At 38.0% G+C, this 128,227-nt stretch overlaps 5 protein-coding genes across 5 annotated transcripts; 2 read left to right on the top strand and 3 right to left on the bottom strand.

Annotated features, from left to right (window-relative positions):
* Positions 1 to 12,247: 12,247 nt before the first annotated feature.
* Positions 12,248 to 55,074, bottom strand: LOC140238712 (alpha-2B adrenergic receptor-like). The gene is made up of 2 exons (XM_072318610.1): positions 54,615 to 55,074; positions 12,248 to 13,305 (listed from the first exon to the last, which is right to left on the bottom strand). Exons 1-2 carry the CDS (start codon positions 55,072 to 55,074, stop codon positions 12,248 to 12,250), a joined length of 1,518 nt encoding a protein of 505 aa, XP_072174711.1.
* Positions 55,075 to 73,823: 18,749 nt separating this feature from the next.
* Positions 73,824 to 83,391, bottom strand: LOC140238884 (acetylcholinesterase-like). The gene is made up of 8 exons (XM_072318780.1): positions 82,815 to 83,391; positions 81,918 to 82,080; positions 81,300 to 81,377; positions 80,029 to 80,147; positions 79,422 to 79,589; positions 78,603 to 78,962; positions 76,182 to 76,447; positions 73,824 to 74,292 (listed from the first exon to the last, which is right to left on the bottom strand). Exons 1-8 carry the CDS (start codon positions 83,205 to 83,207, stop codon positions 74,109 to 74,111), a joined length of 1,731 nt encoding a protein of 576 aa, XP_072174881.1. The 5' UTR covers positions 83,208 to 83,391; the 3' UTR covers positions 73,824 to 74,108.
* Positions 83,392 to 89,107: 5,716 nt separating this feature from the next.
* Positions 89,108 to 90,697, top strand: LOC140238711 (galactose-3-O-sulfotransferase 2-like). The gene is made up of 2 exons (XM_072318609.1): positions 89,108 to 89,128; positions 89,522 to 90,697. Exons 1-2 carry the CDS (start codon positions 89,108 to 89,110, stop codon positions 90,695 to 90,697), a joined length of 1,197 nt encoding a protein of 398 aa, XP_072174710.1.
* A 6,947-nt stretch (positions 90,698 to 97,644) lies between these two features.
* On the bottom strand, positions 97,645 to 109,235 carry LOC140238710 (arylsulfatase B-like). The gene is made up of 7 exons (XM_072318607.1): positions 108,972 to 109,235; positions 107,833 to 108,019; positions 107,099 to 107,274; positions 104,243 to 104,450; positions 102,130 to 102,379; positions 101,290 to 101,477; positions 97,645 to 97,920 (listed from the first exon to the last, which is right to left on the bottom strand). The coding sequence occupies exons 1-7, from the start codon at positions 109,233 to 109,235 to the stop codon at positions 97,655 to 97,657; spliced, it is 1,539 nt and encodes a 512-aa protein (XP_072174708.1). The 3' UTR covers positions 97,645 to 97,654.
* Positions 109,236 to 111,612: 2,377 nt separating this feature from the next.
* LOC140238801 (selenocysteine lyase-like) lies at positions 111,613 to 123,950 on the top strand. Its single transcript, XM_072318698.1, has 12 exons — positions 111,613 to 111,738; positions 112,642 to 112,751; positions 113,200 to 113,300; positions 113,988 to 114,156; positions 114,988 to 115,118; positions 116,602 to 116,757; positions 117,419 to 117,525; positions 118,373 to 118,409; positions 119,449 to 119,532; positions 120,168 to 120,267; positions 120,843 to 120,918; positions 122,046 to 123,950. Exons 1-12 carry the CDS (start codon positions 111,713 to 111,715, stop codon positions 122,206 to 122,208), a joined length of 1,260 nt encoding a protein of 419 aa, XP_072174799.1. The 5' UTR covers positions 111,613 to 111,712; the 3' UTR covers positions 122,209 to 123,950.
* The last annotated feature ends 4,277 nt before the right edge of the window (positions 123,951 to 128,227 follow it).

The following is a 128,227-nucleotide window of genomic DNA, read 5'->3' as shown; positions in this document are numbered from 1 at the left end:
CTCTACAGACTGCATTTTGGTTGGAAGATGAAAGCTTATTTTCATGGAATTTTAAGGAACTATATTTGATTGGGTGCATGTACAGAAAATATGTGATTTCTTGAGTGAAAATAACTCGTAGTCTGGCTTTGCGAACCCTTGGATAGTGTTGGACAGAGTTTGAGCTGAACGCCCCCCCCCCCCCCCCCCCTTGGAAATTTGATGGATGAAAGGGTATACCTCACTTTTTCAGGTTACCGAAAATGAAACACCTCATATCTCCCAGCTACTTTCCAGAATGTTTAAATTTTGAATTTTAACACATGTCTCTGAGGAAATTTTCCCGTGTGAGCCCTAAATACGCTCGCAGCTCGCTGCGCTGTGTGCGCGAGTCCACCGCTCTCTGTGTGCGTGTCTTGTAAATTCCGCCTTAGTTTACAAAACATTATTACCCCACCAAATATACTATAGTACTCAGTGTTGAGTAATACACGCATTTAAAACCAAAACAACAATAACAACACCAACATTGCCGTTGACCCAATTTCTACTCCTGGTTCAAGTGGTCTGTTTCCCAGTCATCCCGACCTGTCCTGATTATAACACAGGATGTTCATACAGGGCAGGCTTCGCACTCAATGACCTCTGGTATAACCAAAGTCCAAAGGCATAATCTTCGCTATAAGTAGACCCTATGGTTCCCATGATCAAACTAAACAACAACAAGATATAACATTTGGGAAAGCTATCACTATTTGAAGTTGTGATGGCATGCTGACCGCGACTCATTAAAAAAAAAAAGAATAAGAAAGAGAAAACACTACTTAAAAGAGGGATGTCGATACTGGTCACGTGACATAACAAAAATACGAGGATAAGTATTTACCACGTGTAACTACTTTTTCGTTCCGGTGTGTCCGCAAATTTATTGCAGACATTACTAGTATGCTGCATACAAAAATCTGCAAACAGCTACAAACAAGGCCGCAGTGCAGACTATGTTAAAGAAAACCTCCGGATGATTTTCAGGTTTTTACATTTGAACAACTGTAAATTAGTTATAATGAGGACAGAGTTTCACAATTTATGATAATTGGGATGAAGAATAAGAATATATTCTATTTCTATTCGTAAGAAACTACAATGAACAAGGATGATGACATGGCAGCGTCACCATAAGAATGCATGATTTGGGGTTCAAGGAAGCAAGGGCTACTTCAAGAAGTATTGATGACACATTCAACCCGGTATTTTTTTTTCCTAAAAAAAAGTTATGTTTGGATCAGCATAACCTGCTCACATGTTACACAGCTCAAAATCATGTATATGATCTCTCTGACAAAGACCCATTCTTCAAATTTGTCACCATTACCTTGAAAACTCACTTAACGGATAAAACTCAAAGCTCGATATACATGTAGTTTGGTTGAACTTTATTATATCGCGATGCGAACGATAATACAACATGGAAAGGAACAATCCTTCGAACAAACAGACAAACAAACCAGACAGTACACCCTTCGAAGACTATTTTTTTTTTCTATACAATAATTCCAGTATTCTGTACATTGTACACAAGTCTGCTGATGGACCTGGGTATAGATGGACTAATCAGTTTTGCATAATGATTATAGCTGTACATGGCTGAACCTCATCCACAAAGTGGAAATGGTCCGAGAAGAGCTGCGAGATTCACTCTGAATCGGTACCATAATACCTAAAGTGTCACTGAAATGCTGCACGAACTTGATTGGACCACTCTGGAACAGCGCCGAGAAAATGACATGCTAACCATGATGTACAACATTGTACAAAATACACAATAATCTCGCTCATCTTTCGACACAGGACTATGTATCAAACAGGTTACTCAGTTGACGAGAGCCACCAAACTACTTTCCTATCAGATACCATACTCGAGAACTGAATCGCATCGTCTTGATCGTCATTCGTTCTTTCCGAGAACAGTTAGGAGCTGGAATTCTCTGTCCTTTGAAATTGTTGCAGCGCCATCTTTTGGAGCACTCATTAACTGACTAGCGGTTGATCACAGTGACTAGACTTTGTTCTTCATATTTGTCATGTGCTTGTAAATATCTGTAAATAAACTGTATTATAATGTAAATAATACAGTCTGCAAGAATCTTCAGCTTATTGAAGGGGACAGACTTGACCAGAAGAAGAAGAAGAAAAAAAAAGAAAAAGAAAAAGAAAAAGAAGAAGACGAAAAAGAAGAAGAAGAAGAGGAAGAAGAAGAAGAAGAAGATGATGAAGAAGAGGATGATGATGAAGACTGTATACTAGTATACCATTCATTTTCTAACACAATATAGCTTCAAAATACTTTCTCGTACCCACATAACTGAGAGGATGAGATCTCGGGCAATGTCAGATCTCGACTTCTCGACTTCTCGGGCCAGAAAGGAGAGAGAAGACGATATTATATCTCTCTTTCTCATGCCTACTCTGACCCCAAAAGGTCGGGAAAGCTGAGAATGATCTCGCCCTGTCGATTACATTATAAGCTTCTGTAGAATAATAGGCGACCGAGGGTATAGGCCTACTATAACTCCACCAGTATAATTATGTTTTGTGCCTATACAATCATGTGGATATGCCGCGTGAATTCTTACCTCGATGCTTCCGAAACGCTCTTAAGTGTGTTAACAAGTCCCCAAGTCCGGACTCTAGAGCTAACGAAAGTTTCGATAATCGATAACAGCCCTGGGGACGGTTAAAGGGGAAATAGAATCCAAATATAAGTTAGTCTAATAAAAAAAGAGTAAAACTTACGAATTTAACGGTAAAGATTTGACTGAAAAAGGATGAAAAACAAGAAAGTTATGACATTTTGAAGTATAGTGGATTTGAAAATGCAAATGAGTGAACTAACTGTAAATTATGTCATGACCTTACAATTTTCCATTGATCGCATACAAAAAATGACGAAAATTCAATGTTTCTGTCATTTCTGTCTGTAAAGTGTGAAACATGATATTATTCCTGATTGAATAACTTCAGAATAGTGATCAAAGAAATATGAGGATGTGAGTCTCGGGCATGATTGCGTTTGAATGAAAAACTGGAAATTTTATGTACAATTTAACTATGGGAAGTTGTGAGGAAATAACATTCTCACTTTGTCATTTACATATTCACATTGACTCTTCAAGAACTGTTGCCCCCATAATAGCGAAACTTAAAAATGTTATAACATCCTTACTTTTCATGTGATTTCGATCAAAGTTATACCGTTGAATGCGTAATATTTTACTCTTTCTTATCAGACGAACTTATATTAATGGACTGGATTTCCCCTTTAACTTTCTTGTAGCAGGCAATTTTGACAGTGTATACACCACTGGGATTTTCTAGTGTGCTAATTGGCTCTCTAATCACACAAGGAGTTGAAGGGATCGTATAGTTTTGGTTGAGACCTAACTTTAGGTTTTTAACATTTTAAGGTGACATTATGAGAAACCTCTTATAAAATAAGAGAGAGAATTTAATTCCAAGAGGAATTCAACATCTATTTTTTGAGACGAAAATTGGTTTTGAAATGGTTGAGATATCCATCGATAGAACGATCCTATAATGAAAGGTGGGACCCACCTTTTATTACGATCACTTTGTTTTATACTTTGTTTTTGGATGTCTCAGCCTTTCGAAAACCAATTTTCATCAAATAAAATTTGAATTCCTCTTAGAATGGTATGCTGTATGCTATACTTCAAGTGGTTTCTTGGTATCTCACAAAATGTTAAAAGCAAATCAGTACCTCATCTACACCAATACTTTGCCACCCCTTTAACCTATCGAATCTCTTCCACAGTTGCCAGCATATTGAAGCAGATTACTTACGCATTCATGTATTCCTTGGTACTTCCTTATCAGCAAGATTGTCTTACAAAGCAGTAAGTCAAGCAAGCAAACTGGTAATATAATGGCTCTAGTACCTACAGGTCAACTGAATAATTCGTTGTTTTTTTTTATAATATGTCGCAAAAAGCGGGCATGTTACTGATATTGAGGTGGTTATTTAAGTATAGTATTATACTAATACTAATAGTAATTGGCCTTGATAAATGCATCAAGCGTTGTCGGGGAAGGCAAAAAAAAAAAAAGGAAGAAAGAAAAATATTGAATGGACAAAGAAAAATTGGTTGACCCAGCATTTGGTGCCATGGCAACAAGGTATTAAAAGCTTTTACTCACCAGGAGGATCTTTTTTTTTTTTTTCTGTGAACCATGAGCGTGTAATGGTGTTCGGTTGGGAGTTGACTTAATACTGTCTTGATACGTTTTACTCTTTATTTCATTCATCCTGTCCTCTGCCACCCTCTCTTTAGTTTGAGATTCTTTCTGAAGACTCTTTCATTCAAAGACTCCACGTTTTTGTTTTATTTATTTTTTATTATTATTCACCTGCTTCAGTGATATATATATTTTTTTTCGTTAATTTTTCTTTCTGAAGCCAATTATTACTCTTCACGGATGGGTCCTACGGCTATTTGAGATTGCAAGAGCAGTCAGTTAGATAGCTGACTGGCAAAAATGGAAATTTGATAAGGGTTATTATATCTTGTCCTCGTTAAACGTGTAAGATAATTACACAATGGTCATTTGTATCATACTAGGGTCTTGATACAATGGTCACCATGTCTTACGATCCTTATGCGTGTTTGTGTGTGTGTGTGTGTGCGTGTGTGTGCACTTACCCATGGTGGAAAACGAGGACACACATACGAACTTTACATTTAAACTGAGGACACACAGAGAACCGAGGACATCCTCGGTATGTACACCATTCCAAACGGTCTGCTTTTGCATGTTTTTTGCATGTAGGTCCTCGATTATAGCATTATTGTAATAAGTCCTCGGTTGGATGGTAATATACGAATGAGTCCTCAGTGGACAAGAGTCCTGCTGATACACAGGTCCTCGGTTATGTTGTTAAGTTCTTATGGGTAAAACAGGTCCTCGGTTTCCACCATAGACGCGTATGTGTGTGTATGTGTGTGTGTGTGTGTGTGTGTGTGTGTTAGAGATTCCCACATAGTAATACATATTTGTGGTTGTCATACCTTACTCTTTTATGAGATTCCCGTATATGGTAAAGAATGGTCCCATATACCTTACTATCAAATTGGAGTAAATGATTTTGATATACTATCAATATCATACATCAATTTATGTTATTTTTTATTTTGTGTAAAATATTTTGCAGTGGTAAATTTAGCTTCATTCCCTTAATTGATTTTGTGTAAGAAATTCCCATATGTATAATAATTATGATTTCTTCAAATTTTCCTTGGTTTCTATTTGTAAAGTTTCTTTGTTTTTCCAAAAATATCTGTATACATATTGTATTGCAATTTATGATCTGTATTTTTTTTTTCAAATTACTCAATTTCATTAACTGATACAATGCTTATCTTTTATGTATTAGTTTTGTTAATGCTGGACATAAATTAAGTTGAATTGACAAAGGTAAAAGATCAAATGGGTCATCAATGACATAATGAAGCTTAACCTACCAATAACTCGACAATGGGTGGTCAGATTTTACCAATATATTGTGTTCAGGCCCCTATATAAATGTATGTTTGTGTTGAAGATGATGCCTATAAAATGACGATATTTTAATCTAGTTTCAAGTTTTTTTATTTCATCTCCAACGAATTAGGGAATTAGATGGAATGTTCGGGTATACAAATAATGTCACGAAATCAGTAAAACAATGTGATGAACATAATAACATGTAATAAAGACACATGGCTGCTTGATGAAGGTTTGCTCTCCTTTAGGTCACATATTGTGTGCATGCTACAAATACAATGCGTCACTATTTTGTCAAAATTTGTGAAAATCTAATAGCTCTTTGGTTTTATATAATGCAGTGCTTATATCATGGCGTGCGCATATCACTACCGTAATGTCTATATGCGCTTTAGGGGAGAGGGATGAAAATGAAAAAAAAAAAGAAGAAGCAGAAGAAAGAAATGTACTGTACAATGTATGTAGGCCTCTGCCGTAGATGCCAAACCAAACTCATTCATAATTCTTTTTAAATAGAAATGTCTTGAGAACAGTTTGTTTTGATCTTTAACAGTGTTGAAGCTTCCTTATATAACATGGAACAGTGTTCCACAGTGTGGGAGCAGCATCGAGCAAAAGATCGCTCACCATAGTTGTAATAACAGGACATTGGAGAAGGTTTTGATATGTGAATTTCAATAAACCTCCATCATTTTGTTTGTTCGATTGAGCAGGGAGGTGGGTGGGTTGGGGTTTGGGGGTCTGTCCTATTGAAGTCAACTCGAACGCGGGAGTGGAATTGCACTTACAGAGTAATGAGAATGTCAATTGACTTTGGAATCAACTTGTGATTTGCCCTATTGCCGGTAATTGCAGGTAACACTGCAACACGAAGATAACTTATAATTGTCATCATAATCATGGTATACTCATCATTTGTTTTTTCTTCAATCTGATACACCAACTTCGAAGAGGAGGAGCTTTTTTCACATTCCGACTCTTCTTCTCCCTCGAATGATGATTATGTGCCTCACAAGGACTGGACAATCTAATGAAGTCAAGTTCGCGTCAACCACTTTTCCAGTGGTGGACTAATTCAATTTGTTGCGTCCGAGCCAATTCAAGCCCGCGTGAAACCCATTTTTGCCAGCCGTATACAATAAGTGGAGGTTGTGAGACATCGTTCGCCTGTTACAAGGGAGATGTTAGTTTCTATCATGAAAAACGCAATAAACAACAGAAGACCTAACACCACAGGATGGGATGGAGAGGATATGGGATGGGGTCACTTTGAGGTCATCCATCTGCTGCAGCAACATGTCTATACCATTAATTTAAGGCATTATTTACAATGTGAGTTAGTGATAGAAACAAACAATGTAACAATGTTAATCAGTCTAATCCATGTTAAGATATCATTGTTAATTTTCCAAATGTGAACAATCGTTATGATAAAATTTTAGAATAAACCGTCTACAATTATGGTTTAATGAGATAAAAAAATAATGATATCTCCTTGTATTTTACGATTTTTTTTTGCGAAATTGTTAGATGGTAGGATGTTTTGTGATAAAACTGACCTAACACATATGCATCAAATGTGATAACTCGGACATTTTTGAAATCACTGCTCCCAACAGTACCTTTAAGCGGCATCGCTATTACCTGCCGTCATGGCCTCGTACGCAGATAGCAATGGCACCGCAATCAACGCGACGATGTTAAAGGGATCATATAGTTTGGGTTGAGACCTAATTTCAGGTTCTTAATGAAAAACCTCTTATGAAAAATGAAAGAGCATGTCATTCTATGAGGAATTCAACGTTTTGATGAAAATTGGTTTTGAAATGGCTGAGATATCCAAATAAGAGCGATTCTAATAAAGTGTGGGACCAACACTTCATTATGATCGCTTTGTCTTACTTTGTTTTTGGATGTTTCAGTCATTCCAAACCCGATTTTCATGAAATAAACTTTGAATTCCTCCTAAAAGGGTATGCTCTGTACTATATCATAAGTGTTTTCTTGGTATCTCGCAAAAAGTTAAAAGCCCAATTCTCATCTCCACCAATACTGTATCATTCCTTTAATCGGTATGATGCGGCACACAGATTCAGTATCACTCATACCATGGATTGCGTTGGGACGCACAATTTGATCACTCCTTGTTAGATATAATGCGATCAAATTATTATCTCCACATATATTGGGCTATGTGGAAATGTTTGATGAGGATTGCGATTCAATTTTACTTGTATGATTAGTGAAGATGCCATCACATACTGGCATTACCCTTAGCACGCTGTATGGTGAGAATCGTTCGTGATATTTGGAGCGAATTCACTTGGATTAAGACTTCGTGAGAACTCTGCACACTACGGAATTGCAAGCTATTTCGGGGAATGATTTGGTCCGATCCGAAACATTTGACTATCTATAAACATGTTTTATATCCATCACCAATAAGGCTTTAATTCGACTATAAAGACGAGACCTAATCATTGCAATTAAAGGTCTCTCTCTAAAAGGCAACATGGGTCGGTTGATTTCCCATAGAAACGAGAGCATCGTTTCTCATTAATTTCGCTATTACATTGACTTTTTGAATGAGCTGATGTAGTTCTATCATTAATCGTCATTATTATCGTCAACCTCTATGTTGATAAGAGGGTTAATGAAAACATGGCATACACATTGGAAGGAAAATACGAGAAAGGGACGAGTCATTAAAAGAGACGTTCTAACCTCGGTGTCATCCCACGAGACCGACACCCATGAGCCATTCTGCCCACTATAGTTCGACATTAAAAATAGCTCCATGAGCCGTGCAGCTCATGAGTTCGACACTAGGCGAATAAGGCCCAGGAGTTCGATCAATAATCCACGAGTGATTCGACATTACAACACTGGGGTCTTAATGTGTCGGTCTCATGGGCCTTGTTTGCTTAGTTTCTAACTCTTCGGCTGTACATGTATGACTCATGCGTCATGGGATGAACTCGAGGGCTGTAAGATTCGTGGGTGAATGTCTCGTGACATGAATCGCGTAGCTCTAATTAATTTCAAATTTGTTCTTCAAAAACCATACGTTTGCTTTTTTTTTTTCAGAAGCAATGTCGTCTGAACATTTAAAGGTGTAGCATGGAAGCAGACATGGTGAATAGAATGATGTTTAATGATCTTGAGAATGCAATCAAGTGATTGCTATTTTTCGGGCACGACCGGCGTCAATAAATGAAAACTGCCTGATTTTCACGAGCAGCAGGTGTTAGGAATGAAATGGTGTCTCTCCGCTCTTCTCCTCGCCGTTCTCGATAGACGTCATCTCCGAAATAATTGCATTTCATCGAAATGTCATAAGATTGAATGTGTGTTTGTGTGCGCGTGTGTGTATGTGTGTTGTAGGCGTGTGCGTGTGTGTGCGTGTGTGTGTGCGTGTGCAAAACATGCCAATTTTAACATTTCATAATAGGCAGTTCATACATTTTGCACGCTCCACCAATTCCACGTTTCAATGACAGATGGTCTCATGCAGGCTTCAGAATAACCTTCGTCTAATTGCAGAATTCTTTCAGCTCTATATTCGACCAAAAGAATCCGCTGGAAAATTTTACAAAAAGACGTTTCTCTCCATTGGCACCCTAGTATATATGAAGAGTTTGTTTGCAAAAACCAATAAGTCCATATTTGCCAAATGGAGAAAAATTTGCGATTAAAGGTCAAGAAAAATAAAGAGAATAATAAGAAAAATTTTGCTTCTTTTGACCATAACTTCAAAAATATACCTTCATATGTAGTGACCAATATATCATTTAAAAGGTATTATTTTGTACTCTATGACAGAGATCGTACTTCAAAATCTTCAAAAATGGACTTATCGGTTTTTGCAAACAAACCCTTCATATCTTCTATCTGTCTCTTTCCCATGAATAAGACGGTGATCTTAAAGCACACTATACGACTCACGACCTTATACGACTGACAGACTTTGGATCTGAATTAAACAAGGGGTGTTTATTCTGAGGATATTAGTTTTTATTTCGGATCCAAAGTCTGTCAGTCGTGAGGTCGTGAGTCGTATAGTGTGCGGCGGGCTTTAGGCGCCGTAGATTATGAGTCTTCTATACATCTTACTTTGCAGTCCGCCGTTATCATTCTCCTCGCCACTAAAAAAATAAAAATAAAAATGAAGATAAAATTAAATCTTGGTTGTTGCTTTTTTTCATTCTATTTTGTCGTTTATTATCTTTTACAAGAGCCAAAAAAGAACGACACAACAAAAGCAACACCAAAAACAACAATAATAACAACAACAACAACAACAAAACAAGCGAATCAACAAAAATAAATATTTCCACATCACGCAGACGTGGATTGTTTGAGCAACTAAAACAGGACATGGAAGAAAGATGAATCCCGGCCAACGAGTTATTACAGATTTCACTTCATACAAAACACTTTATTCACAAAGTTGTTTGAAAAAAGACAAAAAACAACACGAATAAGAAATAAAGCAGTCTTGTTCACCAACAGTAATTGATACTTCGAACATGAAGAAACTGTATCTTGTACATCATGAACACACATGTCGGACATTGCGTTCAGTATTTAAAATTCTATTCGAATCATGCAATTATCATACATTACATAGAACCATCATACCATACACAACGTTAGAATGAACTATACATCAATCTCCAGCGAAATGTCAGAGACGCACAGAGAAATCTGATATTGGGAATCTTTGGTTTAACTGCTTTGGAAAGAAAAAAAAAAACCTCCCTGGGTCTTTAACCTATTTTACATAACCTCTATAAAGCTGAAATCATGATAAATTCACACAATTCATGTTCATCCGCTCTCATCGTATTCATTTTATTCCAACGAATAAATATATAACTCTGATCAAATATATACATTAAAGCATTCGCACATGCACCCATCACCTTTATAAGAGTCAGTACATCCACCTAAATGTAAAGAACATGTACGATGTACATACACACACAGACACACACGCACACACACACACACACAAACAAAAACGCACACATCCAATATTTGATCACACTATGAACTATCGGGCAAGAATTGGAAGCGCGTATATACTTTGTATATAGTATGAACACACAGAGTTCGTCATAGTAGAAATTACGTTATCATTCCCCCCTTCATAGAACATTCGTCAGGCATATAAAAACGAAAATAGGTTTGATATTTGGACTTAGTGCTTGTTTCACAGATTATTGAAACATGGTAGTTTTCAATTTGTTCTGTGACAACTAGAGCCTGCACTTATTTTACAATTTATTAATGACATGAATGGCAACATGTAACAGATTTTTATAATTTTTGCCGTTGAAACAGCACAATGTCATAGGGTTAACTAATTCTCAACTCTTACAAATGTGACACATTTTTGTTCATATTCTGTTGTAATATTGTCATTCACTCAGCGTATTACAACTCGTTATTTTATCTTGGGTTTTGCCCTCTTATCAAATATAATCTCTATTCTTGTGTTCCCCCTTCCTTCTTTTTTTTTTTCTTTCCTTACATCTTCTTCTGGCTGCTGCTCTATCGTCCTCCGTCTTTTTAATGATTTCCTAAAAACCTATGTATGCCACAAATTTGATAATGAGCAGAAGTGAGAGGGAAAATCTGAAACTCATTCAAAACAGAGAAAACTGAATTGAAAGATCCTCGAAGTAATTACTGTCAAAGTTTAAAAGATTGAAGTTCTGCATGCCATGACATTGCCCAATGTACTCTCCTTGTTTACAAATTGAATATGTATAAAATGAAAACGAATGCAGTAAGAAACTCCACTGATACAGCACAAACTTAACCAAAAAAAAAAAAAAAAAAAAATCAATGATACATGCAAATGAATGAAATCAGGCATCTCTCGGTGGGTCGTGTCGATTATATTGAGAAAAGAAAATGATAACACACCAGTGTACACGTATAGATTATATTGTAAACATTATGGACTGTTATCATAGCATCAGTATATCACAAAGAGTCTCTTTTTGATGAGGTAAGTGTATGCTCCGATAATTTGCTGAATGTTAACTTTCTACGAGGCACTTTGTTCGTTTACCACAAATTCAACACATTTATTGAGAACCCCAACCAGTCAAACACAGAGGTAAATATGACAACACAATACATTTAAATATCATTTTACTTGTGCTTTTGTTCGTATCATATTGAAAACTATGAAACAATTACTGACACCGATAAATAGTCAATGACGTGTGAATAAAGAAGAATGATTCAAAAACCTACGAGAAGAGAATGCTGATGGCATTTAGCTATGGCAGCACACCCTTGATTTTTCATTACTCTGGCAGTGTGTCCGAGGCACCTGCTAATTAAAAAGGGTAAAACATTCATAGAGATCGTGTAGAAGGGGGGCGGGGGGGGGGTGAGGGAAAGAAGCGAGTTGGGTTGGTAACTTCTCATTCAGCAATTGTCATTTTTCTTTCATCCGTTTGATGGCTCCGGCATAAATACGTACTGTTACTCTTTTTTTTTCGAACAACTGCCGAATGACAGGCCGAAAGCATGGGGTGAGTCGGTCATCATTGTCTGTTGAAGACGATGCCCAGCTTCTGCTACTAGTAATTATCGCTGCCCCGGAGAAATCGTGACCCATCAGGAATGTGCCGAAGTGAATCAAAATTGCGAAATTATGTCATGTCTCGATCCTGTGAGGCAGGATGTGCTATCCGAGCGAGCCCATCGTAGAAGTGTTGAGATGCATTCCGCTTGCCTGGTTATTGCTACTAGATTCCTTCTTCCTCCTCCAACCACACAGGATATTTTTGTAGCCGGCACGGAAACGCTTGTTCATGACTCCGTAGATGATTGGGTTACAGCAGCTGTTGAGGTACCCTAGGAGCAGCGAACCCATGTCAACGGGGCGTGGCACCGCGTCGTCTTCCTCGGAGAAAACACTCCAGAACATGGTGATGCAGAAAGGAAGCCAACAGATAATAAACACGAAGATGACAACGAGAAAGGACTTGGTTAGTTTAAGTTCCTCTTCTTTCCGCCGCCTCTCTGATTCTGAGCGATTCTTCTTGCGCGTTTTATGTCTTGTGAGTGCCGATCGCTCATTTGGAGATACACACCTACCTTTCCCGCGATCTTTCCGCGTATCATTACTATTTCTGTCTCCATCGTCCGAAGCGATTGTCGCTTTGGATCCTTTGCGCGGGACAATCCACTTAATTTCCCGCGTTGGACCACTCCCTGAATTTAACTGCTTCTCTGGAGTACTTTCCGCACTTTCACACACGGCATCCTGCACGCTTTTGGGCTCCGACGTGTCAGGTGCGTCGAATTGACCACTCCCAGAAAGATCGTTGTGCGCCATGGCGATGGTCTGCGCGCGGAGAAGCTCATTGAGCTGGGAGCGAAGTTTTTCACGCGCGTTGCTCTCTGGCATCTGATTCGACTCCTGCGAAGACTTCCGAGGTGGGGTCCCGTTGGCCGCGAAGGACGGTGCCGGGCTTTCTAGCGGCTTCGGTCGCTTTTGCATGCAAGCTGGGTTACTGGCGACGCGCTTCCGACTCTGACGAACAACGCGGAGAATGTTGACGTAGCAAAACGTCATCACTGAGCACGGACCGCCGAAACAGACCCCTACCATGAAGAAGGTGTAGTAAATGTTAGTTCTCCAGCTACAGAAACAGAAGGACTGGTTTGGAAGGAAACCATATTCACCCCAGCCTCTTGTGAGAGGGGGAAGTCCCAGAAGAGCCGCAAGACACCAAACACCTGAAGGCAGAGAAAGACAAGGAGAGAAGAAAAGGAGAATATTTTATATCTTTATCATCATCATGGCTTTACAATGTCAATACAGTCCCTAAGGGAGACGCACGATAACGAACAAAATCTTGACACTTTTGCACGTAAGACACAGATTGAATCCTGGTCGCTATGACTTATTATATGACTTTGCTTAAAATGTTAATGTTAAATATATAATCTCTTTTGCATCTCTCCCCCCCCCCTTTCCCTCTTATTTCCCCCCCCCCCTCTCTCTCTCTCTCTCATTCTCTCTCTTTCTGTCCCTCTCTTTCTCTTGACAGCTTCCGGTACCACCCCGTTGTATATTGATAGTACATAAATATGTATTATTGCGATGATATCATTACGCTCTTATTTTACTTTAATATCGAATATGATGAACTCATGCCAACTACGGACTATATACTTAAACATGTGTTGCAGTGATGAGTTAAACGAATATCGTTAAATTTACTCAATCCACATGTATATGTGGGTAAACTCTGCACAATAGTGGCTGGGGTGAGGATTCAGGTTTATAACATTTTTGGTGAGATAATGAGAAACCTCTTATGAAATATAAAAGAGCACGTAATTTCAAGAAGGCTTCAACGTTTATTTGGTGAAAATTGGTCTTTAAATGGCTGAGATACCCAAAAAAAGCGATCCTAATAAAATTGACAGGTAGGATCTCTTTGGTTTACCTTGTTTTTGGATATCCCAGTCATTTCAAAACTGATTTTCATCAAATAAACTTTTGATTCCCCTTAGAATTGTATGCTCTTTAACATTTTCATAGAGTGGCTTCTAACAGGGAGGTGGGTCTTCCCACCTCCCTGCTTCTAATATCTCGCAAAGCGTTACAAGCTGAATCCTCAACTCAACCAATGCCGTCAGTCCCTTTAAGACCTTCCAATAAGAGATTGAAAGAGAAAACAACAGGCATTGAGTTCCGTGTGTTCCTGTTGGTCAGGTAAATCGGTCATTTTGACGGCCGGGTCAAAATCGTAGGAAGCGATTTACGACTACTATCGACCTGTGTTGTGATGTAGGAAGCGATTTACGACTACCATCGACCTGTGTAAAGTTGTGATGTTGCAAAATTTCAATGTTACACTTCTTGACAGAACTACATGTACATTAATGGGCGTACGTATATCATGAGCTATGTGCACTGCACAAGCTGTTATTTTCGTGTACAGATATTTTCGAGAATGAGGAAATGGATCGAGGCCATTTTCGCGAGATGTTATTTTTGTGTTTCCGACACCTCGGCTATCATAAGTATATTATTGCCCAGGTCAGTTTGAGATATTCTAGCGTGTGGTTAAAATTCGCCGTCCAATGGCGATTCGCAATATTCGCGAAAATGAAACCATTGCGAAAATCACAGCTTATACAGCATACCATGTCAAGCAGTGCGGTTATCGGGTTGAGCATTCTATCTCGCCAAGATGTAGACTTCGTCTCCCTATCTGTCCATCAAATCTATCCTTTCTGCTTGAGCGAGAGAATGTGCTATAAGTGACTGAGTTGCTGAACAATATACGACATACATTAGCAGCAACCCATCACAACAGCCAGCACTGCGAGCCATCAACCCGCCTGGTGATTTAATCAAGATCATATTATTATGCAAATTCGTGTGCAAATCTCATGTCATTTAGGCGTTACTGTAGTTCAGACAACTACAATACTTTCCATCAAAAAGGCATGATGAGAAGAATTACATGGATACACACTTCATATCGTGCTATCTCAAAGCTGAAATCCGGTGGATTTATGCGCAAGTCATTAATGAGAGGCATGTGAGACATTAAAAGGACTGTGCAGTACTGGTCGAGGTGAGGATTCAGGTTTATAACATTTTTTTTTTTTTGGTGAGATAATGAGAAAACTCCTATGAAATATGAAAGAGCATGTAATTTCAAGAAGGCTTCAACGTTTATTTGGTGAAAGTTGGTCTTGAAATGGCTGAGATTTCAAAAATAAAGCGATCCTAATAAAATTGACATGGCACGACTTTTATTGGGATCTCTTTGTTTTACCTTGTTTTTAGATATCTCAGTCATTTGAAAATTTGCATCAAATAAACTTTTGATTCCCCTTAGAATTGTATGTTCTTTTACATTTCATAGAGTGATTTCTAAACATCTGGCAAAACGTTATACACGCTGAATCCTCACCTCAACCAGTATTTCACAGTCTCTTTAGCTTGATCACCTCGCGTTGTCATTTTTGATAAATGAAATTATGACCAATTACATCGTTTCCCGAAACTAATATATGAAACTCTGGAATGTCTCTTTTTTCTTATTGGACGCAAGATTAAGATGAAATACCTGCCACTGCGCTAGTATATATTATCATAATAATTCTATTCATTGGGGCAAACTTAAAGGGTGTGTACAGTTCTGGTCGAGGTGAGGATTTAGCTTTTAACGTTTTGCGAGATATTCAGAAACCACTCTATGAGATGTCAAAGAGCATGCAGTTCTAAGGGGTATCAAAAGTTATTCGATGAAAATCGGTTTTGAAATGGCTGAGATATCCAAAAACAAGGTGAAACAAAGAGATCCTAATAAAGTTGTGGCATGTCGCCTTTTATTATTAGCACTTTTGGGATATCTCAGCCATTTGAAAACCAATTTTCATCAAATAAACGTTGAATCCTTCTTAAAATTACATGCTCTTTCATATTTCATAAGAGGCTTTTCATTATCTCACTTAGGAATATTCAAATATGAATCCCCACCTCAACCAGTACTGTACAGTCCCTTTAAAGTGTGAGTGTCTTTTATTGCTAATTTTAAACTAGAAAGTGAGAGTTCGAAAGTGTAAATCCTTTCTTTCACTAAGTAGATGGATTGAATAGAAAAATAGATCTATCATATAAATAATTGTTTCACGTTGGTGAAAACCACAACTTCGCTTTGGTTAATTTTACGTCTATGGTTATTTATTTTGCTTCCCTCATTTGTACTACCAAAGAAATAGAATGAGAGAGAGAGAGAGAGAGAGAGAGAGAGAGATAGGGAGAGAGGGAGGGAGGGATGGGGGGGGGGGGAGAGGTTGAAAGGAAGTATTCAGATTAATCACACTTGAACATGGGTCCGGATGCTGTCTTCACGTTATCAGCTTGGTCAGCATTACAGTAAGAGGTTTGGTCTCCGTTCTATAGGATGACTATATACCTGAGATGCCCAGTCGGAAGTATCAGTTTTAGAGAGGGAGGGAAGCGATGAAGAGAGAATCGAGGGAAATCGATCTCGCTGTTATGTGAAGAGAGTAAACAGGTATATCATGAAAGGGGAACGGCGAAACTGTATACAATATGGATGGCATTAGACTGAGTGTGTATCCTCTTCACGCTATAATGTGCGTGGGCATGCCTTTTTCATTTTAAGCTTTAGCAGTAACATCCCATAATCTGCCGTATTTCCCTTTCATTTCACGCTTATTGTGAGTCTGAGAAAATCCACTGGAAGTGTACTTCATTAAATGGATGAATATACAACAGCGGTATAATTGTCTATATATAATATTTGAATATGTATTCACATAATAAAGTACGTGTTTATGATATGCATATATATTTGCATACATATTGAGCAGTTTATCGACGCAGTTTTAATAAGATCGACACAGCCAATAGGAAATAAAGATTTATGACACTCTGTGATAAATCTGGGAGAGACCAAAGCTAATGGAAGTTCGAAGCTTGTTGATCCCAGCAGATCATTGATTGAGTCGAACAACATGCAGATAGTTCTACAACTGACACACACAAAAATGAAATGAAAAAGACACATAAGCAGAGAGAGACAGAAATGATATACCTATATTGCCAGTATCGGTGTTGATCTGACATGGAACCCGACATAAATGCAAGCATTAACATCAGACGGGCATATAGTGGAGGATATTGACACTTCCACTTTGCGCGAATCATATGAAGTTATGGTTGATGTTCCCTTAATACCAGCAGCTTATACGAACATGACAGTGCCCCGTAATAAATCGCGCAAGTTTGGCCGATTATTGCTTATTTTACCCCGTTGTAAGTTCAACGTATTGCAGAGTGCACTTTAGTGTAATAACCCAGTTAGTCACGTTAGTCACGTCATTCATATCTGCTTACACCGTTACAGTTGCAAAATATATCGTACCCCATAAAATATGGCTAGAAACAATGCTTGCTTTGCTTTCATTTGTTCATTTGTCTTCTCATGCCTCTCAGCAAAATGATACAACAGATGTCACATTTCCTATACAGAGTTGTGGCACGCAAGAATCGTATAAATATTTATGTCGAAGAAGCTGGTAGAAAATGAGTGGGGGCGATTTAACTATCGCACAAAGAATTATGATACTAATAAAAGTTCATTTTCAAACATCCGATGCTGTCAGAGAACTACACATGTTTTGAAACTGACAGACTGGTTCGCGTCCTCTGTAAAATGACACATCACGCTCATTATTTTCATTGATTTTCACCGGAAGGATGTTAGAAGCCCATCGTCTCCCCCCTAAGCGGCCCGGTATCGGGGAGGATATCCGCCCGACTGACCCACTGTGAGAACCGGCATGACACGGGCAAATGACAAGCATGATAGCAGAGTATTACAAGGGTCCTTTATAAACAAGAATTAATTACCACAGACTGCATGTGCGAGTTGACACTATCAAGAATATGCACGATGTTAAACAAAACAGTATTTTTTTCATTGCATATTGATATCTGATGTGCAAGAGAGGAGAAATCCTTGGATTTTTTAGGTTTAACATAAATATATTTTGCGAAATATTAATATTTGTCCGTATCGCAAGTGCATATTAAGTCATGGGGCTATTCAACTCTTCAATTTGGGTTTACCTCTGTTTTCTTTTAATTAGCATCATGACTTTTTTTTCAGTAAAGAATTCATCAACTCACTACCCTGCTTTAAAAGTTAGCTCAATATAATCGTCTGCATACTATTTTAAACCTATTTGATGTGAAGGACAAAATATTCTTCGTCTTTAATACAAATGAATAATATCGGAATATTTAAGTGAATCGTAGGAAGACTATTTGCAAGGCCATATCACGGAGTCTCATTTATTTTTATGCGATTGTTATCGATACGGATTGTTTGTGCATATTATTGTGAAACTTTGGAATTCTTTGCGATTCTTTAATCTCTTTCAATGGTCTGATCATTTCCTCTTTCAAATACATACGGTAATTTCAACTTGAACTTTGCGTGGAATTTTATACTCTGAGCAACTGGTTTGAAGTCTTCAATATAACAGCCTACCACATCTACCCGTTGATTCAACATGTTTTTATCAGCTATAGATAAGAGAAGGAAGCCGACTGAACAATACACATAGAAGTAGAACCTCGAATGGCTGTAAACAGGCCATGGATTCAGTCCCCTGCCTATCCGTAGTGAGACTGGATTTAAAGGAGACCTCCGGATGATTTTCAGACTTTTACATTTGAACAACTATAGATTAGTTATACCGATTTCATAATTTATAGTGATTGGGTTGAGGAATAAGAATGTTTTCGAAATTTACAACGAATCGCAATAAACAAGGATGATGACATGACAGCATCACCAAAAGAATGCACGAGTTGGGGCTCAAGGAAGCAAAACAGAAGAAGATGACATGCATACATTCTATATACACAGGTGACCTTGTTAAGCAAGTGGTATTGTAATGGAAGTACACTTCTACATTTCTGTATTATGTGAGGCTCCTTATATGTCACCAACACTGTTCAGTATAATTTAAGATTTTTTCAGAGTATTGTTTCTCTGCTCAAGGACCACGATAAATTCCACAAATCTATACATGGAGCTGTCGATTTACGCACTACATGATGTGAAATTATGAAAATCGTCTGGACAAGGTTAGTAAACAATGCAGTAGGAGGCGCGGTAAAGCGAATACATTGTGTGCCCGTGCATATCATATTTAATTGGATTTGATTCATTGAAACTCTTCTATATTATACATGATCAATATGATCTCCATAATCATCAGAACAGGTGAAGTTCTATCAAAGGGACATTCCAGAAGCAGAACAAGCAGATGCTTGTAGGAGTATAGGTTCCCCATAATGCTTCCCCAAACAGGGCTTCATGATTGTTTAAAGGGACATTTTCTGGTCATATCGAAACATGACCAGCATGTCTTTTGGCAAACAACGTTCAAGTCCTACTATCTGTCGTGTCACACCGATCCGTCTCTCATTTCATAAACAAGATCCAGTGAGAAATCGATGCGGGGATATACTATAATTTGGTTTGGCGGTTTGATTGCACGATCATTTCCTGCACTTCAGTGATCTTCCTCATGTTGGAGTACAGGGGCGGATCCAGGAATTCCGTGAAGAGGGGGCGGCTTTACAAAATTAAAGGGGGAGGGGGCACGCAGCCCCATTCTTTCTTGTTATTCCTTTTGTTTTAACAACAAATAAAAGAATAAAGGGGGGGGGGGAGGGCACGCCCGGTGCCCTCCCCCTGGATCCGCTTCTCGAGCTGCAGTCCATCTCTTTAACAGCCACGGGAACAGCCAGGCACCATGAAAATGGAACATGTGAACAAGGAAATAAAGTGGAGCTGGTGCTTTCTAGCTGCAACTTCAGGGATAGAGTATCATACGCCACTTGAATTGGGCTAAAATAATCTTTCGTTTGCACTTTCAATACTGAGAGTCGTTTTTTTTTTCCCAAGCATCCTCAAAATGTGAAACAAAATGAACAACCTTGGTTTATGTCATTCACGCATTCGATGTACTTTTAGACCCATGAAGGTGATTTAAACTCCTGTCAACTTCTGTACAGCTCTTAGTATAGTGTCATTCATGCGACATTCCGACTGTCGTGCACAAGATATACATTTAATCACACGAAGTTTAGTCTGACCTTCAAATGCAAAAGGGGAACAGCGAGTGATGTCCGACTACACATTGATATTAGTATAGTCACGCATAGAGCACATGAAAATCATAAATGCGTAGTGTATGTGTGTGTGTAATGTGTAGTGTGTAATGTGTGTAGTGTGTAGAGTGTAGTGAGAATCGTAGTGTGTTTAATGCATTCCGCGGTGCAGCCGTTAAAAGGTTGATAGACGAAGACTGAACATAACACTGACACTTCGGAGAGTGTTACATGTAGTTGACACCCTCTGGTTGTTTATTATTATCTGTTGAAAGATACTGATAAATGGAGAGCAAAAGTTACAATACATTGATTCATAACATTGAGGGAATTCAAGTATTGACGATTCCAGCTATATACCACGGAAAGCTGTGGTTTACACTGGTAATTATTGTTAGCGTTTACAACGGACTTTGGTATACCTTCTCTTCTTCCCAGGGTTGAAAACGTAAAATTGGATACGCATAGGTGAAACAGGCTTTTAAATGGTCACATTATCATAATCATTGATATTGCTTTGCTTGTACTTCCTCATAAATACCCACTTTTTAATCTTTCCTATATATCCTGTTCATTAATTAACAATCACAAAGCAAATAAAGAAGTTGAAATATTTTCTCCTATATCGGATATTAGTTCAATTCAATTCAAATCAATTCATTTCAGTTCAGTTCAATTCAATTCATTTCATTTCAATTTAATTCAATTCAATTCAATTTAATTCAATTCAATTCAATTCAATTCAATTCAATTCAATTCAATTTAATTTCATTCAATTCAATCCAATTCAATTCAACTCAATCCAATCCAATCCAATTCAATTTAATTCAATTTAATTCAATCCAATTCAATTTAATTCAGTTCAATTCAATTCAGTTCAATTCAATTCAGTTCAATTCAATCAATTCAATTCAATTCAATTCACTTATTTTCATTCATTTTTTTTCCAGCTAAACATAACACAGAATAAATCAGGAATTATAACTAAAGCATACATTCAACTGTGCAAGGGATGAATAATAGTTAACAAATAAAGATATACATGCATACCGTCAAAATACAAAGTTATGTTGAGGGGGGAAAATGAATTGTGAGGTCCACTAAAAAGCATGCTGGTTTACTGTAAACCACTCATAGGATTCTTATGAAAATACTTGTTTACAAAAACACGAGAAACTACTAGTTTATGTTTACAAAGACAGGACGGAGCAAGACAGGAGAAGCACAACAACATGACATGACTTGACTGAAGGGTATACCATTGAACGGAATGGAAAGAAAGGAAAAAAAGAAAGAAAGAGAATCGCTAATAAGCCTATGAAAGAAATAGGAGCCAAATTTCCTTATAGGGTGTAAATGCTTCACGCTGAACTGGAAGCAATCCCACATACTCAAGAATCAACTGGTTTGGTATGATGCAAATAACTGGGATGACGTGCACACAACTTATTTGCTGTGCATGTGTTCAGAAACATTTCAATAAGTAATGTTGGACGAGAACGAATACTAAGATGAAAGTTCTAATGCAAGCTGATTATTTTTCCATGAGTTACCGACGCGACTCCCTTCTGCACGCACTGCTGCATGGGGATAGCCGCTCTTCCACCTGCTGCTTTTAACACCCCTCCCCCCCCCCCTTACCCCCTTCACTCAATCAAGCGAGGCCAGGGCTTGATGAAAATGATCGCCGGTTGATGAATAAATGATATCAAAGTATAATAACTGTCAGGCGAGGTCGCAACGCCACAGAAATTTTGCCTGCATGGGCAGATTCTTGGTGCTTTCATGTCATTTTTAAGACCTTAATTGATAGCTAGCACATCAGCATTCTCTGGAACTTCTAATTAATAATGAAAAAAGAAAGAAAGAAATGAGTTAGAAATGGAAGTCTTACAGGTAACGTACATACCAGCACTCATCGTGCTTTGCCGAAATGTATCGTCACGATGAATTGCGGAGACCTAATTTCTACACCAGCTCCCAGATTGAACCAGAGTCAGTCAGTCAGCAAACCAATTAATTAGTTCCGCGCAGTTTAAAACACCTCTGATGAATGACATTTCGCCGTGCTAGCTGGCCGCTGTTTTCTGCCCCAGTTAATTCGCTAAAATGATCCCGAACACACACCTCTACCTCGATTAGTAACACGACTGGGTTTGTTAATGTCGCCATGGATACCAAGGCTTTTTTCTTTTGTTTCCTCTGTCATTTACCATTGGCTGTAGGATAGAAACTCATCCTTTAAGTACCCAAACATAAAAGAACTAGGACCAGAGAAAACAAATGCCTCCTTCCCCCCCCCCCCCCCTCGGCTGACTTAGGATAAAACCCATTCCTTTATTGTAGTTTTGAGTAGCTTCTCAAGGTCATTGTTTTGCACTCTCTACTAGTGTCCACCGAAATACCATTTTTGCCAAGTCACAGAGTATATCACGAAATGAGATGCGGGAATGCGAGATGCGGTCACCATAGAAACGACATGTAAAGGACTTTTATACACTGCAAAGCATCGGGTGTTCAATGCGAAACACCGAGCTGATGTTAGATTTCCGGTACTCATTATTTCTTTTGTGGTGTTACATTAACACTAATCGGTGTCGCTTCAAGATAGAAAACTTAAAAAAAAAAAAGATCATTAGTTCCTGTTCTTCTTGTTGATTTTGAACTTCAACAAGACGAATAAGAGTTTTCCGATAAAGTACCTAAATTTTGATTACATTTACACCACAGTAACACAAGAGGTGGTGGTCTCCTATTCACACTCTGCAGGTGTTATGCAATTGAAATGAACACCAACAATGCCAAGTCCACGCCATGTAGTGTAATTGTTGAATTGACACCAGTGCATTGTCAAAAATATCACCAGCTACGGTGCCAAATTAACGCCACGAAGTGCCAGATGAACACTTTTCAACACCATCACAATATAGGGCCTACACCTGTCGGTGTTTTCCTGTATTGACACTCTATATGCTCGTTTGTGTTAGTTAGATTTACACCCGATCTTTGTGCAATGTAACCTGCTTCTTATGAAATTTCGGATGTAATCAGAATCTGAAGCAAATTGTATATTTCTTAATAGTAGAAGCAACAAGGCTAATCAATACATAACATTATTTTGGTGGTAGAGGACTGTTACGCCTTCTACCATCCAACGTTCTATCCCTCACAAGGGTTAACCCTAACTAGGCCGGGCTATTTAGGTAGATCATAGAGCCGGGGGGGGGGGGGCTCCCAGGCCCCCCCTCCAGATCTCGGCCGTCGACCGCGCGATCGCGACGAAAATTGGCACACACATTGCCTATGGTGTAATCTAAAGTACTACGAAGTTAGATTTTTAAAAAATTGTCATTTATGCTAAATTATGCTAATTTATGCATAATGATGCATGAAATCGGACAATTTGGTATAAATCACTAAATAAAGCTCGAAATGGGCACATTTTTTGTGTAAATATTCTTTTTAGTGTCCTAAGCAAATATAAGAGAAAAAATTGAGCTATCCAAAAAAATTTCTTAAGTATTTTATTGTTTTTTGAATTTCTTATGTATTTCTTTGTTTTTTCGACTTTATGTTTTTCATTGTTTTTTCGGTGAAACTTGTCCGCGACATTGTTCCGAACAAGAAAATATGTTATTAATTGATTGTAATCAATAAAACCCCAAAATAATCATGCTTTTCTGAAACTTGACTGTAAGCACAGTTTCCATTGAAATTGTACACGAATTCACGTTTTTGAGCAATTTTTGGTCTGACATGCATGTACATATTTATGCGAAACTTCGGAACCGCGCGCCCGGACATCGCAAATTTGGTGTCAAAAGATGCGGGAGACTCGACAGGAAAAAGTCATGAAACGTCGCGGCGATAGCTTGTCACGTTAGCGATACATCGCGCGGAATGTCGAGGGGGGGGGGGGCCTCGGAGGCCCCCCCCCCCGGCCTAGTTAGGGTTAAGTCTTATTTCTTATACTCTTGTAATACACTTTTGTTTTTGTATCTACTGTATTGTTCCCTGAAAAGGTCGAGTAGATAAAAATAATAATAATAATAATAATAATAATAATAATAATGATAATAATGATAATAATAATAATAATAATAATAATAACAATAATAATAATAATAATAATAATAATAATAATAATAATAATAATAATAATAATAATAATAATAATAATAATAATAATAATAATATAGTAATGATAATAATAATCATAATAAAATAATCATTTATATCCGTGAGTTACGAACATAACCTAAATGAGTCTTAATACAGTGTATCACTTCGAGCTGAAGATCTCCTCTTTAAGAATCTGACTTCAGCTCGGAAAAAAAGCCAATCCATTTGGGGACATATTGCGGGTTTTGAGCTGTATGGGTTACAAAAATGTTGACTCAGCGTGCCGTGTTATTCACCCTTACACAAGAATTATATGAACATTGTCTTATGCCACAAACATATTTGTCAATCAAGGACGAACTACCAAAGCAGGCATCAACGAAGGTTTAAAAACTTGAATAAACTGTCGTGAAGGATTTAGGTCGGTAACATAGGTTCCCACTATTGTCCATCTATTTATCTGTCTGTCTGTCTGTTTGTCTGTGAGTCTTCCTCTGATTTATTTACTTTTTCTGATAATTTCATTCTGTTCATTCTGTTCATTCTGTTATGTAGGAGTTTCCAAGACCCGTCGGAATCATAGCACGGCAAAGAGCGTACAGTCGGTCGTGGGTGGGTTAAAATAATAATATACCTCTCTACGGGTGCACGAGAAATTTTTGAACGAATAGGTTTTCATGACAATGTTAACACCCACGTTTTTAAATTTCTATGGATAGACGTTCTCAGAGAATGAAAGGACTTACGTTTGACAGATGTCCAATCTATTCAAGCAACAGGAAAACCACTGGGTTAAACATACGGCCAAACCCAGGGTATTTAAGCGTTCCTTCAAGGACATCAGTCAACAATAAAGGAAACTGATAGACATGATAATCAAACATGCGCTCAAAAAACCCATGTTTTCCCTCCCCGTCCCTTCATTTCCGTTAACCCATTCCTTTTATCCGTGGAGCTTTCACGACGAATACGAAAAGTAGGTTAACTTATTTTGCCAATTTACAAGCGATCCGAGAGAGGTAAAATTGAATGAGCGTGCGTTTAAGTAAAATCCGTGACAGGTCAGAGGCCGCCACGGGAGTGCACCGGACCGGTCCGTTCATGATGACAGAGAGGCCGCCACGCCAGAGCGCCGGCCCGTTCTACCGGCAGTAGACTACCTCGCCCACTGACCAACTCAACACCCCACTCAGACAACCACACCGGCCAGACATACATTGTTTGAAAAGAGTCCGGATGCGGGTGGGACTTCCATAGGGCTTATGATTCACTAAAAGTCTCGTCTGAATTTCTACTTTATATTGTCGAACAAACAATTACGTCATCACTTGTCTACCACTTATACCGACTTTGTTGCAGCAACGACAACCTGCCCTGATTGGAAACCTGCAGCAAACAGCTGACGAGAAATATGAGTATCTGATGTCGAGGAGGGTTAAGTTTTGTCTCAATTTCATCCATCAGAAGATGAAATCTCCTGGAATCGATCTTATCAAACAAACAGACACACACACACATACATACGCACACACACACACACACACAGATACATACACACAAACATCATTTTTCCTATAGCTTGAGACTAATGTAAAAAAGCACACCAATTAATACCCATTCATTATCTATTTCTTTGCATGCATGACAAATCTAACAACAACAACAACATCAACAACAACAATAACAACAACAACAACAACAACAACAAAATGGATATAAAAAAGCCGACGTAATAATGATATTATGAGCAAGGATTTTTCACTGGAAAAAATATGGAAAAGGATTTATATGGATTGGGGAAAATGGTTGATGAGAGTGACTTATCTACAGTTGTATATACATGGTATAAACGTTTAGGAGGGGTTAGAGCAGTTGAATCTGGTTGGTAGTAATACTATGATAAAGAGAGAGAGAGAAAAAAAGGATGTCCTATTTGTTTCTATACCATAGGCTCTTTGGTGTAAGAATTACTGCTGCCACAGAAGACCCTGACATAACCATTATACCCCCAAACAGATACCCATATTTCCGGTTATATTTCGTGACTCGGAAGGTACGTCATACCCAAGGTTTGTTATTCCGAAGATGCCTAAGATTATAAGATGTCTAATTCCGAAAATGAAATACGGTTCATTATTCCCAACATGTAATAATACGAAAATGAAATGAGGGTCGTAATTCCAATGATTCGTTAATCCTAAAAAGAAAAAAAAAAGCCTCGTTTTTCTAAAGATTACTTAATCTGAAATAGAAATGTAGTTCGTATTTCCGAAATTTCGTTATTTTTTATTTACTTATTAACTACTTATTATTTTCCCCTTTTTATTTCCAGATTAACAAACATCTTGGTATAGAGAATCCATGTGTTATTGGAATATCGAACCTTCGGAATAACGAACATCACCCCATATTTCCACCTGGGTGAGGTGTTACATAACATCATCGTCTATCTCCTCTACGGTGCATGTGCCAGGCAGCAGTAGAACCAGAACCCACCATTTAAAAGTCCATGATCTTCTCCAAAATACCATACTATTATGCTCACCACAACAGATTCTCTTTAATTAGACTTTGGCTTGTCAGCAATAGATAATAGCTATGCGATGAAACGAAGAAGGGAATGAGAACCATCATCACGCATTAGAAAAGTCCTATAGTGCCATTAGGATATTGGTGACCGGTGGAGCAGCTGGACCCTTTCCGCCCCCTAAGTCAGTAATGGAGGGGACCTTGTGAATATCTGTGTCAGAGGCGACATCAAGGTTACAGTGATCACTGGCGATTCTCAACCAGGGCAATTTCAAAATCCGTCGCTCAAATCGTAATGGAAAGAAATGAATTGAATTGAATTGTATTAAAAGGTATTTATTGGATAACGTTCATTGCACCCCGCAGGCTAAATTGAGGATATTTTACATAAATCATCATGAATACATTTAAATACATGTAAACATGCTTCAAAAAATAAATATCATCTATTGCACAATAAAGTTAACCTTTACCATTAACAAAACAAAACAAAAAACCAAATATCACAATAACAAATATTACAATTACAAAAAAAAAAAAGGGATGATCCCTCCTCATGCTTTTGGATAACTGTCATCAGCTGTTATATACACTGAAGGTCCAGCATGGGTCTCAAATATATATACACCAGTACATTGATTCTCCCCCACCCCTCCTCCTCTGCCAGACGCATATTATGCTTGTTCCAGATTCTTCCAGACATACATGTACCCCCATAAAGGGTTACGATTTTAACCCCATACCAGAGACTTTTGGAAGTATAGGGAAGTATGCAAAATTACCCCATTATCACAAATTTTTGGAAGGTTCACCTGGCTTGCTTTTGCAGTGAAAACATATAATACGCAATAAGCTCATTCAGGAGAATCTTGACAAACACCAAAAAAAAAAAAAAAAAAAAAAAAAAAAAAAGAGGAAATCGCCGAGTTAAATAATTAGCTAAGCTGCTCTTATTTTGTAAATTCCTTCTTACATCAGTAGTCTAAAGCACTGACAACAACTATATACAGCAGAATTAATTAATGCATTTATAAGTGTCAATTTAACTATACAACCACATTAATCACCAATTATTTCCTTTGTATATGTGAAAATCAAACCAGGCCTTTCGTGAATCCCCCTCCCAAGCTGCAAAATTGCACATTTTTAGCCTTACTTCCGTGAGTATATCCTGAGGACCATATTTTAGTCGTTTGGCCCTGAGGAAGGGCTGTCATCTAATCAAGCATCCTTATGGTTTATTCTGGGTTCAATGGCACTTCCTCCTGCGACAATTGCTGCCATGAAATATTTGCACGCTAAGCTACAAATAAATTCGGGTGCACGTCACGAGACCGACACCCACGAGTCATACAGACCACAAGACCACTCACAAGTCATACAGCCCACGAGTCATACAGCTAACAAGTCATACAGCCCATGAGTTCGACACTAAGCCAACAAGGCCCACGAGACCGACACATTACGCGCCGTGTTGTATCTGTCGAACTCGTGGGCTGTTTTTACCTATAGTGTCGAACTCATGGGCTTTATTTGCCTAGTGTCGAATTCATGGGCTGTATGACTCGTGAGCTGTATGACTCATGAACCTGTTTTCAGTGTCGAACTCGTGGGCTGTATGACTAGTGGGTGTCGGCCTATTGGGATGACCCCATAAATTCTACCAAGAAACATATAACCTTAACTCTCAACTTAATCCTCACATCAAACTAAACCTACAACCCTATCACAACCCTAACCCTATATATATAAAACCCTAAGTTCTTGGAGAAAATAAGACCGGAGCAATTGTCGCAGGAGCAAAACAATGTCATGTCACCTCTATTCTGACGGCCCCCTGCAAGGTGAAACATAATAATGTACGAGATAATTCAGTAATTTACTGTATTTCGTATGTTAATGTTTTATCTAATTCGTTTGTTTAAACTTGAATTTTCTCAGAAAATGAAGTTTCCCCAAGATTTCCGTTTTATTGATGTATTCCGTTGGTACATTCTGTTCTTGAAAAAAAAAATGTAACAGAAATGAATTTGTATAAAAAGTCACAGACTGCAACAGCAGCAAAAAAAAAAAAATAACAACAACAAAAACAACAACAACAACAACGACAACAAACAAACAAACAAAAAACTCTGTCGTTATTTCTATTTTCGTTGTGGAATTCTTATCTGCTCCATCTATATATAACTTAGAGTTTTTAGTGAGGAAAATAAGGATTTTTGACGCCTCATAACCAGAAATAAGTATAAACGCTGAAAAGGAAAATGACCAAGTAGATTCAAAGGACAATAAAAGTATCTCGAAAAGCAAAGAAACTTCAGGACCATTGAAGGTGCTTTTCATTTTCTCTCGGATTTTGTGACACTATGGACAAGCAGGTGGAAGGCAAGGGCGGGTAATAAAGTCCTAAAGTCGTGCTAATTAAACTTTGCGACGTAACAAAATTGTGGCTCATACGGTAAATCTGGTAACATAAGAGCATAAAATGGCCCAGCAGCATCATGTCTTATATATAGTAAACATGAGAAAACTCACGGCAATGCACGCAATAATGGTCCTTATAGACGGCATTAGCGCGCGAAATCAGACCCAATGAAGGTTGCTTGAGTGCTCTTAATTTTCTTGCTAGATAAACTGAAAGAAAACTGACCAGGAGAGCTAATGGATTCGTAAGGTCTTTGCTGAAAAAAGAGGCTTGTACGCATGATTTTGAAGAGGAACAAATTATATGAAAACCAATTGCCAACTCAGCAGGGGCAAAACTTATTTAGTTGGAGTTTAAAAACACTTCAGCAAGGAGCGACTGTGACATGTCTGAATAAAGCTCTGCTTTCATGCATATAGGCAAAATGTGGTCTGCAAAAATCTCGATTAATGGATTCTATACACGAAGTCGTTAATGGTTGTGTTTCAAATAAAGGATAATGTCCTCAAAAAGTGAACGGGCATATATAAAGTTTTTTTTTTTTGTGTGTGTGTGTTCTTTTTCCATAATTCGTTTCTGTCAGTCAAAATGCTAGGATGTAGACTTTATAATAATCACCGACCAAAGCATACACGCTGATGGCAAATGTTTAAAAAAATTAATTAATTAATTAATTCAATAGGAATGGAATAGAATAGTTTCCCCACTGCATTCTAAAGGCAAATATTCTACAATCCGAATAGCAGTTGCCCGTTGATCAGCTGGCCTTTTATCCTTTGTCCTGGGCAGTGTAACACACTTAAAGGACAAGAACTATAACCAGCAAAAACGCACTGAATATCATGACCAAGTTCATCTATTATTAGATTACTAGCAGTTCGTAGAATATAAAATATTATATGAAATAATATTTGATCCTCGTATCCATTTTGTTGCACTCTCTACCAGCGTGAGTCGACCATGTATTGTTATTATCAAATTGCATTACTATTATAATATTGTCATTACACAACGTTATTGGGTTAAATACTGTTCACGGATCTTATCAAACAGATGCCACTGGATTGAACAAGAAAGCTCACAAATTGACTTGTCCGTCCTTCGTGGATTAATCTAGGTTCCATGGCAACATTAAACAATTAATCCTCAGCTTTCAAAATATACAATTGCATACCTGTCCTATATACTCAGCAGCATTTTTCTCATCTTGTTGTTTTAGTAGCCATGACCCCAACTTAAGTAAGCTTTAACTTGATCTTATCTGACGCCAACTTCCATTAAAAGGTCAAAATGATAATGTCTACTGGATTCCAAGTTGAAATGACTACATTGACCATTGTTTCAAGGGTAATTCAGCGTAATAGTGTTAGGAGAATGAAGTTACGACACACTCGTCATGTTCGTTGTTGTCTGAAGGGTATATTCGAACGCTAGAAAGAATGTTTTTTCGGGGGGTGGGGAGAGGGCTATTCATGAATATACTAATCTCAAATAGATCATTTCAAAGATTGAAAAATGACAACAATTATTGTACAATCTTTTGCGGGATTCGCCCTAGCTCTGCAACGATGCGTTATTATCGATCTGTATAATTGGTCTGATGTCAGAAGGTATAATTATAATAATAATAATCTATCATAAGCTTTGAACGTACGTGTATCACTGGAGAGCATAGACAGAGGAAAATTGCTCACGAAATTTCTACACTTGATATAATCCGTAAGCGCCATGAACATCCGTATTCAGGTTGTTATGGTGCTGGCGGGAATATACGGGGGACATCATTTGGCGCTTACGGAAACATTCCGTCATAAGGGTCTTAAACTATCCCGTATCCTCTCCACTGAAGTCATAGCAAGCCCGTGAATAAATTTCACTGAAGTGCTTTTTTCAAGTGTACAAGCAGAAGCAGAAAACTCAACATTTACTTTTTAGCTGACACTTTTAAAACCAAAGATGGGAGAGACATAACAGTTGAGAATCAGGATGGCGGTCTGTGTGAGCAGTGAGTGTGTTTATAATGGTGAGCTCATCATTATGTTTGCCTGTATGTTTGTGTGTTTGTCAGCCTGTCTTTGTCTGTAACCACTGTATTTGTGCGTCCTCGTTATCACTTGTCGCGCCAGGACATTGCCCCCCCCCCCCCCCCGAAAAAAAAGAAAAAAGAAGAAAGAAAAAAGTGATATCCCTGGTATTTTTTATGTCTGGGTCAGTAGTCAATCCCATGATATCCAATACTCAAGGTGACAATAAGTTGTATTCTTCCTTCACTTTGTTGCCCCCTTGCTGTTATTGTTTATACATCCCTCTTATGAAACGGGGATGACAACCACTACAAAAATAACGATGAAACTGTCAGAAGGCCTATTCTCGGTTGAGCAGGTGAAAGGCAACTATAATGAAACCTGGCTGAAACTAGTGTAAGGTCACGCGAACGTGGTTATCTCAAGGCGCTGTCCATTTGTTCAGATAATAAAGATATGTGCAGTATACAGTTGCGTGAGAAAACTCAGCGGGAATTCGTACGAAAAGGCGCCATTCCCCGAGATCGATTGTGAGAGTGAATATACAGAAAGATATACAGGAAAATCCGATGTAAACGACTTGGTAACTCGATCACGATAATGCATTTTCTTATACCACTGATGTGGCTTTGGTGTTTTACTCCACTAAGAGATGGTTGATTTACTTTCTCTTTAATATATCTCCAGTCTCATTATATGCTCCACCATTATTTTGACTCATTTTCACTTTTCTTTATATTCTCTCATTTCCTTCTTTTTCATTTAATTATTGTCATCCAAGAATTTGGTATACCATTTTTCTTTCCTTTTAAGTTGATTTATTGTAACATTAAGGAATACGCTTTCACGGCTAGTCTATTGCTGTTGTCTTCGTTGTTTTTTTTTTATTTCTAATTTCGTTGATCTTATTTGTGTGTTTGTATTTAGGTTTTGTTTGTAACAACAAAGTCTCCGTGGTCATTGGTGGTCATAGAAAACGTATACATTGTATACGCTGTCAAGAACACGGCCTAGTAGTATAGTATAGTAATGATAGAGACCTAACTTTAAGCATGTTAGGTTTCTGACATTTCTTGATGAGATAATGAAAAACCTCTGCTGAAATATGAAAGAGCATGTAATTTCAAGAGGGATTCAACATTTATTTGGTGAAAATTGGCCTTGAAATTACTAAGATATCCAAAAAAGCGATCCTAATAAAATTGACAGGCCACGACGTTTATTAGTATCTCTTTGTTTTTCCTTATTTTTAGATATCTCAGTAATTTCAAAACCGATTTTCATCAAATAAACTTTTGATCCCCGTAGAATTGTATGCTCTTCAACATTTCATTGAGTGGTTTCTAAATATCTCCCAAAAACGTTACAAGATGAATCCTCACCTCAACCATGCAGTACTGTACAGTCCCTTTAACATTATTGTCTGCCCTTCAATGCATTTTACCACCTCCCTGATTTTACACAGACCGGCTGGATTTCCCTCAAACCATTATTCGCTCAGTGCTCGAAAACACGATGGAACCTTTTTACACTTCTCTGCCTTAATCAATTTAAGTCTTGTGTCTTGAGACTACACGCCAGTGATTTTAATGTGCCTTTCTGACGGGTCTGTCACTAATGTGCAACAAAAATAGAAAATGCTTTCTTTCTTTTTGACAACTTCTTTACAACAATTGAACAAGGGAAGTTGACATTGGAACTTGCACTGATCAGCAACTGTCGGTTACCATGGTTACATGACATTTGCTCCCGCGACAATTGCTCTCATGAAATATCTGCCCGCTAAGCCAAACATAAAACCTACCCACAGACATTACCCTAACCTGTATCCTAATCCTCACATCAAACGAAACTTAAAACTCTGTTACAGCCCTAACTCTAACCCTAAGTCCTGGCTTGGAGAAAATAAAACTGGAGTAATCGTCGCAGTAGCAAATAATGTAGTGTCGACCAATATATTGTCAACCTCTTATGATGTACGAAAACCTAGACCAGTAACATAACACGTGCCCTCCTTTGAATATTTCTTCGACAGACTGACGACTCTCGAGTCATACCGACCACAAGTTCGACACTGAAAAAAAGTTCATGAGTCATACAGCCCACGAGCACGACACTAGGCAGATAAGGTCCTTGAGTTTGACGCCAGGCAAACAAGGCCCACGAATCCGACACTAGACAAAAAAAAAAAAAGCCGAGTTTGACATTACATCAAGGGGTTGAATGTATCAGTCTCGTGGGCCTTTTTCGCTTTGAATTGCGTCGAACTCGTAGGCCTTGTTTGCCTATAGTGTCGGACTCATGGGCATTATTTGCCTAGAGTCGAGCTCATGGACAGTATGAGTCGTGGGCTCTATGACTCGTGGGTTATGACTCGTGGGTTGTATGATAGTCGTCGGCTGCATGACTCATGGTTGTCGAACTCTTGACGTGCATCCGTTAGAGGTCGATTAAAATGGACCATTTTATGCATGCTGTGTAACGGCATTCGCGTTACTTTAGTACGCACTGTCCCAGCTGGGGGTTTACTACCGAGGGATGAAATCAGCCTTAAAGGGGTTGCCATGCATGTTCATTTTTCGAATATTGTCAAATCATCAGATCCGTTGTGACGTCATTGAGAAGATCAAAACTTTTGTCGTGATTTACTCAATATTTGTCCCTTTTATCCTCCTAAAGAGAGCCCAAACCTCATTTGTGCGTGTAATTGTCATTCTGTGTGATGCCATATAGCCTCATCACTGAGACTTTCTATGGATGCAGGGCATTCTTAACGTCTTAACCGTGTTCCTTTAATCCCATGAAATGTCCCTCGGATGCCATTAGCGATCTATGTCTGGCTCTTGGCATTTTGCTCGTTTTTGTTGTTGTTGTTTTTTTTTTTATCTCAACGTGCATCGCAGTGTTCCTCCGACACCACCTCCAAAAGGGTTTTCTTGGTGACTCTAAAGAGTATACCTTGACCCACCGAATATCAGAAATAACGTTGCTTTGGTTTGTTAGCGAATATTCTTATATCAAAATGTCTACAATCACTGGTCTTATCTCATAAAGAAAATAAAATTGTCGTTCGATTGAACCATTTTTTCAAACATTCTGTTGCAAAAGAGAAAGAGAATTTTAGTCTCTCCGTATTGCTTCCCATGTTTGATTATTGCATTTATAACACATTTAGAATAATGCTGCGTATATTTCTGAGTTTGTGAGGATTTTAATGATTTTATCAGTTTCATCCAGTCTTTCTCCAACATGAGGAGTGCAATACAATTCGAAGGTGCTGATTTAGTACAATGGCAAATGATAATAATAACGCAATAATGATAATGCAACAATACTCTTCAAGGACGTAATGGAAGGGTTAAAGGTCATATTTACCTTTGGGATCAGTGATTTAAAAAATGTTCAAGATATCATTATTGTTATGTTTAGGTGTGTTGTATCACAAAACATCCTACCAAACTTTTTTTTTTTTTTCGCATTAAAACTAGCCTTTGATATAAGCATAAGGAGATATCAGTATTTTTTTTTTTCATTAAACCATACCTCTACATGTATATGGTTTAGTCTGGAAACATTTTTTTATTATAACTATTGTTCACATTTTATGTATTTAACAACACTTATCATCGATTATACGGTTTCAAATTTTTACAGTGGTTGTTTCTATCCCTAAATCAAATTTTAGAACTATTTTAAAGCAATAATGCTGAATTTTTGTTTCTTCTGCAAAAAGGTAAATTGTCCAGACGATTTTTATAATTTCACATCATGTAGTACGCCTACATGTACATAAATCGATAGTTCCATGTAAAGATTTGTGGAATTTATCGTGGTTCTTGTTGAATAGAGAAATCCATAATCTGAAAAAAAAAAACACCTCAAAACAAATCACATTGAACAAGGATGATGACATCGGAGGCTCACATTTATCATTTCAGAAATGTAGAAATGTAATTTCATTACAATAATATACCGCTTGCTTAACAAGTTCACCTGTGTAGAATTAATGCATGTTTTCTTCTTATGTTTTGCTTCCTTGAGCCCTCCCCCCCCCCTTACATACTTATGGTAAAGCTGCCATGTCACCATCCTCAATTGTTCATTGTGATTTGTTGTAAATTTTGGACACATTTTTAATCCTCATCCCAATCACTATAGATTCTGAAACTCTGTACTCAGTATTTATTAATTACAGTTGTTCAAATTAAGTCTAAAAATCATCCGGTGGTCTCCTTTAATACAACCAACAGAGCTATATATATCTAGGTCACTCAATGTATCGACTTCTCTCACTGAACTTCAAATGGTTTATAAAACACACAAACACGCATACACACACACACTCTCTCTCTCTCTCTCACACACACGCACACGCACATACACAAGGGGAGTATCTTAATGATATTTACACTCAATTATAATTTTTCTACGAATTTTTGATAATGAGGTCACATATTTCACGTGTCCTTAATTCCTATCGTTATGATATCATTGCAAAACGATATAATGAGAAAAAAAAAATAAATTATCAGAATGAGCTTTAGGAGGTCATACAAAATAAATAAATGTCCTTTGTAACTGTTACCAGGAAACTGTACAAAGCGAAACAGCATTCTCAACTTTTATGGTCATTTGGAGCAAAACTTAACCTGTTGAATTTTGATTCGATGACTGTGAATCTGTAACTATAAAAAGCTGGTTCTTTCAGATCGCTTCTCATCTATCGCAGCTCGCGTACGAGACGTATATTCCATCAGTAAAAATCAGAAAAGGAAATTTCACGCGATCAAATAAGAATATAGTGCTTAGATGAAAGGGAAAATTCTGTGCCATATACAGGGACGAATCAAACGTGATTTTTCACCACTCGCGTAGAAATCGAAATAAGGTTATCTTTTCCTTGATTGACACAGCGGGGGAAAAAGAAACCCTACAATAGCACGTTTTTGGTCTCAGTGTGGAGATGTCTTTTTTGTAGCAAGCTGCGAGCATCGATTGACATTGAAAGGGAGTCGTTTTCAGCACTTTGGGGTTACGGTTGCTGTGACAGTTGCATTGCTAAACAACTTTGGTAGACCTCTTTTACACGATCAATATTTATCTTTCTTACTTAGGGCCTATTATAGGCGAATCAGGAATTCCACTCATTTGACCAAGGTCACACTACCATTCGGCATCGCAGAAATGCCATGCCGCCTCTCCTGCATGCTTGACGCTTTTCACTGTCAGTGCTCATTCGTTCATTCGGATGAATGTTTAAATCAGATCCTAGCCGTTTGCTCGACTCCTCCAAGCATTCGAAGATCTTGAGATTGACAGTGGGGGTTAAAAAGAAAGGAAAAATATCAGAGATAGAGAGAAACAAAATATGTGCAGGGAGGGAGGGAGGGAGGGAGGGGGGGGAGAAAAATAGAAGTAAAGGGGGTGGGATAGGAAACCCGATTCATAAAAATGAGCCAAGTACATTTGTATAAGAGAGCGTAAAAGGGAGAGGTAAAGGTGTGAAAGAAGAAGGAAAAGACAACCCCTTCATTAAATGTCATTTCAGATGAAATATATAACTACTATTCTATATCTTACTGCCATTGCAGTTCTATACTACAACTATATGTGCCTACTACGAAACGACTATACCTGTACTAAAAAGACATCACATATAATTCTACCTGTAAGACCATGCGAAGAACTCCCCTCCCTGCTAAAGACCAAGCTTCCTCTTGAACGCATTAGTACATCTCACCAAAGCTATGCTTATGTTTTTGTATAATGCATTTGTTTTGTTATCACAGAAACAATAGACCCTAATTTTTTCTCAGCTATATCCTACCAGCCACAATCCAAGTCCAACCGGAGACGCGGAAGCGAATGGGCTCACAGGTTTCCTCCGTACTTCTGACAGCAAACCGGCCGGGAGATTACCGGGGACAAGGAAAGGTTTAGACTCGCAGACTTCCTACGCATGTTTATTATCTCAGAATACTATTTCGACTTCTCTCCACCAAAATGTCGGCTCTGGCATAAAGAGACATTCAGTAGTTCGTATCTGTAATGTAGTACAATTCATGGATGCTTTTCATTTATGCTATACAGCCTAATCATACCACGTAGCATTTTATTCACCTATACTATGTTGCACCTCCCATTAAGTTCCATAGGCTGGAATTCACTTAGTTGCTGATAGGTGAAGGCAAAGCCATCGGCCAGCTTTGTGGTTGTTCAGAGCAACTTTGTTAGCAAAACATGCGTAGAATTTGAATACATTACAGATACGGTCTAACTGACAGACGATCAAAAACTTATAGTAGGCTCCTACAATAATTAAGTAGGGTTACTTCATTTATGCAGCGGTTCATATATCACAGTTTATCTACCATAATTACTGGGTGTACATGCGGGGGGGGGGGGGGCAAGGAAATAGAGTGTGAAAAATGCTTTAACACAAAATACGGGATTTTATGTTTGATAGAGTGTGTGTTTGGTTTTCTCCTGATTCGCCAATTTAATGTGCCACTTGAACGATACCATGCAGTATGACAGAATTTGACAATTGGCAGAAATAATTCGTGCTACTGACTGCCCCTGAGCAGCTTATCATGAGCACATTTGTCGTTGTTTATTACAAAACAACAGGGGGTTTGGTCGTTGATGGAACATAAGTGAAGATACACAAGCAAGTTAGACTGCGAGGTAGAGGTAGGGAGAGAGACATATAGAATGCTGGTAATCAGCCCATATCATTAATATTTGTTCATTTCATTCATTTGCCACTCAACTTTGTCACGAGCCAGCAAAGCGAAATATGTCGGATTACCCATGTGAAAATGAATATAGCGCTTTGCACAGTGCTTTTGTTAGCGTTTGGTAGTTTCCTCGTTCATGTCCGATAGGTTGTTGACGCATTAATACAACATTATACAAATGATGAACAGGACAGAGTGGATCGGTGAGAATGAGATACGCGAGTTAAACTTTGGAACTGTTTAAACCCACGAGCGCAGCGAGTGGGTATTAGACTGTTCCAAAGTTAAACGATAGTATCCAATTCTCACTATTCCACGATATAGGTCTGTGCATCATAATTTGTGTTGTAAAATCATTTTCCCCATGCATCATGCGTCCTGTACACCTACAACACTACACAAGACTTAAGCCATGCGTTCTGATTTTACCGGACTGATGGCTCAGTGTGGATCAGTAAAATCAGTGCATGACAGTTGAATAATCAGATTGCACAGATTTTAAAGCCCATCTTATAATATCCTCTGTATAACCATTTTTTTGTAGGACCCACTTTATTAATAATCATGGCTGAGGGGAATGTATATTATTAATCTTCCTTTTGTCTTCCCCTCTGTTTTGAGTATTATTTCATAGGTACCATGCATGCATTTGGGATTCACAACCTATCGTAGAACTAATCGTGATTATAAAATATTTTGATATTGAATTGAATTGAATTGAATTGAATTGAATTGAATTGAATTGAATTGAATTGAATTGAATTGAATTGAATTGAATTGAATAGAATAACTGAAACTGCACTGGTCTTGCACTCGAGACACAGTGAACAGTTCCAGCACGTTTATTTTCATATTTCACTTGACATCAAAATACATCCAAAAAAAAAAAAGAATACAAACCAAGCAAAATACACAATATTTATAAGTCGGGTCATGAACAGAAAGTGTGTCAGCATACATGATGTACATAAGACAATTCTCTATAACTTGTGAAATATGATGGAACGGCAAAAGCAAAGCTTGTAAACGCAGGTTCCATGAAAAAATACCGGTGTAAATTTGCTATGCAATCAATGGAGATAGGACACATAGTAATAATGACGAAACGATATGAAAGCTAAAATATCAAGGTACAAAGGGAAAAAGAAATAAAAGAGAAGAAAAAGAAGAAGAAAAAGAAATAAAAGAGAAGAAAGAAAGAAGAAAAAGAAAGCTTGTTTCTAGCAGGATAAGTTTTGTGAACTTATATTCCTTGGTAAAAATGAAAATGAATGAATGTAATGAAGTGAAAAGAAATGAAATTGGAATCAAGTTGAAAAAGTATTAACAAATCAAGTACGACAACACATCTCATAAATCATTGCATTGACATTTTACAGTTCCATTACACAGTGTGGAACAACGGTGTATTCACAGTTGATATGAAGGCCCAGAGAGTAGAAGGATGTACACAGAGAAACGATATCAGTAAATCACTGTAAAGGAGAAGGACATTTAAATATAGATTTCGAGGAACGATTGTCACAGACTCCTCTTCAGCGGGCGGATATTTTGGAAGATTTCCAGAAAAAAAGAAAGCGCACGTAAATGTAGCAACAGACAATCACCAAACAAACGATGACAACGAAAGGTATACTATATCATTAGAAAGAAAACCAATGTCATGCATGTATCAAATACCGATTACATGTACAGTTTTCCTGACTGGTAGCGAGAAGATTATGAAACGAGTATTGTTAGAACTGCTCTCTTTGCCAGTTTACCAGCACATTCTAATTACAGATTTTAAAATACAGAAAGACATACCGAGTAACGCTCCATATTGCATCATGACTGTAATGTATGCATGCTGGCCTCCAAGAATATGCAATATTTATTCATTTTGTTGATGTATTTTTCAGTAGGTTGATAGAAAACTTTGCTCGTTCAGCGGGAGAAAGGCATTTGAATGAATTGGTAAACGGATGTCTTTCTGAATAATTTATTGCCATATCGCTTAGACATCGAGAAGGGGAAATAGTTATTCAGCAGTAACACCCCTGGTGGACTACCACCTGCCGATTTCCCCTTTCAATTCCTTGACTGTTTTTGGAAAAGGGGGGGGGGGATCATAGATACTGATTTCTGCATCTCTTTTCAAGGGTCAAACCGGAGTTAGCTGGGGAACCTTTATTGAACATGGCGATCTTTCCTCTTTTGCTTCTTCTTTTTAAATCTCTCTCCCTCTCTCTTCTATAAAAAACAAATAAAGAAAAATGTAATACATATTGCTTGTTTCTAGCAGGATTTATGTTTTGTAAACTTCAAATGCCTTTCTCCCGCTGAACTCAGGGCGGTGAGTTGGCTCAGTCGGTAGCGCGTCTGCCTCACGATCACGCGGCCCGGGTTCGAACCCAAGTCTGGACTGAGCAATGTTGTGTGTAAGCATACCGTCCTCTCTAGCAAGAGGCAAAACACTCTGTCCCTCGGATAGTACATAAAATGGAGGTCCCGTGTATGAGAGAGTCACAACTCATGCACGTAAAAGATCCCGTTTCATTCATCCATCGCAAAGAGCAGGGTGTTTAATCCGGCGAAGTGGTCCCACCCCACATCCAACTGGACCCCATGGAAGACCAGCTTAACGTAGCTGAATATGGGCTATCCAGCCATCTTCTTAGATGGAAATGAACAAACAAACAAACAACAAACAAACTTATATTCCTTGGTGAAAATGAAAATGAATGAATGTAATGAAGTGAAAAGAAATGAAATTGAAATCAAGTTGAAAAAGTATTAACAAATCAAGTACGACAACACATCTCATAAATCATTGCATTGACATTTTACAGTTCCATTACACAGTGTGGAACAACGGTGTATTCATAGTTGATATGAAGGCCCAGAGAGTAGAAGGATGTACACTGTATACAGAGAAACGATATCAGCAAATCACTGTAAAGGAGAAGGACATTTAAATATAGATTTCGAGGACAGACTCCTCTTCAGCGGGCGGATATTTCGGAAGATTTCCAGAAAAAAGAAAGCGCACGTAAATGTAGCAACAGACAATCACCAAACAAACGATGACAACGAAAGGTATACTACATCATTAAAAAGAAAACCAATGTCATGCATGTATCAAATACCGATTCCATGTACAGTTTTCCTGACGGGTAGCGAGAAGATTATGAAACGAGTATTGTTAGAACTGCTCTCTTTGCCAGTTTACCAGCACATTCTAATTAAAGATTTTAAAAATACAGAAAGACATACCGAGTAACGCTCCATATTGCATCATGACTCTAATGTATGCAAGCTGGCTTCCAAGAATATGCAATATTTATTCATTTTGTTGATGTATTTTTCAGTAGGTTGATAGAAACTTTGCTCGTTCAGCGGGAGAAAGGCATTTGAATGAATTGGTAAACGGATGTCTTTCTGAATAATTTACTGCCATATCGCTTAGACATCAAGAAGGGAAATAGCTATTCAGCAGTCACACCCCAGGTGGACTACCACCTGCCGATTTCCCCTTTCAAATCAATGTCTTTTGACCGTTTTCGGAAATGGGGGGGGGGGGGGTCATAGATACTGATTTCTGCATCTCTTTTCAAGGGTCAAACCGGAGTTTAAAGCTGGGAAACCTTTGTTGAATACAATTGAATACAATCTCTATCTTGGAATTAAACAAATAAAGGGGTATGAGATACATAACAAAAAAGTACATACACCCACACACACACACACACACACACACACACACACACACACACACACACACACACACACACACAAGAAAAAGAGTAACAACAACACCTTACAAGATAAAAAGGATTTAAGATTGCATTGAATTTTTAAAACTTGTTTTTTTTTATTTTTTTATTCATATGTTTTATTTCGAAATCACATAAAATCACAATATTTACAAATAATCATCAATCAGCAAAAACGAGAAAAAGAAAAAAAGAAGAAAAAAAAGTGACAAGAGCAATTCAGAGATAATATAAAAAGAGAACCACCATGATTCATCAATAAGAAACTTGTTCATACGTGCATACTTGGAATCGCTCGACACTTATTACCTTTTATATCTTAGAATCAAGTCACTTGCTTTTTTCAAGCTTTTAGCCGCTGGTAACCATGGTAACGACCATCGCCATTTGGAAGCTGAGAGTCGTTGATCGGTACAGAAATATTTTGCGTTATTAACTTCGGAAGGTGAAAGAGCCGACAATATTTTAGCTTTGTCCTCAATAAGTATACGCGTTTTCCGCCTCGTTGAGGGTAATTGAATAACACTCTTCTATTTGCGGCTCTTCCACTTCAGTTTTGACGAAATGGAATAATAAATATGTTCGTGGGGGTTTCTTCCTCAAATGAGTGGTCGTACTATATCTATAGCATGGTCATTAGCTAGGATGCAACAAAAACAAATTAACGTGCCATAAAATCCTCGAAGATACAGTTTTATAGATCAAAAAGAAAAGTCCAGTCTATGAGTGCCATGTAACCAATTAAATTGAGCTGCAGGCGCAAAAAAAAAAAAAGAAGAGATAATAGAATAAGAAATGAAAAAAGAATGAAGATGTTCTGTGTACAATCGCAGTGGGTATATAGTCACTTTTGTGAGAAGAGCGTGGCAAGATATTTAGTTTAGATTTAACTGGCATAACAGGGTAATTAGATCAAGTCATGAACGTGTATACAATAATCACTGATTTAAAGATACTGTTTACCAATTGGGAACAGTGATTTAAGAAATGTTTGAAATATCACATTAATGTTTTTTGATGCATTTGTGTTGGTCAGTTAAACATCCTACCATATAAATAAAATTGCAATAAATCCCAAAATATAAGGAGATATCACTTTATTTCTCACTAAACCATAACTGTAGACGGTTTAGTCTAGAAACATTTCTATTATAACTATTGCTCATATTTTGTCTATTTAACAATACTTAACATTAATCATACCGATTCAAATTTTTACGTTGGTTGTTTCTGTCCCTAACTCATTTTAGAGCCATTTTGAAGCACTAAAGCTGAATTTTATTTCATTTGCAAAATTAATGGTAAAATAATGCCTTTAATTGTTCTCCTGGTCAACAAGGTCCCACCCGCATGCAAGTAATGAGGGCACCCTGATTTCGGGCTACCAAGCAGACGATTGCCCGTCTACCGATATATGATATTATGATCAAAATGACTCAAGGAAACAGAATTAAAACCACGCCGCCAATTACAGAGGGACTGCTCTGATGCAAAAGGTGAATGAAGAGCCATAGTATAGAAAGAAAGGTGTAACTAATAGTTCGCCTTATGTACATCCTTGGTAGAACAGTGAGTTGTTGTTGTTGTTGTTGCTGTTGTTGTTGTTGTTGTTGTTGTTGTTGTTGTTGTTGTTGTTGTTTACAAGATACAAGGAATACTGACAGGCAAAATGGAGTACGTGCAATCTGGGGGTGTCGAAGGTTGAAATGCATACACTGTAATAACTCAGTATCAGACGCTATGTCCTCGCACTCCGATTAAACTCCCTTGTTCCACGCATATCAACAATATCAAGGACGATTTCACTGTTTTGACCCACTGAATTCTAGACTGTAAAACAGGTAGACTTTTAGTCCAATTGTTGCCATGTCTCACGAGGGACCCTTTAAATGGCAAAACAATATATTAATGGATAAATGGCAAAACAATGAATTAATGGATGTTGTTGTTGTTGTTGTTGTTGTTCATTTTCCATCTGTGAAGATGGCTGGATAGCCCATATTCAGCTACACTAAGCTGGTCTTCCATGGGGTCCAGTTGGATGTGGGGTGGGACCACTTCACCGGGTTAGACACCCTGCTCTTTGCGATGAATGAATGAAGCGGGATCTTTTACGTGCATGAGCTGTGACTCTCTCATGCACGGGACCTCCATTTTATGTCCTATCCGAGGGACAGAGTGTTTTGCCTCTTGCTAGAGGGGACGGTATGTTTACACACAACATTGCTCAGTCCAGACTCGGGTTCGAACCCGGGCCGCGTGATCGTGAGGCAGACGCGCTACCGACTGAGCCAACTGAGCAATAAACAAAGAAACCCATTAATAACTGAATAAAGATTTGATAAATAACTACCTGAAAAGATGAATAAAGAGAGTGTATGAATAATATTAATACATTAATGACAACATTAATACATGATAAAAAGATGCAAAAAAGGAAAGGACGGGAAAATGACACGCGAACAGACGAGACAAAGCAACAAAATGAAAGAGAGAGAAGCAAGCTACCTGACAAGTATGCAAAGAAATAAACAAACAAGCAAAACACATGTCTCCAGGACCACCGAGAACATGTCCTTGATCTACCGTGGGTTCGTAACACCTACCTCTGGTGTTTGAATGAGACCTAGAGTCTAAAAATATATGAACAATCACCAGCATCTATTAATAAATCGCTGTGGAAGTAAGCTGCCGATCAGCTGTGTGAATACCGAACTAAAGATTTCAAGGCTAATGATTTCTGTTACAGCTCTTTACAACTGCTAAAGCTGATGATGAAGATGACGATGATGACGATGATGACGATGAAGATGATGATGATGATGATGATGATGATGATGATGATGATGATGATGATGATGATGATGATGATGATGATGATGATGATGGTGGTGGTGGTGGTGGTGGTGATGGTGGTGGTGATGGTGGTAGTGCCTATTATTATCATTTTATTGATTATTATCTCTATCGTCACAAGATATCTCATGAAAGTCAATATCACGTCAAGTTCCATCCTGGAACCACAGACTTTTAATATTTTCAGAGGATTTTCGCGCCGTCTCGAGCAATGCTGTTTTTTTCCGGGGGGGGGGGGGGTGCAGTCGGTTGGACACACCCAGATGAACAAAGATGATGTCGTAGCTGCTTTGGCGTTGTTCAAATTGCTCCGACTACAACATCGACCACCTTCAGGAGTTCTCATATTCCACAGGCGGCGTAGTTCCTTGGACAGGTCCTGGTACTTTATACCTATTCCTCCTCCTTCTGGAGATACTCTGCAGCTGTCTCCGGTACAGCAACATCGACGGTCGTGCATATCTTTCACGCATTTTCTACGAAGATGATATCCTGACGACTATAAACTGCATGGCATTGTCAAGTTGGACATCGAAATCCCACAGAATTGAAACTTGATCATTTTCGGACTCCCGAACTTTCACAGGAAATGCGAAAGGGGGAAGAGAGAGAGAGAGAGAGAGAGAGAGAGAGAGAGGAGAGAGAGAGAGAACCCAAAGAGAGCCAGAGAGATAACCCCCCCCCCCAGCAACATTCGACTGCAAATATCGGATTCCACAGAGAATACAATCATAGCTGTGATACATATAGAAGGTACATGTTATAAGTGTCTAGCATTTTAAGCTTCAGCGTCGTGAAATCCTATATACACACGGAAGAACTCGCACATGACATTGAAAACGGTAAAACAAAAATCAAAGCAAAAGAAAGAGCAAAGCTGAAACCTGAACACGATTGAAATATATATTTTGCACATGCGTACATGATACCGAATCCTTGCAGATAATTGATTATCACAGTGTTCCAATTTCCACTTTTAAGAATGCTACGCGGATTCTCAAAGCCATCTCTGTGGGTGGTATCATCCAATATGAACTATCTGACTATTCCTCGTTTCCCAGGTGTGTCTTTATAATGTGTACATTTAAAAGAATAAAAAACAGAAGTGCATGATAACCTGCCAAGTTTGGAGAGGCTGATGGCATATGAAAATTGCCAACAGGGCAGTTCCAGAATATATTGCAGTTTTTTTTTTCGTCCGTCAGCTACAATAATAGCTTGCGGTCTTAAACATTCTGCGTGCGCGCTTCATTATACTACAGTGCGTCAAGTCACAAAGATGCAGCCCGAGCGATGGCAGTAGGCCTATGCCAAGTAAACCTGCACGTAAGATTAGGTCACTGCAGTTGGAATGACGACAAATTATTTAAGTCTTGCTCAGTACTGCAATATTTTTGGATGAAGCACATCCGGACATTGAATGATATCCTCAGGATTCCTAGGAAAAAAAAAGTTTATTGAATATTTTGTTTGTTCAAATAACTTAGAAACCGTTTGATAGTTTGGCAGGATGCCGCCCATAACACAAAAGCAAGTAAAAACAACGAAGCAAAGGGCGCAAGGCAAATACAAAAGATGGCAATTCCGAAATGAATAGAACCATATTCTGCGAAAACCTTCTAAATGGCTTTACTCTTACTTTGGGCAGATCTCGATCTTTCCATTAAAGAAGATGTTTCTTTGTTTTCTGTATAGCTTAAAATTTGTTTGTTGTTCGATCCACAGAGGGTAGAATGGTTTTACTACGTTTGCAAAACATTTGCTCTCTCTGGTAGCACAAGATCTGGTGGCCCTCAGAGTTACATAAAATATGATTACTATATTGGAGTGAAGCGACCTGCCACATATTACAATGTTATCTTGCGTATTGCGTAAAGGAGAATATTGTCAGAATTATAGGACAACTTTACGCGCAGTACCCTACAGAAGTTGCTAATGGTTTAGCGCGATACGGCTGATGACGTCATCATGTTTGCTTGCTGCATGTTAATTGCCTAATGAGGAAAAAAAGAGAGTGGAAACGATCTCATGAACATGCATTTCTATTTGCACAATGGCGATGTTTTTATCGAGACTCGCCCCTCGATCCTCTCAATGATCATTACAAGAAAAGCGTTAATACGAGTTAATACGATGGAGGTTAGGTTTAAATTTGTCTTAATTGTTTCTCTATATTTGACGCCGCTACTCTCTCACGAAAACCGACACCATATCGTCTCTTGCAATGCCTATGAATAAGATTATGCATATTCACAGACGTACAAGGATGCCACAATTCAAGTTCAAGTTCAAGTTTGTATAACATTTATTTTCCATCTTTTTTTCATGTAGGAAATCACATGCATGAAATTATTGTACAGGAAGGCAGAACCTCAAAAAAAAAAAAAAAAACAAAGCTTGTGGTCAGCTGCCTTACAAAAATACATTACATCACAAACACAAGCACACACACACAAAAAACAAACAACGAAAACATGATAATAGTTCCCATGACAACACTGAAATGAAATATTCCTCAGAGGAATTGGTAATACTGTAGTGTGAAAGTACTTTGTATGATAAATGCGGGTGACGTATATTTCTGCCGTGTGTTGCTTCTTGGTAAATAGCCAGCATGTCTCAGATTGATTGTTATACTACATCACCACCAGCATATTCTATGACTCTTTTTTTTTTTCTTTCAGTGTGAATCTGAGCATGCGTCACCGTGTTTCCCTTCGTGTCTCTGTGACGTCATTATATTCGTTTGCAAAGGTTGCGTTTACACTGTGCGTCAATTCGAAGAATACTGATTCGAAAGATCTATCAACTATAACAAACAATATTTTCCCATAGTTTCGGGCAGTTTGAATCGCTGCTCAATAACTTGACAAACACAGACGTAATAAAAACCTAACACTTCAGCAAGCACCTGTTTTTAAATTCATTTATGTATGCATGTACTTAATGTATGTATGTATTTAAGTGTGTATACGTGTGGACATATACATATAGGCCTATACAAACATCATAATATACGTATATATATATATATATATATATATATATATTATATATATATATATATATATATATATATATATATTTGTGTGTGTGTGTGTGATAATGTATATGACACTATTATTTTTTATAGTATATACATATGTGTGTGTTTGCGTGTGTGTGTGTGTGTACATATAAATCAAACAGCTCTACAGACAGCGAGAAAGCGATAGAGGGGAACAGACGGTAGAAGGAAAACAAAACATTTTAAAGCTAAATATCATGTGCCCAGCTAAAGCCATTTTGTTTGACAATGTCATCCCGTCCCGTTCTTTACATATCAGATTTAATACACCACTCACATGCCATCGTGCGTATAATATTATATTCGTTATACCCCGAGCAAGACCAGTGGCAGCCACCACGTTCGCTGGAAGGTTAAGCTGATATTGGTTTTGATCCAGGTAGCGTGCAGTATTATGTGGGAATTAAAGAAAGGGGGGGGGGGGAAGGGAGATTTATCTATTGACTCTCACATTAATTCACGGCGATGTCTCGTCAAAACCATTTGCTCTGCATGCGTCCAACTTTGGAATATACCCGAGCTGCTTTGTTGAAAGAAGTATCCGTCAATCAGATTGTACAACCCGCTTTGATTTTGATTATATATATATATATATAATATATATATATATATATATATATATATATATATATGATCGTTCAATTTGGTTGTGATTATCATTATTTAACTAAATTAATGTCATAGCATTATCATATCATTCCGCATTTATCAATATCATTATCATAATGACATCCTATGACATTGGACATCCTATGGAATAAAAGGGGTTGAACTCATATGGTTTACAAATTATCTCTCAAACCGCCAGCAAAAAACAACAGTTGGGGATACTGCGTCAACTTGGGGTACAATACTGTCAGGGGTACCGCAGGGCTCAATCCTCGGACCCCTACTGTTCACCATAATGGTAAACGACTTACCCAGTGTCACCTTCAATAGCAAGGTCATAATGTATGCTGACGATACTGTTTTAATATACAGTGCTAAGCATGTAGATGGACTTGAATTTCATCTAAATAAGGATTTAGATCTTGTTAACAACTGGGTACAAGAAAATGGCTCACACTCAACCCTAGTAAGACACAATTTATGATCTTCGGAACGTCTCAAAAACTAGCTGCTATCCCAATCCTGTCAACATAAAGCTGGAGAGCCACACACTCTCCCAAGTAAAGTCTTACAATATCTTGGGGTACACTTAGACCCGGCTCTTAACTGGAAGGAACATGTATATCATACAAGTAAGAAAATAAGTTCCAGATTAAGTCTGATGAGTCGTCTGAAAAATCCCTACCTCTGAATTCACTAAAACTTCTTGCAAACTCTTTAGTTCTCCCATTGTTTGACTACTGCAGCATCGCCTGGTCAAAATGTCCTCTACTACGAAAGATATTATTGTGAGACAACACAAACGAATGGCCAGAATAGTCTTAGGGGTAGACACACGTACATCTACTGACTACGTACTAAGTCAACTAAACTGGACCACTATAGAGGATAGGTGAAGCTTCAAAGGTGCAAACTGGTTTATAGGGCACTAATGGGGACGTTCCAGAGTACCTGTCACTCTTGTTTCAGAAAGTTTGTAATACACACAACTGCCAGACTAGATCAGCTGTCTCTGACGGGCTATTAGTAATAGAGCTCGAACGAATGCTGGGAAACAGTCTTTTTCATACACCGGCGCACTCGAATGGAACAGTTTACCAATAAACTTAAAGGCATGCTCCATCTAAACATTCATTCTCAGTCCAATTTTGGGGGCACTCCACTGTGCCCAAGTATAGTTCTGTTGTTGTCGTTTCTTTTTTCTTCTGTTTGTCCTTTCTTTCTGAGGTAGGGGAAATTTAAGGATATGAGTATGTAATGTGTTGCATAATATTTGTTAAATTTGAGTTTAATATATATCAGTATACAGATTTGATACTGCAAATATGATTTTGTTGTTGGTATTGTATGATTATCTTTACATTTTTGTGTTTATTTGTACGGTATGTATGTGTTCATGCAGGGCCTCCAAGAACAACAGTGTTTAACCCACTGACGGAGCCACCCTGTGAAAATAAAACATATGAATAAATAAATAAATAAATAAAACATAATCATCATCTCTCTGTAGTAAAAATAGCAGTAGTGTACTATGATTGTTGTTCTTTTTTTTTCTTGTCGTTGTTATTATCATCATTATTATTATTACGATATATTGCGACCGTGCATCACAAAACCAACAAAAAGTCGTACACCCCGATTTTAGGTGAGGACTCAAAAGAGATGAAATGGGTCAACCTAGTCAAATAACTATTGTTTTGTACATTGTGAAGAAACTTCTTCCTCTACATTATTCCTAAGTTTGGAAAAATAAAATGAATGGGATATTGCGGGGTATTTTTTTTTTGGGGGGGGCACTTTTTGCACTTTTTGTATATTGTGATAAAGTAAGTCTCATAGGCCCCTTGTTATTTCTTCAAAACCCTTAAACACTCTTCACTTTCAACTCTATTAACTTTCAGAGGATGTTGCTATTGCATGGAAAGTTGGTCTTAGTCATGAATATAATGCGCTAATAGAGTATGTCTTCATTGTGGTTGTGATATAAAGTTTTACTTCCTGATTTTTTTTTCTTGTCCATTCAGTGCTCGTGCACTTGAATAGACGCTAGACTTCAGATCCTCTATTCTCATTAAACGCTCCTTCAGAGTACTTTCTTTCTATTATCTATAGATAGGTTAGGAAGGTAGTCCATCATTCTGTACTGAATCATACATCATTTTAAAGCTTAGAGTCTGCATGCTCCTTCTTTTTTAATTCATATCTGAAGTTGAAGTTACATGTTTACATGGTATAATACGTATATGACATAGGACACATGATCTGAATACAGGATAAAAGGTACCAAAAATAGCATGGAACTATGAAAATAACATGAAATAGCATATCTTCTTGTTGGTTTTGTCATACAGGCTCACATGTATCTTTACAATCCATACTGTTCATATTGGTACCATAATATCATATCACACCTAAACATAGATACTGTGGACATTTGGGTGTAATATGATCGTATGGTTTATTTTTCATCGGACTCACTATTACTTTCAAATGAAATTGATATGTGTCACGATTATCGCATACAAGAGCAAACCAACATGGAAATTTGAATATCAAGGTTCATAACACAGTTAGTAAAGAACAGTATTAACCCTATAAAGCCCAAGGGGGGCACATTGTGCCCTCCTACCATATTTTCGTTTACCGCTCCTACACCCTTTACCCGATTTCAACCAAATTTGGTGACTTTTCCTACAATCTTATGCGCACATTTTGATGTATAATTTAGCTATGTCCGATATTGCTGGTTGCCATGGCAACCATAAACTGACAACCATGTTCGTCAGATTTTGCATGATTTTCTGTTCCAATTTCAGCTAACAATATAATAATGGATGAAATGGGGGTTTCTTGGCTGTAATTTGCTGAAGGACCAAAGGGTGAAGGAATTATGGTTGTGAATTACTCTGAAATGGTTTTCTTATTATTTACTTTATTTTCTATATGACATAGGCATCAAACAATAGATAGAATAAAAATAATCGAAAATACAGCATTTTCCAAAGACTACTCTTTTATTTTGTGTTATCTTCACACAAGCTTTGCCTGTAATATAATTTGTTTATCATATTATCAATCTGCAAACTCAAAATTACAATATTTGGGAAATATGAAATGCGATACCAATATATGTACTCATTCCAAGCAATACATCATAGGTTTTATATATTTCTTTATATTGTAATGAATAGCGCCCCCATGTGTTGACCATGAGAAATTTCAGCCATAACAAATAGTGAAGGTTGACTTGCTTTTCCTTTGTGGTAGATATGAAAATGATTGATATGAAATAAAAAAAGATAATACTGGGGATAAAGAAATAAACAGAAAAAAAAATGATTTTAGCGTATCTCCTATGTATTTCTTTATATTTTGGTAAATAGCGCCTTCAGTGGATGACCTTGAGAAATTTCAAATGTTGGGTCATGTAGAGTACGAGTTGCTCTACCCATGTACCAAATATGACAGTCATACATCAATAAAGAAGTTATATAGGGGGGCACAATGTGCCCCCCCCCCCCCTTGGGCCTGGAAGGGGTCAAAATAGCTTGGGCTTTATAGGGTTAATGTACCAATTGGTGAATTATCCAAAATTCTTGGAAATATTATGCGCAAAGTATTGCGATTTCTTTTCTTAAGGTATATTAACACCTATTATGCTTGGATATGAATTATGAACTTTTTCTTTTTTTTGACACTCTCCAGACTCTAAATTTGTCAGACTTCTACAATGAACAAAGTCAAATGCCATAAAGACAATATCTAAAAACAGACCAAAACAAAAGCCCTAAAGCAACGAAATGCCACAATGAATGTGGCAATAACGAAACGGCACCGCTTGTGAATTGGCGTCAAGCCATTTACTTATATGAGCACGATACTTCTCCCGGATTTGACCCCCCCCCCCCTCTCTCTCTCTCTCTCTCCCGGAAAAACTAAACAAAACAAAACATCAAAGACAAAACACACACTCATATACACACGTACACATACAAAGAAAAAAAAACACATATTATTCACTAGTTTTATCTATCCTCTACGGAATGTTGCAATGTCCGGATCAAACAGAAAATAAAACAAGAAGAGACACCTCTGCACTATAGTGTAACGCATATCCGCTTAACAGTTTTTAGTTGGAGATTCGTCGATGTTTGCTTCAGAAAGGAGGCGGAGTGACGGGTGGTGGTTATGGGGAAATGGTGATTCTCACCGTTGAAGGTCAATAAATGAGACAGAAACATGCTACAACATACACTCCAACCCACCCCCCAAAAGCACCTCATTCTTCCTTTGCGTAGTTCATGAATGGATTTTACATACCCACAAAAGAAAACGGGAGAGTGATGCCGACCCCTCGTGGTTCACCCCAGCAATAGTCAGCAAATGGTATCAACCAGGCACATCTGCACATTGTGCCATAAGCTTAAATGATGAATGACTGTATTCACTATTCATTAGTGAACAGGTCCTGCCGACAGAAGAGCTAGGCGCGGAAAGCAACGACCGCAATTAACCCTCGGCATGCTACGTTTCATTTCCTGTCCTTACGTAATACGTGTGCGAAATTTGTGCATATTCCCATCGGCACAGACAAGGTTAAAAGCTCTTAGCGGGGGAAAAACAATATCAAAGTTTTCATGTAAGTTGATAATGTACGTAATTTCAACGAAATCAACTTCAAAATCGAAATGTTGAATAGGTAATGGACTGACAGTTTAAAAGATCGCTAACTGTATAGTGCAGTTCATCAGATAATCTGACGAAAACATCAATCAGGGCCAAATGGGGAATGAAGTCAGTAGGTATTTACCAATGACTCAAGATTGTCACATCGCTGTTACTGTAGTGATGATTTTAAACCCGTGTTGATTATCAAAAAAAGAAAACAAAAACAAAGACGAAAATGATAGGAGAGAAAATGTAAAAGTAAGTCGATAGAAAATCTGAGAGTAAATTTTGAACGATCCGATTGGATCAGAGGGGCAATAAGACACGGCTCTCACGTACAGCTGATAGTTTTCTGAGAATCGAGCGACTCACAGCTCACATAATTATTTTGTACTGGGGCTGAGTCAATTCAAGTCCTCCTTTACAGGAAAGACGTTCATGTTACCTGCAGATGTTTTCGACCATCAGTTAGTTGTTTCCGCACGTTGCATTGTTAATTTGCACAATCTTTGCAAGTGGTGCGGTGCGGTCCATTGCTGTGTTTTTCTTTTTCTTACCCTGAATATATTAACAGCAAGTTATAACTCTGAGCATTGAAATCTATCATTGTTTCTACAAAGATACCGGGATATTCGTCACTTTACTATAAAAACTAATGTTTGACAACTTACTGTACCCTATAATAAGACAGATGAAGCTGAATACACACATTACATATGCACAAATTAAGACAATGCTGTAAATTCACTGTGATTCGCGATGGCACAGTTAAGAGTCGCGTTTGAATATGACTGACAATACAGTCATACTCAGAACAGTTGCCATCGAAACAGTCTTTCAAAGAATTCATTTCACTTCGTTTTTGTTTCCATCCTATCATAAACGAATGTGCTACCGCCTGCGAAGTGATTATTTGAAAGGTAAGGGCATCTAAATTAGCAATTGATACTAGTATACGTGATTTTGCTCCAGAGTAGGCCTACTTGTGTGTGTGTGTCCAAGGTGTAGAAAGAGATAGAAGAGAGGAAGAGGGAGAGAGAAAAAGTGAGGGAAGGAGAAGAGATTGTTCGTACAGACAGAAAATGGATTGGTGAATTGAGAAAAGGAAAGAATATCAGAAACGGAGTGAAATAGACAGCGGAAGTAGAGCAAACGGGCAGTTTTTTCGTTCTATACATAAATATATTTTTTCCTTTTTTACTCTCTGCCTAACAAAACTTGCCGGTTCAGTAACAGAGCTATCAATGAACCCATCGCATCTAGAACATCATCAAAATAAATCTCCTAAAATTCAAGGAAGAAATCAAAACTTCTACATGCGTATTGTCACATTTCTTCTTCATGTTACTCATTTTTTCATTGTTTCAATAACAGAAATTCTAACATAGCGTCTTAATTTTTGATAACTGATATGACCTATTCAATTTTAGCTGCGTTCAACTTTTGCACAATAAGAGTTTGCCAAGCTATACTTCGATTGAGAGAAAAGTAAAAAAGTAATACAAACAGTTGCTAATCGGTTTTCACCTGGAATGCCCAGCCAATCTGTGATATAAGTGTCGACTTACCGAAAATGAAATATCCCGTATTCCTCTTGGTATATATCCGCTTGAACTTGGATGGATGGACGATGAGCACGTAGCGATTAATGCTGATTGCGGCCAGGGACATGACGGAGCCGATGAACGTACACATGCTGATGAACCCGAGCGCGATGCAGAGCGTATCACTGAAAATCCACCTGCCGACCACGACGGTCACCGTGGTGATCGGCATGCTGACGACGGACACGAGGAGGTCGGCCGCGCTGAGGCATAGCACGAGGGCGTTGGACTCCGTCTTGAGCGAGCGATGCCGCAAGACGACCACCCACAGGAGCGTGTTCCCCGACACGGCCACCACTAAGATGACGATGAGGATCATCGCTTCGATCACGCGCTCGGCCAGGGGCGCCGGCTCGACGGGAGATTTGGTAGTTGCAGGCAGACCCGTGGAGAATTCGGACAGCCCTCCTTGTAGAGTATCCATGGTCAAGATTTTTCCCCATGGCATTACATTCATCGTGGAAGATACATTCGTAGTCACCCCTGAAATCATGGTAGCTGTTACATTTAACGTTTGAGCAAATTCCGTTACGTTAATCCAATTCATGTTTGATACTGTTCAATCAACGCTACTGATTTTGTTCCCGCTCAAAACCTTCGCTAATGCAATCAAAGCATCCCGCAGTACTGAAGGTTAGAAGAGTTCATTGCGAACGGTGAGTTTGGTCCCTCGACGATCACATCGGTGAGTGAAGAGCAGAGGTTCGTCTCCGTTAGGTAATAGACAGAAAACCTCGCGAGCTGCGTGCGGACTGGTGAGGGAGCCACTAACGGAATGAAACCGTCTGGCATGGGTTGCAGCTTTTCAATACAACTGCAATGTATGCTGAACGAGCTGGTACTATATCTGTACTATCTTCCCCGTATGTTTCCTGTCTTATGTCTCCGTGTGTATATATAAAGGGTGAGGGAACCAGCATATCCAACGCTGTGCACTGAAGCCTTAATTTGGTTATCAGACAATTAATCATTGAGTGTATTGACAGAAATAAATTAATGATCTGGAAGTGGGGAAAGTTCGAGCAGATACCTCTTCTTAATCCCCTTTATTCTGTTTACAAATCAAAATATTAACGAAGGTTTAAATGAACCCTTCTATTCTTATTCTATGACGAAATCATGTCAGACATTTTTGGCTTATTGCACATCTCCTAATCACGGTAATCGAAATATTACGATGTCGAGATATTTGTTTGTTTGTTTGTTTGTTTGTTCGGTTGTTTGTTGTTTTTAGCTGTTCTTCATAGGCGATCTATTAGCGCTGTCCTGCTGAAGTTAAGTTACAAAAAAAGGTGGTCAGGTAACACCAAGATGCGAAAATTATGATTACGATTAATATTAATCCAACGTAGATTGATACATACATACGTAATGAATAAATAGAAGAACTAAATTAATAAATCAGTAAATAATTCAATGACAGTAATCAAAGAAATAATATTGTCTGGTGCTGTAAGACTATTCATGTTGTAACTTTCCTATTAGGGTGTGCTGCAGGATGGCTGTTGGACATTATTTTTTTCTTCTGAGATCCAGGAAGCATTGCAGATAGATCTCGATCAAAGGAAAGTGTAAGTTTCTTTTTTCTTAACGACGCGGGAAGTATAGGATGAAGATTGACATCCTGTGCTCCTGCGTTTTTGACGCTATTCTATCAAGTTTTTGATTTCTTGCTACCTTTCTGATTTTTTTTTTCCGGGTGGGGGGGGGGGGTGGTTCTTCCATGCCAACGCGATCTGTCCATATAATCCATTTGTTGCTTAAAGCGCAGATTCACAAGGTGTTCTGGTTGATAACTTTGATGAATAAACAGAGAACAAAAGCAAAAGAAGAGAACGGGATCGGTTAAATAATAATAATAATAATAATAATAATAATAATAATAATAATAATAATAATAATAATAATAATGATAATAATAATAATAATAATAATAATAATAATAATAATAATAATAACAATAATAATAACAATAATAATGATAATGATAAAAGCTGTTTTTTCATATAGCGCATTTCACATTTGTTATTAATCAGTGCGCTTTACAGACTATCTAATCAAGATAACAGTACTGGGAAATTTCAAAAGATAAGTCTGTCTGCTAAAAGCACTGGCTACGGTTTTGCTTATGCAAATTAGATGGGGTGATACCTCACTATTCATATAAAGTAATGCCACTTTAATCAAAACTCTATAACTTTTTTTTTAATCTTTAAGGTCCGATTTTGATATAAATTCTGTCATTCCATTCATTTCGTTTTACTCTAGTCATGCATAAAATCCAGACAGACCATGACATTTAATTGTACCCATATCACCTATGTATCATAATATAGGCATTATATAATTCATACGGATATCGCTGGCTCCAAGCATGAAGTAGTTTCGATTTTGCGCACATACATCAACTCATGCCGATGACTCTATAAATCGTATTAATGAACTACTGAAAGGTCATACCTAGCTTTTCATATACAATATTGTAGATGTATCATACAACTGTAGAAGTGTTTGATCGCAAAAATGAGTTAAATTTTGTTAAATTGAGATATATGAGAGTAAAGTTGCTACATAAACGAAGAAAATAGTAAGAAGATAAGGGATTTTTTTCATCATTACTATTCAGGACTATTCCTTGTTCTCTTGCGAGCAAGGTATCATTGGAAATAAATGAATAAATAAATGAATATATGTATATATATTTATAGGTGTGTGTGTGTGTGCGTTTATTATATATATAGTATGCATAATAATGAATACACAGTCTTATTGACTGTGCGTTACATCATTTTGACATTCAGAACCACGCGGAAACATTAAACTGATGTATCGTCTATTTCACGGAAGTTCCTGACCGAGTTACAGTATCAGGTATTAAACACATGATTCAGTTCACCCTCTACATTTTTCAGTCCTATATCTCCACAGGCGATACTCCGACCAATGCCGAATCACGGGTATTGCACTTCTTTTGACCTTTTTTTTTTCCCTACATGGGTATAGGCAATCCCTTCAATATTACTTCATGGTACCGTATTGCTACGACAATTCTAGGTAACAAGTGACGTATGCTCAATAATTCAGTGTACCATGGCCCTGGTAATACTGAAAGAATGGAAATGGAAAGGAAATATGCTTGAATCGCCTTTGATAGACCCACATAATGAGGGTTGAAAAGATTATAACCTTATTGCAGTTAGTATTTTCTAGTTTGTTTATTTGTTTGTTTGTATGTTTTTTAACGAATAGGTTATATCAACTTTGTGCTATAGTTTGCATATTTTGTATTATTTCTACTAGTGAACGCACTCAGGAATATATTTTTAAATCCTGGCCGTCAACAATCCGAGGCAAAATTAGGATTCCCCTCGTTGGTTTGTTTGGTTTGTTTGCTTTGTTTGCTTTGTTTGTTTCTTCACAAATTATATATATATATATATATATATATATATATATATATATATATATATATATATACATACATATATATATATAACAGCAAACAAACAAACAAACAAACAAACAAACAAACAAACAAACACGTAGCCATCATATAGGGAGTCTTGGTTACAACCCTACAGCATGAATAGTTCTTAGCAGTAAAACCACTGGCACGTCTATTTATGATGATACTGCAATGATGTTGAATAATACTGGGTATTGACGATTTAGATGTCGTGGTGTTTATTGAGAGCAAAACATCAAATCTGGGGGGTGTTACATCAACGTTTGTCGGCGCTGACAACTTGAATCACCATAGTAACAGTCAGTGACCAGAGCATCTCGGCCAATCAAAACCAAGGATTTTGCTGAAATTGGTCAGCGGCGACAGTTGTCGGCGCTGACAAGCGTTGATGAAACACCCCCCTGAAACTCATCTGTGAATAGCGTGTGGTACCACAATGCTTGCTATTTTGGCTACATGTATATCATTGCTCTTATATACCTGTGTGCATGTGTCATCACTTGCAGTATGATATTACTAATGATGGTATAATGATTTGGTTTAGCCATTACATTGCTGTCATGGTAATTATCACGTATTCCTAATGGAATTTAATTACATTAATGATTATGATACCTCATTAATGAGAAAGCCTGTCAAGGTAAAATGAAAACTAACAGACAGTACATCGCAAACCTGCACTTCTATATATTGGGAATAGCAACTCATTACCCTCTGGGGTAGTTTCGGAAACATTTTAAAAGTTTGGCGTTTGGAAGGCGATTTATTTCCTTTATACTTAATATCTTCTTTCAAAGGCCTTTCGTCGTTATTGGTTGTTATTTTGCTTTTGTTTGTGTTGCGTTTATTTGTTTGTTTGTTTGTTGCGTAAGTGTTGTGATAGGTAAATCCCTTTCAATCACCGTGGATGGCCATCATTTTGTGTGTGCGTGTCAGTGTGTGTGTGTGTGTGTGTCAATCACAGAACGTCACCTGCGGTAAAACACAGGGGGAACCCCCTCATTATCATTTATCTATACCCACATTATGCGATTTCATTGCGTTACGACGAACTCCCGGTGCATCCAGTCAGTGAGACTTGCCTGCAATAATTATCCCCATAGGCTAGAACTGCAGTGCCTGTAGCACCTCGAGAAAGGAGTGTAACAGAAATTCATCGTTCGTTATTCCGAAGGTACGTTATATAAAAATCCCAAAGCGAAATGAGGTTCGTTATTTTGAAGGTTCATTAATCCGAGCATGAAATAAGATTCATTCCAGTAATCCAAAAAATTCGTTGATCCAAAAATCAAAGGAAGGTGCGTACTAACAAACTTTTGGAATTTGGATTTTCTCCCCCCCCCCCCCCAATTTTCGCATTAACAAACTTTCGTAATAACGAACCTTCAGAATGACGAATAGTGATGTGGTGGCCCAAACGTTAAGGGGCTTGATCCTCTCCTCGTCTGCCGACTGTCGGATTGCACAGATAGCCATTGCCATCAGTCAAGTTAAGTGATAATCTGCGACGGAAAACAAAGTAGAATGATGTACTGCGCTTAGTCAGTACAGTACAGTGCGTTATTCAGAAGATTCGTTATTCCGAAGGTTCATTAACAGTTAATCGGAAAAGGAAAAAAAAAAAGAATATAGTTACTATCGGAGGTTCTCTGATCAATTCATTTTCGGATAAATGAACCTTAGTATGGGGTCATGTTGCTTTCTTTGTGATTTATCATAATGCAATACCCTCGAAGATTGCTTGTTTTGTGTGTTTCAATTTTTCATCTGAGAAGATGGCTGTATAGCCCATAATCATTATTTAGCTATGCTTAGCGGGTCTTCCATGGGATCCAGTTTGGATGTGAGGTGGGACCACTTCACCGGGTTAAACACCCTGCTCTTTGCCATAAATGAATGAAGCGGAATCTTCCACGTGCGTGAGTTGTGACTCTCTCACACATGGGACCTCCATTTTATGTCCTACATCCGAGGGACAGAGTGTTTTGTCTCTTGCTAAAAATAGGGGACGGTATGATTACACACAACGTTGCTCAGATGTACTCGGGAATCGAACCCGGGTCCTTTTAATCATGGAGGCAGACGCGCTACCATCTCCGCCAATTCACCACAGCACCGGTTAATGATGGTTCTGGCAATTTTAATGACAACCAGGCAATCCGCAATATATCTGTATCCGACATACATCTGTAGTCTTCAATGAGTGGTGAACTAGAGCTCGTATATTTTGATTTTAAGTGATGAAATCATGCACTTTACACATAATAGAGACACATTTCATACATGCGAATCAATTCAAGACACCAGAGACTGAAAAGCCAAGCTTGGCTTTTCAGCATGTCTCCTCCATTTCTGGCAATTCTGATTTTAATCTGCTGATATCATCAGAAAGTTGATTCACAGTATTTTTCTTCGTCACAACAATGTATTGATATTGTATTCTTATGTGTTTGGAAATGTTTTGTATTGTTGGAAATGAAATGAAATGAAATAAATGAGATGAATTAAAATGAAATGAATTAAAATGAACTTAAAGTAGTTCCGGGTCATGGGCCGTTCAAGGAAACTGAGCCAATGATGTCCAATGCCAGAAACCAGTTGACGCATAATGAAAATGACCATATGGTATGGAAGTAATTACTCGCTCAACCCAAGTGTAGTTTTCTTTTTCAAATCCTTCATATATGAGAGGTCATTGTATTAGTCGCTTCCGGTTTTGCTATTGGCAGGTCATGTGTATGGCATGCTTGTATATCAGTTCTTGTTGTTTGATTGGGCGTTGTCTATATTTGATTCTCATTCCGAAAGAATTATGCATTGTATACAATGCAGAGAAAACGCTAACAATTTTTATTTTTAAAAATGTGTTATTCATTGCGCATGTTGTCTAACATGATGATTCAGGTCATCTATTACAGCAGGGAGGTGGGAAATCCAACCTCCCTGATTATGCCATCTATTATCTGTTATCTGTCTATCTATCTTTGTATCTATCTATCTATCTATCTATCTATCTATCTATCTATCTATCTATCTATCTATCTATCTATCTATCTATCTATCTATCTTTGATAAAGGTCTTTGACCGACACGTCAGTCCATTTTTTGGCTCCTGCGGTGTTTTTATACTACTGTTCAAATACTCTTGATATCTATCTATCTATTTTCATCTATCTATATCTATATCTATCTATCTATCTATCCATCTATCTATCTATCTATCTATCCATCTATCTATCTATCTATCCATCTATCTACCTATTTTCTAACTACTTCTATCCACCTGTCTATCTATCTATCATAATTCTTATATCCATGTATCTAATAATATACACAATATACTATTAAATAATCACAAAGTACACAGAGATTTAGGAGATGACAAATTTAAATACCTGTCTTCCATTCAACCGGACGAAGTGCAGACTCGTGTTAAAGGTTGACGACTTTGAAAATGAATACACTGTTTATGATGTTTACTTCCCTTTCGTTCTAGTTTAAGAAGGCGCGTTTCTTCTCTCTCCTGTGCTCTCTCTCTCCCTCTCTCTCTCTCTCTTTCCCCTCCTTTTCTTCTTTCTCTATAGCATTCTCTTCCTGAATTCACGACACTCACGAGTCATGCAGCTCACGAGTCATACAACCCACGAGTTTATGTATACAGCCAATGAGTTATAGGGTCACAGCTCACGAGTCATAACAGTCAGCTATTGTAAGCATGAGTTTATGAGCCTCGTGTTTATAGCTAATGGGCCTGTTTTACTTGGTGTCTAGCTCGTGGGCGGTTATATGAATCGTGGGTGTCGATCTCGTGGGATGATCCCAGTCTCCACTCGTCTCTTCTTCTGTCTCCGTCTTTAGTGCACTGCAAAAAGTCCAGTGTTAAATATGAAACACCTAGCTGGTGTTAAATTTCCGATGCTCATTTATGGTGTTAGATTAACACCTCCGGGACGGTGTCATTTAAGAATATAGAATTGTGGTGTTTTTTTTAATAGTTTCTTAGTTACTATTCTTCTTGTTGATTTTGAACTTTAACAAGACGATCAAGAATTTTCCTACAAAGTATTTGATTTTGAAAAAAAGGTGTGAACACATTTATACCATAGTAATACCAGTTTGTGTGGTCTCATATTGAAGCTAGACGGGTGTTATATCATTGACATTAACACCAGCAATATCAAATCAACACCATGCGGTGTCATTGTTGAATATAACACCAGCGCAGTGTCAAAAAATATCACCAGCTACAGTGTCAAATTAAAACCACGAAGTGCCAGGTGAACACTTTTCAACACCATCACAACATACTTTCTACACCTGTGGGTGTGGTCCTCTATTGACACTTGATCGGTGTTAGATTTAACACCCATGACGTTAAATCTAACACCGATGTTTTTGCAGTGTGGCAGCGGAGAAAAAAGGAATGTTAATAATTATTCTTTTGATTTACATTAAATCACAAAGGAAACAGATAATGTTCAAAGCGGATTAGCTTGTTCTCGGAACCAGAATAAATGAGTCGTGAATGTTGACCTTGTGTCTACAATAAACCTCAGAAGATTCCTTTCAACGGAAAAGTGTATGTTTCCTGTACATCAACATAGATTTGAGAAATATATCTTAGATCATGTAAATGCCTTTGTTCCTTCCTTTTTGTCTACGAAGATCTGGATCAAGGTTCTGGATCAAGCTTCATGCCTTCTGAATAACATTTCGCATCCACTGATAGAGATAGACAAAGTGAACAAAGTTTCCTGCGAATGTAGATGCATTTGCAGTGTTCCCGGGCAGTGTTCATGGAAAAATAAACAATTTGAAGAGTGTTGGTTGTTTCGTCATAACAAAAGGTGATTCGTCATCACAAAAGCCATGTTAATGTCGGAAAAGCTCTTTTTTTTTGGGGGGGGGGGGTGGTTGGCAGATATGAATGTTGCAGATGCAAAGCTTTTTATATTGATGCATAGTTCGCCCGACCTCATTACAAGGAAAACACATTTAAAGAGAATAAAAAGTTAGGAAACTGTAAAGGCTGTATTGTCAAAGTCTGCTCTACTCGCATTTTTCTTCCGTTTATGATCTCCGATTTTATAAGATAATAAGGGTAGAACGTGATGGCGCACCACAATTGTATACTATATCTCTAACTTACTTAGAGCGGTCGCAGGCACTCTATAGGTATGCGTTACCATTGTAGTGGATACAAGCTTTGAAGTACAAGCATGCAAAGTTTCTGTTGCAATCGCACGTTATATCAAATATGATTTTCACATGAGGAGGCTACCCGGCATGCCTAATAATAAAAAAGAAAATCACATTATTTTCTTTCAATTTGTATAATTTCTACCCCTCTCTGTTTGGGCTCACGGACGCAGTTATCGAGGCCAACGCGCTATAAATTCAATTTAGTAAATGGATAGATGGGTGTCCCTATCTCTGGTCGGTTGCTATGGGAGATGCTATTGTTGAGAAGATGTAATGTGATGGTCTCAAGGTCATTTTCTCTCTCTTACGAGAAGACATGTAGCAATCGAAGAATTCTTCATTAAAGTTGGAATCAACGCACTCCCGTCTTTTTCAGAATTCGCTGGTGCGAGTCCAGACCCTTTCTCTTCACACGGCAATCGATGGCGATGGTCCAGATGCAATTAAACCCATGCCGACTGTCCATTATGGGGCAAGACGGAAGTTAACGGCAGAAAGTATTCCAATCACTTCCGGTCGACCTGGGGTAAAGCAATAGACCAGTTCGTAATTCCACTTTGCGCATGAGCAGAAAAAGGTCATTTGTACCAACAGGCATTTCGGTTTATCAATTCACTGAAATGAGCATCTGTGATATGATGATTATTCATGTGATCCTTATCTAAATAGTGCTTGCCAGCACATCCACCTGACAGCAAGCCTGGTATTTGCAATATCAAAAGAAAAAGGTTATTATTCCATTCCATACGAAACAATAAATTAGATGCCTGCTAAAATGTCAACTGACGGACTATTCTGGTCACCTGGTCTAAGCACAAGCTCATTCTTTGTTTGTACATGAATTCCACAAATATATGTCGGGCAAGCTTATGCATTATACCGCTTTAAAATGAGTGAAGTGCCTAACCAACTGAGAAAAAAGAAAGGTCATTTGTACCAAGGTGTACATGAGCTAATTACGAACTGGCTTATAAGCTTCACTCGTATTCAAAGCAACATAATGCGTACCGGTAAGTGTGCCCTGCCTAGCAATTTATGGAATTCGTGTTCAGCAAAAAAAAATGATCTTGCATAGCGAGACCAGGTGACTTCGGGGGAAGCAATCCATTCTGTTCTTTTTTTTTGTATTGAATGCATTAAAACATGTTCATATTCGTATTGCCAAATACCAGGTTTGCAGTCAGGTGGATGTAACGGAAAGTATCATGCACAAGGACTGCATGAATAATCATTATATGACAGATGCTTATCTCCGTGAATTAAAAATTAACTTACGTCTTGCCCCATAATTGACAGTCGGCATGGGTTCAATTGCATCTGTACCATCGCCATCGATTGCCGTGTGAAGAGAAATCCTGAAAAAGACGGGAGTGCGTTGATTCCATCATGCGTTTTGGTAAAAATTACCTTTTTCTGCTCATGCGCAAAGTAGAACTACGAACTGGCTTATTCTGTTGACGATGAACGCTCTGGCCCGACTCAAAATACGTGTCCAATCGGAATACGAACATTCTTCTTCGACAAGTAGGCTACTTGACGCTTAATGTCATAACCTCATATTATGTTATGAAACATATTTTTTGCCCACCTTTTCCATCATCCGACAATGCAGCTGAAAATCGGCATAGTGCTCGTCTTAACCAAGTTCGCACTTCATTACGTCTAACCTACCTTGCCCCTAGGTTCTCTTTTATTATGAATTATTCTTTCTGAGTGAATTGCTTTGTTATTATTCCCAATTCAATCCCGTAATATATGCACATATGAATAGTCATAAGATATATATATATATATATATATATATATATATATATATATATATATATATATATATATAAAGTTATATATAACGTCATTGTCCTTGACGGAGATACAACTGACAAATCCTTACAAGCCTATGAGAAGGATCTTACTTCTTTTGTTTTGAATAGATGAATAAGACCGGAAAACAAAAACAAAAAACAAAATGACAGAAACAGTTTGCCGAGTGCATCCGAGAGGATTACATTAAAAAAAAAAAAACAGAGTTAAGATGTCAGAGCAGATGTTGAAAAGATGAAAGGAGCACCTGATTATAGAAAGAAGTTAACAAGCAGCACAAAATTTATGTGCTACAAGAAAAAAAAAAAGAAGAGGGAAAACTGCCAGAAAAGGAAAAGAGAGAGAAAGGGGGGGGGGGGGGTGACGATGCAAAATGAAGAAGGAAGTTGACTCCTGACAGAAAGACAGGTATACACAAGGAGGGCAATCAGACAGCGGAAATAGACAGCAGAGAAAGAGAGACGTACAGACAGACTTAAAGGACAAGTCCACCTTCACATACATAAGGATTGAGAGAATGCAGCAATATTAGTAGAACACATCAGTGAAAGGTTGAGGAAAATTGGACAATCCGTTCAAAAGTTACGAATATTTTAAGTATCTGCGCAGTCACTGCTGGAAGAGAAGACTACTACAGTGTATGATGCCTCATGCGTACAACTATATAAGGAAAATAAAAAGAGAATTTCACAAAACTTTACTTTTTGAATAAAGTGCACATTTCTTCGACTTGCTACTGACATATGCTAAGGGTAATATTATTCCCCCTGCCGTCTGAAAGACAGAAGTCGAGTGTTCTTTTGCTTTACGAGAAAAATGGAAATATGTTGAATTTTCTTTATTCTTTCTTTATATCGTTGTACTCATGTGACATCACAAGCTATAGTAGTCTTTTCATCCAGCCGTGACTGAGCAGAAACTTCAACAATTCATTATTTTTGAACGGATTGTCCGATTTTGCTCAAACTCTCACTGATGTGTTCTACTAACATTGCTGCATTCACTCAACCCACATGTCTATGAAGGTGAACTTGTCCTTTAAGGGGGGTGGAGACATACAGACAAACAGACGGACAGAGAAGGAGGGGAGATGGAGGGGGCGAGTGTAAGAAGGACACAGGTAAAGCTGTTAGGCAGAGATGCAGCCCGTATACAATGCAAAAAAAAAAGTCAAGCAATGGAAAACTGCCAGACACAAAGAGGGACATATTATAGAGGAAGAGACAGAGACAGATAGACAGAAATATAAACATAGACAGACATACACACAGACTAAAAACAAACAAACAGATCCACAAACAGAGAGAGAGAGAGAGAGAGAAACAGAAAAGGAGATAACTTTAACCCTATAAAGCCCAAGCTATTTTGACCCTTCCTAGGCCCAAGGGGGGGGGGGCACATTGTGCTCCCCCCTATATAACTTTGTTATTGTTTGATGTATCATCATCATATTTCGCACATGGATAGAGCAACTCATATTCTACAGGACCGCACATTTGAATTTTTCAAGGTCACCCATAGAGGGCGCTATTTACTAAAATATAAAGAAATACAGAGGAAATATGCTAAGAACATGATTTTTCTGTATAATTTCTTTTTCCCAAGTATATATGTTTTATTATAGATCAATCATTTTCATATTTGCCACAAATGAAGTACAGGTCTAATCTCATTATTTGTTATAGTTGAAATTTCACAAGGTCACCACATGGGGCGCTATTCATAACAACATAAAGAAATACATTATGAGACCTGTGATCCATTGTTTGGGATAGGAACGTGTATAGTTATCACATTTCATATTTCCATAATATTGGAATTTTAAGTTTGCAGATTGATAATATGATAAACAAATTATATTACATGATATTACATGCATAACTTGGGTGAAGTAATCAAAATGACACAAAATAGAAGGGCAATCTTTGGAAAATACTGTTGTTTTCAATTATCTCTATTATATCTATTGTTTTATGTCTTTGTCACATAAAAACAAAGGAAATAATAGGACAAACATTTCAGGGCAAAATTACTTCACATTTTGCTTCTTCAGCAAATTTCAGCAAAGAAACGCCCATTTCTTATATCATCCCTGTGGAATCAGTTGCCTCAAGCTATCCGTCACATTTCGAATGTTGACTCCTTTAAAGTTGCCCTCAAGACTCATTTGTTCATGACCATTTTTCAGTAGAATTGTATATTATGATGTATATTTTTTCATTATCATTATTGTGTCATTCATTTTCATGTGCATGTTTGTGTAAGGATTTTTGTATTTCATAACTTACTTCTTCTACTGCGCCTTGAGCACGTTAACTATGTGGAACTCCTGGCGCATTATAAGTACCCTGTATTATTATTATTGTTATTATTATTTCATACACTATAATATTGTTAATTGAAATTGGAACAGAAAAATACGCAAAATCTGACTGACATGGTTGTCAGTTTATGGTTGTCATGGCAACCAGCAATACCAAATATAGCAAACTTATATATCAAAATGTTCGCAATAAGATTTTAGGAAAAGTCACCAAATTTGGTTGAAATTGGATAGAGGGTTAAGAAGTGGCAAATGAAAAATCTGGTAGGGGGCACAATGTCCCCCCCCCCCCCCCTTGGGCTTTATAGGGTTAAAGCTACCATTATCATTTCAGAGGAAAAACGAACAAAATTAGTACATCAAAGTAGTTCTAAAATACGAGTTACGGATACTGGAACAAGAAAAATTTAATGTGAGCAATAGTTTTAACAAAATCATTTTTAGAATAAACTCATAGTCATTGTTTATTGATTAAATTAGTGTTCAAATGTGAATAAATCGAGCACTTTTTTAGTCACTGCTCTCAATGGTAGAGAGTGACTTTAATGTAATACGGAAACATTAATCGCTCAAAAAGATTGCGCCTTGAGATAATGACATAACGGAGAAAATTGTTTCTACAGCAAGACTAATAAGGAGGGTATGTCACAAGCTTGGATTCGAATTATGTATGTAACAGTAGAGTCTGACTTGATACACGGAGGACGAGCAAAGTTATAGACATCAACACTAAAAGGATGCTATATAGCACAATGGAAGCTCTACTTTCACCAAGATAAAGCGGTCGTGTATTCAGTCATTTCTCGATCCTTCTTGTTTTTTCTTCTCTTTCCTTTTCTTTACTTTTCTCTTAATTCTCCTTTCCTTCTTCTACCCCAGTTGCCATACCATCTCCTCTACATTTTAGTGTAACTCTTTCCTCTACTTGAGACGAGAATGGACCACAACACGTATTCTCGCTAGGGTATTCTTTTATTTTCTTCATTATCGTGAAGTCAACTTGCTTCGCGCCGACTGCTGTTGTTATGAAATTGCATGTCTGTATAATAGCTACGCCTTTCAAACAACTATAGCAACTGCGCCATCCTTTTAGCAAGTATAAGCACAGAAATTTACACTATACGTTATATACCACTTATACCATCAAAATAGAAGCTTATGATTGATTTTTAGTAGTCCTTCAATTCGATGTTTACTTTTCACGCGTGGTCTTTTCTCATCCACTTTATATGTAAACATAGAACATGTGGTGACATTGAAGCCGAAAATGAAAACGGAAACAGACCATGCTGATATACATGTATATCGATATACCGAAATAAACATACCCCAACATGCGTCACGTTCTATTACGTGTTTAGATTCTGACGGTGTAGTGTGACCTTTAACTATGAGAGAAGCTTATATTATTTTGGGCCAGTAACAAGAGCGGGGAAAAATCACATAGTTTCTAGGTCATACACAATCACAGGTATTAATCGTGATAATGTGAAATTAAATAAAATGTAAAAATCGGAGCCAAAGTATTGAAATGTGCATCAAGGGAGATTTTATACCCAACACGGGTATACATCAGCGAACCAAGTTAATGCTCACAACCATGACAACATACTTTTAACCTAATAATCGATAATTATCTCTCCGCTTCTCACGCAATCTTTTCGTTTCCACCGTCCGATTGAATATGTGATTATATTTTACTGGGGACATGAGAGCAAATCTAGGACGGAGAAAAAGAAAATGGAGTATTAATATGTTTCATTGATGGAACGGTTCAGTTGAGTGAATTGAATACCGAATAAGGGATAAGATAGATAGATAGATAGATAGATAGATAGATAGATAGATAGTAAAAGAGAGATAGATACATAGATAGAGAATGATACAGGGAGGGGTGAGAGAAGGAGAGAGAGAATAATTATATATATATATATATATATATATATATATATATATATATATATATATATATATATATATATAATACTGAAAGAAATTGGACTGAGACGGACGTTGCTCTCGATCTTGAGTCTCCCTTTTAATCAGTCGAGCTTTCGGCCTGTCTGCCTTTCGGCCTGCTTTCGGCTACCCACAATGAGGCACCGCGTACGTTTGGGAAGGGAATTATCTCTCGCACTATATACATATACATATATATACATATATATATAAACATTGTAGTTGCTCCGCGTATAAATAGCAATAATAATGTCACAACAGAGGAATGCATTAAATGCATCAAGATTGGATTTAATGCATTCCTCTGTTGTGACATTATTATTGCTATATATATATATATATATATATAATATATATATATATATATATATATATATATATATATATATATATATATATATATATATATATATATATATATATATATATATATAATTAATTATATATAAACGGTTTATTCAAATTTCGATACTGGATACGCGATATGGAACAAGCTCCGAAATGTCTACTCGATAAAATGCTCCTATACAGTTGAATCCTGTTACGTAATATCGAGACGATTTGATCCATCAACGTCATCATATCACTTCAGATAATTACATCATTTGGTAAAACCAGAAACTGTGCAAAACTGAATAGCTGTTGAGTCTTTCTGAGTCTTTCCTCCAACGTGATGCAATTCCGAAATTTCTACAACTGATGGGAGCTTTTCACGCAGTGAGTAATTATGAAACAAGTCTGAAGTCATTCGTGAGATAACGAGATAGTAAATGTGGGGATATTGAACCTTTTCAAAACTTGAATGTCCGGTTGAATGAACGGGTGACTAATGTTGGGCTCATCATCCTGGCTGTGACTTGGTAAGGTAGAACGAAAGGACGTGTGTTTAAAAAAAAAAAAAAGGAAGAAGAAGAATTTACGCGAATGGTGCCTGAATGCTGAACGGACAACGAGGGAAGAAGAACTGAATGTTTTGTTGAAAATCTCTTCCTTGGGGGTATGCGCAAACATGTTCTTATAATGGAGATTTTAGTACTTTTTTTTTTTCCAGCGATGGCTAATGGTTTCCATAATAGTACTTTAACAATACAGGTATACAAAGACACATTTAAGATCTGTCAAGACTCGTTTGGTGACACAACATTATTTTGCTCCTGCTGCAATGGCCCCACTCTTATTTCTCGAAGGACTTGGAGTTAGGATTGTGATGAGGTTTTAGGTTAAGGTTTTAGATTTAGGTTTTGATGGTTTAGGTTTTAGGTTTAGTTTGATGTGAGGGCTAGGAATATGGTTAGAGTTATGTTTCTTTTTTTTTTGGGGGGGGGATGGAAATTGTGTTTGGATTTAAATAGCGTGCAGATATTTCATGGAAAAAATTGTCGCAGGAGCAAATGTCATGGAACCGTAAAGCCTTGCATATGTGTATATCAATAATTATAGTCAAAATAAATAGGCCCAACTAAATTGATGGACTACTGTGCTTTCACTCTATTGCAAAGTGTTTTACAAAAAAAAAAAAAAAAAAAGATCAACACATCATGAAACGTGACAGTGTTTTGCCACATGTGTCATTTTATTTCTCTCTTTCTTCTGTTTCCCAAAAGATTCAGAGAACAGATAAACTCTGATAGCAACGTTGTTACATTTCCGGTAAATCAAACAGATAGCCTGGTGAGAGTGAGAGAATCCAAAGAAACTTTTGATACCACTTAAAGGGGGAGAGGAAGTAGTAAACGTAACATTTCAAAAGACGGTAGTACAACCGTATGAGGTAAAGTGCGAATAAGCTATCAGTGACGTTAACGTAAATCGGTATACCTCTTTTTATGCAGTGCATTATGTAAATGAACAATAGCCCATGAGGAACACACGAGGAATGAAGGAAAACAGACAAACAAGAGATGGCATAGGCAACAATGAACTACATGTACATACCAATTCGGTTTGGTTGCTGTTTTGTATGGTAATTTCTAACTGGGGGTTTCGAGAATACCTAACAAAAAAAAAATCATTCACTGACGTAGCAACGCATCTGGCTCATTAAATAACATACTGAAAGTGCTCTTGTTCTTCTTTGGAAGCCCCCCCCCCCCTTCCTGAGGTTGTGGTAGCCATAATTTACCATGCTCTGAGGTCAGCTAAATGCACCTATAGTGATAAATAATTCCATGATGGCCTAATCAGCGGTTCATAGCAAGCAGCGAAAATAACTGAAGTGTAGGGGCACAGCCTCAGAAACATGACAATAGGTGCTTTAATGCACTCTGCACTTGAGGGATGTAACGCCATTAATAGTGATGCCACCAACGACACGGCCTGGCAAGTCTAAAATCCTATCGACTTTATATTGTAAATAAATTACGGGCTGTATCTGAAAGTGTTACTAGTACACGTAATACCTTTCCACACGTATGTGGGCAATTGCTCAGAACAAGCGTTTCTTGTCCTTTTGTCTAAGTCTAAGTGTAGAGGAAATCATGTTAAAAATGTTGGATCAAAAAGTTCATGGTGCATAAAGGTAAATTTCCTTGTGTGACAAATAAAAAATCCAAGCGACAAAATCCAAACCATTTCCGGACTTCCTTATATCTGTCAGGGTTGACTTCTAGGGCCGTTTGTGTTTTTGGCAAGTGTTTGTGGAAGAGACAGGAATTAATGGTTGAATGTTGCTGTAGGTGGCATGACACTGTTCTAAAACTGAGCAAAGATCAACACACCTATGTTCAAAGTCGGCTCTGATCGTATTCGTGAGGGCGCTTTGGCCATGTAGACCGCGCCGATGGAGTTTCTCAGGCTCCAGCAGCAACTCCCATTATGTGTATTCATGTGTCCTTCGGGTAACTTCTTGATAGGATTCGCGTCTTCGTATAGCCTTCGTGTCTGGTTCGGGTGCCATCGGGCGCCATCTGTAAGGATCGTACACTCTTGCTTCAGCTGTTGGTTGCCATGTCTAAAACCATCAAGTTCGTAGCCAATTCTATTTCATGTTCGTATGGCCATCATGTTATTGTGTCAATTTTGTTGAAAAAAAAAATCTGACACAGAATTTAGAGTAGCGTCATACTGTTCCCAAATTGAGACAATAGTGCAATATTACGATTATGGAATTTCTAATTTCGTGCGGTTGGTCTTGAACATAAACAAAAGCAAATCGACAGCCGAAGTAAGAACGAACCTTCCAGGTCACAGGAAGGCAGTGAACCACACACGAAGACCCCGAAGATGTGGATCTTTAAGATGTTTACCTGAAGGAAACACGAACAAGATGGCTACACGAAGATTTTGCCATCTCTCACGAAGTTGCTGATGGGGTTTGAGAAACACTCCAACGGCGGTCATTTAGCTGGCAATAAAAGCTCTCACGAATGTTTATACGACCACAGCCGATTTTTAACATTTCCTTCACCGTGTGTCTATCTTTGCTCAATTTAGCAACAGTTATGACGCCGGCATCAAACAGCGATAAACCATGGATCGTGAGTCAGATCGCCGTTTTACCGCAGGAAGTCCACTATTGGAAATCAACAGCCTCTTCTAAACTAAAACTTTAGGTCCTACCAGCCCTTTAACTACTATTAACCTGTAAATTCTGACTCAACATGAATTACACATAACAAAGTACACACAAACACACACACGCACAGCACACGCACAGACACAGACACACACTCACACACACACACACACACACACATATATATATATATATATATATTATACACACACACACACACACACGCTCACACATGACATACACATACATACACAGTCACAGGAAATGCAATCAAAACTTCAAAGAAATATTTGTTTGTGCATCCATAGAAAAAAAAATGTGCTTCCTTTTCATTTTGATGTAATCATATAAGTCACCACATTGACCTTGGGAATTTTTCCAGTTTTGTTATTTTTCTAGACGTTTCATTGAAAGGGCTCAGAAACGTTGGAAAAGGGTATTAAATTTTGATATGGGTAAATTCTGATATATTTTTGTCACAAAGGCACCGTCTTATGCCAAGGCCATGAAGACAAAACATCCGCATTACCAACAAACACTCAGTGGGATGCAACCCAGGTAATGAATGTCATCTGTACTGGACTTCTGATTTACGGTTCTGATCACCTATGCTATTCACTCAACGCAGTAATTGATATGCATTATACCGAGTCTATCTTGACGGCTTTTGATGAAAATTATCATAATCATCTCAGATAATATCAGAATCGATATGTTAATAATAATTATGATCCCGAGGGAGTGAAGAAACAAGATGGAGCAGCAGGTACGCAGAGAATAAATTAGTCTTGTTGTCACTGCTGGGGGTAGAACATTGGCTGAGCGGTATCAGCATTTATTCAGCTTTTTTCAGAACATGCTAGGCCACCTGGTAGTATAGGTGTCTGGATAAATATCTGCTTATGAACCAGCGACCCAATTTCAATGGTTCGGAAGATTCGGTTTTTATTGCTGTAGATGATGATGATGTTGATATTTTTGTTATTCTTGGGGCATCAGCTGTTTTTGTTTAGTTTGCTGTTCGCTTTTATTTGTTCGCTTATTTGTTTATTTGTTTGTTTGGGTTTTGTTTTGTTTGGTTTTGTGTTTTGTTTTGTTTTGTTTTGTTGTTTGTTTGTTTTTTTCTAAGCTTCATGGGTCTGCAGCAGGTAAGACGAAAGGAGCTGTGTATTTTTATTGATTGTTATATTGCATGTCCTGAGCATAGAGGTCTGGCGCCAGGTTGAGCCAGAGGGCGCAATTGTCCATGCGCAAGGCCCGAGAGTTCTCCATGCCCAGCGACAGCTGTTTGTACTTGAGCTCGGGCACGCTGAACGTTGGCCAAGGCGGGTAGCTAGACTCCGCTGAATTCGGGTCTCTGTGTAGTGAGGCGACAGAGAGGGTGAGAGATGTTTATAAAAACATATGTCATATACGATATTTTCATATGATATATAATATGTAATCTATAGTACATAATACTGGTACAGGATATATAACATGTGATATATGAAATATAATATATGTAATATATGCAATATCATGAGGGAAAATAGAATTGATTTGAAGTCAGACAAAATATACATTTATAAAAACATATGTCATATACGATATATTCATATGATATATAACATGTAATCTATAGTACATAATACTGGTACATGATATGTAACATGTGATATATGAAATATAATATATGTAATATATGCAATATACAATATATGATAATATCACATGTCATTTTGACCTTATAAATGACTTTTTGTAATTATGTGACAGATATACAGGAAACGGGGGTAATGTATGGACAAATGGAGATATACAAGCCGTAAAAGAAATATAGATACAGATGGACAAAAAGAAAGACACAAAGAATAAAAGAAAGAAAGAAGAGAGAAGCATATGAGAAAGATACAAAATATATTTTATGCGTTTGTTCAGATGAATGATTAGAAAAACGAATAACCAAAACATCTAAGAATCAAATCGTTCATACAGTCTGTTTGGATAATTCCTAGAAACTCAAATAGGCCCTATCATACGTCACATCTCCAATTAGCATGACGCAAAATATTATTGTTTCATTTAGGTTAGATATAAGAGAGAGAGAGAGGGGGGGGGGGAGGGAGGGAGAGGTGATGAAGATCTTCATCACCTCTTCAGGATTTTCCAATATTCTCATCCCCTTCTCCTCCCTTCTTTCTTTCTCCTTTCACCGACCTCCGAACCCCATTCATGATTCTCACTCTATTCTTCCTTACAACTGTCCCTGCCTCCTATTCAATCGTCTCCACTAGATGCAACCTCATCTTTCAGCTCACTGCTGCCCTTCGACCGTCACTATTTTGCCTTCCTTAAAGGGATAGTATAATATATTGGTGGGGCCGAGGATTGGGCTTTTAACTTAACTGAAAATCAGTTTGGAATGGCTGACGCATCGAAAAACTGAATAAAATAAAGCGATCGTAATTAAAACTGGGTCCCACCTTTTGTTAGGATTACTCTGTTTTGGGTGTCTTAGCCATTTCAAAACCAATTTTCATCAAATAAACGTTGAATGCCTCTTGGAATTACATGATCTTTCATATTTCTTAGGACGTTTTTCATTATCTCACCCAAAACTGTTAGAAAACTGAAGTTAGGTCTCAACTGAAACTATACGATCTCTTAAACTCTCTCCCTATTTCACTGCCCTCTACACTCTTCTCTTTCTCATGTCTTTTGCTAAACAACACTCCTTTCAAGGACTACATACACATTGTGTTACCACAAATCTTTCTTCCTCATTCTCATTTTGATTTGATACGTTGATATAATATGTTTGATATATAATGATCGAAACTGAAACTTAACGTACTTTACATTACAAAAAAAAAGTTATAATCATATCTTGTGCTGCTAGTCACCTATCGTGTTTCTTCGTTTTTAAAATGCATCATTACTTGAATGTTAATTTGAACTTGAAGTACGAGTTCATTTCAGTTGCTAATCAAAATGGGGTTCACGAAAGATTTTAAGTGCATAATTATTCGGATTCATAAAAACAAGTCAATAATCATACATTGGGCTGCTGTTCATGTATTGTACTTCTTTTTAAAGTACATCATTGTTATTAAACTTGAATTTGAACTTCAAGTACGATGTCATTTCATTTGCTAATCAAAATGGGGTTCACGAAAGAATTTAAGCGCATAATCATTCGGGAGGGACAAAAAGTCTCCATAATTGGCCTGTTCTGAGTATTAAAGATGAGAAAAAGACATTCACCCAGTCCTGATGAAGTTGGTCCAGTATGTCATAAACTGCAGCGACATCGTCTTCTCTTCCTCCGTCTGACCGACGAAGCGGCCGAAGAGGTCGTTGAAGGCCCAGCCAAACACGTACTGGAGTTCCTCCCCGTGACCCGCCCCAATCCACGTCGGAATCCCCGCTATGATCGACCACGCCGGGTCGTGGGTCATCTCATAGCGGAAGGTCGGGGCGCCGGACTGCGAGAGAGCTCTCGCCATCACCTCCGTAGCACAGGCGAATGTCTACGAGAATAATGTGTGTGTGGGGGGGGGGGGGGGAGGGTAAATGAATAAGTATGCTCAGGGTATACGTTCTCACGGGCTTACAACATAGTTCGTTTGGGTTTCTAAGTGTGTCCTCATGTGGGTGTGTGCAACCAAGTACCTCCTGGGCAATTACCCCGAACCCTTCCCCTGACCCTAATCCTAATCCTGAACCTAATCCTAATTAACCCTAACCCAAACTCTATACCCTAAACCTAACAACTTGCCTAACCCTAATCTTTACTCTAACCTTATCACTAACCATGTTAGCCGGGGGGATAAAAACTCTCGGGGTTAATTGCCCTGATACGTTTTTGTCTTTTATGTTCTATTCTTGCAGCTCTTTGAGTAAGTGCTATTTCGTAACTATTGATAGATACTTTCATTATGCACCTTTGTGTTGAAATAGGGAAATCAAAGGAAAGCGAATAGAAATTCTAATCATCATCATCCAATGAATGATAATTCTACAAGAACCTTCATTCTGAAGACGTGTGTATGATGGAGATGGCGCACTCCCCCACCCATACAAATAAACAAACAAAACAAACAAACAAACATACAAACAAATAAACAAACAAACAAAGTGGACGAACCAATAAATCACTCCTTGTTTCAAGCGTGAGAAAGAATTCAATTCATAGGCAGAATCAGAATCAAAATGTTTCTTCATGTTCTTAGTGATATTAGGTGACCAGAAAACGTCCTAGACAATTGAATAGAAAGAAAACGACAAGAAACAATGTTGTATCAAATCTACCATCTGATTTGTATGTTTGCTTGAGTGTGCGTTCTTTCTTCCTGCATACTACGGCATCAAATGTAATATAATATAAATCAAAGCATGAAAAGCATTTTAAAGTAATTTTATATGACTGTTGTGTGTCATATGATTTTCTTAGAATGAAGAAATTCAATCACATTGGTCTAAGAGCAAGCTGAGATACGAAAACTAAACGCTGGCAAGGAGGTGACTTGTTGAAACTTAATACATTTCAAGTGCTTTGCCTTGTACAAGCAGGTGCTAAGGTCAGAAAGCCACTTTCCGTATTGTTTCATTTTTATAAATCAAGCAAGTGAGAATAAGCTCGTCTCCGCGCCTTGCTCAGGACGAGAAGGTGAAACAGCAGCTAAATATTGAACAAACAGCCAAAACCCCTTCGTCATGTTCGTGTAAGGGAAGGCGAAAAGGTGACTTTTAAAAGCTCCTCAAGGCGCAAAGGCGCCGCGGAAAGAAGATGCTTGAAACCTTCACAAGATGTCATAATGAAAATAGGGGAAAAGACAAAGAGAGAGAGAGAGAGAGAGAGAGAGAGAGAGAGGGAGAGAGAGGGAGAGAGAAAAGAGAAAGTCTGTCTACCGCTTCGGGGGGGGGGGGGGGGGGTGAACGCAAGTGCTACTGAGCTTACTGTCTGCGTGAGTGTACACCCAGGTGCGCTTGTTTATAAAGTGATGCTTAATATCAATAATTATAGATAAAAGATAAGGCTGTTATTGTTTGTTTTTTACAGAGTCATCTGGAGATAATGTCGCTCCATTTGCATGACTGATATCCATGTTATATAGAACATTTTGTATCATACCACTCGTCTATACTCCCACCATGCTGGGTACATTATGTACGATGTATGGCAATTGAATTGAATTGAATTGAATTGAATTGAATTGAATTGAATTGAATTGAATTGAATTGAATTGAATTGAATTGAATTGAATTGAATTGAATTAAATTGAATTGAATTGAATTGAATTGAATTGAATTGAATTGAATTGAAATGAATTGAACTGATTTGAACTGAAGTTAATTCATTTAATTTCCATCAACAAGAAAATGTATCTTTTTTAGAGGCATCTACAACGAAAAACATTACCCTTTTCCTAAATTTAAAAATGAATGTAAAAAGAATCTACAGTCCACGTTGCTAATTACAATGGCTACAGAGATCCAGTAAAAATATTTTCTATAAAATATCCTGAATCCTCATGAAAACATGATAGAAAATATTAATATAAATATGATTTTCCTTGGTTTTATAATGGTGTTGACAAAGCGTGAGGCTCCAACGAGAAAGGTTCCCACCTCCATACTCCAACTGACAATTTGACCATTTAGCCCTAACCAGCAGTATCGTACCTGATCGGTATTCATTTCTATGAAGGCGTCGAGGTGGTCAGCGGACGGGTCGTCTGCCTTCGTCCAGTCCACGTACCACTGTTCGGCCACCTCGGTCAGTGTTGGGCTGCTGTAGTAAAGGTACTGGGGAAACATCTCTTGCAGCTGGCTAAAACTCATCGGTGGGGGCTCTTTCCTCACAACGTAGGTAGGGAAGGCGCGCATGACAGCGAACGTTCCCTCGTCCTGGTTGGTCCCCAAAAGGGTCGGCACGCTGTTGAACTCGGATCGCTGGACGATGTTGATGGGCAAGTCGGGCAGGAAGTCGTAATCGACAACGGGAACGAAGAGCATCTCATTGAGGAGATATTGGGCTGATATCTGGTATTGTCAAAGGGAAGAAGGGAATAAGCCGTGCAACAGAACTCTTAAATGAGAATCGCATTGTGAAACGAAAATAAAATTGCGCAGCGTGTTAATCCCTGAAATAAACAGGCGACTCTTATGTAAAGTTCTTATAAATTAACTCTTGATCACCGTTGATTGACGATACATGCAGACCCACACGAAATTGCTAATCAGTATAAAGATATTTTTTTTTACCTTGTACGTCTCATGATCGATATCACACATACTTCAGGGAAAGAAATCCCTTCCATAATTATCTGTTTCATTACGACATCCCTCGTCAGCCTCTCTTTCTTACTTTTTCTTTCCGGAAAAAAAGGTCAATTAAAGCACACCTGATACAAGAATTCTTCTCCTAACCACACTCAATCTTACCTAATTTGCATGCAACAATTCAAATAAAAGAATTGAAGGTAGACTGTAGGGTCTCACTATTATTTGCGCCCTAGTGAGCGTTGGTTCGTCCACAGTTCGAAGGCAGGAAACCAGGTCCTGGCTGTCGGCGGAGTAGCAGCCAACCTGCTTCGCGATCTCGTCCGAGAGGGCGATCTGCCGATCGATGTTGGTATCGACAGCCCAAGGACATAGGGCGTTACCGCTCTGTGAGGAGATTTTATTGGAATCATCGAAGTTTGGAAGTTTGGTTACAGCGTAAGACAAGTTGTCCAACGCCGCCCCCTCCCACACACACACACACACACACACCCACACATACAAACATTATTGTGTATACGATTACGTGGGAATATGTATAGTACCCAGCCACAAACAACAGAAAACAACAGTCAATATTATTTGCATCATATTCGCATGTTGCATATTCGACAGCTGTTGACACGTTATAAATAAAAGATATAATATCGCTGCGCTTTCTCTATTTTCCAGCTCTTTAAGGCAATTTTGTAAATTACATAGATTTAAATGACATCATCTTGACTCCTACGAACACTAAATTTCTTATTCTCTTCTTAAAACCAACTGCCCTGTTAGGGGATGAAATATTCATTGTTCATAGAGTGACGTCATAAAAGTAACCCACCTCCATGATAGCCTGCTGAAAAAGGCCGCTACTCTGAGGGGACAAGACATGCAGCCCGACGCTGGCCGACCCGGCACTCTGGCCCATGATGGTCACCCTAGACGGGTCTCCGCCAAAAGCTGCCGCATGGTACCGTGGTATAAAAGACATAAAAAGTGTAGGCGTTGTTCGATTTCATCGGACACTAAGAAAGGGCTTTTCTGATACTTTTAACTGCATTTAGTCACATTATTCTACTGATGATGCGCTGTGTTGTCTGATTGCTTCTTCTCGAAACATGTTTGATCGTACAAAATCATTTGTTGAATTGTGATGAAAATTTAAAATTGTTCGTCATGGGGTAATAATGCCCTACTTTGGCAAAAGTAAGCAAGTGACAAAAGTGACATTTCTCGTAAAAGAGCAAAATGTGTTGGTCATTTACACTGACGTCAATGGATTATCATGATGTCTTATCTAACATATCTCTTAGTAGGATGAGTGTTTCTGCATGAAATTTGGCATAGAAGAAGAGCTCATTATCATGATTATGTGAATTATTAAAACATCAATAACTCAAATTCGGATGGTATGTCATTTGCTTCCTTTTGCCAAAGTACGGCAGATTATACATGTATTTATACTCATTCCAGCAGCAATCACAAATAGTCATCAATCGGGGGAAAAATACTTCCCATATTATCCACATGGGGCTTCACAGATTGTCAGATTATTACAGCACATTCTGCGAATAACCGGAGCTCTTAGACACGTGACGTGCAATGTGAGCAATACTTTCAGCTATCTTACACCAGCAAAACTGATGGTAGTCAGGTAGCACTATAAAAAAAAAAGCAATATAGTAACAGACAAAAACGCAAAGATGTACAAACATCACAATTCTCTATTGGTATTAATAAAGTACATTGGTACACTTGTACACATGTACAATATTTTTTTTTTTGTCTAGACTCATTCTTTCCCAATTGTTCTTACTATTTTTGCATCATCATCATCGTCATCATCATCATCATCATCATTATCATCATCATTATCATCATCATTATCGTCATCATTATCATCATCATCATCATCATCATCATCATTCATAATTATGGTTGATGTTATGACCGTCCATGCAGTGATCGAAGTGATTGTACCAGCCACGGTTTGTGATACATGAAAGACATTAACAGTAACAGAATAACGAAACGGCGCTTTGAAATAACGAAGAAGGAATATAGAGAAGAACAAGACGGGATTATGAGAGATCGGTTGTTATAATATCTGACCTTCTATGTTGTCTTGAACCCACTGCAGTGCCATAACCTGGTCGAACATGCCGTAGTTACCGGGAGCAGTAGTATCACCTTGGAAGAAATGGCATTCAGGTATTTTGATCATCTTTGGAAGCACTACATTAACGTAACAGCATGGACTGGGGAAAAGGGTTATCGGTATGATAATGTCTTTGCTATCTTGTTGTAATCGTCCAGAACAACATTGATCACGCAATCATACAAACACGCACAAGAACATAAATACAAGACAGCAAGCTTGTGTCATTCTTTACCCAGTTGAACTGGTAACAGGGGTAAATGATCACTATAAGCCATTGATTATAGTTTACAGTATAGGGAAAATGTATCTTAAGGCTTTTATTTCATCGCTTCATCTGTTTTACAAAATTATCTCTAGTCATGCTGGTGTAATTCTGACCGTTATCACTGTGTCGTGCTTAAATTTAGCTTTAGCTAGAATTCCATCACTTTTGTTAATATCAACTGAGAGATCTTTGAATATTGTTTGTTTGAGTCTACTATTATTGTCTTTAGTCAACTATGATGATCAAATGAAGTAACTCCCATGCTAAGCACGCGTGCTAAAAGGAGTGCGAAGTCATTGACTACCTGTGGTGAGGAAGCCAAACACTCCGAGACGGTAGTTGACAGTGACGACGATAAAGTCCTCAGTGAAAGCCATCAAGGCGACGGGCTCGTACACGAAGCTGGACCCCGCACCTACGGTGTACATTCCCCCGTGAAACCAGACTAAAACAGGTGCGCCTGTCGGCTGAAATGTGAATCAAAGTGCTGAATTTAGTATGAGCTATCCTTCTCGGCGTAATCCACACAGAATGGAATTATGAACAGATTTTTTCTTTGTTTCGATTTGCTGTAAACCCGCGTATAAAATCATACTGCCTGTTAGATCTGTATATTCGTATAGACCATGTAAATGCTGATGAAATTGAAGTTGAACAACAGTTGAAAATGGAAGGAATCTGCCTGTTATTCGAACCCGTCGCTGTTTAGAATTCAAATGTTTTCTGGAAACTGTAACGAGAAAATATCCCCTTACAAGCTACAATTCTTCTCTCAATGTTTGTCTTTGAGGTGAAATAAAAAAGAATGTTTATACCACTCAAAGTAACAGTTTGGATTTGTAATGGCCAAGCGAAAAGGACCTTCAAAGGAAAACGGGTTATAGCAGCTAGATCATTGACCATGTTGACCGAAAAAACAACATCAATTTTTAATTCTTTTTTTTTTTTTGCTCTAAGTAATGGAAGAGTTGTGAGGTGAGCACATCATCACCTTATTTCGTTTTCATAATGACTACAATCATGACATCGCAGTTGCGTAAAAACATGCGATTTCCCTTTACAATACTTGAAAGAAAATTGATTTCTCTTATTGTTGATGATTGTTTCACTGTTCTGTTTCGTGTATTCAACCCTTTTTTAACACAGTAAACTTGTAGTGAGGATGAAGTTGAGTTTCACTATATATTAAAGGCTTCCTCACCCTTGGAGAAGGAGTGTGCACATTGAGGTACAGGCAGTCTTCGTCCACATTCCTGAAGATTGGGATCGGAAATAAATCATCCACTGGGCTCATCTGAGGACAGATTGCCCGGTCGTTCACGGCCAAGTACGTCTTCCCAAGGTCGCCCTTCTTAACGGGCTTCTCGAAGCGCAGGTCGCCCACCGGCGGCTCCGCGTACGGAATGCCGAGGTACGCTTGGAAGGTCGTGCTCACGCGGAGGTATTCGGCCTCCTCGTAGTCGAGGGTGATGCCGGACACGACCGTCGACGAATGCGGCAGCGTGACTCGCGGAGTCTCCTCGGCCTTGACTCCGTACGCCAGCCACGCTGTCACTACTAACAGTAGGTTGGATATCCAAATCGATGAGGTCATTGTATCATAAGTTTAGTAGCTGAGGTTGTACTCGAAATTAATGAAGAGCGTTTCTAGTTGTAGAAGAGTCTTATCGAATTAATGCTAGAACGTTGAATGTCTCATACGATGATCCAGGGATGTACAGAATATTGTCTGCGTGGCAGTGTCAATGGACTTTGATGTGACGTCACATCCAAGAATATTATGTCTGGGAAAAGTGGCAATAAATGTCAGCCAACTGACAAACAAAAGATAATGTACTCGCAGGATAACATTAAATTAACAAGGGTTGCTTCAAAATCTACGGGCTTGGAAACCCTCACACCTGTTACAAATCATATCGTCTGTTGATAATTTTATCCACTCCTGGTTCAGTAACAAAACATCGCACAATTCGATGACACTGATGTAACAGCCACGAACATGTAACATCGCATTAGCCATGTGCAACTATAATCCATAAAGTCCAGGACCACATTGTCAACTTACATTCTCATGAAGACCGAAATCTTTGTTTGGAGTTATGGTCATTATTTAAGTTGACTTTGAAAGAATGCTTAGTCGTCAGGAAAAATGAATTTACACTTTGCACATTTTAGCAAGAAGGTCCATGAATTTTTGATGAAGGTGAACGCTAAAGATCACTTCCGGACCACTTTAAAATCAGCCATTAACAAGGAAAAGTAGAAATTACGCGGTGCGTAATATATGTCCCCGCCGAAAGTAGCATTTTGTAGCAAAATGTACAATATAGGTCAAAAATCAAGGTCAAAGGTCAAAGAAGTCAAAGGTCAAAATTCTGTGTAGAAGTTTTGAAGCCCTCACCTAGTGCCATCACATAAAGCAAACGGAATCGAAATCGGGTTAGAAATGGCGAAGGAGTAGCATTTTGTAGCCAATGTACAATATAAGTCAAAAATCAAGGTTAAAGGTCCAAATTCTGTGCAGACGCTTTGAAGCCCTCACCTAGTGCCATCACATTAAGCAAACGGAATCGAATTCGGGTTAGAAATGGCGAAGGAGTAGCATTTTGTAGCAAAATGTACAATATAGGTCAAAAATCAAGGTCAAAGGTCAAAGAAGTCAAAGGTCAAAATTCTGTGTAGAAGTTTTGAAGCCCTCACCTAGTGCCATCACATAAAGCAAACGGAATCGAAATCGGGTTAGAAATGGCGAAGGAGTAGCATTTTGTAGCCATTGTACAATAGGTAAAAAATCAAGGTCAAAGGTCAAAGAAGTCAAAGGTCAAAATTCTGTGTAGAACTTTTGAAGCCCTCACCTAGAGCCATCACATAAAGTAAACGGAATCGAAATCGGGGTAGAAATGGCGAAGGAGTAGCATTTTGTAGTCAATGTACAATATACATCAAAAATCAAGGTCAAAGGTCAAAGAAGTCAAAGGTCAAAATTCTGTGAAGAAGTTTGGAAGCTCTCACCTAGTGCCATCACATAAAGCAAACGGAATCAAAATCGGGTTAGAAATGGCGAAGGAGTAGCATTTTGTAGCAAAATGTACAATATAGGTAAAAAATCAAGGTCAAAGGTCAAAGAAGTCAAAGGTCAAAATTCTGTGTAGGAGTTTGGAAGCCCTCACCTAGTGCCATCACATAAAGCAAACGGAATCGAAATCGGGTTAGAAATGGTGAAGGAGTAGCATTTTGTTACAAAATGTACAATATAGGTCAAAGGTCAAGGTCAAAGGTCACAACTGAAATTCTGTGTTGAAGTTTCAAACTCCCATGTAGTGCTATCATATAAAGCAAACAGAATCAAAATTGGCTCATAAATGACAGAGAAGTAGCAAATTGAACATTTTGATCACACACGGACGCACACACGGACGGACAGACAGACGGACGGACGGACGGACGCACAGACACACACACGTACGGAGCCCGTTTCATAGTCCCCTGCTCGAACTCGTTCGGCGGGGACAAAAAGAGTAAATAATACAGTTCAGCATACTAGTGAAAAAGTGTAAACCATCAGGATACTCCTGACTGAAGAACTTTGAAATAATGATCAGTCAGATATCTAAGAATTTGAGACTTGGGCAAAGTTGCGTTTGACTAAAGCAAAAATGGATATTTCAAGATTTCTTGTACACACTACATAGCAAGGTGTAAGTCGATGACATCAACTCACTCATTTGAATATTCATATTGACTGTCAAAGAACTATTTTGTGAAAATTGTCGAAACTTTTCATATTCATAACTTCCTTATTTAAACCCTGCCCCCCCCCCCCCAAAAAAAAAAAACAAAAAAAAAAAAAACAGCCTCTCCCACCAAGAAAAAAAGGTACTACTGTGCTTATGAAAATGTAGACTTTCTTATTAGATCAACTTTTCCTTGGTCTGGAATTCTCTTGAAATATACAAAATAGAGCCGCGGCGTTGGAGCATCGCAAGGCGAAAGATAACATCGCTGGACTTGACAATACTATAGAGGGCGCGAAAATCTCTCGCTCTCCCACTGTGTCTCTCTCTCGCTATATATCTATCTATCTCTCTATCTATCTATCTATCTATCTATCTCTCTGTCTGTCTTTTTCTCTCTTTTTTAAACTACACGTTGCTCTTTTGGGGGTAAATATAGACTTGATCGATTTGTTTGCACAAAGCCAAGAAGTATAGAGGAGTCTTGGAGGAGTCTGCGCCTTTGAATGTTTCTATGACAGATCTATGGCGCCATACAAATGCTGTGGAACATCATCATCATCAAGTATGGAAGTAGTTGCACCCGTCATTTAACTTCATTTAGGTCTAAATCTAGCTTTGTACAATATTATAGCAGACAATAAATAACAGTGTTTCCGGTACATGTATATGTCCCATTTCACGGATAGTGATTGTGTCTTCGTAGGTAGGCGCCTTGATGTATTCTATTTGTATCGCCCCAAGTAATTATACACCAGCAAAAAAGTAACTCTCCCCCAATCAGATAGCGTAAGCTTTTTAACGAAGAGGTTGTATCTACACTAATCGACTAAATCTGTGTGTGTATATGAGAATGATCTGTTGGATAATGAGTAAGTGAGCACACAGATAAGACAAAAGTGTCACTTTTTCAAAAGACACAAAAGTCATTTTGGGGATGTGAAACGAGATTTTGACAATTTCTCTATCTTATGTATACGTTTATGTGCTTTGTTGTTTTGTGTTGAATGTATGCTCACTCATGCATGACATAAAGAACACTCTAGATTTCACATATAGAAATTAGCAAACACGACGAGAAACTCTCTTATCAAATTGTTTTTATTCCAAACATTTTTATGAGGATTTAGCTTTTAAAGTTTTGCGAGATATTCAGAAACCACTCTATAAGATGTCAAAGAGCATGCAATTCTAAGGGGTATCAAAAGTTTATTTGATGAAAATCGGTTTTGAAATGGCTGAGATATCCAAAAACAAGGTGAAACAAAGAGATCTTAATAAAAGGCGTGGCCTGTCGCCTTTTATTATTATAACTTTTTTGGATATCTCAGCCATTTGAAAACCAATTTTCATCAAATAAACGTTGAATCTTTCTTAAAATTACATGCTCTTTCATATTTCAGAAGAGGTTTCTCATTATCTCTCTTAGGAATGTTCAAAACATGAATCCCCACCTCAACCAGTTAAAGTATTGTACAGTCCCTTTAACATTGGGCCCTAAAAGTTCATTGACCCCTGTCTGTGACCCTTGACCTTGAGGTGACCTTCATGTTTGGTAAAATGTGTTACTTTGTATAACCACTCTTCCCTCCAAGTTTGATTGAAATTGAAGTCCTCAGTAGAGAGTTATTTAAGTTTTTGTAGCGTTACGGACGGACGACGGACGGATAAACGCCGCAGGCGATCCCTTGGTCTGCCCGCACTGCCTCCGATGGGCTCGATAAAAATGAAAAAAAAAAAGATGTGAACATGGAAAGAGAATTCAACATACTGTAAAACAAGATAAGAGCACTTAACTAAAATCCTTCAGAAGACATGATTGGGAGTGATATTATCTGAAACATTAAATATCATAATAAGTCGAGGGAATATGTACTTTGAAAATTTAGCATTATATTTTAACATTTTGTTGACAAATCGTTAGTCTGCGCGTGCTATGCGCGAACTGCTGTAATGCAAGGCGTTCGACAACCCAACCACATAATTATATTATTATGCCCCGCAGGTAATTTCATACAATTCATCATTGCTACGGACACCGGACCCGAAAGAAGACACAATTCAGAGGTTGTTTCAGTTACTGTATTCTATTGATAATACCCAGATATATTATCAATTCCTCATCCAGATTTAAGTCGACTATAGATATGGCTGTAGCCAACATATTATATAGGCCTACTTCATGTATAAGATTATGGCACAGTGGAACTATGATGCTTCGCAAGTATGGTACAGGAATTGAATCAATTTTTCTATATTCTTTTGTAATACGCAACACGTTTCTGTTGATGAAATGATGTTCTATTGCATCTTTGTGTTGGAGTAATTGATTGATTTGTGCTAATCTATACTTTAAATGATTTTTGCAAGGTAATTTCAGAAGATTTTTTATCATTTTTGAATTATACCATATTACGCTGTATGATATTACACTTATTTACATCATGGCACAGTATGCCATCTATAGACAATTATGTAATGCGTGTTCTCCTGGTATATTATGATGAAGGCCGTGACACGTCGAAGCTCGGTTAAAAGGAAAAGTAGAAAACAATTTTTTTTTTTAAATTTCAAGAACTGAGGTACATTTAAACCGTATTCTTCGTTTAGAATAAGCAATACCGAACAATACCGTTTTTCTCTTGGTTGACTATTTTATCTGACAACTACTTACAGGTGATCAGAACTATTGATTCTAAACCACAGCTTATTAGTTAAAAATAAAAACAAAAACAAAAACCCCAGAAGTCGATGATTGCAAATACATTTCTGCCAATATTTAATCAGAAGGTGGAACTAATTTGCAAAGATTTGGTGTGCACTGTCTGAAAAGACCCTGAGATAGGACTTTGACACGAAGTACACACTGCACTTGACAGGTGGTGAGATATAATATCACAACATATTTCATGGTTACATGAACAGTGGTATGACTGTTGTTATTAAACTACATAGTTGTTTATATTCTTTGGAAAAGTTCAGTCCAAATTGAATAATGACGATTCTTGCTACTATGGCAATGTTACTGTTCACTCGCGATGTTTACCTTAGTCGACAAGCCATATTGAACAATGTCGAACAAGCTATTATTATATGCGTTGAAAGAGGAAGACGGATACACGCCCCAAACCCAAAACATAATGCGAACATATTCACAATCTATTTTGGTAACATATTCGGACTGTTTATCACATCATTCATTTATGTGTGCGATTCAATTCTATCAACGTGCTTCTCCAATGCTCTTCGGTCAAATTGGAGACATCACCTTGCAAAATGTTTATACTGCAGTTGGTAACAGAATGTTGTGGGCTGCGTATATTTGTGAATAAAAAATGACAGAATGAGATCAGAGGATAAAAGGAGAGCTCGACCCCTAGGACAACATTGTAGAAATTCTAAAAATTCACATGGAAAATGATCCAAACAGCGATGACTGGCGCAAAAGCTATTAATCAAACGCATATGAACATGATGAAGTGGTGACGTCCACACTGTACAATTACTGATTAGAAAACAAACACGTTGAAACTAAAAAGTCTAACGCCGCTTTATCAGAAGCTCACATTTTATCATGTGATAGATCCCCGCAAACAGAGATTCAAATTCCAATTTGAGCGTATGACCTTTTCAGGCGTTGGCTATAGACAAATACGAGTACATTTGCAGGAGTGTTAAGCATGCATGCCCGTTGATCCCGCGCAGATTGAACGATGAAGAATGGACGGTCAGTTAATTACACAGGGAACGAAATGACGAGATGGACAATACGGTAACGAAGGTATCAAATCTATATATTATGATTATAGCCTCTTTTATTGGATTTCTCCTGCATTTCATATAGATTTGTTTAAATCAAATTTTGTTATCGCTATCATTATCAAAAGTATACAACTATGTTCTCATCATCTTGTCCTGGAAGTGTGACGAACCCTATCTTGATGATTGCATGCATAAAAAAAAAGTTCTAGATAATCTACTGATTAGTATGGTTGTATGTATAGGTGTGTGGTGCGGTCCATGGAAAAGGGCCTCTTTCAGGACCATTTACCCTCCCTTCTTCGCGCAATACCCCTCCCAATAATAACAGTTTGATGCTGCATTTAGAAAACAGTGAAATAGTAATAATCATGCATCACTTTGGTCTTCTCCTTCTCTTTCTTTCATCGATCAGCGATCATTCCTGTTTCTCCTTGTGGTCGGTGTTCTGGTGTTATCGTATCATCTGCATAATCAATCATCCCAGAGGAATCTTCCTCGTTATGGCATACCAAAAGGTGTGCCGCGCCGCAGCGACCAAGCGACGACGGCCAGCAGTCAACTTTCCCCCTCAAGCCCCAGCAGCCCCAAGCTGACGACGTCTCTGCTCTTCGTGAAAACGCACAAGACTGGCAGTACTACCGTTGGAAACATTCTAAACCGATACGGTTACACTCGCAACCTATCCTTTCTTTTGTACAAGAAAGACCGTTTCAAAATTGGGCAATTTCTTCAACACATTCCAACCAGGTTAAGAGAGATTTTTCCACCAATCGGTGTCCAAGATGGCGACTATGACAACTACAGAAATTACGACTTTATGACTGCACACTGCCGGTTTCTCCCCAGTTTGAAGTTTTTTAAACTTGTCATGAGACCAGACACGAAGTACATCACAATTCTTCGCGATCCAGTTCAGCAGTGGGAGTCCACATTCTTCTTTTTCAAGTGTAACCCGAAAATCAAAGGGAAAAATGGATCTTCCGAAATCGACGAATTCTTCCGAAGTACTACTTCGTATGTGAAATCATTTCGCGGAAATTGTAAATATTACATACGAAATGGTCAGTGGTACGATTTGAGTGCCGACGACCGGATTCACACGAACAAAACGGTGATTAACGACACTCTACGCATTTTGGAAAGCGAACTCGACCTGGTTCTCCTACTGGAATATTTTGACGAGTCGTTGTTGCTTTTAAAACGCCTCATGGGCTGGGACTTCTCCGACATCTTGTACATCCGGGCGAACGAGCGAGTCGCTAAATCGGAGATCACTGAAAAGCAGCGAGTCAAGATCAGCGCGTGGAATATGGCCGACGTCGCTCTCTACAGGCATTTCAACCAGACTTTGTGGCGGAAACTTGCCGAGTATGGCAGCAAGCTTGAGAGTGATCTGATACGTTTTCGCGATATGCTGTCTGTTCATCAGAAAACGTGTGGTTTGCAGAGCAAAAAGACAAAGTTTAGAAAAGTGTATGCCTACTCGGTGACAAATTCAACTGGATTTTGTCAAAACCTCGATGGAGTGAGTAATGTAAAGGTGGTGCAACGTCAGAGCAATCAAGAGGACACAAGAAATATATGTTGATATTTGGACACTTTCCTCGAGAGCATGGCAATGAATACATTAACTGCTGATATGACATGGTGTGAAAGCAGTTTCATTGAAAGAAAAACAAGTTTTATCACAAGAAACATAAACTGATATTTGGACTCTTTCCTCGAAGAATTAAAGCATGTCAGAGAGCGATTCATACTCTTAAAAGTTGACAAATATTTTCGAAAATGTAATACATGTGTAATTAAGTTCGTCACTCCGAAGATTTGTTGATCCGAATATGAAATATGGTTCGTTATTCCGAAGATTCAATAATAACAAAAAAAAAAGTTTTTCCGAAGGTTCGTTTCGTAATCAAACAAGAGACCCGCGGGTCTAGCGCTCACCCGAGTATCGCAAGTTCACCTTTCACGCAGTCACTAATCTAAATTATTCACAGCTCTACCAAAATTTGACCAGGCATTCTCAAGTAGAAGATGAAAATGTACAATAAGGGCCCAAATTTTTTAAGATTCCTTAATTATTGGGGATTGGGGCCCCTGGGGCCCTCTGTGTGGGGCATGGTGCCCATTTTGATAAATTTAGATCCTGACCCCCTAGACCTAGGGATGCTACCTGCCAAGTTTGACGAAAATCCATCATGAGGTTTTCAGGAAGAAGATGAAAATGTTCGATTCAGGCCCCCATTTGGACCTTCCCAACCACCCCCCCCCCCACCCCTGCCCCCAAGAGGGGCACCCCTGGATCTCCTATGAACAAACTCAAAACTACAGTCATTAATGTACTCACTCATAGTATTATCTTAGCTCTATACACTGTAACTTCTGATTCTAGAGAAGATTTTTAAAGATTCCTTCATTTGGGGGGTTTGGGCCCCCTGGGGGCCCCCTGGGTGGGGCATGGTGCCCATTTTAACAAATTGAGATCCTAACCCCTTAGGGATGCTACCTGCCAAGTTTGGTGAAAATGGGTCATGGGGTTCTAGAGAAGAAGATAAAAATGTACAATTTAGGCCCCATTAGGACCCCTCCTCACCCCCCTCCCCTGGGTCCCAAGGGGGGCACCCCTGATTCTGCCATGAACAAACTTGAAACTACAGTCATCAATGTACTAACTCATAGTATTAACTTAGCTCCATCACTTCTGGTTCTAGAGAAGAAGATTTTTACAGATTCCTTATTTTTTTTTTTGGGGGGGGGGGGGGTTGGGCCCCCTGGGGGCCCCCTGGGTGGGGCATGGTGCCCATTTTAATAAATTGAGTTTCTAACCCACTAGGGATGCTACCTACCAAGTTTGATGAAAATCGGTCCTGAGGTTTTCAAGAAGAAGATGAAAATGTAAAAAGTTTACGCACGACGGACGACGGACGACGGACGACGGACGACGGACGACGCACGACGGACGCCGGACGAAGGGCGATCGCAATAGCTCACTTGAGCCTTTGGCTCAGGTGAGCTAAAAACCGAAAGAAGGTTCGTAATTCCGAACGTTTGTTTTCGAGCACCTTCTTTTCATTTTGGATTAACGAACGTCTAGGTATTGGGAATTTGTGTGTTCGGAATAACGAATCTTCAGAACAATAAACATCACCCCGAGCAATGTGTAGTTCTACATGGACATTTCAGCACCCATACATGCATTCATCCAATGATTCAAGTCTATGTGATCTTGAACACGAGGAAAACTGATCATCCTGTTTAAAAAAAAAAAAAAAAAAAAAAAAAAAAAGTTCGCAACGTTCCCGTTTCATTAAGTCCTTGAAAAGCCATTGATCTGCAAAATGCAAACGTAGTACACTCATCTTGCATGTGAAGAGGGCAAGTATCGTTTGCAATCAGCGACAACCCTTCTCTTTGACCTTCTATTTTTAATTATTTCAAGCTCCACCTGTTCTTCTTCTTTCATACTGTATTCCATTTCATGATCTACCTGTTACAAAAACTGCATGCTCAAAATTGAAAGATGTTTAGGTAGAATGCCACTCACCCCCACAAACAAAGAATCAAACAAAGAGCAAAAATGTACCAAACTTCAGAATAAAGAAAAAAAAAAACGAAACAAAAAATCCCCAAATTGACCTTACGTTTTCATTGCTATCTTGAACACCGAATGGTGTGGAGGTAGGCTCATACGGTGTCCTTGCTTTTATCTTTTAAATGTTTTTCCTCTATTTTTGTACTCTGAATCTACTGCGCAATGTTTCCGTCTGCCACACTGTGTGCAGCACGGACTTGGAGAATAATAGCCAGTGGCTGATCAATAAAGTCCTTTTATCATCGTGTTTGAAATAAAATGAATGAATGAATGAATGAATGAATGAATGAATGATAGTTTGGGTCATTTTTTTACTTAGAAGACTATAATTCTTAAGAAAGCAAAAGGGATATTTGCCCATCGGTCACGTCAAATGGATGTGAAGAAAACGATCGTACATCCATATCAAGTTTTATTGATGTCATTGACAACGTACCTGTAGTGGAAGTAACTTTATTCAGGAAATACATGTATTCCCTACTTGATCTATAGGGAACTAATACTGCAACGGGACCGAGTGTATGTGCCCTCCTCCCCACCCCCCGTCTGCACACTGTATGCAACACGGATTTGAAGAATAGCCAGTGGCTGAGCAAAGTCCTTAAAATTATCATCGTGTTTGAAATAAAATGAATGAATGAATGAATGAATGAATGAATGAATGAATGAATGAATGAATGAATGAATGATAGTATTGGTCATTTTTGACTTGGGAGACTATAATTCTTATGAAAGCAAAAGGGACATTTGCCCATCGGTCACGTCAAATGGATATGAAAAAATCAAAAACACGATCGTACATCCACATCAAGTTTATTGAGTGAATACATGTATGCCCTACTTGATCTTCAGAGAACTAGTACTGCACCAAGATCAAGACATGTAACACCCCCCAAAAAAAAAGAAAGAAAGAAAGAAAGAAAGAAAGAAAGAAAGAAAGAAAGAAAAAGACACATTATTTTACTATCAAATAAAATATCCACCTGGATTTCTTTATTTTTTCCAATATAAAGATATTTTACACACACACACACACACACTGTTCAAAACAGTCTTATTGGTACATATATGGTTCTTCTGAAAAATGGTGAAACTTCAGCCTTGATGTTAGAAGATTTAAGTGTCGATTATACATCAAGTGATGCTATTTTATGACACTATTTAGTTTCTCTTTACAGCGGAAACTGCATTGATGCATGCAATTTAACTTTGATGAGAACAACAGAAAATAGTTCCATTTTCTTCATAATCGGATATCAAATAAGAAAGTCACTGAATTCGTAAGTCCACTGAAACAAAATTGGCCACAACCAATAGTTATACGTGACAGTGTGCATGATTACACAAATTGGACAAGGCAATAGTGAAACTACATGTACCTTAAAACTCTCCGTATGAACAGTAGCTAACAAAATCATGAAATCTTAACGATTCACAATAAAATTTTATAAGCCCCCTCCCTACACAAAATCATCACTTATTGCCACAACCTTAGATTTAGTTCGATGGGAAAGATGTAGTTCTGTTTTCTTGAATCCATGTCAAGTAGAAAAGTTTATGAAACTTGATGTGTGAAACTGAAAGCACTTTGGAGATTTGTGACAGCACGATTTCTTCAGCTCATCAGATCTGCATAATGAAGAGTTTTATCGCAATCAAAAAAAAGAAAGGTTCAATGCCAATTTTGAACACTTTGAAGTAAGTCCATCATTATGCAAATAGAGCAAAATAAAATCATTCCAGTGATACCTTACTTGTTACATAAGAAATATTTTTAAAGTTACAAGTGAAATTATTCCAGATTTTTGTATGAAATTATTTGTTGTTTGGCAGCTTTAATCACAAACATCTCATTAATTTGTTTTGTGATCAAAGTCTTTATCATTTGCGACTGTAACTAGTAGTACAGTGGAGTCCCATTACAACAAAGTCTTCGGGACCGGCAGTTTTCTTCCATTAAATTAAAATTTCATTACAACGAATAACCAATATAACAAAATATAACAAATACAAAACAAAAATACATAGAAAGGATAATGTTGCGGCCTGAATTTTTACTTCGTTTTAACCGTAATTTTGTTATGACCGTGCTCGTTATAACGGGAGTGCACTGTACTCTTCAAGGAAAAAAAAAATGTATGGGTAAAATTTCAAAATGATATAAAATGATTCTCATGTTTTCTCTGATTGTCATGAAGTTACCTTTGTCTTGCTTTATTTCTGTATTTATCAAAATAAAACTTATACATGAACTTCCTACATGTGAAAATTGTTGAGTATGGTAATGAGGTAAAAGGGAAACATCGTCTGCTGTGACATAATTAGTATGACTACATCGGATTGTCAAAGTTTGGTCAAGGAAAAACTAGAGACCGTTCATACCAGTGGAAATGACATAATACATGTAGTGTATACAGGGTCCTAAAGCTGTTTGTAAAGTTGGGCACGACTTTACAAAATGAATTAAATATGGCAAGCCAAGTGGGTTTCCTAATCATTGTTAATTTCAATAGCTAAAGTTGAAATTTGCAGATGGTAATGATTATTCTTACATTTTAACACATATTTTTAGTTGAAAGTGTAGTTTTGCCCCGATGGAGATGAAATATTGACATACAGTTGTACTTTGTTAAAATGTAAGGGGAAAAAAATGGGCACACATATTGGCGCTTCATATTCCAGTCGTTCATAACTTTACGAACAGCTTTATGAAACAGGGCCAAGATATTGAATGCTTTTCGTGGCATAGTTGATATAATTTGCCCTGTAGGATCTCACCTTCAATTCATAGCATGGAGGTTAGATTCCGTGCTGGCCAATTTACACACTAACACATTCTGAGCAAAATGTCATCTGAGCCACCCTTAAATGGATCGTATAGTTTTGATTGAGACTTAACTTCAGGTTGCTAACATTTGTGTGGGTGTGTGTGTGTGTGTGTGTGTGTGTGAGAGAGATAGTGAGAAACCTCTTATGAAATATGAAAGAGCACGTAATTTTAAGAGGGATTCCACATTTATCTGATAAAAATTGGTTTTGAAATGGCTGAGATATCCAAAACGGAGCAAATTCTAATTTTTCTTAATTTTACTTTCCAAATTGTTTTTGGATGTCTCACCCACTCTAAAACTGATTTTCATCTGATAAACTTTGAACTCCTCTTAGAATGATATGCTCTGTACTATTTCATATGTGGTTTCTTGGAATCTCGCAAAAAATCAAATCCCAATCCTCATCTCCACCAATACCAACCCTTTAATATTTGCACTGCGCTCGCATCGGACAAAGTTCACCTCTTGTTCTATGGAAGCCTAGCCTTTTCCAGTGCATGTAAATATGTACCGCTACATACCAAACGAAAGTCGTTTAGTACTATGGGGCACATTGGGTACTATATGGTGGCAGCTTAGTATTATTTTTGAACAGATGAAGGTCATTGCTAATTTACGCCCTCAATTTCAACCAATCAAAATCAAGGATTCATCTAATGAATATGTAATTTTAAACTGATGAATATTTATGACTTCCTCCACTGTCTCCTGCCATTTCTTATCCTCTAAATCCAACTTTCTAAAATCAATCATTCACAAACTTTGTTCAGTGATTGCAAGTGCCACTGTTTCCTCAACAGTCTCTACCTGCAGGGCTCTATCTAATGCGAGTATTTCTCCCCCATTGACTTTTACATCAGCAATATGTTCTTTATATCAACTAAATAAGTAAGTTGTTAATTTCCATTCCCTCTCACCATCTCAATCTGTAATACATATTAATCTTGACCTCCTAGACCAAACGATGTGCTGACAAATACAATGCCCCAAAGAAAAACAAAACAAAACACAACAATTTGGATGCATTGTAGGAATGTGGTATCATCATAAATTTCCTGAAAGCACTCAAGAGTATAATGTAATCATCAACTTTACTTACCACTTATTATCTTGCTATTACTTCTTGTATCAGCATTGTAGAACACCTTGTTGCGTTAAGCACACACTATTTTAACCTCATGGAATTGTCCTGGTAAACTATGACTTTTCGCAAAATCTATACACATTATATAGACTAAAAGGCCAGTATCACTTCTCAAGGTCGATCTCTGCTCAGTAAACATGACGTAATGATAACAACAACACATAAACAAACAGATAATAAGTAGAAATGCCGAAGTGTCTGTACTTCATTGCCTGTTATTTTTCAGCCTCTTGCAGTATATAATATATATATATATATATATATATATATATATATATATATATATATATATATAGATATATATATATATATATATATATATATATATACATATATATATATATATATATATATATATATATCTATATATCTATATGTATATATATATATATATCTATCTATCTATCTATATGTATATATATATCCCTAGTTGGCACCTTAGGGAGACATATTGGGGGGAAGTGTCTTCATTAGGGAGACAACTGGTCATTAAGGAGATAATTTTCGTGTCTCCATTGCGTAAATTGCCATTGAACATGTATTTTAAAATTTGCATATAAAACAAATGGAAATGTCTTCCAAATGACCCATCTAGGAGTATATATATATATATATATATATATATATATATATATAAATTTATATATATATATATATATATATATATATATATATATATATATATATATATATTCATATTTATATTTATATTTATATTTATATTTATATTTATATTTATATTTATATTTATATCTATATTTATATTTATATTTATATATAAAATGAAAACAGAAGTAGAAGTATGGGAAAGCATGGCACAGTATTGCATTTCGTGGGCTAAAGCAAAGCAATAATATGTACTAGGTACTTGGCAGTGAATAAGACTGATTAACTATCTGCATAAGTTTGATATCATTTCACATTAATTGTTAGGATATGGTGAAGACACGATTTTTAGAGGGTACAAGTACTTCACATTCATTCCCAGTTGGTCCACGTGTCGTTATGGAGAGCTGGGTTAGCGTTGGGATCACACTTGGGCCAGTTTACGGGAACGGAAGACTGGTAGTAGACCTGGAGCCGGTCCAAGAGGAACGCCACCATCTCGCGGTTCTGATCGGACAGGTCTGTCTTCTCTGTGGGGTCTTCCCTGATGTTGAAGAGCCAGAGGTTCTTGCCCGGGGGCGCGACTGGGTGGAAGGGGTGTAGACCTGAGTCCGGGGTAGGAATCCAGCTCCCATTACCTGCCAGATAAGAGTTGGAAATATCATGTAAGAATTGTTTTAACAGATGAAGAGACCTTACCAAGTTAGGTATAAAATGAAATCTCTGCATTGTTGAAAGGTCAAGTATTTAGTCAGTATGAATATATCAGAAATGAAAACCCTGAGCGAAAGCAGTTTAGCTGTAAGTGTATCCCCTTTCGAAGGTCGACTACATTTGCAATTGAACAATGCAAAATATCGATCAAACACGAGGTATGAATAGAGCGTGTGCTGAGGGTCTCACAAACTCTTAATAGTTACACACCATAAGAACTCGCAAATGGGGTCAGCAGAAGTCAAACTTAGTGAGCTCAGCCTTGATGGTTACGTACATCTTCATACAAGTTTTCTATCAAAACAAGTGAACTGCTATGTTGGAAAAAGATACATTAGATAAAAATACACACAGTTTGGTACAGAAAAAGAACATATTCATATTATAAACAAGAGACCCGCGGGTCTAGCGCTCACCTGAGTATCGCAAGTTCACCTTTCACGCAGTCACTGATCTAAATTAGTCACAGCTCTACTAAAATTTGACCAGGCATTCTCAAGTAGAAGATGAAAATGTACAATAAGGGCCCAAATTTTTGAAGATTCCTTAATTTGGGGGGATGGGGCCCCCTGGGGCCCTCTGGGTGAGGCATGGTGCCCATTTTGATAAATTGAGATCCTGACCCCATAGGGATGCTACCTGCCAAGTTTGACGAAAATCCATCATGTTGTTTTCAGGAAGAAGATGAAAATGTATAATTCAGGCCCCCATTTGGACCTTCCCAACCCCACCCCCCCCCCCCCCCCCCCCCGAGGGGCACCCCTGGATCTGCTATGAACAAACTCGAAACTACAGTCATTAATGTACTCACTCATAGTATTATCTTAGCTCTATAACTTCTGATTCTAGAGAAGATTTTTAAAGATTCCTTCATTTTGGGGGGTTTGGGCCCCCCTAGGGGCCCCCTGGGTGGGGCATGGTGCCCATTTTAACAAATTGAGATCCTAACCCCCTAGGGATGCTACCTGCCAAGTTTGGTGAAAATGGGTCATGGGGTTCTCAAGAAGAAGATGAAAATGTACAATTTAGGCCCCATTAGGACCCCTCCCCACCCCGCTCCCCTGGGTCCCAAGGGGGGCACCCCTGATTCTACCATGAACAAACTTGAAACTACAGTCATCAATGTACTAACTCACAGTATTAACTTAGCTCTATCACTTCTGGTTCTAGAGAAGAAGATTTTTACAGATTCCTTAATTTTGGGGGTTTGGGCCCCCCTGGGGGCCCCCTGGGTGGGGCATGGTGCCCATTTTAAGAAATTGAGATCCTAACCCCCTAGGGATGCTACCTGCCAAGTTTGATGAAAATCGGTTTTGGGGTTTTCAAGAAGAAGATGAAAATGTAAAAAGTTTACGCACGACGGACGACGGACGACGGACGACACACGACGCACGACGGACGCCGCACGAAGGGCGATCGCAATAGCTCACTTGAGCCTTTGGCTCAGGTGAGCTAAAAATGGTAATCATTCAATCAAAGTCATTTTCCTGGTCAGCATAACATGCATATGAATGCAGGCCATGAATACAGACACTCTTGTCTACATTTTGGGAACCTGATATACCAGGTTCCCGTATATATGAGTTGACATCACAGGAACTGGATGCTGATGAAAAAAAGTTTGGCAAGTTAAGTTACGTACAATATGTATCTTGACACATTATGGGTTGAGGGAGTAAGGAATATGATATAGGACATGAAATGAAATCCCCCTGTGTGATCGAGAGAGTAAAAATTCATGCATGTCAAAGATCATACGTTGGAAAAGAGTAATGTGATGCTGCAATGTCCAGAAAGTATTGATGTTAATGAACCCACTCGGTCGTGTTTTGGCAAAAAGGTGTATGTCTGCCTTTTTACAACGACTACAAAGCCGAGAAAATCGACTTCAAAGTTTTGGCAGTTTCCTTGACCGTAGAAGCCATCTAAACTGTGCAGCGCTCAGGGATTTAATTCCAGGATTTAGCATACACTTCAAATTTCATTTCCTGATAATTTTCTTGCATCAAACTTTAAAAAATACTTCCGAATTAGCACTTTTAAAGACATACACCTTTTGCCAAACCACATTTACAGGGACTGCAACCCATGCTATTTTGACAAAAAGGTGTATCTTCACATACACCGTGAGAAATTGTGCATTTAATTTGGCAAAAAGGTATATGTATACAGATACACCTTTTTGCCAAATCAAAAGCAGGAAAACTGATAAAATAATACAGAGATAGCCCCAAATATCTCGGAAACGAAGGCTCTATGACTTACGAAAGTTGGTCACATGAAAATTTTGGCATCGAAAACCTCCAAATGGCAGAGCTACCAAGTCTCACGCATTCTGTGTGAGACCCACGCATTTAGGGTCCGTCTCACGATCTCACGCATGGCAACCATTTTTCTCACGCATCGGGAGCATAGGTCAAAGGATTAACGTGATATTTGCAATTGAAGGTATATATCCCTTTTGTCTTTCAAAATAAGTTAAAAATAGTCACTTAAGTATGCACCAGATCACATCACATTAAAGGGATAGTACAGTATTGGTGGAGATGAGAATTGGGCTTTTAACTTTTTGCGAGATACTAAGAAAACACTTATGAAATAGTACAGAGCATACCACTGTAAGAGGAATTCAAAGTTTATTTGATGAAAATCGGGTTTAGAATGACTGAAACATCCAAAAACAAAGTAAAACAAAGCGATCGCAATAAAGTGTGGGTCCCACACTTATTAGAATCACTCTCTTTTGGATATCTCAGCCATTTAAAAACCAATTTTCATCAAATAACGTTGAATTCCTCATGGAATTATATGCTCTTTCATATTCCATAAGAGGTTTCACATTATCTCACCAAAAAATGTTAGAAACCTGAAATTAGGTCTCAACCAAAACTATGGCGGCTAAGAATTGAAAAAGCTCCCTACCGTGCTCCTGATTCCCCCACTCGGTCGCTTCGCTCACTCGCTCGCGCGAATGCTCTCGCGCCGAAGACGCCAAGTCATGAAAATCTCACGCATAGAAATTTTTGGAACTTGGCATCTCTGCAAATGGTAAAAACCAAAAACATGATATTTTTCAGACATACACCTTTTTGTCAAATCACGACCGCACTCCTCTGCAGAGAAGAGGGTGCAAAACATAGCACGTGGTTTGTTTAACTCCTGCACATGCACTCTTGGAAGCAGAGGAATAATGTTGACATTTTGTGGTTCACCCAAGTTGATCAGCAATGGTCAGTATGTGGGTATCCATAAGACACCCCCCTGACACAGGATGTGAAGAAGAGACCGCATACCTGGCTGACCAGTGATCAACTTCCAGTCCTTGTACCGGATGGCCGCCCTGATGGACTGGTTGAATTTGCTGGGGAGGATAGGTGAGGCATCATTGGCCTCCTTGCACGCTGCGACAGAATTAGATGGCCAATATCTAAGAGGATCGATGTTGTGTAGGAGTTCGTGGCGGGGAGACGCAGACCCAGTCCTGGAAGAAAGCAGAATGAGAATATCATGAATGAGGTATTGCCTTTCGACATAAATCTACAACAGTTTACATGGTTTTTCATACCCAAAACATCTGGATCTACACAAAATGATGATATTTCATTTCCAACACACAGTGTAACTCCTTTTACTCACAGAAGTCATCCAACACAAATTTCCTTTCCTTTAAAGATGATATTCCATGAGTAAATGTCTTCCAAAGCAAACAAGTGTCCATTTTGATATTCATTGGGCATTAGGTGGGGACATATTTCATAAATGTGAAATAATCTTCATACCAAATTCTTACTAAATGTAAGCATCTGCATAAGACTCATATGACACAACACACGCAGGTGTTACGGTATTAAGTAGCTATCAACTTCTTACCAATATAAACATTTGCACTAGACCCATACACGTATGACACCAGTACAGCTGCTACAATGTCTTACCCAATGTAAACGTCTGCAGCAGACTCATACGAGACAACAAACTTGAATTCTACATCAGTCATCAACTCAATGGTTACACCTGGACATCCATTTTCATTACTTGTTTTTCACAATGAGTAAAAGAAGGGCAGAGATTAGTTATGAATGGAACCATATTGGCAGTTTGCTTCTCAAATCTGTCATGTAGGGAATACCAACCTGATCGCATTCCAGACGTTGTATCCATCTAGGGCGGAGCTGTTGACTGTACCCCCTGCCACGCCCTGCACCAGGGTGGGATACCAATCACTGACGTGAATCAGCTCCTTGCTGACTGTACCTCTCACTGATGGGTTCAAGAGGGGGCTGGCGACGAACCCCACCCCATGCACACCCCCTTCCCACAGGGATTTCTTCCAACCCCGAAGGGGCCAGTTGTTTCCTCCTGAAAGAATTTGTCCTCCATTATCTTGGTTGAGATGCAATGGTAGAAGACATGGAAATAGAGATTAAGACAGGTGACTATAGAGATTAAGACAGGTGACTATAGAGATTAAGACATGGAAATAGAGATTAAGACAGGTGACTATAGAGATTAAGACATGGAAATAGAGATTAAGAGATAGGCGACTATACTTGTTTCATCTACAACTGGTAAATAATGCCTCTAAGCTCTTCAATAATAAGTGCAATACTCCTCTACAGAGTACTTTCCAGTAATATTCATGTATAACTTTTCATTTTTTACTCCCAATAACCTTGCACAGAAATGAAAAGCTTTCTAATGATATCTCCGCCAAGGGAGGAGGTTATGTTTTCATTACCGTTGGTTTGTGTGTTTGTTCGTTAGATAGTTAGTTAGTTAGTTTGTCCATGTGCAAAATAACTCAAAAAATAGTAAACGGATTGGGATGAAACTTGCAGGAAAGGTTGAGAATGACACAAGTACCAAACGATTAACTTTTGGTAGTGATCCGAGAATTTTGTGGGAATTTATGAAGGATTTTTTATATTTTGGCAGGTAAGGTCAATGAATTTGGCAGTTCAGGCTGCGCGTATTTGAGGTTTGCATGCGCGCACTAAAGTGCGTGCTCTAGTTTCGGCTAGGGGGAGGCGCGCTGTGCAGCTGAGGGTTTATGACGTAACAAAGGCTTCTATATTGGGAAATTGGGCTACTTTCAGCACACAATGCTATAAAGTATGTATGGGTGGAAATCACTGATATCTCTATCGAAGAACAAGATCAGTGGTGGAAATGAGCTGCATGCTTGGCGGAGGTCTGCGCTCTCAGAGTGCTTCTCTAGTTTTTACATTTTATTATTTCCAATTATCTTGAACAGAATAGTAGACTTTCCAATAATGTATTTGTTTTCTTTTATTTCCAATATCCCTGAACAGGTATGGTAAGCTTTTTAAAATTCTATAATTTTTAAGATTCTATTTCCAATAACCTTGCATAGAAATGGTAGGCTTTTCTGTATATGATTTGACATGTACTCTATTTCCAAAAGCCTAGAAAACATAGAAAGCATAGAAATTTTACAGCAGTCAGTCGTATGACAAACATACAATGTAGTTGAAAAAAGATACTAGTATCGGTTCTGAAATTCAGATGCCTCCATGTGTGCAAGACAGTAGGCATGTAAAAAAATAGGCCAATTCCTAATGCTCATAATTACATGTATATCACATTTCATGAAAGCAGAGAAATTTCTAACAGCAGGACATCAAAAACTCAAATTTAAAAAAAAAGGATCACTTTGTATTACTAATCAGCCTAGACGAGACCGACGTACACCAATGAATCATACAGCCCATGAATTTGACACCAAGCAAATAAGGCCCAAGAGACTGACACATTTCTAACTCTTGGGCTGTTTTTACCCAGTGTCGACCCACGGCCTTATTTGCCTCGTGTCCAACTCATGGGCTGTATGACTCATGGACCCTTTTTAAGTGTCAAACTCATGGGTCATATGACTTGTGGGTATGGGTCTTGTTGGATGACCCCCACATATTACTGTCACAACAAATGATGTTCAGAATGTAAATTCCTGCTCAACCTTCCATCTTTCCAGCATATCTTCACTTCATTATTCTTCAATATGTTCATATTTCATACCTTTGTCTAACCGTAAAGTGCGTAATTGTGGAAGCTTTTTAAGATGCTTTATCCAAAATGATCTGAACTGAAATGAACTGAAAAATGAACTTCATGGCCTATGATGTGATTCCTCAACTGAATAACTGAAAGGAAGCAGTTCTTTCACTCCATTCATAATCCCCCTCCCTCCATAAAAAAGAAGAAGACAAGGTCTGATATATGGTATACCTGTGGAAAATATGAGAACTGTATCATCCCAAAGCTTAGTCTCTTTCAAGGCTTGTGTGATATTTCCCACAGCTTCATCCATGCAAGACACCATTCCGGCGTACTGACGTCTTGCTTCGTTCTGAATGAAGCTGTACTGCTCTGTGTATGAGACGGGGACTTGGAGCGGGCTATGGACGGCTTGAAAAGGGATGTACAAAAACAATGGCTGGAGGGAAAAGAAAACAAATACTCACGTAAATTAAAAAAAAAGAAAAAAAGTATTGGCTAAGAACAAGAATAACATTTCTGCAGCAACTCACATATAACCATCAAGTGGTTGGAGGAGTGCACATCTGTTTCTGTAAATTTTGTATTTCCTGTTGTAAATGTCATTCATTTATGATAATAATAATAACAATAATAATAATAATGATAATAATAATAATAATAATAATAATAATAATAATAATAATAATAATAATAATAATAACAACAATAATAATAATAATGATGACAATAATAATAATGATAATGATAATAATAATAATAATAATAATAATAATAATAATAATAATAATAATAATAATAATAATAATAATAATAATAATAATAATAATGATAATAATAATAATAATAATACATTTATATAGCGCATTTTCCATAAACATACAGTGTACATGTTCAAATGCACTTTACCAGTGGATTATTGATATTAACGGAACAAGTGGGTTTTTAGAAGGTGACGAGAGATTGCTGGTTGCGGAGAGTTTTGGGTAGTTGATTCCACAGTTTGGGAGCAGCAAGATGAAAATGCTTTATCACCAAGTGTGGCCAGCATCTTGGAAGTTGGGTGATTCAGTGTGATACCTTGTGAAGAGTGGAGGTCGTACCGGGATGGGTGACGGATGGTTATGAGTTCAGATAAGTAAGGAGGGGCAAGACCATGGATACATTTGAAAGTGAGCAGAAGTATCTTGTAGTGGATCCTGGACCTGATGGGAAGCCAGTTCAGTTGACGGAGGACAGGTTGCATGTGGGAAAATTTGGATGTGCCTGTGGCAAGTCTGGTGGCTGCATTCTGAACCCACTGTAATTTCTCAATCTGGGTAGCAGTAGCACCGTAGAGCAGGCCATTACAGTAGTCGTGATCTAAACTGTCCGTTACACATTCATGTACATTGGGCCCTCTGAATATCATTTGCTTTGTGCACATTTACAATTGTGCAACATAACTCTGAAATTGGTCATGGGGAATCGATGTCACACAACATACATGATATCCTTTTTTTTACCTCTGTCAAACAAGCAATGCTCTGTCACTAACAATATTTAGCCCTTATAAAAAGCAATAGGCCTACATATTATTGCATGATTAAAGAAAAGCAACTTAATTCAATGAAACCACTTGCATTGATCATGGATTTGTTGTGCATATAATGAAATTAAGTTAAGTCTGATCAAGATCATGCAATGCATACCTACACGAGTTCAAGAGGCAACACCAACAATTAAATTCATGATATTACCAACAGAGAAACATGCAAGTGACTGGGAAGCAAACCCCCATGATAAACAAACATTGAAAAGCTGGGATGAAAGTTGGAGATATCTGAGTACCAAATGGCTGTAAAATAAAACAAAAGAAAAGTGACTCAGAAGGTACGTTTAACTCTTAACGTGCCATGGTCCCGAACAGCGACCTTAGTCCTGACGTGCCATGGTCGCTGATCGGCGACTAAGAAGAGCGAGAAAAACATTGGTCATTTAAGTTCTTGTGGTACCATAATAACATTACACCAAGAAACTGCCACTGATATGTACTGGCAGCTGATTAGCATAGCCATCATTTCCACTAAAAATATGAGTATACTTACATAGGAAAATTTTGAGTGAATATGTGTTTTTTCAGCTAGATGTATTTTTTTCGCGTCAGGAAAATCCGCAGAGAGCGCATCCTCTGCGAGCTGTGTATAGATCAAAATTCTCATTGATAAACCATGCATGTGTATGCTACTGAATCTGCGTGTGTTGTCTATGCATTTCAACTCGCTTTGTTCTGCTTGGGTGCTCTCCTGCAGGAGCAGCTTTCATTTTGTCCCTCAAAGAGGGTCAAGCTTTCGTTCGTTGGTCAAGTCTTTCATCCTTTTGTCTTGGTGAACTTCACTAATCGTCCCCACGCTAGCATATATACAAAGGAAGAACACTCTTTTGTTCTTGTCTATGCACATGTACAGTGGACGGAAAGTAGACCTGTAAACAAAGGCCTGCCGATTTCAATAGAGTGTGCCCGGGATTAGTACACAGGTGCTTCCTTCTCAAGTGGACAAAAGACACTATTCCAGGACCCGGGATTTACTTTAGTTTCAAATACAAGATCTGGGACTAAAGGACTCAGATTTGGGAATGAATTACCGAGGCAGAAAAAGAAATTGGGAAGACAAATTGAACTGCCAATATCTTTGGAATTATACAACTCTAGAAGACAAATTTGTTATCATTTGAAAGAGGAAATGTAGCTCTAAAACTTTCTCACAGAGTCAAGGGAGCGTTCTATTGAAGAAAAATCACGACTGACTCTTTCTTTACATACTACACAAAAATTTATATTAATTTTTTAATGATATCGATTATTTCTGCAATATTTCAGGTTCAGATAGATATTACAGCAAACTGACTTCATGACACAAAAGACCAATTATTTCTTGATATTTGTTGTGTAGAACTCAATTCAAAACAGTCAATAGTTTCAAAGATATGGCAGTTTTAAATTACATTGTCAATCCAGTTCGCAAACTTTCTGGCGTTGGGTAAAAACGTCTGGCACGTTAGGGGTTTTGGGTCTGACACATTAAGATTTAAATCTTTTATGTATACCTGAGTAGCATCATGGTTGTGGATGATTTCCTCCGCTCTCTTGGCAAAGACGTGAGTAGAATATTTTCCCTTGTATTCATCTTCCACTTCCGTCTCACCATCTCGGAGGTCCTTGCCATTCCAGCCGTTGGATGGGTGAGTGTGTTTGTAGTAATCTTCTGAACCTGTGAGGTAGTCTGGATGTGAACAAAGAGCATGTCTGGTGTTTGAGCTCATTGATCAGTTTAGGAATTACTGGTAGACAGGATCTATGACAGAGCACAGTTTGGTGGCCTCGCTATTAAATACCTTGTAGATGGATTCTTGAGGTTTGAATTTTCTTCAGTTTCATGGATTCTTATTGTGTCCCCAAAGCCAGCATGGATCCTAGCAGCAGTCCTAAATACAACAACTAAATCAAATAACTATCCATTTGGTGATATATCTCTTTTGGGGTTAACCTCACGTGCAATGTAGATTGGCAAATTTACATACTGGAAAGACTGGTAGTCCTTAGTCCCAGAAAGATAGGAGTGTTTTTAATGGGCAAGTCTTCCTAATATCCAACAAGGTGTTATCAAAGTGTTGTGTATAATATGGACTCATTGCTAATGCCAACAGAGTTAAGTGCCATACATTGAATCTATGGAAATTACTGAAATTCGGAGATAATGGTTAAAAAGCAATTTACTCAGGGACACTAGTGCCATATTCTGGGGTTTGAACCCTGAAACTCAAGGGGATGTTTGTCTCACCAAAGAATGTTTGGAAGCCCCTCCTGGTGGGCCAGCAGGCCCTCTTGTAGAATCCAAGATGCCACTTGCCCACGATGTGTGTAGCGTACCCCACCTTCAGGAGCTGGTCAGCTAGGGTGGGGTCCTCCACAGGAAGGCAGCTTGGCTGGGGTGACCATATGATGCTATGCTGTAACCCTGTGTGAATCTGAATAATTGAGATCAGTCAAAAATTAGCAAACAAGACAGAATGAATTTCTCATAATATAAAGTCAAATTCATATCATACTCATTATAGATGACCCATACAAGCTTCTTCTTTTTTTTTTTTAATTTGAGTTGAAATCAATTGTAAGACAGATATTACTTATATTTATTTATTTATTTATTCAGTCTTCTTTAAAAACAGGGTAGTCTTTTCAGAGCCAAAAGGCCTGCTTTTAAAAAGAGCCCTGTTAACATAAATATAACAATTACACATCGAAAACATATTTGCATAAGTGTAAACAAAAAAAAAATAATTACATCAAAACCAAAATATACAAGTCAAAACACAATAACAACTAAACAGGAAAACAAACTTGAAAAATCTAAGACACAAACAAGTATTGTATCTACAACTCTCCGACAACAAACTCTTTATTATGGGCTAGCAACAGCTCATATGCATTTTATGTTAAGAAACACAAAAGATATATTTTTGCTGATAAAAAAGAACAAAGAAAGCGAGAAACAAATTTACTTAGGATTTGCACATTTTCCTTTATGTGGGACTTGGACCACAAGTCTGCAAATTTCGACACGTTATGGCTATTTCTTTCTTTAATTAGTTGCCGATCTCCTTTCTTAACTTTTGGCTAATTTACCTGTTTTTCAAGAGAATTCACACTTGATTGGGCACATTTCTCTTCAATAATGTAGAACAAATCTAGTATCCAGTTATAGAATGGCATGATTGAGTCAATGTGCATGCACTGTGGATCATGATAAAATGGTAGTATAATAACTGACCTCAATATGTGTAATTGAAATAGCTAAACTGAGGACATTTCACAAGGAAACAAGTAAGTTTAGTTGTGTGTGTGTGTGTGTGTGTGTGTGCTTTTTAAACATTTTGTTATCATATTTGTTTCTTTACTGATAATGAAGCTTTCCCAAACCTGGTATTTCCCACTCATCAACTGGCTCCTTGTCGGTGTGCAAATTGGCTGCACATAGTAGTTCTCCAGTTTTACACCTTCAGCAGCCAGTTTATCCAGATTGGGAGTTTTGATCTCTGAGCCATGGTAACCGATGTCATGGTAACCATAATCATCTGCCAGGATGAAGACGATGTTTGGTCTCGATGGTGCGCAATGAATTGAAGCGAGGCATTGCAGCAGTAGGAAGCAGCAGTGGAGCAATGAGGGCGAGATGGAATACATCATGTCCTGAAACCTGTTCTGGCAGAAAGACAGACAGAGTAATTAACATCGGTCCTCATTTGGCACTGTGAAAAGTGTGTGCTTTAAACAAAGACAACAATGTTCATTAATAGATCGACAAATGTAAATGAAAGCCTAATTTCTGCTTGCATTTTCAAATGAATAGATACTCTACATATTCTGTGTCATATTCTTTTCCCAATACCGTGGCCCGAACTCTTCGCGTTTGTCGTGTTTGACCTTGCCCTTTCAAGGGCCGGGCCCTTTCACGCTTTGGCCTTGGGCCGCGCCGGTGCTTCACCAGTTACTTCACCAGGTACTTCACCAGTTACATTGGCCTACAGTACACTTCAAGAGCGCAGGGCTCAATTCAACGTAGTAATGCTTTTATAATACCGCATCATCTACTCACTCATTGACATACCCCCAGACATCATACACCCTTCTTCCGCGGACATTCTCACAAGTTCTTTATTCCATATGCACGAACAGTTAGCTACCAAATGCAAAGGACATTCTTCCCAAACACAATCAGACTATGGAATGCTCTGCCCCAGGATACCTTCAACTGCACCATTTTAGCTCAGTTTAAGCAAGCGGTGCAGTGCAGGATATTCAACTCCACTAGAAGGGAATGGGATGTTTTTAGCCTCACTGTAGAAAATGTAGTCATTTTAACCTGCACTGTACATAAACACCTCCACACCATGCCTGCCAACAGTACGACAATACACCAAGGGTGGACTGTACTGAACAGGAAGAAGAAGAAGAAGAAAAAACTTAAAAAGACATTCAGATGATCTACTACGGTACTACTAACTATAAATTCGCACAGCGTACTTACAGCGTCTGGTCGGGCTACGGTACTACTAACTACACGCAGCCGCTGTCGCGAAGCGACAGCGGCTGCACGGCTACTCCTTCGCAGACGTTGTTATTTTCAGCTGTGGGTGTACGTTTCCTTAATGAATACACGTGTATCTTTATTAATAGTGGAAAACTGAAATATAATGAGACCCCGTAATCTATGATAATCATTCAATAATCAGTATGCATATTTTTTTTTTAATTATGTCAAAAACCCACCGACATCCGTCCTTAAAATCAGGTCTGTAAGTGTCCGTATTGCTTCACTCCTCATCTTCTGCGTGTTATTGTTGTTGTTGTTGTTATTAGATTTTCTGGCGTACAATTCGTGTACCGAATATTGACGCCATCTACGTGCGGGTCTCTGTATTTTTTTGGCTTTCGTTGTTGTTAACGTACTTTTCATGAGGGGTCCCAGGTCCGGCGTCAGTGAAACCTTCCTCTCACTTTATTCTTTTTTGTTCTGGGTTGCATCTTCTGGACAATCAGGCTCTGTACTTTGAGCAGATTTCTCAGCCTCAGGAGGCCTAGTCCCCTCCGATGCGCGAGAGGTGTTTACCGTGCCAGGACCTGTTATTGACGCCTCTAAATCCGATATATCAATAAGTGATAAGTTAAGGGGAAAAAGAAAATTGAATAGCAATCACTCTCTTATACTGCAACGTAGCTAGTCGGAGCGGAAGTGGATGAGCTAGTCGGAGTGGAAGTGACGTCAAATCATGAGAGCAGCACGCGCGGAAATACATGTCATGTACGTAGAAGACGACAAGCTTTAAGTAACACAAGAAACGCACGGGCGTACGTAAAATGCTACCACGGCCCGGTACCTCGGGCTGAGCCATAGAGCTGTATAGCTCTATGGGCTGAGCGTTCGTGGTAGTTCGTTGATTTTGTGAATCATCGCACAATCTACTCCGAAAAATTCAACAATAAGGTTTGGATACCAACAAAACACCAAATTCAACTCAGCCATCACGCATCAGCAAAATACGATATAGGTGGGTGGTATTACTGTTAAAATCAAACAAATTAAAAGACATTTTTGTGGTCTTGCCGTCAAAAGTGACGGTTGTTTACAACGTTTAAACACTACGTACATGTCAGACTGCTGTTTGCACAGCGCTCTGGTCAGGCTACACTGACAGTTACTACTTTGCACTAGACTCTCTAGGGACCGGTGGTGCGGTGGTCTAGAAATTAGTACATTGTATTAGACTCGAGTTCGAGTAAAATGACGTGAATCATGAATGTTGAATACTCACTAGTGGGTAAATCTTCAAAGCTTGTTTCCTATGCAGCAGCACAAAACTTTGACCAGACGTTCATTGCTGTCACATCGCCATCGGCCTAGCCTAGCACCTGAGGAGTAGCAGGGTATTCCCTTCAACTCAACCGACGACGGCGATCACGCATCATGTGACTGAGCCAGTACACAGTCCTGCCGAATTGCGGGTCATGTGACAGCTCTACATTTGTCAGGTGATCGCAAGTCCCCACTTTCCACGACTGTAGTGTTGTTGCACGCTACTCTACCAGCATAGTGCCCATCAGCTTCGCCAGCCGGCCTCCATCGTTTACGTTGTCCATGACATTTGAATTACATCGCGGATATGGCTAGTGATTCAACGAAGTCAAAGTAAGTGTCAGAACTCAAAATTTAATATTTTGATAATAAAACCAAAGTAAATCAATAATGTAGCATATCATCGTTGCGTGAGCTGAGAAGCGAAGCCGAAGCCCGGAAGGGAATTTGAGCAGTGTTGAGTGACTGTCGTAGTGTGAGATTAAATTTTCTAATAACGATTTACCAGGAATATCATCAGTGCCCAGTGGGACAGCGATCATGGAGTATGTAGGGTGTAGGTCTACAACAGCAACAGTCAACTACCAAATGTCAGGCAGAAAGATCTGTCTGTCCGGAGGAGTCTTTTTATCATTTTTTTTTTTTAATACTCTTTTGACGGCTCTCCTCCATTGCATTGGAGGGGATTCCGTGAAGAAGCCAGACGTAGTCTCCGCGGAACATGTCAACCAAAATGTTTGCCTTGTTAATATTAGTCAGACTCTCCTGACACAGCAGTGACTATTAAAACTTTAAAATTGTAGTCATTGCTGTGTCTAAAGTAACCCATTCAAACCTAAACTAACTGTGCAAAATTCATTGCGATATGATAAGGTTGAATGTGACATCTTTAACGCTAACCGCACACCAGGCCAGCGACCCCAACACGTACAGCGCCCGGGGTTACTACCGTTAATTTAACACTTGCTAGATTTCATTTTAACATGGTTAGTTTTACAAATTGTGCAAGTGACTGATACACATCATGTTTTAAAACTTAAAATGCAAATTGAAAGACAACAACAACAAAATTGTTTGATCAGTCGGTGTCTATATTACATAACATAGATCATAGTACAATTTTTTTTTTAAAACTAAATCTTTCTTCAATCCTAGCTTTCCCTAGATTATAGTATAGGCATAGCTGTTTGCTGTGCATATTCATTCTGAAGAGTTCAATGGACGTTGTCTTGACAGGGTGTACCTTGATTACAATGCCACAACACCCTTGGAGCCTGCTGTGGTAGAAGCTGTGACCAATGCACTGACCGAAGCATGGGGGAACCCCAGCAGTTCATATCCACAAGGTAATGGGATCAGGGATCCAGGGGAATAGGAGAGAAATTGAATGAGACTGGAGAATATCTGTGCAAAATGGAGCAGTGAAACAACAACAAAACCAGGAGCCAGATTGTCACAACTTTGATTCAGATCTGACAAATGCAAGGCAGTAAAGATTGTTTGTTCAATCATTTGTCTTGATAAATCACTGCACTATACACAAAGGTTTAGCAAAATTGGGATAATTCACAATCTAGAGTAGAACAGTGCTTAATCTAATGAAAAATAAATGAGACAAAAAAGAAATGCTGTGTTTGATATTTCTCCAAATTTGATTGCCAGTCATAATGTATAGCCATCAAGTCTTAAATTATGAAATGTAGAAAAAAAGAAGAAAATGTGCTACTTTGTGAAGCTTTGTATTATATGGCCAGAATAGTATTTCATGAATGTTGTCTATTCTTTGCCTCAAAGGTCAGCTCGCTAAACAGGTCATCAACAAGGCCAGAGCACAGGTGGCAGGCATGATAGGGGCATCCCCTGGTGACATCATCTTCACATCTGGGGGCACAGAGGTAATGCCATGTTGTTGTTGTTGTTGTTGTTGTTGTTTTTTTTTGTCCTTTGCTGTGAGTGTCGATAGGCACATAAAACCCTGTATGGTTGTACACACTGTCCAAAGTCCTTGGGGAAAGAAAGGGTTAAATGTCCACTCCTTGTTTTAGTTGATACTAAAGTGGATTGAGGGAAACAATATGAGATAGGATTTTTTTAATGTATTTTTTATGTATTTTTAATGTATTTCCTCATTTGATAAAATTGATCCCCCCCCCCCCCCCCTTTGAAATAATGTCGGTTTGGCTCTTGTGGTTGGTAAAGTTGTGACAGTTTTACAGTGGGTATGAAAGAGTACAACACATACTTTTCAATCATGTCATAATGATGCCAAATTGAAATTTTACTGAAGTTAGTGAAGAATAAGAAGGAAAAGGAATGTTAAAATATCACTTGCTTTCACAAGATATCAAGTCGCAACCACGCTAACCACATGCAAATTAGATGAGGTAATGATATCTTGGCCTCCACAATCAAATGATCTAGTCATGATACATTACAGTGTGATCACTCTGGGTTTTATCACAAACTCTCTATTACTTTTATTGAGTAAGTGTAGCACAATATAATTTCTTCAAAGAGAAACAGTTATCATGGTCTTATATTGTTTTGTTTACATGTGTTTTTGTGTGTTTTTTCCACTTCAGGCAAACAATCTTGTAATACACACAGCTATCGCACATTTCAAGACCTGTCACCAGGGCAACAAAAATGCCCTTGATGCAGGGGGCCCTCTCAAGCCCCACATCATCACAACCAACCTGGAGCATGATTCTATCAAGCTTCTACTGGAGCATCTCATCAAAGAAGGGATTGGTGAGCAAAGTCTCACTGGATAGCTTACAATTAGATGGATTTATCTTGTAGATCCCATAAATATTTAATTGATGTAACCCGTTGAGGATGGACTGATTTTGCTACAACACGCATTTCCCAACGCATTTCCCATGGACCCTTGCCTGAGTGTACTCAGGGACTCGTCCTCAGTGGGTTAATATGTGTTTTTAGTTTCTTGCATGTAACTTTATCTATCACTTCAGGAATACCCCTATCTTCCACATCCCTGACTGTCTTACTTCAGGTTAGATAGCAAACACTTTCAATATTATGTACATATCGATAGATAGATAGATAGATAGATAGATAGATAGATAGATAGATAGATAGATAGATAGATAGATAGATAGATAGATAGATAGGTAGGTAGATAGATCTGGATAGATAAAGAAATGTGTAGATAAGAATTGAACTGAAGTTCATTGCATTGAAGAAGTAAAATTTATTTTTACTCTTTCTTCTCCAATACCTTGTCAGCGACAAATGTAATATGATAATCAAATTGTCTTATCAATGCAGCATTGTGCTGTCCTCACATTTGTCCTGACATTTCTGATGGTTTATCATTATATTTTTACCATCATGAAAACAGTTTAACTATTAAACTAGCCACATTGCAGGATAAACTATAATTTATCATTATATATCTCTCTGTCACCAACTGTTATCTGCTTTTTACATTCATTTTCATCATCAATTCTTGGGCACTTCAGTGTGATTAAACAAGGAAGTAGATGGAGAAGATAGATTAAATGTGAGAAGAAATTGAGATTAGTTTAAGCTTCAATTTCTCTTTCTTCATTCTACCAGCTGAAGTCACCTTTGTGCCAGCGTCCACCAAGACCGGTAGAGTAGAGGTGGAGGCAGTCATGGATGCCATCAGACCAGCCACTTGTCTCATCACCATCATGCATGCCAACAATGAGATTGGAGTGATACAGGTATGTCTAGCTGGAGGATCTCTAGCAGTAGGGGAGGGAGAAAGGTCAAAACCAAGAGATGAGAAGTGTACTGAAGACAGAAGAAGCCAATTGTAGATGGTAATGAGTGACAAACACTTGCACAGTTTTTTTTCTTCTTCTTCTTCTTTTTTTTTTCTTTATATGTTTTATTGAATCAACAAAATCATGATACAGTTGTATATACAAAATATTACAAATGATTAGACAAATTTATGGGCGAAATCAAACATGAATAAAAAGAAAAAATAAATAAATAAATGATAATTTATACCCTCTCCTCCGACAGAAAAAAGAATACAAATCCATAAGATTACTAGTAAACATTAAGTTTGTTACACTAATACATATATTTTCAAAACAATTTAAAAGATCACATTCTGTCAGAGAGGGGAAGGGTGAGAGAGGTGGGGGGAAAAAGAGTTGAGGCTTGGTGGGAAAAAAATACAACTTTAAAATCAAAAGAGAATCCGTATAACAAACCACCAGCTCCCACAGGGTCCGCAAACAATTAAACCAACAAAGTAACCATTGATCAGTCTCACAACTTCCCCTTCGGGGCCAGACTCCATCTTCATCTTAATATGACTTGCTTTTAACTTTGTTGTAGTTTATATATTGTTTGAAACAAATAAACACACCCACACCCACACACACACACACGCACACACACACAATAGACAGACGCACACACTCACACTAACTCACATACACACTAACATACATAAACACAGACAAAAAGACACACACTGAAAAATTAACACCAACTCCTTGTATTCCATGGAGAACACTTGCACAGTTGTAGGAATGAGAGCATATCAGGAGAGTCTGCTTGTTGTTGGATCTGAAACATCGCTCGCATATCTTCTTTACACATTCCAGATTGTAAGGATCATTAAAGATTTACCATTACGTGGGTAGAGAAAATACTCACATCTGGTTAAAGACAGAGCAGACTATCAACGCTAAACTGCCACCGTGGATGTGAATATGTGGGACTCGTGTACATGTAGGTCTGCTCAAGAAAACCACAACTGGTAGAACATCACAGAACCCTATACCAGGAAATTGTAATGTGGGAAAGTGCATCCAACACCGAGTTTGTATTCAGTCACTGTTCAGTATAAGCTGTTATTTTCTCGAGGGTTTAATTTTCGGGAATTTCGCAAATCAGTTTGACCACAAATTTAACAACACACAAAAGTATTGACATGCACTGGGGTAATACTGCGTTTATAATAGCCTCTGTGGCAATTCGCGAAATCAACATCTCACAAAAATGTCTGTGACCTCCTCATTTGCGAAAATATCTGTAATCTGAAATAACAGCTTATACAGTTTTAGGATATAATCAAAACGAGCAGTGCAATGAAATACTATGAAAGCCAACATCAGCACACTTCCATGTTGATGAGTAAAGAGACACAGTATATCTCTTACTGTCTTTTTTTTTTCCATTTTCCAGCCAGTGACGGAGATATTTGAGCGTGTGAGAGAAGAGCAGAAAAGCCACAGAGGGCGGAAGATTCTCTTGCACACAGATGCTGCCCAGACAATCGGCAAGATTGAAGTCAATGTTTCCGATCTGAATGTAGACTACCTGACCGTTGTCGGTCACAAGGTATGCAATATCTCTCATCATTTAATGATGCGTGCTGCTATACTTCTAGTTTTGATAACAAAAATAACGATGAGGATTATGATTTTTACTTTAATCAATATGTGTACTGTCATTAGTATTGATATTGTAATTATCATTGATTATGATCAATAAAATATGTCTTGTCACTATTGCTCCTATTATTTGTCTCTGAATCAATATCTACTATCATTCTTGAATTTGATGTCTTCACAATGTTTAGTATCTGTTAACACAGTGTTCAATTGATATCATTTTATGATAATGAAGCTGTCACTAAATGTTATTAATGAATGAAACAAGATTTGTCCTTTGTTTGATTCCTTTATGTGTTGATAACTTCCATCCATCTTGTAGGTATGGAATGATATCTCTTTCTGAAATTCCACCATTATGTGTTGGTTGAAAGCTGTCCTCAAGTTTGCCAATCTACAGGATTTTTTAGGATGGGGCATATTTATATGCCATAAATATTTCGATTTTTTGCATATTGCTGCAGATAAAATTTTTGCTCACTTGTTACCATCAAAAAGTGAGAGAAAGAAAAAAGAACACATTGAATGGGAAAAATGTATTTATCACAGTATGGTTATCTTTGCAGCAGTTACAATTTCACTGAGTGCTTTCATTTCTGTCATTTCAGTTCTATGGCCCGAGGATTGGAGCCCTGTATGTGAAAGGGGGTGGAGCAGACCCACCCATCTACCCCATGCTCTTTGGAGGGGGTCAGGAGAGAAACCTCAGGCCTGGGTGAGTGGCAAGCTGATGAATAGACCTGCATGTACCACCATGGAGTTGGGAAAGGAATCATGGTGTCAAGGTTATAGAACCCGTTAAGAATGCGTCAGAGAAGTTGCACAGATATCAAACAGAAGTAAGAGATTACTGTATACGCCAAATATTTTGTGAGGTTTTTATTTTCGCAAATTTCGCAAGTCAGGTGCTACTGGCGTAATTAAAGTCACGCGAAAGTATTGACTCTGATCCCCAATATGAATGTGACAAACATGTTTACATTTCTCTGTTCAGTTCACTACTCAACGATCACGAATTTAACCACTTGTGAAATCGTCAGGAAGTCTCTATACGTGAAAATTTAGACTCGCTAAATATATGGCGTATACAGTAGTTACCATCATGTGGATTCAGAAGGAATTTCCTCATCTCTCAGACAGGAAGCGGGAGACCAAGAAGAGCAAATTGACTGTCCAAACAAAAAGGTTTATCGCTGCTTTTTTTAAGAATGAATGGTGTTGGGAGTACCATAAAACTGCAAAGGCCTGAGTAAATTCAATTGTTTGAATATCTAGTGGAGTAAATGTTTCAACAATACAATTTTGTATTCTCTGTCCTTTGTAGTAGAAACAAGTTATGAAATTTGGTTCAAAGATGAGGAAGTTATGAACACTTTTGTCAGGTTTGATATGTGCGGCATTCTATATTGATTTGTCCACATTCAGTTTTATCTTGTTCCCAGCTTGCCCCAAGGTCCCCTGTGGTGGTATAGATTATAATGATATATTAGAATTTCATCTATACGTATTAATAGATATTTTCTCTTTGTTTTCCTTTATCATAAATTTTGTATCAATTGTAGGACAGAGAATACTGGAATGATTGCAGGCTTGGGAAAGGTAAGAAGCTGCAATGAAGTGGACAACTTTGATGTTTCTTTAAAGCTTTAGGCCGACTGGACTCAACTTTGCCCTGTGTGGGAGGAAAATGTATGTGATATCACGTCTATGATCTTGCACTGTCAGGGTAGTTGTGTGTGCATAGTTGTTCTGGATAGATTAATTTACGTATTATCACTGGAAAATTTGCATTGGAATATGAGAAAGCTTGAATACTTCACAGAAAAGAAAGTACACCATGGCTGTTTAATATGATTCTTCTGCAAACGGATACCACATGGCAAATATGATACTGTATCAGTAAAGACTAGAGAAAGATAGAAAAGGCGTGTTTTGGTGTATCTAAGATTCTACAATTTATATGCACAATAATTTCATAGGAAGTGTGTATAGCAAACAGCTTTACAAAGAAAAAAAAAGCCTCTTGAGATCGAACCTTGGGTCAAGCAAAGTCATGGTAGTGTAAATTTTCAGTCTTATATTATTTATTCCAGCAGTTTGAGCTATTATTGCAGAGCTGCCAACTAGTACTGATTTTCAGTAATTTCTACTGAAATTGGGAAAGAATACTGAAGGTTACAAGCAAACTACTGATTTTCGAAATCATTGTCTGTGATATATCCTATTGCACTGTTACAGATTACTGATTTTCACCCAAAAAAGGTGCAAATTACTGATTTTCAGCCATTTAAGTACTGAAAGGCTTTTAAAAAAAGTTGGCAGCTCTGTTATTGCTCTGTTTACCTTTGCCAGTACAGTAATATCACACACAGAATTAATGACCCTACTTTAATCCGAGGAAATATACTGCTAATCTGAGACTCTGTGGTGGAATTTTTGAATAGTTTTAATATTTCTGAAATGCCCAGAATGGCACTTCGTGTTTCATTGCTAGTGTGGATTAGCTCAAGGAGGTCACGTACACGTATCTTTTTGATATAGCATTATCAAGATAGTTTGACGGGTGTATGGCCTCTTTGCAAAGTGTTTCAAGTGAGTTTAGAATCATTAGCAGAATTTCTGCTTCCTTTTCTCACAGGCTGCAGAGCTTGTCACAGAAAATATTGGCAAATACGAGTCTGGAATGAGAGCAGTACGAGACTATCTTGAGGAGTCAATCTTGGTGAGAATAATTTGCACTCTGATAATATGATTTCCGGTAGTATCTTAATCAATGACTGGTCATATCATGCACATTATAGCAAGAGAATAGATATAGTCTAAGAGAAAACATGACCTTTAAAAGAAAGTGTTTGTTGCACAGATGAAAAATTGGTTTTATAGTCCCCAATTGAAAAAAAAGAAAAAAGGACTCCTCTCGGGAAACATGTCCTGGAATTTCATTGTAACTAAACTGTCAGCAGGGCATTTAAATGTTGCTTTGATAGTGTTTTTTTTTTGTGTGTGGGATTTATTGGTTTCTAGATAAGATGTTTACTCTAATTCACACTGTGAATTTAAAAAAAAAAGTTGGTATGCATATATTTTTATATGCCTGCATAAAGGCAGAAATGAAATGATGATAGTATTTCACACAGAGCTTATCTTTCTTTCCTATGTGTATATAACATTTGATTTTGGTTGCGCCATTTGAAAAGAACAGTAAGAACTTTCTGTCATTTCTGCTAATGGCTTTTTTTTTTATCAGCAGATTTTTGGTAATTTTTTGTCATATGAAGTTGAAGTTTAATATTTACCAAGACAGCAATACCACAGACAAAACAAAACTATTTATGTCTTATTTTCTGTCCCCAGTAGTCTGCCTTTGGCGATACGATTCACATCAATGGGAAGTTTGAAGGCAGCCAGCGAATTCCAAACACCTGTAACGTGTCTTTCTTGGGCAAAAATCGCCAAGGTAATACTTTCGTGGAAGGAAAATCTCAATCCCGGATTGGCATAGTTTCCCTGTGTTGTCCAATTACAATGTTATAAATTGTAAAACCAGACATTTTTTCATCAAATAGACTTTGAATTCCTCTAAAAAATGGTATGTGCTTTTGTTCTATACTATATCATAAGTGTTTTCTTGGTATCTCGCAAAAAGTGAAAGCCCAATTCTCATCTCTACCAATACTGTACCATCCCTTTAAGAGAATTCATTTTCAAACAAAATGTGGCAATGTTAGGTTAATGGCCAGGAGTCACTGTTGACAATCCATAGTGTCCCCCAAATTATTAGACCCAGGTATGCAGCAGTTTACATCATTAAATGTCACCGAGGTTTTGTTCAGGTCACAAGAGTGAAGATGAATCCAAACTTCTCAAAGTTTTTTCATGTCCTCGTTGGATAAGCACAAAGCAGCTTCTTCTCTCACAATCTAGACTACGTCCAGCTCTACGCAAATCTGTGAGTATTTCTAATGCATTATTCTGACATGATGTGATGATTTCGGCTGAGTCTTTTTTTTTTCTTCTTTTTTCCGACTGTAGGAAGAAAACTTCTCTCCATGGTGACCAGTCTTCAAGCCAGTGTAGGAGCAGCTTGTCACTCACATACTGGTGATAGGTTAGTGACTGACTTGATGTATTTCAATGCTTAAGAGAGTTGTGGGCTTTAAAGAGATACCTGACAGAAAGGGGGTTTTTATTCTTGTCTTTGTTTGTTTGTTTGTTCATTTCCATCTAGAAAAGATGGCTGGATAGCCCATATTCAGCTGCAACAGCTGGTCTTCCAGTTGGATGTGAGCTGGGACCACTTCACCGGGTTAAACACCCTGCTCTTTGCGATGAATGAATGAAGCAGGATCCTGTACATGCATGAGTTGTGATTCTCTCACACATGGGACTTCCATTTTATGTCCTATCCGAGGGACATATTCTGCAAATGCCCAGTTGGAAGATGAAGCTGAGGGGAAGGGTTGGGGATGGGGGTGGGGGGGGGGGGGGAGTAAACTAGATAGGGGAGGGGAAATTGTTTATGGACACTTACTTGAACATTGGTTACAATTATGTTTTGGTATGTAATGATGTGCAAAAGAAAAATAATAACTTTTGTGTTTCACTAGCACTATAGCTGCTGTTGTCTCGCCCATTTATCGGTTGGTATGATATTAAAAATGACTGCCATAAGTTTGAAGCGTGGATATTTCTAATTGCACAAATGACCCTTTCACTGTATATTCATGGTATTATCGAGGATTGGGGAACCATACAGTATTCCTGTTCATCGAAAAGATTTTTGCCTGTCAATGTGTGTATATGCACAATCAATGCTTGTATGTCACAAAACATCAACAAGCCATGCACAAAAGACATGTGTTTACACTCTCTGCGTGTGATGTGATGCAAGTCCATTATTCAACAGTCTCTTATGAAATTATAATTCAGGTTTATTTGGAACAAAAGTAATACATGTATACAGCTGTATGTCTCTTGTGAAATATTAGTGCGATGTGTCTTTTTATCATTATTATTTTCTCTCTCTTTTTTTTTGGGGGGGGGAGGGTGTCATTGCAATTTTGTTTTTTCTTTTGTTTTATCTTCTGGGAAAACAGCACAGTATAATTAATTATTAGGAGAGCAGTAGTTAAACATGTGATGAATGTTTTTCTACGATATATTTGTGCACACTGTATTATACGACCAAGAAAAATGTCTTGTAATCTTTACTTCTTCGATTCTCTCTCTTCCTAGACCATCACACATCCTACTTGCCGTCGGTGTTTCGTATGACATTGCAACCAATGCTTTGAGACTCAGCGTTGGTCGAGGAACGACCTTTGCTGACATCGACAGGGTTGTCAGTGATCTCAAAGATGTCTTGAAGAGTATAGACGCCGAAAATGGGAATTCATGATCATCATAATCCTCTGATTTAATTCCCCTTGTCAAGAAGAAACCAAGTAAAAGTGATTCCTATATTTATTAAATCAGCTGCTGCTTTTGTAGATGATTATTCCAAAAATCCATTTTCAATGCTGCAGCAAATGTTTTTTTATGAATATGATGGACCAGTTATATCAGTGGTGGTCTTTTTTAGTCCCTGGATAGAATAGGAATTGTGATACTGAAATACATGGCAGAACAGAGATACTGAAATATTTAGTGGAAAATAGATGATACATTGGCTCAGCTGTGAGTGCAAAAATGCCAAAATACATGCCATATTACAAAAGGTGCATACTGCTATTACAGTCATACAATGACAAAGATTCCCATGTACATAGCCACTGGCAGAGAAGCTGAAGCTGTCTACACGTACAGGGTATTAAGATGCCATGCTGAAAGAAACCATCATGTTTATTGATTTGCAAGGATCATAAGCGGTAACTTACTTTATTTACAAACATTTGCCCTCAGAGATTTGTCTTCATCTTCATTTTATCATGGTCTCAACTCACAAATAGGAAATGGGACAAAGGGGGGGGGGGGGGAGGTATATACAATGTAGGACCTATCATTGGGGACTCTGACAGTGCTGACTCTGACAAAGCAAACATTTTTGCATACTTTTATCTTTGTTTACATGAAATGTGCAAAAATTTGACACCACGAAAATTTCCTCTTTTACAATAGTTAGAATTAGATCCGGAAGAGCATAAAGTAGGCCTACAATGCATTCTTTTCTTCCTTGTGTTTTTAACTTGTGATGTTTGAGTGGGGGATAGATTATGACTTTAATGCTTCAATACGTTTTGTTTGACTGCATATCTTCCCTTCTGAAGAATTAATGGATTGTGCCTTCAAAAAAACATACTATTTGACACCCCCAATACACACACAAACACACAAATTATGTATTATAATCTCATTAATGCTGCTCATACTCAAATATGGAATTATAGTTAATTTTTTGTGAGGTAGCTTTGAAGTATCATATGTGTGAGTTTTGGTAAGTGTCAATAGAATCACAACTCATGCTTGGATAGCCTGTGCTTATTATGTGTTTGCGCTCACTGATTGATGAGTGCATCTTTTTACTTCGTTCCATCAGGAAACAACACATTATATTAAATGGGTTAGTCAAATACCGGTTAGTGATTGGCTAAACACAGTCACGTGATGGAGGTACATTCGTTATGTTCGCACATGGGCGAACATTCTTGTTATGTTCTCCCATGGGAAAACATTTTCACGTAACAAATACCCGTGCGCACAGTGAATTTGGCTCTGCGCTAGCTAGCGCGATCGGACCTTTACGCTAAGCGTGCCATGATATCAATAAGGTACGGTCGGTACGTGTACGGTTTGATGCGCCACTTTCAGAGCGTGAAATCAATTGATAATGATGGTATTTGACTAACCCATATAATATAAAAGATGATGACTTTTGTTGTCGGGAACATACCAAACGTTCGACCCTCAGGGTTTGAAATGCTATTTCGGGAGGCTATAAGTCCCTCGACTTATAGCTATAAGTCCCTCGACTTATAGGCTATAAGTCCCTCGACTTCGTCTCAGGTGGAACATTCGGTATGTTCCCTTCCCTGCCAGTCATCATCTATATAGTGTAATAGATACAGATTGGGTGATGGTAACGAGTGTACTAAGTACTGTTGTATGTAGGCTTGTAGTGTGATTAAATGCATCATCCTACAATCAACAATGAAGTCATACAAGTGTATAAATTATTGTCCCTCAAAAGTGCCACTGTTGTCATAGTATTATGTAGTACAATGTATGATTGTGTTTGTTTTTATGTCATATGTGTGTGTTTGTGTATTTTACAAATGGGCTTTCCTAATCCATGTTGCCTAATGTTTGTTTAAAGTACATTGTACATTGCATAGCAATTGACTAAATTAGAGCATGTTTCTTGTTAGTGTACACATTTGAAAGGTCATCATAGAAACATCTTTGTCAATTTTGCCATCTTTGATCCTATTGATGGCAATTATGAACATTATGTATAACAATAACAAACAAGGCAGTATTATACAGTATGTCAAAAATCTACAATCGGATTTCTGCATTGATAACATTCAAAATGCTCAAACAATCCGAATGCTATTTCAGGGAATGAAACGACAACTTTTTACCTACATTTTGGAGAAAACCCCATTCGATTTGGTTAAGTGGTCACAGAGAAAAATGTGGATCGTTGTAAAGCATGTCATGTGTCCGTTTCTTCCAAAGTTCAGCACTTGGATACTCTTTGAACTGTGAACACAGTGAACAAAACTTGGAGGGAAGGGATTCCTGACATACTCTACAAAGATCCTTATTAAATATGGGGTTTTCTGTAAGATGGAGATAATAAGTTATAATTTCATACTTTGAAATTGCATGTGGATTGATTCACTATTTTTAAAGTTATTGTTGTGGAAAGTCCGATTGTATTTTTTGTTGGGGGACATACGAATGAACTCTCTTGATAAAGAACACTGATATAGCAAATGTTCATATGAACAAAATAATCTTTCTTACTCCATAGTTGAGCATTTCTTTGTAAGTCTTTGTTTTCAAGCCCCAATACAACAATGTCAATATGACAAAATGATTCACAGGTCGGAAGGCGTTTCAAATAACAAAGAGTATACTGAACATACACTCGATTTACAAAGAGAGCTACATACTGTATTTCTCAAAGTAACAATCACTGTAAAGTAATATTTTGAGTCGTAATTTCAAATTCTTTAAAATTTAATAAGTTGATAAGATAAGATGACATAAGGCCTGCAGCACAGAGCACTACGTTTGCATTGTTAAATCACTTTTTTATAACTTATTTCCTTTCCAATATTGTTGTTGTTTCCTTATACCAAACATTAATTAGTATAGGCCTACTTCTGGAAGGTGAAGTCCTGAGCACATAGCGTAGGTATTTTCAAGTTTACATCAGATGAATTCGATCAATATGATATCTTCACACATTCTTCTTGTACTTGATTTTTAGAGACCCCGAAACAAAAACATAATGAAATATTTAAAAGATCCAGATTTTAATCATAATGATTTCTTACACGTAGTACTGTACATGATCATGGAATTACTCTTATTGATATACAATGAATTCCCAGCGTGATAAAAGTCCAAGCCATGATTTGACTTTGATATTTATAGGTGTAATCTAAACATGAAGATTTTTTGAATCTTGAAATTGCAACTATATCGCCTCGATCATCGAACAATGCTCGTATATGTACTTGCATCTCGGTTTTTAACGTTGAACTGACAAAATACACTGTATCTACTGAGCAAATCAGTGTTACCCGTTGTGATTATGTTTTACGTTGCACCCATTCAAACCTGATCACATCATTTATATCCAGTGGATGTAATTCAATTCAATTCACGTTACGAGATTCTACCCTTATGGACTTTATACAATGCACTCCCGTTATTGTGAACACGGTTGTAACTAAATTCCGGTTACAACGAAGTAAGATTTCAGGCCGCAACATTATCTACTCTATGTATTTCATTGTTTATTTGTTCGATCCACTCTATGTATTTCATTGTTTATTTGTTCGGTTATACAAAATTTTGATATAACGAAAGAAAACTGCCGGTCCCGAGGACTTTGTTATAACGGGAGTCCACTGTGTAACGCCCTTGGAAGTCACGTAGGCATGGGGTAAAGTAATACTTGGAAGTATAAGGACCTTGATTACACCATGTTTCAGCTAAAGAGCTTATGGTGATTTCCTTCGAATGGAACTTGATGTGGTGATACCAAGATTTGAATCGCTAAAGAAGAGTTATTCCGTGAGTCATAGAGGATTGCGGCGTTGTCATGGCAACAGAGGTTCCTTGGTCTATTGGTCTTCTCATCAACAAAGAATCTTCCAAAAGCGACAGCCGCTAGCTGTAATCACGTGATCGGAAAGAGAGAGTCAGAGAGGGAGAGGTTATTAATATTTGATATTATGATACTTGTTTGTATACAAGAAATTTATGTAGGTTCACGTAGATTATCGCTTGAGAAGATCTGAGAATAAACATGCAAGCAGAATCCATCTAACTAGAGTAACAATCTCCAATTATAATTATTATGCACTACATATAATATTGTAGAATATACTATTTCACTTACGATATTAAAACTGGATATTTTCGTGATCATTGGGCATATATATATATATACATATCATATATATACATACATATATGTATATATGTATATATATATATATATACATACATATATGTTTATATGTATATATATTTATATATATATATATATATATATATATATATATATATATATATATGTGTGTTTATATATATATATATATATATACGTACATATATGTATATATGTAAATGAATAAATATATATATATATATATATATATATATATATATATCGCAATAATGAGTAATAATATCCTCAATAACACAATGATAGCTTGTCCGACATAACAATATTTTGAATTCCTCATTCATGTTCAAACAAAGGATGAACTTGCTTAGACCATAACCAGAATGGGCCGTCACTTAACAATTTGGAAAGTATCTATTTTAATTTTATTTTTTTCGTGGAACGCATCATTTTTTAGCATGTTTTTTCTATTGATATTGCCATAATATTGTGCCACTTTTGTTGCCACGTGGATGTGCTGGCAAGCACCGTTTATAAGGATTATTTGAATAATCATTACATTGTAGATGCTTATCTCTGAGAATTTAAAATCCAACACACCTATAACTGTTGCTGAAAATTACCTTCTTTTTCTGCTTATGAGCCAAGCGGAACCTCGGGCTACACTTAAATCCTTATTTTGCTTTATTTGTGTGTTTTTTATTCACAGTGAGCACCACCCATTCAATTAGCATGACATTGTGTCATGGTGTATCATGTATAACGATTAACATTTCGTATTGCTGGTTTAGCTGAAGATCACGTGTACACTGTACATACGGGTGGCTTAGTGGATACTCACAGCTTGATGATCCTCGTTTGTCAGGTTGTAGGTTCGAGACTCTGGAGGCGATACTTTCCAGGCTGAGATTACTCCCCGAGAGCAGCTTCATCAGCATCAGCTTTTGTGTGTTCTGTGCGTCAACGAAACAAGGACCATATTTAAAGTTGTAGAATTTGTATTTTCGATTATCCTTGAAGTATAATATTTACTATTTTCCTTCACATTATTGCGTGTGATCGTGTATGCATGCAATTCCTAATTCTCTTCTTTGTCAAGTTTATATTATTGGTTCTGCTTGTACTGTTTGCTAGATTTTCCTCCGTCTTTTCGTCATTCTTTTAATGCATGTATATATGTATGAGTGTGTGTATGTGTGTGTGTGTGTGGCAGTCTTTCATATCAAAAGTAGATTTGTATAGTCACATAATATTTGATACCATAAGTGCCCCGTGGTTCATGAGGCTATTTCATCAGTATGAATGTGAACAGAACTTTGGAGATAAGAGGAATTTATAAGGGCTCGTCGTTTACAATATCCAGAAGACAGATATAATGACAGTCAGAAAACAAAACTAAGCAAAACAAAGTATTGAACGAGGTGAAAACCCTACAATCCACTTCCAATGTGGGTGGGAAGGAATATTCTGATCACAGAGGATGACGATTAAAATTAATGGAACCCACTTTTAAGAGGAGAATAGGGAGAACATTATTGGTTCATTAACAAAAAAAAAAATAGATAAATGACATATTACAAGTCATGGAGCAGGTAATTCACTTTGAGACACTCATAAACACTTCATTTCAACAAGTTGACATCATTTTTATAAACAGGAAATAAAACACGTGAATGAATGTACCGTGTTGATCTGTAAAATCATACAGTAATGCAGCAAGACATCGGTAATGACATTATGTCAAACATTATGTTATGATGGATAAACGATGAAAATCGTTATAGGAAGGAGCGTTCCGGGAGGATCATAATTAGGATGATCTGGTCGAACA

The sequence above is a fragment of the Diadema setosum genome, chromosome 15, assembly GCF_964275005.1.
Source record: "Diadema setosum chromosome 15, eeDiaSeto1, whole genome shotgun sequence".
In the NCBI taxonomy this organism is placed as follows: domain Eukaryota; kingdom Metazoa; phylum Echinodermata; class Echinoidea; order Diadematoida; family Diadematidae; genus Diadema; species Diadema setosum.
Note: the sequence above shows the minus strand (reverse complement) of the source record. Positions and strands in the feature narration are given on the sequence as shown.

Coding starts and splice junctions, on each gene's coding strand:
- LOC140238712 (XM_072318610.1), bottom strand. CDS start 55,074: ATGGATACTCTACAAGGAGGGCTGTCCGAATTCTCCACGGGTCTGCCT. Junction 13,306..54,614: donor TACGGGATATTTCATTTTCG/GTAAGTCGACAC, acceptor CTCTGCCTTCAG/GTGTTTGGTGTCTTGCGGCT.
- LOC140238884 (XM_072318780.1), bottom strand. CDS start 83,207: ATGACCTCATCGATTTGGATATCCAACCTACTGTTAGTAGTGACAGCG. Junction 81,378..81,917: donor GTTTGGCTTCCTCACCACAG/GTAGTCAATGAC, acceptor ATTTCTTCCAAG/GTGATACTACTGCTCCCGGT. Junction 80,148..81,299: donor GGTTCAAGACAACATAGAAG/GTCAGATATTAT, acceptor ACCATGCGGCAG/CTTTTGGCGGAGACCCGTCT.
- LOC140238711 (XM_072318609.1), top strand. CDS start 89,108: ATGGACAATACGGTAACGAAG. Junction 89,129..89,521: donor TGGACAATACGGTAACGAAG/GTATCAAATCTA, acceptor TTCATCGATCAG/CGATCATTCCTGTTTCTCCT.
- LOC140238710 (XM_072318607.1), bottom strand. CDS start 109,235: ATGTATTCCATCTCGCCCTCATTGCTCCACTGCTGCTTCCTACTGCTG. Junction 108,020..108,971: donor TGATGAGTGGGAAATACCAG/GTTTGGGAAAGC, acceptor TCAATTATTCAG/ATTCACACAGGGTTACAGCA. Junction 101,478..102,129: donor AACGTCTGGAATGCGATCAG/GTTGGTATTCCC, acceptor GCTTTCTTCCAG/GACTGGGTCTGCGTCTCCCC.
- LOC140238801 (XM_072318698.1), top strand. CDS start 111,713: ATGGCTAGTGATTCAACGAAGTCAAA. Junction 113,301..113,987: donor TCACATCTGGGGGCACAGAG/GTAATGCCATGT, acceptor TTTCCACTTCAG/GCAAACAATCTTGTAATACA. Junction 114,157..114,987: donor TCTCATCAAAGAAGGGATTG/GTGAGCAAAGTC, acceptor TCATTCTACCAG/CTGAAGTCACCTTTGTGCCA.